This window comes from Amborella trichopoda, chromosome 9, assembly GCF_054954075.1.
Source record: "Amborella trichopoda isolate Santa Cruz 75 chromosome 9, AtrichopodaSantaCruz75HAP2 v2.0, whole genome shotgun sequence".
Lineage (NCBI taxonomy): Eukaryota > Viridiplantae > Streptophyta > Magnoliopsida > Amborellales > Amborellaceae > Amborella > Amborella trichopoda.
Window position 1 is genome coordinate 34703813 of NC_142344.1, and position 144179 is coordinate 34847991.

A 144179-nucleotide genomic window follows, 5' to 3' on the forward strand; every position below is an offset into this window, starting at 1 on the left:
ATCCCTAGCAAAATGGAACCCAGGTTGATTAAACTTAGGTCATGACTTCTCGTTCTCAGTAAGAGAGCCATACGCATATTATCATCCCCAATGGTCTTCTTTACACTTAGTTATTATGTCCTCAAGGATACAAAAGACCCACATTTGTCACCTCTTCCCTAATAAGGCCAGCTTTCCTATTTGGACCCCTCATCGTTCCTACCTATCTTTTCCCCAGGGAGTCAGACTGCTGCCCATAGACCTATTCCCCATAAAGTCTCACCTACATCGTGACCCAAGCCACGGTCTGTGCTGCATGACCCTAAAATGAACATCTCTGATCTAAATGCATGACTCTAAACTGCATGGTCCAAACTATATGACCTTAAACTGTAGCGATGGTCTAGATGCATGACCCTAAACTGCATGGTCCAACTATATGACCTTAAACTATAGTGGAGGTCTAGTTGCACGACCTTAAACTGCACAATCCTAAGTTGCATGACTCTAAACTGCATAACCATAGTCCAAACTATATGACCATAAACCCGCCCCCACATATGTGCACACACCTTTTATGTGCATTTTCGAGCACGTATTCCCTAACCGACCCGTTCGTGTGCACACACCACCTTCACTACCTCCCCAGTGAGTCCATTCCTTTCATCATCCTACATCATTCCCCAGTGAGTCTCACCTGCGCTCACAAAATGGTGAACCATCCTGTCTCCTATACTCCTCATAAGCTAGTGGGTCACCACTTTCCACATTCCATCTATACATCATCCATCTTTCATAGGTAGTCCCATGCCATCTCCCCAAAAGTGTACTAAAACCACTACCATGTTCACTCCATGGCCTCTACAGATTGTCATCCATCTCCATTACGGTTCAGCTGTATGACCTTAAACCATAGTGCACGCCTTGGCCGCATGATGATAAACTGCTTTGCACAGGTCTCAGAGACATAACCTTAAACACTCCTTCACAAAAAATAACGAGCATGGTGTATTCTTTGATAAGGGAACGTCATGAATAAAAATGACGGACGAGCATGGTCACGAAACCATGAGCAAAAGAGTTCCGTGAATAAAAAAAAATCGGCACGGTGAAAACCTGAAAGGGCATCGTGAGTAAAAATGGAAGAATAAGGGTGGACATGACTGTAAGGTCATGGGTAAAAGAGCCCCAAATAAAAAGAAGTTGGTGAAAACCGTCTCTACGATGCCGCTTCCCAAGTTCAAGTGAAAATCCGTAAAGGACACTTAATAAACAAGTTGATGCAACGCTCGCCTCAACAAATGGCTTCAGCCCTCACTCAAAAAGAAAAAAATCCTTGGTGTTACACTACCAGGATCCAAAAAATACAAGCTCTAAGGAAAATATTCACCAAGAAAGAAAGACAAGTCTCATGAAGAAGAGCATCATTCCTAAGAGGTTACAAATACACTCCAAGATGTCGGAGGCTCCTCAAGAAGGCTAAGTCAACCATGACTTTGAAGCAGCAATCAGACGATTGTCATAGCTGCAAAGCAGTGGGTAGGGGTGGTTATATCCAAAGCTGGTTATCTCGATAAACTGAGGTACCCAACCTGTAATAGACAACTAGTGCACGAGACAGATGAGCGCTGACAAAAGGCTCTCTAGCAGAACAAACAAACAAGAAAGTCACTCCGAGGAATCAAATATGCCTCAAGAAGGCTAAGTCAGTCAAGACTTTGGAGCGGCAAATCAGATGATTGTCGTAGCTGCAAAGCAGTGGGTAGGGGTGGTTATACCCAAAGCTGGTTATCTCGATAAACTGAGGTACCCTACCCGCAAAGGACAACTAGTGCACAACCCAGACGAGCGCCGACCAAAGGCTCTTTTGTCGTCTATCCAAGACAAAGAAGCCCAAACCAAATGGAAACAATTCCCTTCATCATGGCACTCAATTTCCAAATCGGCTTGATTTTGACTAACGAGGTCCGTACAAAATCCTCAACTTTAGAATCACAAACAGTCCACACGAGGGTGAGGACTTCGATAAGATCCCTCAAAAAATTCTCTTCTCCCCCTAAAGTCTCTACGAACGAACCCGCGAACAATGCATTCCTACGTCTGAGCATCCTAGTTGCACCATTGCTTGAATCTCCTCAGCGTTCACATGGTCTGGTGGTTAGCAACAAAAAATTAATAAAGCCGAAGGAAATTTTTCGAATGTTATCCTTCTCACTTCTCTCACTTCTCTTGAAGCACAATATTCAGCGGGGCAAGATATTCGAACACATTTTTTAGCACCTTGGTCCCTGATGTGGAATAAAAAAGGAAGGAAGTCAATAAAGCCTACAAAATAAGTGAAAATTTCGACAGTCTCAGAATTGCCTCAGAATTGGTCAAGATCTTCATTATTACTTCAAAAGGCCACCTGCCAAGTTTTATCGCGATCAGATATGTCTAATGCAGTGAATAAAAAGAAACAATTTCAGAAAAATTAGCCTCTGGAACCCTGAAATGGACCCCGTAACTAGACCTATACTTTTGGTGGGTCAAATAATTATTTGACCACCGTAATTGGATCTGGCACAGTCAAAAACCCCTACGGGTCAAGTTTTGGTTTAATCAGGCACTCCAGGACAAACTTAAGGGTAAAATACCGAAACAAGGTAGGCCGCACAATATTCCCCTGGCCACCCTACATCAAAACACCATTAAAAGTGGTTGTTTTTACAGTCATGAGCAGTCACTTTCAGGGCCCATATCTCACTCGATCCGAGTTGAATCATGCACAAATTTGGTGAGCATGTTCGTCTCATTTAGACGAGCTATTCGATATGTGGTACGCCCTGAGACGATACCCAAGCAGGGAGAAAAACTAGAGAGAAGTTCTTAATCCGTGAAGAAAGCTGCAGAAAATTCAGCAGCAGCACGCCCCACTCCAGTGGCCAAATCATGATACTCGCATACCCAATCGGCACGAAACCAATTGCATTATGTGCGTAAGGTCTGTGGCCATCTCTAGTCCGAACCTCGCGTACGATGAACTGATTGATTTCACACATGGAGGCGTCAAAGCTACTGTAAATTCTGCCCGTCGGATTTCAAGATTCCCGTCAAAAACTCAAGATGACCAAATCTTCGTCCGGACACGAAATCGAGCTGTGTTTGTTGCAACATGATCTTGACGGCATGCTCAGTGTGATTCAGCAAAGAAATCATGAAAAAACATTAAGGAACGAGCACACAATTGATTCAAAATTTTCAAGATTCATCAAAAATTCAAGTTTCATGATCATGGCTTAAAAATATGATTCATGGCTCGAAGTTGGTATCAAATCGATAGTCATGCCGAGCCCCACAAGAAAATAATCATCTTTCGATCAAACTGGCATCAGAACAACCCTAGATCAGTCATGAAAGATCACGCAAGTTCTCGGGAAGCAATAGGGACTGTTCTGGAGTTCCACACATTGTTAGTCAGGGGCAAAACAGTCCTTTTTTCACTCATTTTTAGAATTTATTTTAATTCAATTGAATTGTAATTATCTTCAATTTTAGGTAGTTTTGGGCGTACACCCATTTTTTAGCCCAATTCTATGTAAGCACGCAAAGCTAAATTGTAAAGGACCTTCGGTTCATTTCACACAACGATCAAAAAATTTCAATTTCCTCTTGAACTCGTGGGTGTCTTATAGAGAGAGAGAGGAGTGAGAAAAAAAGTTCGGTACCTTTTGGTAAGGAACTTTCTCTTTCCTTCCCTCTCTCTCCACCGCTCTCTCTTCTCTTCTCTTTCTCTCTCCTCCCCTCTTTCTCTCTCCTCCTATCTTTCTCTCTCCTCATCTCTATCTCTCCTCCTCTCTTTTTCTCTCCACATCTCTATCTCTCCTTCTCTCTCTTCTTCTCATCCCTATCCCTCTCTCTTCTTCTCATCTATATCTCTCTTTCTCTCTTTTTCTCATCCCTATCTCTCTTTCTCTCTCTTCTTCTCATCCCTGTCTCTCTTTCTCTCTCTTCTTCTCATCTCTATCTCTCTTTCTCTCCATTCTTCTTATCTTTATCTCTCTCTCCTTCTCATCTCTATCTCTCTCTTTGCTCTTTGTCTAACACAGTCGACGAAGCCTAACGTCGACTGCATCTTCTCTCTCTTCTCTTCTAGCACAGTTGATGAAGTCTAGCACCGACTACATCCTCTCTCTCTTACAGTCGATGAAGCCTAACGCTAATTGCATCTTGTCTCTCTTCTCTGTTCAACACATTCGGTGAAGCCTAGTGCCGACTATATCCTCTCTCTCTTCTCGTTTAACACAATCGAAGAAGCCTAGCACCAACTACATCCTCTCTCTCTTCTCGTTTAACACAGTCGGTGAAGCTGAGCACTGACTGCATCTTCTCTCTCTTCTTTGTCTAGCAAGTTAGCGATGCTCAACGCTAACTGTATTATCTCTCTTCTTTGCTAACCCAGTCGACGACGCTCATCATCGACTGAGTCCTCTTCCTCGTCTTTGCCTAATACAGCCAGTGACGCCCAGTGCCGTCTGTGTTTTTCTCTCTTCATATTCTTTCTTTCTTTCTCTTCCCACTGCTTCTTTCTTTTCTCTTCTTCTCTTATCTTACTCTTCTTATGTTTTTTCTTTATGACATCTGTTATTTCTGTTATTCTTTTTGTCATATGTGTGTGATTGTAAAAAACAAGAGAATACAAGCCAATGGAGGTGATTTCAAACCAGTTTTATTACTGAGGGGATTTCTTCGTAATCTAAGAAGGCTCCCACACGAGCCAGCCCAAGTAAGTCCCGAACCCACCTTAAATTCCTCTCTCATCGGTTGGTAATACCTGCCCTTGTTTTCGAACGAGGCTCCCGATAGAGCGATCTCAAAAATCTCGGGTTTCTCCAAAACCTGAGAAGTGTGCCACCCAATCATCAAGATCCGAAAGGCGAGATCGAGGCACCTAACCACATGGCACTTATCAAATAACACTTATCACCTGGTACTTATCAAATAACACTTATCACATAATACTTATCACTTGGCACGTAACAAATAACACTTATCACATGGCACCTGTCACATGGCACTTAACAAATAACACTTATCACATGGCACTTACCACATGGCACTTAAGAAATAACACTTATCACATGGCACTTATTACATAACACTTATCACTTTTCTGGGAATTTCTGCAACCACAACAACGGCGTCCTCATAGAAAGATGAGCATCACTTCTAAACCATAAAGATTTGAATAAGATTTGGTCAGTCAACAACTCGTTACAAAACCTGTAGCAGTTCAGAAAATTCCTGCAATCACCACAGTGACACACTCATAGAAAAATGAGAATAACTTCGAAACCATAAAGAATTTTAGCATAGTTCCAAAACCAATTTCGAAGTAGATTCAACAACTCATTACAAAACATTTAATAGTCTGGAAATTCTTGCAACCACTACGGTGACACACTCATGGAAAAATAAGCATAATTTCAAAACCATAAAGAATTTGGTATGGTTCCAAAACCAATTTTAAATTAAATTCGCACATATTTCATTTAAAAGTGGTTTGAGTTCATTTGGATTAGATCTAGTCAGTCAACAACTTGTTACATGTGACAGTCCTTAGAAATTCCTTATTACAATTTTGACATATTTTAGTAAATGGCCCAAACTCTTTAATCAAAAGAGATATTTATATGGGGTTTTTTCCCCTTTCAATTAGACTCAAAAAGGTATTTTTCCACAGAATTTCATGCCCAACAGAGGTATTCTAACAGCTCAAACAGGTGCTTTAAGAAGCGTCAGAGTTCTGGAAAAAAAGAGTGCACACATGACTAACTACATTCACTTCCATTTTCCTACTTAATTTTCATAGTTTAACAACAATGAATCATGTATCAAACAAACATGAAACATGGATCTTGAGTCCACTTACAATATTACAAAGACTCCTAGTGTACTCCAAGGGCCAAGCTCCTAAGATGGTGTGTGTCTTCAAGTTCTTAAGGCTAAGGGGTGGGCGTGAGAGAGAGAGAGAGAGAGAGAAAAAAAAAAGGCTTAAGGAGGGGTGAGAAGGGCTTAAATAGGCCAAAGGGGGGAGGTGGCAACAAGAGCATGCTAAGTAGCCTCCTTGGCAGCATGCAAAGGCCAGTGTCAACAAGAAAAACATGCAAGTGCCACTTAGTACACAAGGAGCATGCATACAATCATGAGAGAACTGTGCTTGGTGGTGTCTTCTTCATCCAAGTTGCACACGACCGCACTCTTTTCTTCTTACGCGCACGACAGTGTCACCTCCTCTGGTGTGCACGGCAGCACTCTTCCTATCGTGTGCTCACTTTCTCTTCTTCTATCTCTTACTACTGCGTGCACTCACTGTCACGTGCTCTCTTTTCCTCTTCTATCTCTTACTGCCGTGCGCGCCCATTGTCACGTACTCTCTCTTCTTCATCTATCTCTTACTGTAGTTCGCTCTCTCTTTTCTTCTTCAATCTCTTACTGATGTGTGCGCTCACAGTCGCGTGCACTCTTGTCTTCTTCTATCTTTTGCTGTCGTGCACGCTCACTACTGTGAGCTCTTTTTTCTTCTTATATCTCTTGCGCGCTTACTATTCTTCTTCTATCTCTTACTGCCACGTGCGTTCACTGCCGTGCGCAGCGGTAAAACTTACACGAACGACAGCTCCTTCCTTGCACACATGACGACATCTCAATCACGCAGCACGACTCCTTAAGCACGCACGACGGCTCCGTCCTTGCACGCACAACGACATCTCAAGCCAGAAAAGTCTCGATCCTTACACTTCGAGGCCACGTCAAATTTTTTATTTCCACTTTTACTCATGGCGTTCATGTAGGTTTTCACCATGCCCGGTTTTCTTGTTTTCATGACACTTTTACACATGGCTTCATGGCTATTGATGGCCTGTCATTTTGACTCATGGTGCCCTCGCTGGTTTTCACCACACCCTTTTTTTTTCTTTCCTCTTGGAGGGGTCGTGCCTGGATAGGGCTTTCTGAGGTAGTAGATACCATAGATGAGTTGTTGTCAGGGAGGAAGAGTGTGATATAACTGCGTGATGCTTGAGTGCTTGGAACGCTTTTCTCCTTGAGCTGCTGATTGTCGAAGTGGGACTTTGTGATGCAGAATGCATCTGCAGGGAGGCAAGATATTACCTGAGAAGGCAGGTCATTTTAACAACGTAAAAATATTTTCTCATAATCCGTCAAAAGTGACACCTAAGAGGTCGAGGCAGTGGAAGATTTGACGTGATCCATTGAAGATGACACCTTGGAGGCGAAGTGTCAGAAGACTTGATTGGGAGTCAGTCGAGTCATTTGTCATAGTGACACACGTTCATGTGGTCAAACGAAACACTACTCGGGAAGTGGAGTGCTTTTATGAAGGGCTTGCAGTTTTATAAAAAGGCTAGGTCGAGAGAGAGAGCGGGAAAGTAACTCCTTCCTTCTAGAAGCTTCCTTATTCTGTTTTTCTTTGGAAAAGGGGGAGAGGAGATCTCTCTTTCTTGAAGCATTCATCTGGGTGGGCATGCCTCTTGATGAGGCAGAGTTAGGGCCTCTGGTCTTAGAGTGGTCCGAATGTTAGCCTCCTAGGTGAAAATGTTTGACCCTGCGAATGTGTTGATGGACTTGCAATGGATGTGGCGGGCTTGTTCCTTCAAATCCCTATTGTTTGCTTGAGATTTCAAGAGCAAGGTCCAAGGATGTGCATAAGATCCTGAGGGTCTTATGGCATGAACCCAATCTCGTCCATCCAAGCATGATGATAGATTGTGATGGTCTTCACTTGCCCCTCGTCTTCTTCATGATGGTTGACCAGATGAATGATCTGGTCAGCTTGGATGTTCAGCACGTGGGGGAGCTGTCAATATTTCGAGCAGGAGATTTGCTGCTTGGATTTTCGCTTATTGTGACTTTCATAACTACCCCCTGGTTCTTTGCCTTCACTCGGGGGTGAAAAGGAGCAAGATGTTATTTTCATTTTGTGGTGCTCGTTTTTTTTAGAAAAGAATGCCCCTTCGTATTCCGTCGTATTTGGAAGGCACTACTACTTTAGAAGATGCGGTGGATTTGGAGGGTTGTATCTCTAGATGTGAGACTCATTTCAGAACAAATCTATCTCATTTTGTAGCTACACAATATTGTAAACACAGCTTTTGTAATCCTTTTTGTTCATGAAATAAATCTTTCTTCAGCATGAATCTTCCTTCTCTGAGCTTGTGTCTCCTCTCTTTCTTCTCATAGCTTACTCGCCTTTCTTTTCTTTTCTTCACTCAATTCTTATCCCTCATTGATGGTGGGGATAAGAAATGGGCTAGGAGACCTATTTTGCCCCGGAGGGCTACCGTCCATCTAGTTTGGATGCCCTCTCGAGTTTTCATCTGACCCTTATGGTGTGCACCATTTCTGGTTTTTGCAAAAACCTTGATTGATGATTTTTTTTTTTCCTGAAAACATTTGACCGCTAAGGGTCTTATGTGTGTGAATAGCACAAGGTACACAGTTTGCTTGTTTACTTAGTGTAGTAATGCACGAGTGTGTGCTGAGCCCTTAGATAGGCCAGAGGTTTGTGTGAGCCTTTAGTTAGGGGCGTACCTGAGATAAGGTGATCTTTTTGCCAGAGGTGCGCGTACAGTTAGGAAGACAGGTTTGTGTGCACCGGCTGGTAGGACCGTGTGGTATTGTGCTGAAGGATGGGTTCGCGCAGTGTTTGTGTTTTTCCTGCATCAAGATTGCTCAACTTTCCATTTTTCTTGTTGTTTTTGTACTTTCAGGTGGTGAAGTGGTACGACATTTCGCTCTAGTGCTGCTTGCGCTTCCATGGGACAGAAAAACATGCGACTCTTAGTTCGCATGCCTTTATCACTTCTTTAGGACTGGGCCACGTGTCCTTTCATGGGCTCGCAAGACACGTTATCCCTCTTTAGCTATAAAAAGGGTGTGCAGAGGTAGTTTTCGTTTTTACTAGAGATTTTATCTGAAGTAAAAACCCTAATTTTTTTTCTCCCTGCACCTTTTTCACCGTCGTTCTAGAGGAGAATATCTTACCCTCGAGTGTTTTATTAGCAGTAATGGTAAATGAAAGCTTTGCTCCCCCTCAAGATAGGCTCTTCCATTTATCTTTTTTTTTTTTGCCAAGTTTTCTTTTTTTTTCTAGAGTTAATGTTTCACTCCTTTTTTCTGTTCATGTCACAAGAGCAAGAAGATGTCATTCGATTTCCCGATGAGGAAAGATCTGCACAACTAGAGGCCTTGGAAGCTAATTATGCTCGTGTGGAGGGCGAAGTATTTCAATGGAACTCTCACCTTACGCCTTTCAGTACTGCTTGCGTCTTTGAACTAATGACCTTAATGTTGGCCATAAATGCATTATTTCTTGAATATAGCAAGAAGTGCACCGAGCTGGATGAGTGTCACCAAGAGTATTTGGACAACCTTGTAGCTTTGAGAGACCTTGAAGATCGTATGGCTCAAACTAGGAAGATTTATCAATCTGTAGGCGCCAGTGGTGGTTGTTTACTGAAGGATGTAACAAGGGATAACTTCTCATCTTTTCCCAAGATCTGTAAAGCTTTTTCGAAGCTTAGCTTATCGTTGAGCAGAATACTTCTGCTTTCTTTGGCATCTTTTTTAGGCAATCGACTTCTTGTAACCTCTCTCTTTGCCATGGAATATGATTGTTTCTTTCCTTCATATTTTTTTTTTGGTAGGTAATTTTAAGGTCATGCCTTTAAGACCATGTGTGGCGTAGTTTAAATTCGTACAACAAGGACATGTGTGGTTAGGTGCCTCGATCTCGTCCTCTGGATCCAGATGATCGAGCAGCACGCGTCTCGAGTTTCAGGGGAACCCAGGACTTGAGATCTCTCTCTTGAGAACCTTGCGCAAGAACAAGGGTAGGTGGACCAACCGATGAGATAGGAATTTAAGGTGGTTTCGGGACTTACTCGGGCTGACTCACGTGGGCGCCCTCTTAGGTCATGAAGAAAGCTCCTCAGTTGCAAAACTGGTTCGAAATCGCCTCCCTTAGCCGGTATTCTCCTATTTCTGTAATCACACACATATGGCAATGTTATAAGACAAGTGGGTCAAAGGACCCCACCTTGCCTTTTGACGAATGTACACAAGTGTGCACATTCAAAAAGAAGAAAGGAAGAATGAGAAAATTAAGATTGGGATTGAGAAGAATTTGACCAGGTGGTAGTGACTAAACTAGTAGGTGATTGACCTGGCATGTTAGTAAAATGGGCTCAGCAACTTTGACCGACTCAACATAATTATACTGGACGACAGTATCAATACCAATTAACTTGACACAATAGCTAGTCTGTCGTGACAGTAAAGTAGGCATGCTAACTATGATTGGCACAATGGCGCTACTGCTAGACAATAGAATTACCATGAAATGGTAGTCTCAACCCCTCTTGAACAAACAAAAAAGTAGAAGAAAGAAAAAAGAAGAAGAGCATGAAAGAGGATAGAGGGGAAAGAAAGAGGAAGAGGAAGAAGAGAGGGGAAAAGAAAGGAGAAGAAGTAAGAAAGAGAAGGAAGAGGAAGAAAGGCGTAGACGATAATGAGATGAGGAGAGAGAAGACTCAAACGGCGATAACTTTCATCGACTATGACATAGAGAGAGAAAGAACACAAGCGATGATGTGCTTCCGCCGTCTGTGACATAAGAGAGAGAAGAGAGAGAACACAGACGACGATGTGCTTCTGCTGTCTGTGAAAGAAAAGAAAGAAGAGAGAGAGAACACAAGCGGCAATGTGCTTCTGCCGTCTGTGATATAAGAGAAAGAAGAGAAAGAAGAGAGCGAGAACACAGGCAGCGATGTGCTTCCGCTGCCTGTGACATAAGAGAAAGAAGAGAGAGAGGGAACACAGGCGGCGATATGCTTCCACCGTCTGTGACATAAGAGAGAATGAAAAACACAGGCGGCGCTAAGCTTGCACCGGCTACGACGAAAGAGAAGAAAGAGAGAGAAAGCACAGGCGGCAATAGGTTTGCGCCGTCTGTGACAAAAGAGAAGAAAGAGAGAATTTTGATAGAGGCCCAGCCCGCCACTATGGTTAAGGCCCGTCACTATTCATGTCAGGCATCATACCAGACGATAGGTCTATCATGCATGAATGGAGAAAGAAAGAGAAGCAGGGAAAGAGAGACATGATAGACCAGAGGAAGAGAGAGAGAGATAAAGATGAAAACAGGAAAGAGAAAGGGAGAGACGAGAGAGAAAATAAGGGAAAAAGAGATATAGAGAGAAAAGAGGAGGGAGAAACAGAGATAGAGATGAGAAGGAAAGAGAGATAGAGACGAGAAAAGATTAAAGAGAAAAGAGGAAGTGAGAGAAAGGAGGAGGAGAGAGAAAGTTACCTTATCGAGGGGTACCGACACTTTTCTTCTCTCTCCTCTCTCTCTCTCCAATATACACCTCCGAACTCAAGCAAGAATTGAAGTCTTTATTGAAGATTGAATAATGAACCGAAGTTTTTTTGTGTTTTTACAATTTAGCTTTGTATGTTTACATAGAATTGGGCCCAAACATAGGTGGATGCCCAAAACTACCTAAAATTAAAGATAATTACAATTTAATTGAATTAAAATAAATTCTAAAAATGAGTGCAAAAGGATTGTTTTTCCCTTGCCTAACAATGTGTGGAATTCTAGAACAGTCCCTGCTGCTGCTCGAGAACTTGCGCGATCTTTCAAGACTGATCCGGGGTTGCTCTGATGCCTATTTGATCGAAAGAATTGTTTTCTAGTAGGGCTCGGCATGGAGATCGATTTGATACAACTTTGAGCGATGAATCATGTTTTTAAGCCATGATCATGAGACTTGAATTTTGGATGAATCTTGAAACTTTGGATCAATAGTGTGCTCGTTTCTTGATGTTTTCTTCAGTTTTTTTGTTGAATCACACTGAGCATGTCGTCACGATCATGTTACAACAAACGTGGCTCGATTTCTTGTCCGGATGAAGATTTTGTCATCTTAACTTTTTTACTGGAATCATGAAATACGGTGGCCAGAATTTACAGCAGCTTCGACACCTCCGTGTGTGAAATCCAATTGTTCATCATACCCGAGGTTCTAACCAAAGATAGCCTCGAACCTTATGCACATAATGTAATTGGTTTCACATCGATCGGGTATGCGAGCGTCGTGATTTGGCCGCCAGAACGAGGCATGCTGCTGCTGATTTTTCTGTAATTTTATTCACGAATCATCAACTTCTTTCTAGTTTTTCTCCCTGTTTGGGCATCGTCACGGAACGTAGCACATATCGCAATGTTTGTCTTGATGAGACGAACACGCTCACAAAATTTGAGCGCGATTCGACTTGGAACAAGTGAGATATAGGCCCCAAAATTAACTGCATGTGACTGTAAAAATAGCCACCTTTAATGGTGTTTTGGTGCAGGGAGGCCACACAGGAAGAGTGTGTGACCTATACCTTTTCCATATTTTACCCGTAACTTTGTCCTAGAGTGCCCGATTAAGTCAAAACTTGACCCAAAGGGGTTTCAGACCGTGTTGGATCCAATGGCGGTGATCTCACTACTGTTTGATTCACCGAAAATATAGTTCTAGTTACAGGATCCATTTCAGGGTGTTAGAGGCCGATTTTATCGAAATTGTTTCTTTATGTTCACTTCCTTAAATATGTCTGATTGTGATGAAACTTGGTAAGTGGTCTTTTAAAGTGCTTATGAAGATCTTGACCAGTTCTGGAGTCATTCTGAGACTGTCAAATTTCCACTGTTTTGTCAGGCTTTATTGACTGGCTTCCTCTTTATTTCGCATCAGGGACCAAGGTGTTGAAAAATGTGTTCAAATAATGTTCTAACAGTTTAGCAGTTGTGTAGCTTTGACCTTAGCATAAAGATAATACTTTTTCAAATATCTCCCATTGATTACCTTCATAATTGACTACAATGTAGGCTCCATGGGGAAAGGCCCTTTTTATCACAAATGGGCCATCCCATTTGGGCTCGAATTTCCCTTTAGTTCATCTATGAGTGATGATAGGTGTTCTTACTGTTAAGACCAGCCTCCCTTTTACAAACGATCTTATCTTGAACAATTTGTCAAAGGTTCGCTGCATACGATTTTTGTGAATCTCAAGACTTTGTTGTGCTTGTAATCTTTTTTTGTCAAGCGTATCTAGTTCTTGATAGCGAAAAGCAGCTCATTCCTCATCTGTCATTCCATATTGAAGGGCTATCATGAGGGAAGGCAATTGAATTTCTAGAGGCAACACAGCTTCACCCCCATATATCAGAGAGTAGGGGTTCGACTGAGTTGGACCTCGCGCTGTAATGCTGCAAGCCCATAGAATTTTAGAGAGCTTTTCGTGCCAATCTCTTTTACTGTCAGAGATGGATTTCCTTACGGGATGGCAAAGGGTTTTGTTAAAAGCTTCGGTCTGACCATTAGCTCTCGGATGGTACATGATCGAGTATTTCCAGGTAAACACGAACTGGTCAATTAGTATGTCAATTTGATTACTTCAAAATTAGGGGCCATTATAAAAAATGATTCAGTCAGGGATGCCAAATCTATACATGATATGGTGGCACACGAAGTTGGCCACTGCGAGCCCAGGGACCATTTTGAGAGGGATTGCATCAGCCCATTTGGAGAACTGATCTGTGGAAGTATAAACACGTGCCCCGAGGAAGAAGGTGGATCAATGGGTCCTACAACGTCCATGCCCCATTAAGCAAAGGGCCAAGACACCACCGTTGGGTGAAGAGGTTCAGGAGCTTCATGAATGAAGCTTGAATGAATTTGACATACTAGACAGCTTTTTGTAAACATCAGAGAGTCAGCATTCATAGTTGGCCAATAGTAGCCAATCCAGATGATCCTGTTATACAACTTGGGTACAGACTGATGCATTCCGCAAACTCCAAAATCGACTTCTTTGAGCACACGGTTTGCTTCTTCCTGATCGGTGCATTTGAGCAACATGTAGTTGTAGGAAAATCGGAACAAGATACCATCACTACACACATATCGTGTGGTTGACATTCAGATCCTATTTCGCTCAACAGGATCTTCATGAAGCCGATTATGCTGTAGATAATCTTTGATGGAGGCGCGCCAGTTAGTCATTATCTCTACCTCCCTGCATATGTGCTCTGGCGGTCTTGACTCTTCTTCATTTTCTTTTTCCTCTTTGATCATGGGGGATTTTGGGGAAGTGCATGAGGCTCGTGCGTTCCCCTCATCAGCCATGTCTGCCCCAAGTGGGTGAGGAGGGCTTTGTTTGGATAATTGATCCTCGTCTTCTTCGTCAGGTTTTTTAACGAACTCGACGCATCTCCATTCTGCTACCCATACTGGTGTGACCCCTTTTAGTGACGTTGGATAGTTGCCCCTAATTTGGCGAGCGCGTTAGCTTGTGCATTGAGCCTTCTCGGAATGAGCTCAAGAGTAACCCCTTTGAATTCGGCCATTAATGATTTAGCAGTATTGAAGTAAGGCTTGATATTTTCTTTCCTTACATCATATACCCCTTTGAGCTTTCTAATCACCAACTCTGAGTCCCTGCAGACATCAAGATATTTAGGTTCATATGGCTGGCAATCTCCAAGCCTATGAGTGCTTGATATTCTGCTTCATTATGTGACTCTATCCCTGGGAGAGAGAAGGACAAAAGAACGAGGCCGTCGCGAGGGCTAGAGAACACCACTCCTGCACCACCTTTCTTGGATTGAAATGCTCTGTCAAAATGCATCCTCCATCCATGCGAAACTTCGGCATGGAAGACCTCTTCATCTGGCAAATCATCGATCAAGGGGGTACCAGCTGGTAGAGGATGTGCAGTTAGAAAGTCTGTGAGGACTTGGGCTTTGACGAATTTTTGTGGAACATATGTGATGTCGAACTCCATGAGAAGTAGTGACCATTTTGCGAGTCGGTCCGACAAGTAGGGGCGCAACAAGAGGAATTTTATAGGATCTACTCGGGAAATGAGCTGGACCGGGTGTGCAAGCAAGTAGTGTTGGAGTTTTTATACCAGGAAGATGATGGTTAGGCACATCTTTTCTATTGACAAGTAATTTCCCTCTGCTCCTTGCATTCTCCGACTTATATAGTATAAAGTCATTTCTTTCCCCTCTTCATTGTTTTCGGCTAGCAGAGCTTCAAGTGACTCATCGAGCACAGCTATATATAGAAAGAGGGGCCACCCCGGTATTTGTGCAGAAGGAACCGAGGGTTTCAGCAGATAACTTTTAATATCATCAAAGGCTGTTTGACATGCCTCATCTCATTCGAAGGGTGTGTCCTTCTTTGAGAGATGGGAAAAGGGTTGGCATCATCCAGACAGGTTAAAGATGAACCTCCACATGGCGACCAACTGGCCTTGAAGAGTTCTAAGCTCTTGCAAGTTTCTTGGCGATGGCATTTCTTGAATGGATTTAATCTTAATAGGTTCAATTTCCAAACCTCAATACTTGACAATGAATTCTAAGAATTTTCGAGATCATACATCGAAGGCGCATTTTAAGGGGTTCATTTTGAGCTGATGGAGGCAAAGTCTCTCAAAGACTTTTCCCAGATGTTGTATGTGATCGCTTCTTATGTCAGACTTGACCACGAGGTCATCCACGTAACATTCTTCTTCCTCGTGGAGCATGTCTTCAAAGACAATTGTAATAGCCCTTTGATAGGTGCCTCTAGCGTTTTGGAGACCGAAGGGCATCACCATGTAACAAAAGACCTCTTTCGAAGTTAGGAAAGCAGTGGACGCTTCGTCTTCTGAAGCCATCCTTATTTGGTAATAACCAGAATAGCCGTCCATGAAAGACAATGCTTAGCAGTTGACGGTCGAGTCAATCAGCAACTCTGTGAAGGGGAGTGGAAAATCATCTTTGGGACAAGAAAAATTTAAATCGCAGAAGTCAATACAGATCCGGATTATCCTTTTTTCTTCTTTACTGGTACAACATTAGTCAGCCATTTTGGATATTTGACTTCTCGGATGAAACATGTTGTTTTAAGCTTGTTCACTTCTGCTTCGACCCGGATTTCTAAATCTTCTCTGAATCTCCTTGACTTTTTCGTGACGGGTTTGAAGGACGAGTCGATCTCTAATTTGTGGACTGCTACCCGTGGATTGAGACCTGGCATTTCTTCGTAATTCCAGGCAAATACGTCTCGGTTAGCATTCAAAAACTAGGTGTATTTCTTCTTTTATTCAGAAGGCATAATGGCTTAGATAAAAGTGGGTCTTGGGTCAGTTTCGTCACCCAGATTTACTTCTTCTAAGTCATCAGTCGTGGCTAGGCCACCGTCTTCCAAGACTTTCGGGACTTCTTCTATCGCCTCTTCACTGAGGGGCGGCGAGTTGATAGTCTGCCCATGAGTTTTGAGCGCTTCGACTTTCACCCCACAAGTGGCGTTTCTTCTTTTGCTTCTTCGGCATCCGTGCTCATAGACTCTTGAACGACCCCGTTAATTTTTGTCATCGCATGAGGTTCTCAAGAAGTGGCTTCCTCAAAAGTAAACTCCCGAGGGGGCGGTGGCAATTCTTGTGACACTGTTACATGGGAAATTTGTTCGGTAAAGAAGGGCCATGGGGATAAGCTCGGGTGCCCTGGGCAACCAAGACCTTCCCTTTGATTATGCTGCGATGTCGTAGTTTCAAATACAACAAAGGGCGCTAGCATCCCTTTACTATCATTCAACCCTTGGTTGTTAGTCGGCTCGTAATCCATCTTTCTCAGGATTTGATGAGCCTCAGGGCTGTATAAGTCCCTTCTAAGTATGACTTCAGCATCTAGGAAAGGATTACCTCCCGGGTTTACCTGGGTAGCTATTTCCTGAGTTTTTTGGATGAAACCCGAAAAGGGGGCAGGAATGGACTCCAGGGGAGCAACCTCTATCATCTTAGCTTTTCCTTTTCTTATAGCTTCAACTTGGATAGGCAATTCTTGCACCTATTCTTTTGGCGTTATAATCAAGACTCGTTTTTTAGGCTTTTGCTAGTCGAGGGTGACAGTGCAGTTGCAAACAAGGGAGGACGGACCACTCCTTGCTTCGTGGCAAGCGATGCGAGCTTCCAACATGAGGGTTGAAAAATGTAGGGTTTTTTGGGAATCTTGCCGATGTAAATGGAAGGGGTGAGAACAATCCACCTCATCCTTCTCAATGTGTAGGACTTTAGATATTTGTAACACCCTGAGCTGATTTGTGGGACAATTGACTTGAGGAGTGAAGGAAGCATCATTCTCCTCCCTCTGGGGGACTGGAATGTGCAAAACCTTCTGGTCCACTTTTTGTTTTACTTCAATCATGCACATCATCTCAGCTTCGAGAAAGGGGATGGGGATATGTAACACCTTCATGCCATCATGAGCATGAGTGACTGTAGGTGAAAGCAGGCTCGAATTTGCAGCTTAGTTTATGTTGTGCTAACTCTGAGTTTCCACCGGCTTCCATCGACATGTGTCAAAGGGATTATCTTTCCATATCTCTTCTCTTCTTGAGAAATATGATTGACCAATTCTGTCATGTCATCTACGTCCTCATGGGTGGTTGTTGCAGTCTCTCTCAATTTTGGGTTCTTTCACAGGCAATATTGGTTCTTGGGGGCATATTGGGTTTTCAAAATAGTATTTTGGGCTAGCATAGTGTGATCCAGCATGGGGAACGGCCTTTTGTCAGCTTAGACCATGTGTTGCCTTCCATCTTGACTATACTTGAAACACTGATGAAGTGTGGATGGAACCACACCATGTTCATGTAGCCAAGAATGACTCAGAAGGATGTTTTAAGAGGTGTCTGTGTGAATAACATGGAACAACGTAGAAGCGTTCAAATCCCTGATTTTGAATTTGAGACGGATGGTATCAGTCGGCTTTCTCCTGACTGATTGAACCCTTGAACCGTTAGGCTTATAGGTTCAAGCTCCTCCACACTAACCCAATCCGGGTAAGAATTCTTCGAGGCATAAGGTTAACTTTTGATTACCCGTCCAACATGATTTGGTTAACCTGATAGGCATGCAGCTCTCCCAGTTGTAGGTCATCGTCCGAGAACGTGATAGCCAGGCAAGTGCTAAGTATTGTAGGATCTACCTCGACTTGTTCGACTTCCGTTTCATATATTCAGGGCTTGTACCAGATCCATTTAAAAGTCTTTAGACAACATGAGGGCATCATAGATACTCATGAGAGCCGACAGTTTCCTAAGATGCCCAATCACATCATAGTTGACTTTGTCGGCTTCGAGAAGGGTGGATCCTTGGTTCTCCACTGATTATAAAGGGACGGATGGTGAAGTTTTTGAAGTGGAGGGGATTGTTATAGCCATCAGGGAAGAATTGGTCGTAGTTGTGAATTTAGGTGATGCATGCTGATTAGATTGTGCAACAAAGACGGGCATAAGTGATGCAGGATGGGGTGAGAGTTGTGATGGTGTGGGAGTCTTAGCGGGGGAAGACAAGGTGCCTGAGTAAGGGACTAGTTGAGGTCCAGGGAATTTCAAGAGGACGGACAGTTTATGGACATAAGTGATCGAATCTGAATAGGGGATCAGTGGTGGTCCAAGATATTTGAGGTTTTGAACGAAGCTGGCCTCTAGTTTATTTGCAGCCTTCTTCCTGATCGCAACTGCATTTGGTCAACTGGGGCTACTGTACATCCCTGGTGAAACACCAGCACGTGGCACGCTTCATAAATCGAGGGGCTCCCCTTTTTTGAGTTCCCTAACGCTTCCGTCAAGTCTGGTTTGATGGGCCGCTGGGGCTTCATTGCTCCTATGCCTGGAGCTTGAAGGCTTTGAGACCATCGTTCAAATTGGATAGGCTCAAGATAGCCTTGGGGTCGTGTCTCTTCTATTTGTGCGTGACGGCCTTAGGGCCACAGATTAGATGGAGTGAGTCCATCTTTTTGTATTTCGACGGTGCAGTAATGATCAGTGTCATTGATGACAGGTTCCTCCCTGCTTTGCAGCGGTAGAACCTATTTTGTTTTAGTAGTTCCCTTGAGATTGGGGACCCTACTTTGGGCTCTCAGAGTGACACTTCAATCCCTTTTATCTGTTTAATTCGTGAGTTCTGGTATATCTTTCCCATAATCGAACCGGCCTCGATTTCCCTCCTGATTGGCTTGTCTTAGGGAGACGAGGGCGAAAGTGATCAAGTCTTGTAATGTATGACATCAACGAAGAAGGGAGCTCATGGCTGACATAGGAGGAATAGGCTTGTCTGGAGAAGAGGGATGCTGACTATGTGCCTTTGAGAGTATTGTGCCCCGAGCCCTACCCCGTAGGCTAGCTTGCACGTATAGAGCAGGGGGAGTAGATAGGATGGTGCTTGAAGGCAATTTCATTAAGTACCATGAGCCAAACGGCTTCGGGTTAGTGAGGAGTGCGTTTGATGCTCCTTTACCTCTTCCACTGATAGAGTCATTGGACCTGCAGGTGTGTGCGTGGCCCACAGAAGTGTTTGAAGTGGTTAGGGATCCAACCCTTGGTGAAGTGAAAGGCTGAGTACTCAAAATACTCACCTGTTTGGTTGGAGAGGCCTTAAATCCTTCCACATGCATGTGCATTGTTCTGGAAGACTTTTGATTGCCTCGAAAGTCGTGTGCTCGCTTGGTTTCAGCCTTTGGGCTGCCTCGAGCTGCTAGATTATCATGCGATGCATTAGTGGCCTGAAGACCACTTGTGGTGAGTCCGAGCCTCAAGAGACCCTAAGCAAGTGAGAACACAAGGATAAGGTGTTGCCTTTCCCATCTCGTTACAGTGATGGTTAAACCATCAGCCGCGATGTCACGACCACGCCCCTTGACCCCTATCGTACATGCCGAAGGGCGTCAGAGTATGAAATCATGACCGGAGGTGGTGAATGTCACTCAGGTGGGAGTGGCTCAACGCGATTAGAAATGAGGAATCAAAGCAAACCATGAAAGAAAAAAAAAACTCATCCACCAAACTCCAATAAAAATGAACAGAATTAAACCATATTATACATATACATTCTCCAAAAATTCTTTTACAATTATGTTCAAGGTACTACAGGTCTGACAACAAGATTACAATACTTCATCAAAACAACTTTGTGGCACTACCACCAAACACCTACTATCAAGAAGTTCCTTTGTCAAGCACCATGCTTCAATCGCCTGCCACAAATGTCCAGCTACCCGCTCTCAAGAGTCAGAAGTTATCACTCAACATAGATAAAAATAAAGGGATGAGCTAAAAGCCTAGTAAGTAGATCAGCATTATTGCATTCCGACCTATATATAAATACATTTATAGACATTTCCCCCAATTTATACAGTAGTCACAACGTGGAGTCATGCATCACAATTCTTTAGTAGTGTAAGAAGAAGTATAATTCAGATATCAGGACATCACATATTGCATAAGCTTGCATTTACTACATCTCTTATCACAATAACGAAACAGAAACTCAGACGAAACGCACAATGCACACAGGCAGAGACTAGAGTTGCCTACTCCCGAAGTAGAAGTCTCATCGATCAGGCCAAACTAATCATATAACTTGGAACTTCTACCCTCACTCAGGAGGTAAAACAATGATAAATGGGTGTCCCATTTCGTAATATCCTCATACATGCACACAATCCCCAGCGCGTTTTGAGGCTTTCGATAGGCGGTTGCCTTACAAGACACCACCTTCTCCTTATGCCTTTCAGACAAGAGGGTGTTACACTACCACTGTGTGACCCGATACGTAGTGCCTATATAGATTCAGGGGGAGCGACTCTCCCAGACATTCACATTCGCATCCCAACCCCATTCCTATCATGGGGGTCAGGGCAAGATCCTAGTTGTCGGCATTGCTTTCCTATCATAACAGTATAGATAGCACCACCAAAGGGTGACCCATTGCGTAGTGCCTTATATCAGAAGTCTCACAATATCATACATCACTACCAATGAGTGTCCCATTGTGTAGCAGTCCATATTACAATCACATCATAACAGTATCCCATTGTGTAGTGGTATATATCACAGTCATATCATAACAGTATCCCACTACCAATGGGTATCCCATTGCGTAGTGGTATATATCATAGTCATATCACACCTAATTGCAACTGTGTACATGCATACTCAAGCATTCATTCACTCATGCTTTGTTATTTTGCAGGAATTCAGGAGCATTCACAGTATCATAAGCATGCATATCCAGTGCCTCATGACATATAATTTCAATCTCTTTATGAAGGGTTTAAGCTTTATTCAGAACCATATAAATTAGTGCACAAATTTTCATGAATCATACAACAATTTGGGATTCACTACCATTTCCATCGGTGATATACATATGCGAAAGGAGGTATGGTATCCAATTCGTAAGAAATTTCAACTCAATTTCAACATCAACTTGAAATAGACATATATATCTTTCACTTAAAGGAAAATTGAAGTTATTTGACCATCATTTGGTCAGCCAAGAGCTCAGTGCAAACTGGACTACAGTCCTAAAATTTCTGCAATTCCTTACAGTAATATGTCCCCATAAATAGAGGTGTAACATCCAATCTGTATGAAATTTTGATATGGTTTCAAAACCAATTTCAAAATATTCACACATATCTTTCAAATGGAGGTAGTTTGAAAGCATTTGGACCTCGTTGACTACTTAAACACTTAGCACAATAGAAGTAACAGTCCTAGAATTCATTGAAATCTGATAACAGTGACATTCTCTCACAAATATAAGCATATCTTCCAAATCAAGAGGAATTTCAACTTAGCTTAAACACCAAAATCAAAGTATACACATATATATTTCAAATGGAGGTGGTTTTGGAGCCATTCGGATATCATTTGGTTAGTCAAATTTTATTACAAGAACATGAAATTTCCTTGGAAATTCACAGTGTAGTCATGGCACATCTCAAAGAACAATCAAAACTTCCAATTTATGGTGGTTATCAACATGAATCCTTTTTCATCTTACATTAGATACATGGGAACATCATTTCACAAATTTTCATGGCTAAGAAGAATTTCAGTGCTCATTTTGTCATGCAATTGAAGGCCTACTTTCCTGGAAAAAAAACAAGACACATGCAACCACATTTCTTTTCACAACTCACATACATGCTCAAGCTTAGTTTCATACTTAATTTCATGCTTTGATATCTAAGGACATACAAGGTGTTTGATCCACTTACATTGTATGCTATGGTGCTCCCAAATTCCTCCAAACAGTCCACTTCAAGCTCTCTAACAATGGGCACAAAAGGGGCTGAGAATTCTAAGAGTTTGGCTTACAAGAGTGAGAGAACCAGGTTTGGGAGAGAAGAGAAGGGCTTAAGTAGTCCATAGGTTGGAGGTGGCAGCCCAGATTTACCAAGTGGAAGACACAGTGGTATACAACTGGACATATGGCAGGTGTGGAAGCATGCAACAGGCAGGTGGCACCTACGGTCATCCACAGGCTCGACGGTGTCTCACATGGCAGCATAGCGCATGGCGACACTCTTTTTTTACTTCTTATTACTGTCGTGCATGCCTCATTTTTCTTTCTCCTCTTATTACTGAGCACGCTCATTGCTACGCATGCTTACTATCGTGCACGTCTTCTCTCTCTTTTCTTCTCATTGCCGCCACATGCGTTCTTCTTCTTACCTCCGCGGGTGTTCTTTTCCTGACTGCCACACTTGTTCTCCTTCTTACCATTGCGCACGTTCTTCTCCTTACCGTCGCACGCGTTCTCCTTCTCACCGCCACGCGCGTTCTTCTCTGTCATGTGCTCTCCTTTCTTTCCTTCCTTCTTCCACAGAGCACTTCACTATGCCAAGAAAATCTCAGTCCTTACACACGATGTGTGTGAATATGCGTGTGGTGGATTTGTGACCGCACAGACGGGCATAGGAGCCGACAGAGTGGGGTGTATGCAGCGATGCACTAGTTCTAGTGATGCCTTCGTGAAGCGTGGGTGGATTACCCGCTGAGACAATGGTCTTATTAAGACTCACTAGATGAAGAATATAAGTGGTATGATTAGCTTATGACTGGTGGGATACCTGCCAGTGACAGAGTGCTTATGAGAGAAGGTAGTTTCAGAGCCACCCATGTAGATGACATCAATGGATTTCCCTTTATGTCGGACGAGGAGGGAGAAGACATTTGAGTACATCTTCTCTAAATTTTCCTAGCCTGAACTAGGATGGTAGGGCCAGCCGTGCCGCTTGAGGAGTACAGGGGAGAAGCAGGATTACGAAGAGGTCACAAATATGGGGATGATGAAGCCCCCAACTTCGACAAAAAAGGAGTAAAAGGACTCCATTACAGTTTTAAAAAGAGAAAGAAGTGAGGTGTTTTTTTTATAACAGTATGAGCCAAATATAGGGTGGCTTGTCCCCAGTGGAGTAGGTGGCGTGTCCCCAGTGGAGTAGCCAGTTGGTCGGGGCCTGATTTTTCTTTGAGCGTATGGTGAGAAAAATCCTCTCTCAAACAATTGTAGAGGGCCCGCGCGCGCTATACATCTGTGAGTGTGCGCACGCGTGCTCTCCTAAGCGCGGATAGGAACCAACAAAGAGAGAGTTTTTACGATGCTGGTGCGTTTAGGCACTTATCTCGTCATTTGAGGTTCGGGGACAAGCCTGGGTGGTTTCATCCTCTTAGAACAGTTACGAAGCCCTTTACCTGTCCACCGACAAAGTTTGGACACAAACTCTCCTCAAGATTTTGACACATCGCTTGACTTTCTTGTGCAAAAAACTGCAATGTTGATTCGATGATGGCTGGCCAAAAGGATAAGAAATAGAGGGTGGCGAGAATCTCCCTATCCATGCAGACGCTATGTGCTCGGGCGATCGAAAGGGTTAGAACCCTCTTGACTATGGGCTCAGGATAACTCCTCCCGAGTGACTGGGGGAGAGAGCATATGCATCTCTGAGGACTCAACTCAACTATACAGAGAGAAAGTTAGAACGATGGTCTAAGGGTTGGAACTCTTAGGCTGACCCTGAAAGGTATTGAGTTCGAGCGTATGTGGGATAGCGGGATGCTGCAGGTTTTACTGCTTTTACGCTCGAAATGTAAAGGATAAAGAGACATGACCGTGCATTGGCCGCAAGCACAAGTCACTACGCGAGGTGAGCAAGGCTGAAGAGAGAGAGAAGAAGAAAAGAAAAGAGAGAGATCGAAGCCGCGTGATTAGGTTGGGCCAGCAGTAGTTTCTCTCTTTGAAAATTTTCTCTCTCCTCGGCGTGGGATTTAGGGTTAGAAGCAAAAGACAAGTGAAAATAAGCTTAATGCCTTTATTTCATTGATGAATGATCCGGCCCTTTTACAATTGACCTAGGCTTGTATTTATAAAGGATCCAAAAAACAGGGGGGGGATGCGCAAACTATGCCTAACTACAATTAAAAGAAATTATAATAAATTTCCATAATAAAAAATAATGACCAAAATATCCCTTAAACCTTTCATGCTAATGACAACACCGTCCCTCTTTGAGGGGCCTCGCCATTGGTAGATCTTGAAAGATTTTTTGGGAGGTTGCAGCGGTGATTCAGATGATCCATCATTGTAGTCTTGATGCTTGCTTGATTCTGAAGAGTTTAATGTCTTTTGATCGTCTTGAGGCAGACTTTTTCCCAAGAGGTGGAAATCCAGCTAGATCATGAACTATGGTCGTTATTGTAGTGCAGTCCATGGTATTCCAAGTCTTTATTTTGATTGCAAATTAAAGAGGAGACTTCCTCAGTTGTTTTGCATTAATTTTTGTCCAATTTGGTCCTTGCTTGAAGTAGTTTCTGATTTCGAGAGATCACAAGAAAAAGGGATTCCATCAACCTATCGATCTTTCTTTCTTCAACCTTGGAATCTACATTTTATCCGACCTTAGATTGAATGTAAAAGTTATACCAGCTTGTAGCCCTTTGTGATACGGTCTCATCGGACCTGTCTTTGTGATGAACCGATGTACAGATCTCAAGTTATGCTTCACGAAGTCCGAGATGTCTTTCTTCAAAAAATTTGATTTCCATGGTTTTGGGCTCGTCTTCTTTCTAGAAACACTTTGGCTCTAGGTCACATCACGATGCGTGCCATATGTCAAAATGACTAGGTCGTCGAGACCTAGCTTGTATCAGAAATTGAGCTTGTTCCGATTTCAATTGAGCAATCTGTGGGTATTTTTGTAAAAAAATCTTGAGATGTGGAGAACGCAACCTCCATGAACGGGGACTGGTTCGGTTAGGCCACATCGCAAATAGTGTACAACCTACCCATTTGGGGTAATTTGGGCCTATAATGCTCCCACTAGGTCCGATTGAGCCCAAACTTGGTCCCTAAGGGCTTTTCAACGTTCTGGATGCAATGGAAGTATTATGATATTGTTTTGAAGCCCTAAGCATAGGGCTATAGTTATAAGGTCTCCTTTTGACATGATAGAACTTTTCCAAAGGTTGCCTAGTATTAGGCTTATTCTGCAGTGTTCCCTTGGTCTGGCGGTGTCTTGGGGACTAGCAGGACCAACTCACACTAGCTCTCTCCTTATTTGCTTCAGGGATGTAAGTATGTCAAAAATGACGTACAACAACTTTCCCCGACGAATGTTGCGCTTCAAGAGAAGCGAGAAGTGCAATCATTCGGAATGAGATTTTGTCATCGAAGTTCATCTTTTCGAATCCTCACTAAGACATGTTTTTATTGCCGCTTAACAAACATTTTTTTTCTTCTCGATCACCGGCATCAGCGCGATCCTTGAGGGGTAGATCATGCTAAGCTTCCTTCTGAAGAGGGTCGATTGAAGTGGACTCTAACCATTGGGGGTCTTGTTTAAGGGCTTCATTCCCAATGCTATTGGAATCTCTTTTTTTTTGGGAGAGCGCACCAATAAGTTGCCTTATGAAGGGCTTACCATTCCCCGTCAACGATGCCTCCTTATTTGACTAGCTAGTTGGTTCCCTTTGTGGTCTTTGCCCCAATCTAGCTGGTGAGGGATTCTTGGTTCTAGGGTCAGAAATTTGATTTTTGGCTTTGGGGCCAAGAATTTTGATTTTTGAATCTAGGGTCGGGGATTTTGATTTTTGGCTCTAAGGCTAGAGATTTTGATTTTTGGCTCTAGGGCCGGGGACTTTGATTTTTGGATTGGCGCTGGGGCTGAATTATTTTTTTATTGGCATTGGGGTAGGAATTTTTTTATTGGCGCTTGGGCCAGAATTTTTTATTGGTGCTTGGGCTAGAATTTTTATTGTCGCTGGGGCTAGAATTTTTTTTTGGCACTGAGGGCAGAATTTTTTATTGGCGCTTGAGCGGAAATTTTTTGATTGGCGCTGGGGCCGAAATTTTTGATTGACACTGGGGCCGGATTTGTAGATGGCTGAAGTCATCTTTAGGGACACCTGTCAACCCTTTCGGGTTTTAATCCACGCGCCCTTTCGGGTTTTCACTTGAACTGGGTAGGAATGGTGCCACAAAATGTGGTTTTCACCGACTCCTTTTTTAGGCATTTTTACTCGTGACTTCGATGTCACGTCCGCCTTTTATTTACACTTTTACTCATGGTGCCCATGCGGGTTTTCACCATGCTCGATTTTCTTGTGTTCAGGACACTTATACTCATGGCTATATGGCTATGCTTGCCTATCAGTTTTACTGATGGTGCCCTCCCGGGTTTTCACCATGCCCATTTTTCTTCTTTCCTCTTGAAGGGGTCGTGCCTGGATCGGGCTTTCTAGGGTAGTAGACACCGTAGATGAGCTGTTGTCAGGGGGGAAGAGTGTGATAAGATTGTTTATTTCCTTCGTCTTTTTTTTTGTGTAGGTAAATTTAAGGTCGTGCCTTCGAGACTGTGTATGATTGTGTGGGGGAAGTCTATCTAGTTCTTGATAGTGATGGGTAGCTTGTTCCTCATATGTCATTCCATAGTGAAGGGCTATTCTGAGGGAAGGCAATTGAATTTCTAGAGGCAACACAACTTCATCCCCCATATCCTGAAGGAAAGGCCTTTTTTATCACAAATAACCCTTAAACCTTTTGTGCTAATGACAAGACCATCCATCTTTGAGGGGCCTCTCGCCATTGCCAGATCTTTGAGGCTTTTCTGGACGGTTTCGGCGGTGATTCAGATGATCCATCATTGTAGTCTTGATGCTTGCTTGATTACGAAGAGTTTGATGTGTTTTGATCGTCTTGAGGCAGACGTTTCCTGAGAGGTAGAAATCCGGCTAGATGATGAACTTTGGCCATTATTGTAGTGCGATACGTGGTGTTCCAAGTCTTTATTTTGAGTGTAAAGAGGAGACTTTCTCAGTTGTTTTGCACTATTTTTTGTCCGTTTTGGTCCTTACTTGAAATACTTTCCAATTTCAGGAGATCACCGGAAAAAGGGATTCCAACGACCAAGCGATCTTGCTTTCTTCAACCTTAGATCTGTGTTTTATCCAACCTTAGATTTAGTGTAAAATTCATATCATCTTGTAGCCCTTCGTGATACGGTCTCATCGAACCTGTCTTTATGATGATCCGATGTACAGATCTCGAGTTATGCTTCACGAAGTCCGAGATGTCTTTTCTTCAAAAAATCTGATTTCCATGGTTTCGGGCTCGTCTTCTTCCTAGAAAAACTTTGGCTCTAAGTCACATCACGACACGTGCCATATGTCCAAATGATCGGTTCGTCGAGACCTAGCTTGTGTTAGAATTTTAACTTGTTCTGATTTCAATCGAGCAATTTGTGGGTGTTTTTGCAAAACGATCTCAAGATGTAGAGAACGCAACCTTCATGAATGGGGACTGGTTCGGTGAGGCCACACCGCAATAGTGTACGACCAACCTTTTTGGGGTAATTTGGGATTAAAATATTTTTGGTAGGTCCGATTGAGACCAAATTTGGTCCCTAGGGGTGTTTCAATGTTCTGGATGAAATGGCATTGATCTGGCAATGTTTTGAAGCCCTAGTATAGGGTTGTAGTTGTAAGGTCTCCTTTTAGCATGATAGTACTTTTCCAAAGGTTGCCTAGTGTTAGGCTTATTCTGTAGTGTTCTTTTTGTCCGGCGGTGTTTTGGGTACCAGTAGGACCAGGTCGTCATTGGCACTCTGCAGAGATGTAAGAACGTCAAAAATGACGTACAACATATGGTTCAGGGGTTTACTAAGATAGTGTGGTCCTAAGGATTCAAGAGTATCACAGAATTTGTCAGTTTTAAAAATGGGGTGTCTACAAATGCTCCTCTTTGACACTCCCTGTCCTTTGAGGGACAAGTGAGTGACAAAGAATTAGACACTCTTTGGCGCTCCCCGTCCTTCAAGGGGCAAGTGAGTGGCAAAGATAATGCAAACATTTTAAATTTTATCTTGACGTTTCGTGGTCAGAGAGCACACCAATTGTCCCTCCAAGACATTGCGGTCCCTGCTGACCCACCTAGGGCACTTTCATCATAGGGTTTTAGCGTGCGATGTCGGTGAGTTACACAAGCTTGAAACTTGAGTTGGATTTTCTAGCCATGCCACTTAACTTAAGGGGTTTTCACATTTTCAAAGTCTTAAACCTGGCATTTTTTTTTATGCCCTTAGGGTTCCATAAGGTTTTCTATAGGTTTTCCTTGTTTAGGAAAATGTTTGCTTCATCAAATTCTAAAAAGAGAGATAAGGTGGCAACGTGGTAATCATCATATACGGGCGTCCATGCTCCTTCATTTTTAAAAGTCTTTTTAGATATTTTGAAAGCAAGGGGGAATTTTGAAATAAAACCCGGAGCTTTGAACATGTCACTATTTTAACAAAAAAAATCAAAGTTTTTTGAAAATACAAGACATATAATAAAAATTTTGAAATGAGAAATATATTTTGAAAAACAAATTTTCGTTAGCAGTTTTAGCTCCTGCCACCATAGAGCCCTCTAAGCAGTTTAACGTCATGTAATGATGGACATGGTCGTTGGCAATTATACTCATACAACCATGAAGTGTATTTTAAAAAGAAAAGTTTTGAAATGAAATTTTTAAGATTTTTTTCTTTTAAAATTGTGGGTTTCATAGTTTAACCACTTGTGACCCCTTTGGTGGACCCTATATGAGCATGTCAGGTCCTTGCTTGAATCCTCAAGACGAGGAATCATCAAGTATTTCTTTATCTTCAAACCTCAGCTCTTGTATTTCTATTCAAATGAGAGTTCTCTAGAGGTTTCGAGCAAAACATAGTCTTGAAAATACAAGATACTACCCCTGGGTGTTTAGAATCTCTTTGGATTTTCGATTTCATTCCTCCACCATTTACCTTCCAAAGTCCAGATGATCGAGGTCCTTAACAATGTTCCATCAGGTTAAGGCTCATTGATTTTTCTTTTGACATCATTCTGACTCCTAAAGAAGGAAGAGAAGATGTTTAGAGAGAAAAGACTTTGCAGAATAGAGGGAAAGGAGAGAACTTCTTCTTTTTCATCACCCTGGGGTCTCTTTCAGGTGTTCAGCCCGATAGCCCTTTTTTTCAACACTTGGGATTCCTTTAGGATTTTAAACCCAACGGATTTTTTTTTTTTTTTTTTTTTTTTGCATTGCCTCGGGGTTCCTTTCAGGTGTTTAGCCTGGTTGCCTTGTTTCCAATGTTTGGAGTTCCTTTCGGATTTTCAACCCAATGGATTTTTATTTATTTATTTTTAAAGAATAAAATGATGACAAAGGATGAGGAGGAGGAAGAAGAAGAGTCAATGGTGTTTGTTTTTTTTAGCATTTTGCTTTAAGACTATGTAAGAATTTGATCATCTTTCCCTTATCTAGGTGACAGAGAGGTTCTAAAATCAATCATCCTCTTATTTCTTTGGCATCTAATATTTCTTTGACAATGATTGTCAAGTTCCCCTGGGATTTATCCTTTGAATTGCCCCACTTGAACCTTGATTTTGGGACTAAGAATCACTCTTAGTATCCTAAGCCCTCAATATTTCTCATGGATGGACAAGCTCATTAGGTCCTCGCCGTTAATGAGATAATTTGTGTTACTCATTAGGCGTTAATGCCTTTTAAAGTTTGAGACTTGAATGCCCCATTTGGTTTTTTACAACGGGTGAGTGATCACCCAACTCATTTTTACTTGTCTCTTTCATTTTAAATTTTGTGTTTCTTTTCAGGAGTTAATTTCGCAGTAGGCTCCTTCTTAGCGTTTAAGCTCGAGTGAGACTCTCACACAAGAAGAGTGACTAAGTTAACATTGGATGACCTTATGGCCCGTTGGGAGTTAACAAACAAGGGCTCAATCTCATTAATTGCTCATGTTGTGCCCTCTTCGTGAGAGGAGATTGCCCATATTAAGTAGTTTGATAGGGTTGCCCCTCTAGGGATTTCTGTTCTGTTAGGAATTTGTTCTTCATGAGATGAACTTTTTTGATATGGCGGTGCCCCAGTTATTGAAATTGTGCTCCTGCCCCACTTAAGCTCTAGAAATTCCTCCTCTTTAAGAGATGACCCAATTCGATCTTCAACATTTTGTTCTTCATCCTAGATAGGCAAATCATCCACACTATCTTGTGAAGGTGGCCCCCCCTTATAATTTCTAAAGGTTCGAGCTCTTTCAACTCTAGTGGCGGCATCAAATATTTTGGAATAGTCAAATCGGGGCTCTTTGTTTTTCCATCATCTATAACTGGGTTCATCTCAAAGGGTGACTCAATTAAATCTTCTAAGCTTGGCTCATCATCCCATATAGGTAGGTTGGAGAGGAAGTCTAGTGAAGGTGGCCCAGGTAGGCCTCTTAAGAGTTTTAAAAGATCAGCTTCCTTTGGTTTTTAAGGAAATAAGTTTTCTTCAAGAATTTGTTCCACTATTTCCTTAAGAGTAATAATTCCAAAACGAGGGGATTCTTCACCTTCGTGAACTTGGAGTCCATTAGCTTCGGAGCCTTGGTTGAGCTTATGCTTGATTCCATTTTGCTTCTGCAAGTTTTATTCATTGTCACACATGTGTGAATCATTTATTATGTTACTTTGAAAGTACAGGTTGAAGGGATCATCTGTCCTAGTTTGATTCTCGATGATGGGGACTTCTTGTGCCACTTTTGATACTGCATCTTGAAGTGGAATTCCACATGTGATGAGCCCTTTCTCTTGCCCTTTTTTGGGTTATGGGCTTGGAGTTAAGGTTATCCTCATTACTTTGATCTTGAAGATCCTTAGTCGTTAACTCATGGGTGAGCTTATACTCGTTTTGTTCTTCATCTACTAGAATTTTCAATTGATTTCTTCTTGTGCTTCAAGGCTATTGTGGATGTTTTTTGGGTTTTGGTGTAGTTTGTTATTCTTTTGAGTTAATTAGGTTGACATCAGAACTATTTGTCGAGACATCTAGAGTTTATGTTTTTTCTCTACCATCAGCCTCTTTTTTTTTTACACTTATCGTGTCGTTATCAATGAGGTCATGAACTCTATGCCTGAAAGCTCGGCATTCTTCAATGTTATGAGCATAAATTTGATGCCAATCACACCATAAAGATGTATCACCTCCATGGAAGGGAGGAATCCTGACTACTGCAGGAAATTATATGAGCCTTGCCTTAAGCAACTTCTTAGTGACATTGGTCATAGGCTCATTAATGGGAGTGTACTCCCTTGGTGTGGAAGTCTGCATCCTCCATGTGGTAGAGTAATTTTTAGTCATTTTTTGCGAATGGTTTGCACAATGGTTGCCTTTCTTGATCATGTTCACCTCTCCTTCTTGAGAGGGTTCTTCATCGGTCGAGTTATTAAAGACTACGACGTCATCCTCCTCAATCGTTCATAACGCGCTCCTCTTTCAAGCATAATGCAAACGAGTAAGGTACCATCTCATTGTTGAAGAAGGTGACATATTCTGAAGTCATGTTCTCTAATGTCATGACTACCTTCGCAGATTCAAGGAGTGGGGTTTCGACGACTCGCATAGCGGCCTCTCTGAATCTTGTTATAAATTCAAAAGGAGACTCGCTCGAATTTTATTTGGTGGATGTTAATTCACCAAGGGTAATAGGTTTTAGCCTTGCCCCACAATTAAAGGAAACAAATTGCTTGAACATTTCGTCAGGAGTTGCTTAAGGGTTATCCTTCATGAATATCTCGTACCACATCAGGGGCTCTTCTGATAAGCCATGCGAGAAAATGGCCTTAAGTTTGGGTAGGTCTCGCAATGAATGGACCATTACTAAATAGGCGTTAATGTGTGCCTCAAGATCCTCATTCCCAAAAAAATTGTTTCTGAATTGTGGCATCACAAACCCTACTGGTAGATCTTCTAGGTGTCCTATAGTTTTTTATACATAAGCTTTAGGAGCTGAGAAATCTCATATTCTCATTTTCTCTAAAGAGTCTTGAAGGCATTTCATATGGGTGAATTGAGTCGTTGTTATAACAATGACCTGGCTCGGCTGCATGGTTAGTTGAACCTGGATTTGTGATATGTGGTTTGTATAGACTGGCTGTTGTGCCCATGTAGCAGGTTTCCCCAAGAATTGAGCCTGGGGAGTGTGTTGAACTTGGTATGCTGGTTGTCGACATATAGACTCACCTGAGTTGAATTGGGTCAAAGGAGACCCATCTCTCGGAGCTTGAACTACATGGTCATGCAAGAAGGCCTGCATGATAGGATCACCACTTGACTGAGATGGACAACTCGAGCTGCTACGATGACTAGACCTCTGACCTTGAGGAGTGAGGTCCATCTGTCCTTGACCTTGACTAGATGATCAGACCTAAGGTTGGGATATTCTCTTGTCTCAACGCTGGACCGGACGAGTGAAGGGAGTCCATAACTATTGCCAGATCGAGTCTGCCCCTAGGTAGCCTTGAGCTCGAGTGAGGACTAGAGTTAAACCCCTTGGCCCTTAGTCAATTAGATTGGCAGGCTAGCACCCCTAAGATTATCTTAGTTTGAGCCAATAGGTTGGGTATGCCTTATAGCTTGAACTTCTGACCTAACCTGTTTGGATTCACTATGTTGGATGGTGTACCCGCAATATGCATGCACCCTAGGATTGTCTTGATACTTGGTTAGGTCAAAACTCTAACTTTTACTAGTGTGGGATTGCTTGAGTAGACTTTCCCTAATTGTGTGTGAATCCTCTTGTCCCCTGACTAGCTGATTACTGATACTAGAATGCGAGGCTTCTAATTGAACATCGGGGTTAACCCGGTTGGGATTGGTTGACTCAGGGATCTACTCCTAACTCTTGGCATGTCGATGGATGTAAGGCTAACCCCCGTGTCCTAGAGGATTGCTCAGGCCTAACTCCTCAATTGTTCAGGGTGTTACGGACCCTGCTAACCTGTTGGCCTATGGCTTCTAAATCATGGCCCTAAGGGTTACCAATTGGGCGGCACAGACCACTAGGTATGGTCCCATGTGGTTTGAGACTCGGCTCACTAATACGAGTAATATAGATATGTGAGGGAGCATTATGATGGTGCCTCTCAGACTGATTAGGTCCCCTAGATCTAAACTGGGCTGGAGCTGCAGAGTTATACCTCATTCTGGTTTGATCATGGGCCATGACTCCTAGACTTGTACTAAACTACAAGGTTAGACTTAGCTTGGACATGGACCTAGACTAGGCTTTGCTTGAGCCTCAATGGACCTAGTTGGATTAAGACTCGAACGTGGCTAAACCTAGACAGAAAACAGTTTAAACTGAGGCCTAGACCAAGTGTGAGCCTTGTTTGGGCTTAGGTTTGAACCCTAAACTAAGTTAAACATAGTTTAGGTCTAAGGGAAACTTTGAATCTAGACATAATCTAGGACCTAATCAGATGGATCTTGCTAGACTCGATGGGTTTTAGTTTGAACTTTGAGATAAGATGAACCTAGTCTAGTTCAAGAGGCAACTCTATACTTAGACTAGGCTAGGACCTAGACTAGAGTCTAGACTAGATGGGTATGAGTCTTGGCTCGAATTGAGAGGGGGCTAGGTTCGGACCTAGGTGCAAGGCTGGGCACAAGCCTAGACTTAACCCAAAAGGTTTAAAATTTAGACCAAATGTGGACCCGAAGTAAGGTTTAGGTGAGATTTGGTGTGAGCTTAGTTCGAACCTGGCCTAGATCAGGTACAAGCCTGGACTTCAACCCATAAGGTTTCAGCTCGGACTAGAAGTGGATCTAGACTGAGATCTAAGACTAATCAATTGTAATAAGCAAAAAAAACACTCAAAAAATTCGCCCTAAACTGTGGTTAGACTAGGTCTGAGTGGGTTCCTAACTATTGAAATGCGGTTAGGCTGAGTAGGTCCCCAAGTAGGTCCTGACCACCTGTTAAAGGAATCAATCAGGTCCTACTATGTGTGGAGTTGCTTTAAGGCTCAGGATTACAAAGGGGAGCTCATAGATTAAGTTACGCAAACCTCAACCGCCTCGGCTCTCAAGTCTAGGTTCCCATCACGACGTTAATATCCCAAAATTTTATTGGTTTCCCGAGCTTCCCCGGTCCGTTGTGTGCAGGAAGTGTGTAAAGAAGCATGCGAGTGAAAAGAAAGTGGCAAGCAAGCAAACACACAAGAAAGAACGTGTAAGCATTTGGCATATCATGTCAAGTGATGTGTGCTTCGAGTCGGAATTCAATCGACTGAGAGCACAGTTCAAGTGTAGGGGTGAGCAACCCCTAAGAACGTATACAGTCAATAAAAGTGGAACCAGGCAAAGCCCATACCTAGTTGAGCACTCCTCGAGTCGAGGGTGACTCGATTAGGACACAATTAAAGATGGAGTGCAGGTGACCCTCGAAAGTTTATCCTCTTTTTCTTTTCTTTTTTATTTTTTCTATTTTTTTTTATGATTAACAAAGAGAAGCGACAAATGTTGAATCACAAGGAAAGAAATGAAAAGAAAATTTTTTTTTTTTACAAAATATTTTTATTTTTATTTTTATTTTTATTTTTTAAAAAAGAAGATGCCTTAAAAGTGAGTTTTTTTTAAGTGAAGATTATCTTTTTTCTTTTTCTTTTTTGTGAAAATGAAATGACCTAGAAAAAGAAACTTTTGTAGCAAAAGTGATTATTATTTTTTTAAAACCAAATAAGCTTTAAAAGTTGGTTTTTTTTTTTCTTGCAAAGTAAAATTTCTTCTTTCATAAATGAGAAAGGCCTTAAAAAAAAAATTTAAAAGAAAAATTGCCTTTAAAAGGTTTTTTATTTTTTTTGAAACAAAGATTCCAAAAAAATTTGTTGATTTTTTTTTTCTTAGGAAAGTGCTTTTTTATTTTAAAATAAAAATGGCTAGAGATACCTCCTTTTTTTTAAAACACCCACTTCTTCTTCTTCTTCTTTTTGTGTTTGGAGAAAGAATGGCCTTACAAAAATAAAAACAACTTTTTCACAACAACTAACCCTTTTTCTTTTTTCTTTTGCAAAAGTGATTTGTTTTTTTGCTTTTTTGTTTTTTTTTTTTTCGTTTGAAGTAAATAGATTTTTTTTTGTTTTTTGTTTTTGGCAATGACAAAGACCTAAAAACAAGTTACTTTCCTTAAACTTCGTTTTAACTAAGAAAAGAAGGAAAATAGAACAAATAAAGGCCAAAACAAATTTTTTGGAAAGCAAAATTGCCTCAAAAGTGATTTTTTTTTTAACTCAAGTGCTAAATTACAAGAGAAGAAATTAATCTGTTTTTTAATCTAAAAAATCCCTTTTTAATCTAAAAAAATCATTTTTCATAATCTAAAAAAAGCAAATTTATTTATTTAGTTTCACAAAATATTAAGTGAGATGAATACACAAGGAGAAACATGAGGTTTTTTGGAAATTTCCAACCAATAACAAAACAAACAAGACCGCCTGAATACAAGCAAAGTAATGAACGGAAAGACCAAAACCTTAAGCAAGTTGGAGTAATTAAGAGAGAAAAAACAATCAAGGTGTTATGTCTAGGGGTCTTCGAGTGCCCCTTTTTTTTAATTAATTTTTCTTTTCCTTTCAAAACTTGCTCCTCGAAAGAAGATCATGGTATATTTTTATTTTTATTTTCTTTTTCTTTTTTTGTGTACAGATCTAACTTGAAATGCCCAACGGTGGGCGCCAAACTGTTTACGATGCAAATCAAATAGATCTCTAGAGGAAGATCCATCATATCTAATTACCACAAACTGATTTTAAAAGTGAGTGATAAAGATTAGGGAAAATCAAATTCTGTTATGAGGCCAGATCTATTAAAAAACGAATAGATCAGCTCTCAAATAAATGGTAGAGCCATTATATATATATATATATATATATATATATATATATATATATATATATATATATATATATATATATATATATATATATATATATATATATATATATATATATATTGAATGAATAAGAATAAAAACCTAGATCTAACAAAATAATTGAAAAATAAAGGAAAAGATGATGAGAAGAATACCTGGCCGGGCCAGTTTGCCCGACAAGTCCGAGGCTTAGAGGCCTCACCCGTATTAGGACTTGCAGAGTTTACGTCATGCATCCTATTTGTCTCTTTTCAGGTTTTAACCAAGCTTTGGCTTGGTTGAATTAGAGTTTTGTTGATCTAGTCTAAAAGTTGGTTTCAGAGGGGCTAGGCCTTAAGATTGCATCTCTATATCTAGGTTTTATTATGGTTTTCTTCTTAGGCTCTCTCTAACACTTAGATTGGGTTCACAAAGTCCAACCCAAATGGGTGTGTAATTCAAAGGGAGCCCAAATATGACCAAAATTAGCAGTTGTGTTTTTGTGATATTGCCTACAAAAAATCAGGTAAAAATAAGTTGTTTTGCTATTTTTACTTGATTTATTACTAAAATAATGGTCTTGTAGGATTCTGGATCACATCATAGGGATCATAGATTATGATGGTCTTCCGTTCGGGGGTTTACTGGGATAATACGATCCTAAGGATTCAAGACTATCACAGAATTCTCCAGTTTAAAAATGGGTGCTTACACTAATTCAGCCTGCCTAATCAAGGAAATATTATCCGATCTGCAAAATAAATAAATAAAGTATTACCATTTCACAATAACCAATATCTTAGCTAGGTACCATAAAGTGACATATGACAAATCTCATAGTTAACGACCAATCTCACACTATCAACGCAATGGAAAACAATAGTAGCTTTGATCCATACTTTTAAAGGTGAAAGCACCTTTCAAAATTTGGGGTCAATCAAATCGGAAAAATCGTGGGAAAAAAGGAGGCTCGGAATCACAAGATGTAACTCAAATCAAGAGGGCACGACGTGGAGATAATTCAATATTGTCTCCCTTAGAAAACCTCCATAATAATCCATCAATTACGTGACCTAATTTACTAACTTGGATCCCAAAATATTGGGAAACTTTCAATCAATTAAATATTGTAAAACTTAATGAAAACTCCCTCCAAAATCAATACAACCAACCACAGATCATAGCCTTTAATATATATATCAACCTTAGATGAAAAACTCTTCATGAAAAACTAGGAGATAGGAATACCTTGATATAAATGGTGTTTTATAACCATGGATTGCTTCAATGTTGAAGGATATTGATGAAGATCTCACTCAATTTGAAAACAATGAAGCTTTATGATCAACCTCCAACTTGATGGGGCTTCAATTGAGCTTTAATGGAGCTCAATTCTACTTTTTCTCACTAAGATCATTGAGATCTACTCATTTCATCACATTTTATCTCACTAAAACTCACTTTAACACACTAGAGGAGAGAGAGAAAGAGGCTTGGGGCAGGCCACTTTTAGAGAGAGAATTGGGTTTATCAAAGTGAAGAGGTGTGGGTTCTATATAGGGTCATGTATAGAGATGCTTCTGGATGTGTAAATCATGATCATTCATGTCAATCATCTATGGTATAAAGAAAGACTTGACCCTAGCCACTTATGCACAATCGTGCTATCTTGATGAGTGGAAGAGATTTAAACATCATTATCCTCTTTTCAACTATAATTCACTCCAAATTTCTCTTTTATAAAAATGTTTATGTTCAATTCACTTATTCAACTTAGAAATCATAATTAGGGGCTTGCCCTTATGGCAGTTTGACACATTTTATTGAAATAATTTGACATTGAATTTCCCTCCATTTTTGGTGAGCATGTAATCACATGGTGCCACATAAGATAGGTCGTTATGCGCACAATTACACATGTCCTTAGAGTTTCAACCATAATATTAAACCTGATGCCATTTTTAGAAGGTTTCCCCTATATGTACTCAACCAAATATCACAGAAAAGTCAAAACACCCAAAATCATTTTAAATTTTTCATAAATTCACTAAAAATCACATCATAAAACACCTTAATATAACAAATTAGCAAATGACAAGGGGGTCCCATTGGGGTTTGACGATCACACCCCCAAGTGGCCTCCACGTGGGGCTAATATGCATGCTCCATGGGCCCACATGGACACCCATTGGCCATTTGGGTGTCTCATGTGAGTCCTTTGGGTATGTCCTTATGTGTTATTTTGACAAAACAAATTTAGAATATCATATTTTTGGCTCAAAAAAATTCAGAAAAATATTCAAAATTTTCTAAAAATTCTCCAAAGCATTTTTATCAAAATGAACATTCTAAAACCTTCTAAAAAATATTTACAAGGAAAATTAGTATCATATGTAGCTGAATTTGGTATTAAAGTACTCGACTCTGCTAGACCCAAAATCTAAAGTTACTTGCTCAAAATGAACCAACAAACATATGACTCATAGTGCTAATTGTGGGCTCATATTTGGCTTATCAAAATTAAATATATGTGTGACTCAAAATTTTCAAGTTGTAGTAGATTCCAGGTGGGTGCGGGTTTACTCTCTTGGCCCATGTGCATATCTCTTCACAGTGAATCATCTAAAAGAGCAATTTTCCATTTGCAACTATTCACACACATGGTATGAGATTATCACTTATATCAGGGATTTAGGCTAATGTCCTCTTTAAGTCGTAACTTCCTCATACATGATTAAAACACACACATAAACATCATGCTCATATCTTAATCAATCGCATACACATACAATGCCGTAGCCATCACAATATTACCAAGTATAAAATAATAACTTACCCTGACTAGAGACAACCCTCAATCCTCTCAATGCCTTTCACACGTATAAATCACCTCATGACTTTTGGGGTTCCATGACTCTTGATTCAAATGTGCCAAAATCCTAGAGACGTATCTTTTTTTTACTCTCATTGAAGTTAAGAGCTAAGAAAATATCAGAGCTTTAGGGCCTTGAATGGCCATAACTCCAACATGCACCATATAAAGTGGAAGGTTAGGTAAGAGAAGGGGTCTACGCCTCTCTCTAGACTCTCTCTACTTCTCTTTCTCTAATTTTCTCTCTAAAGCTTTCAATTAGCCACACGTTGGGGTTTCTCTTCACTCCAAAAGTGCCTTAATGTTTGAGCGTTAATGGGTATTTATAGAGAGTGAGTTAGGGTATAGTTTGGCTTTTGTAATAGATTGAATTTAGACCTGCATCAAAGGCTTAAAAACATTCAAGATCATAGCTATAAAAGTTCTCACTGCGAAGGCCTTCACTTTTGAGTGTGAAGGCCTCAAAAGGCTACAATTCCAACGAAAAGGACTTTGATAGAGTCATTGACCATATTACAGGCATGTACTAAGAATGAATTTCTAATTATATAAGAATCTTGAAGGAGTCCAAATGAAAAAATTTCTCATAAACACTTTGAGATAAAAGGCTTACGTCTATGTCACTTGACATTGATGAATCTAGCTCATTCCACAAGGCTTGAATTTTTCTATAATGAATCAGTGGATATTTGGTACAAAAGATAAGCTTAGTTCCATGGAGCATAATTAAGTTTGTGAATTTGTAGATTTGCCACCTAACAGATGACCCAGTTGAAACAAGTGAGTCTTAAAAATCAAGAGGAAGATAATTATAAAGCCCGATTAATAGCAAAATGGTTATTCCAAGTTGAGGAGTTGACTACAAAGAAACAATCTCCCTGGTAGTAAGAATGACCTCGATTTGTTTAATCCTAATTGTCCTCCCATATTTGGATCCAAAGCTCTTTCAAATGCATGTGACGACTGATTTGTAACTGATGGCTTGATAGAAGATATCAATATGGAGCAAACTAAAGGTTTTGTAGGCCCTAGTCTTAAACAGGAAGTATGTAAACTCAAGATGTCCTTACATGTCTCATGCAATTATTAAAGATAGTGGTATACCACATTCCCCATAGCCATAGTGACTTGTGGTTTTGAAATGATTTTAGAAGACCACTATGTATATATATCAAGAAGTACAAAAAAAACATCCAGATATTATTTTTGTATGTTGACGTTATTTTGATGGTTGAGAACAATATGGAACAACTCATTGCCACAAAGGAATGGTTGTCTTCTAAATTTGAGATGAAGGATATGGGTGAGGTAAATTACCTATTCAATGTTAAGATATGACCACTCTCAGAGGTTTCTTACTTTGTCACAAGAACTATACATTTAAAGGATTCTTAAATAATTTTGTACACAAGACTCAAGGCCCATAGAATAACAATGCTTACTCTATTGTCACGATACAAAACATATATTAGGAGTATACAATAAAACAACAACTATATTAAACACAAGAAGTACATTAGCAAACAACAAGAATGGGACCCAAGGTATGGAAATATTATTAGAATGAAGAAAACCATAACAACCTTCAGTACATGAATGCAGTTAACTCAAACATAAAAACCAAAAAATTAAAGTAGTGGTCCATCAGGGATGTTCAGGTTGACATAATATTTAAATTGGCGTACCTAAGATCATGCAGCTTGTAGAAGCTAGGGAAGGACATCAAGGATGTTTAGGTTGATGCATGGATGTAACTGTAGGGGCTTAAATGGCAACATATCACATGATTGCAAGATGCCTATAATCTGCATGGTGTGAACTCCGATGCAATTTTTATGTGATCCAGCATGATATATGATTCATACCACATGTGTTCTAATCCTGACCAAAATACCCACACATATAAAAAGATGATCACCATTCCTTTTTGCCATCGTGAGATGCTAGTTAGTATGTGAGCAATGGTTCACTCATATACCTTAGACTATATTAGGAAAATTTGCTTTGATCATTCATTTTGGCAATACTCACTTAGGATCAAATATAAGACTAGTCTAGGATATTGCTAAGACGATGATCAGGTCAAAGTAGAATAATGTGTGTCATAAGGGAAGACCATTTGACACCACACTCGTTTTGGTACTACAAAGAAATAGTACACATTATGTTCACATTGACGTAGGCTCCTGAGGTATTTATTGAGAACTTAGCCTTGTATGGTAAAATCGGGTCTAGGGCAGGTAAAGCTATATTTATTTTCCCTTTTACAAGTATTAGAGAGATGACGCATTCTATGCCAATTGGTTGGAAACTTCGCATGATTATCTTTACTAGAAAGTTTGCTCTTTAGGTTGCGCGATGCATTTTATCTTCATATGAAAAGAATACTCACAAAATGATATTGAACAAGAACTCTTATTTAAGTATGTAAAAATTTGACACACATAATGAGTGGGAGATATAGGTATGAGTTGCGTCCCTAATGAGAGGATGCATCTAATCGTTAACTATATCCTCTTCATGAGTGTTGGTACGTGTGGCCATGGGGCCTTTAAACGTGCAATATTTCTCTCTTTCATAATTTAATACTTATCACTAAAAAAGTGAGGCTTCTTAGAGAGAGAAAGCATCATTATTTAACGGCTAGAAAGTAACCACCCACTTCTCAGGATTACAGGGCCACGTTTTCTCAGATATTTCAGGAGGAAGCCGAACGTTGGAGAACGGCCTCCTCCATCATTCTTTAAGAAGGGTTTCATGGCCATGGAGAGGTACATAGAAATTTACAGAGTTCTCACAGTTCTGATAAAAGTCTGATCTTTGTGATCGATAGTCTAAAGACACTGCCCTTAATGCTAGGAGTGGGTCCATCTCTTCCCTCAAGTTTTTTCAACATTGGTATCAGAGCAGGTTGTGGAAGCGTGGTGGGCTCATAAACTACAGATCCCAATTTTTTTTTGGTATTTTATATCTTATTTTTTTCTTGAATTTAATTTACAGTAACTATAATATTGTGCTTTGTCATTCACGTATATCTTGCTGTAAATTTTTTTTTTCTAACCTTAAATTTAATGATCTGAATTTATTTATTTTTTATAAATTTCTCTCTCTTAATTTATTGCTCCTCATTTGCGATTCAGTGTTTGTTTTTACTGGTATTGTTGGTTCTGGAATATTTTCTTTTTGTAAATTCTTTTGCCATATTTTCTCTCTCTAGATTGCGTTTGGCTTACGTAATCATGGCGTACTCGGATGAGTCCTCTGTTTAATCTTTTGTAGATAAAAGTTAAAGAGATAGAGACGCTAGAAGAATCATCAAAAGAATAGGAAGAGAGAGAAAATAAGTTTAAGGCTGTTGCAGAAGAGTTATCTCAACTTAGCATATGCCTCAATATTAGGTTCTCTCTCTACGCCTCAATATTAAGCTCTCTGTCTAGAGTAGGAACAAGTTGTGTAGTTATTTTTCTCTCAGATCAAGTTGCTGATACAGTACATACTTGAGCCCACGGTCAAGTAACAGAAAATAAGGCAAATAATTCTTCTCTCTATTTTCTAATAAAATTAATAATAATAATAATAATAATAATAATAATAATAATAATAATAATAATAATAATAATAATAATAATAATAATAGCAATTTGTAAAGATTGAAAAAAAAAAAAATTCTTTTACTCTATGAAGGTAGCTGAGCATCTAAATTTACATATTGTTATATACTTTTTTTTTACTGACCATGGACTGCTGAAAATCAGGTGGCTGGCATCTTCTTTCTTCCATCTTTTTGTTGCTGAAAATTAGTGCATATTATTATTATTGTTGAATCTTATTATGCACGTGCCAATTCTATTGGAGTAAAGGCTTACATTTCAATTGCATTTTTTTTTTTTTTTTTTTTGTGACCTATAATTTAGGGATTTTCGACATATTTTATTTGCATAATAAGTGTCACTGCATTGCATAATTATCATATGCTTTGGTCTCTTTAAGTTAGAAAATTTCATGATCTTGATTTTGTGAATTTTCCTTCTTCTTTTTTTTGTGATTATGCAATGCCATATTTTTTGTTGAAAAATATCAAATATCATTGTAGACTCTCTATCTTGTGCTAAGACATATTCACATATTTATGAAAATTATTCTTATACAAGATTTGAAATAAAAGTAGTTGCTGCCTTACTTTATTAATTTTTTGTTGCATCACAGCAGTGCGAACATAAACTGTTCGAAAAAAATTTTCTTTGAAGTTGCAGCTGACTGAGAGTCGGCAAACTTATTGATTTTGCTAACAGACAACCTTTTCTTCAACACAATTAAATTTGTTTTTGAACTTTTAGGTATTATCTAAAAATTTAAAATGGCATCTAGGCTAGTCATGTCAGAATTATCTAAACTTGAAAAACTCAATGGGACCAATTTTTCTATATGAAAAATAAAAATTGGATATATTCTTTTTCAAGATAGGGTATAGTATGTCTTAGAAACAGAACCACCAGTTTTAGAGCCTAATGCCAATGGTCAAGCCAGAAAGAGACTTGAAGAATGGTTAGAAGATGACAAAGTAGCTAGGACTACTATGTTGTGCTTTATGGAAGATGATTTAATTAGAGTCTTTGAGAATTACACCACAACTCAAAGTATGATATGCACCCTATCTGAAAAGTATGGCACCACTTCTGAGACCCATGTACAATTATTGCTTGAAAAATACAATTCTTGTAGAACAGACTCAGTGACCGAGCATGTCAATAAAATGACAGTGCTCACAAAAGACCTTACTGTAGCTGGAAATCTAGTCCCCGATCATATGCAAGTGTCCATTGTCCTTAACAGTCTCCCTCCATCTTGGGAGTCTGTTGTAATTGCATTGTACCATTCTTCACAAGGGATAACCATGTTAAATCTTCCTATGTATCTTAGTATTGAAGCTTAGAGAAGAATGAGGAAGAAGTCAACTGAGCTCCACTTTGCCCAAAGTTTATCTTCTCAGATCCTCAAGAAACCTTTCAATTATAAGAAAAATACTAGGTATAAGGGAATGATGAGAAATTTTAAAAATCAAAAGAATAAGGTTAAGAAGACCTGTTTTTATTGTAAGGAAATTGGGCACATCAAGTTTAATTGTCCTCAACTGAAAAATAAAAATAGGAACCAAAATAAAAACCCTGTTCGAAATAATCAAACTAAGAGAAAGGACTTGATCTGCATTCTCCTAGAATCAATAATTGCCGATCATGACCTGAGAAATTGATGGGTCGACTCAGCCTCCACTCGACATGTCTTAAGGACCAAGGATGGATTCACATAATTGAAAGAGATTGCAGCCGGTAACCAGCAGATTTATATGAAAAATGATACCTACTTCGATGTACTAGGTGTTGGTACTTTCAAGCTGTGTTTACCAGGAGGAACAAATCTCTTATTGACTGATACATTGTATGCACCCAATATGAGGCGCAATTTGATTTTTGTCCCAAGGCTAGACAACAAGGGTTATGAAATATGGTTCAGGTCTGGTCGAGTTACCATTGGGAAGCATTCTAGAGCTTTGGTGTACGGTACTAAAGTTGACAATTTCTATTGACTAAATATTAATGAAAGTTCATCATTTTCTGGTTATATTGATGCTTCTTTTGATGCTTTTATGTGTATGGATGATCCATATTTATGACACTTAAGATTGTGACATATAAATAAAGACAAAATGAATCAAATGGTTAAAAAAGACTTACTCCCCAATTTAGGAGAAATTGTGTTCAAAACATGTGAGCCATCTATTTATGGTAAATTAACTAAGAAGCATTTCCCTAAAGGGAAAAGGTCTAGTGAACTGATATATGTTCAGTCTAGTATTGTTCACTCTGATATATGTAACCCATTAAATGTGAAAACACATAAAGGTATGGAATATTTCATAACATTTATAGATGATTATTCACGTTATGGATATGTATACTTAATTAGTAAGAAATTAGATGCATTAGAAACATTTAAAAAATATAAAGCTGAGGTAGAAAATCAGTAGGGTATATATATTAAAATTCTTCGAACAGATAGGGGAGGTGAATATTGCTCCGTTTTATTTTCTGAATTTTGTAAGGAGCATGGTATAATTCACCAAACAACTATGCCATATACACCACAATAAAATGGTGTAGCTGAAAGGAAAAATAAAACTCTAATAGACATGGTTAGGTCCATGATGAGCCATTCAAATTTCTCACCTTAGTTTTTGGGTGATGCTTTTAACACTGTAATATATGTCATTAATCGTGTTACAACTAAATCTATAAACTTGACCCCATATGAATTATAGACAGGTAGGAAACCTGACCTTACTATCTTGAAAGTTTGGGTTATTAGGCACCTGTGCTTATACCACCACAAAATAAATATAAATTACAAAGTAAAACTATAAAATGCTTCTTTTATAGGCTATTCAGAAAATTCTAAAAGGTATAGATTCTATAACCATGATATTAGATCATTAATAGAGAGTCGTAATGCTCATTTCTTAGAAAATATAGATGATGAAAATATTTTAAATAAGCCTATTGACTTACGTGAAATTGATAAATATAATGGTATAGAAGACCCTGTTTCTCAGACTCCCTTTACATTTAGTGAGAATGATTCAATTGAATCAATTATACCTACGATTTTAGAAGAATTGTATGTATTTATGAATGAAGATAATTACTCTTCAATGAGTGAGGATACAATAGATGAACCTCGTAGCTACAGTGAAGCTATTAGCTTAATGGAAATGGATCCATTGATAAATATAAAGCTAGGTTGGTAGTTAAAGGATTTACCCTAAGGGAGGGTATAGATTATGTAGAAACTTATTCTCCGGTAGCAAAATTTTCATCTATTAGGATCATCCTTGCATTAGTTGCATATTATGATATAGAATTATTTCAGATGGATGTCAAAACAGCTTTCTTAAATGGAGAATTAAAAGAAGACATATACATGAAACAACCAGAAGGACATGTAATTAAAGGCCAAGAAGACAAAGTATATAAACTTAAAAAATCTTTATATGGTCTAAAACAGTATTCTAGCTAATGATATTTTACTTTTCATAATGCAATCACTGAAATTGATTATATAGCCAATAGGTTAAACCATTGTGTATGTCTGGAATACTGAGAGCAATTTTGTTATATTGTCACTATATATGGATGATATTTTGATAGTCGGTAATGATATTGACATGATTAACCATATCAAATCATGAATAATTTCCCATTTTGAGATGAAAGATATAGAAGAAGCCTCATATGTATTGGGCATTAAGATAACAAGATATAGAAGTTCAAGACTTCTATGTCTATCTCAAGAAAATTATTTAGAAAGTGTTTTAAAAAGATTTAAGATAAAAAATTGCAAGCCCATAGATATACGTGTTTGTAAATGCTTAAAATTATCAAAGAAAATGTGTCCATTAAATGATAGTGACAAAGCTGAAATGAAAAGGATTTCATATGCTTAAACTGTATGATGCATAAATTATGCCATGTTGTGTACAAGACCTGATTTGAATCATGCACATTGTCTTGTAAGTAGATTTCAGAGTAATCCTGGGATGGCTCATTGGCAAGCTGTAAAAAGGACACTCAGATATATTCAGAAAATTAAAAATTATAAGTTGTGCTTCCAAGCTGACAACTTAGAGGTTACTGGATACTCAGATGCAGATTTGGCAAGAGACCTAGATGATAGAAAATCAACCTCAGGAATTGTATTCATCTTTGGTGGTGGATGTTTTTCTTGGTCAAGTAAGAAACAAGGTTGTGTAGCTCGATATACTATGGAAGCTGAGTATATTGCTTGTAGCATTGCTACAACTTATGCCGTTTGGATTAAGCGCTTCATAAATGATTTGAAGTTGGATATAACCAACGGACTTATTAAATTTTTTTGTGATAATTAGACTGCTATTTCATCAATTAGAAATGGAGCTTATAGTTCCAAGGATAAGCACATTGAATTGATTATCATTATATTTATGATACTATTGGAAAGAATGAAATAACTGTAAGCTATTTATCATCTCCAGATATGATTGCTAACCCTTTAACAAAGGGATTTAGTGCAGAAATATTATCAAAGCATGTAGTTTTGATTAGACTTAAAAATATTTAAGTCAGGAACTCCCAAATGTGATATTTTTTGATGTCTTGGTCATGAGAGGAAAAACCGTATTAGCGTGAAAAACCATGACATGACTTTGGATATTTTTTGTTATGAGATGTATAACTGCACTTGCATGAAAGCCTCATGACAAAAATATGCACATAAATGTTAAATTCATTAAGTGGTAAAGACTTTATGATATTTCAATATATATGGCCCTCAAGGGCAAGTGGGAGATGTTGGTACATGTATATGGTCATGAGGCCTTAAACGTGCAATATTTATCTCTCTCATAATTTAATGCTTATCACTAAAAAAGGGAGGCTTCTTTGAGAGAGAAAGTACTGTTATTTAATGGCTAGAAAGTAACCACCCATTTCCCAGGATTATAGGGCCACGTTTTCTTAGAGATTTCAGGAGGAAGCCAAACGTTAGAGAACGACCTCCTCCATCCATCTTTAAGAAGGGTTTCATGGCCATGGAGAGGTACATAGAAATTTACAAAGTTCTTACAGTTCTGGTAAAAGCCTGATGTTTGCGATCGATAGTCTAAAGACACTGCGCTTAATCCAAAGAGTGGGTCCATCTCTTCCCTCAAGTTTTTTCAACATAAGGGTTACAACCTCTTTATAAAGAGGGAGTTGGTGAAGATTACACCCTCTTCATGACGAGGTTACACCCCATGAAGGCATTCACCATGCATCCTAATGGCTGCCCCATTCATGAGGGGGTTATACCTTTATGAATGAGGGCATGAGGACGACCTTCCTCTTACTATAACAGGGAGAGGGGTGTGGGTCTTAAGGAAAGCTGTGAGAGTGAAGCAATCTGCCTTGAAAGAGATAACATAGTGTTCTCCCTTTTGAGTTGTTAGAAGAAACACAACCCACAAAAAGATAAATGAGTTGTGCGCGAGAGAGCGAGCTTGCACTTTGTTCCTCTTGTCACAAGTGTTGCATTTGTCAAAGTATTTGTGAGCTTCCACTTTGCTCAGGATATGTAGTATGAAACCGATTTTGGCAGCTCTAGTGGTTGTACAACTTCCCTATATGAGCTGATCGTTCATCTCTAAATTGTTTTTTAAGAGAGGAGGGTAGTAAAGATGGCTCCGATTGACCAAAACTTGACTGTGGGCACTTAGGTATGAAATTCGGTTTTTGGTTATTCAAATTTTTTGACTCAGTTATGCCCATTGGACCGGTTCTTCCAACAATCCCATTAAGTAGATAGACTAAAATCAGGTCCCCCCTCATATTCAACAAATAAAATACAATTTTCAAGATGATTAGCCAAAGCATGGATTCCTAATTCATACGAGTTCCCAGTGCTACTAGGTGTGAATGAAACTTATGCCTACTTTCCTTTTCTGTAAGAAGAGAGCAAAAACAAACTGCAAGCAAGACCATTACCCATTCCCCGGTTAAGGGTGCTTCTTAATTCTTGTGCCAATGCGAGCATGTAAAATGTACAGTGCGTCTCAAACATCCTTGCACTTGTGCATTGTACACGTTGTATGTTTAGAATAGACATTCTCTCCTACTGGTTCTTGGAAGACAACGGAGGGTATTCTCATTTCTATGTATCATTTAAATTGTTTTGTTATTCAATATGAGACTAAAATTTATTGTTTCTCTCTACAACAATGCATAATTACACTCTCAGATTATTACAATTTGGAAGGATTTTTTTGAAATACCACCTTTGATGTTTTAAAACAAAAATGCAATATTTTCCTCATTAAATTTGTAGGGGAGAAGAGTGAGGTATAATTTCATGAGGGGAACCAAGGCACTTCAAGTGAGAAGATAGCAATAGAGGTTTCTTAACTAGGCAACTAACACAAAGCACCCACTAAAAAAAGGGAACTTTGTTAAAATAAATGTAAGAGATAAACTATTTAATATTTTACTCATGTCTTCTGATTGAATTTTAAAAATTCTATCAAAATACAAGTAACCATGAGTTCGCATAGGTTAATAAGACAAATTATTAAAAGAAAAGTTTTATGTGAGTCAGTGGAGATAAGAGCGTGCTGACCCACAAATGTCCACATTAAGATGGACATTGCATAAAGTGCAACGGATATAAAAAACACATTGACGGTGCGCAACAAATACAAGAAAAATAATTTTATAATAATTATTATTATTATTTTAGTCATGATCACCATGGCCTAGATTAGAAATCCCCAAAACCTTGGATAAAAAATCCATCTTTAAAACAGATTTTAGAGGGGGGACATATGTGTCAGATGACTCATAGAAATCCCATCCAATATTAAATAGTTAAAAACTGAGATGTACTATTAAATTGTTAAAAAGAGAGATGTATTTTTACCAATGGTTTAAAAAACGGATCGGTGACCCAGATCGGGCTCCCAAAAAACCGATCCGAATTGGCAAATCGACCATCCGGATCGGGAATCGGGTGCATTGGTCAGAATAAAGCTTTAAAAAAATCCGAAAAAATTTATTAAAATTCATTATAAATATTGTTTTTTAAGAATTCAATAAGAAATGAGGGTACTCCATTAAGAATTTTCATGTTTTTGAATGAATATGGGAATATTGATATGTTCTTTCCCTGCATGAACCGCCATTCAGCATTTAATTTACATCAGACAAAAGGATAAACATAAATTATCATGGAATAAGTATATCAACATACATGGACTACAATAAAGCATAAAATTAGTAACATATGATCTAAAATTAAAATGATAGACGACGTTATTGTTCTTCTTGGTCACGCTGGTGCCATTGATTGAATTCGTTTAACAATTCATTGATTCGATCTAAAAACGAATCATCGATATTAGCAGGCGTCTGACTATTTCCAAATCCCTGAGTGTTAGTGTTTTGTTGTGTTCCCAATCTAAAATCCCCGAAGATTGTCCATCTTTCATGCTCACCTGCACTGTAGTGCTCATCCCTACACTGTTGCTGTTGGGACTCGATATGTGAATAATATGGCTGGGATAGGGTGGCCTCATAATCATCATCTCTCTCGTTTTCTCTTTGAATAATATGGATTAAAAAAAAAAATAACAAATTTTCAAAAAAATCGAACATGGATTAAAAAAAAAAAATCACAAATTTTCAAAAAATTCTATCATGGATTACAAAAAAAGATTTGATCATGGATTAAAAAAAAAAAATCACAAATTTTCAAAAAATTCTATCATGGATTACAAAAAAAAATTCGATCATGGATTAAAAAAAAAAAATCACAAATTTTCAAAAAATTCAATCATGGACTACAAAAAATTCGATCATGGATTACATAAAATTCGATCATGGATTACAAAAAAAAACAAACAAAAAAAAACAAAAAATTCGATCGTGGATTACAAAAAAATAAAAAAACAATTCGATCATGGATTACAAAAAATTCAATCATGGATTAGAAAAAACTCTATCATGGGTTACATGAAAAACAAAAAACAAAAAATTCGATCATGGATTAGAAAAAAAAACAAACATTTCGATCATGGATTACAAAAAAAAAAACAAACATTTCGATCATGGATTACAAAAAAAAAAACAAACATTTCGATCATGGATTACAAAACATTCGATCATGGATTACAAAAAATTCTATCATGGGTTACAAAAATAAAAAATAAAAAATAAAATTCGATCATGGATTACAAGAAAAAAAAACAAACATTTCGATCATGGATTACAAAAAATTCGATCATGAATTACAAAAAATTCTATCATGGGTTACAAAAAAAAAAAAAATTTGTTCTTCACAGAGCCGTTTTACATAAGCGATTTTAACTCAAAAATCCACCTCTAAGTGAATAAATTACATCCAATTGAGTATATTTTCTGATAAACAACAATATAAGGAATCAAAACCCTAAATTTTTAACACCTTATTTCTAATATATCATGAAAACAAAATCAAAAGGCGGAAAAAAAAAAAAAAACAACAGCGGAATTTTGGTTCCGCAGACATCTCAGTGTTCATCTCAAATTTCATGCTGTAATTGACCAGATTACATAAAATTGAAAATTTTAAATCATACTAGACACAATAAAGATTAAAAACCCTAATTATTGAACTCATTATGTTCAAAATATGCCGTGAAATAAATCAAATGGCGGAAAAAAAAAAACCCAAACTTCTTACCTGATTTTGTGAACCGAAGCCTTCAATCTCCAAAAAACTCTGTTTTTCTCAACGATTATCACAAATTAGTAACAAAAGGTTTTGATTCACAGCTTTAAGATCAAAATGCCTACAAAATTTGAAAGATTCATGCCCTATTTAGCATAAAACTTTCAGAAAAGGCGAAAACCCTAACACCAAATTTTTCGTGATCAAAAAACACCAAATTTTTCAACCATTTAATCTTTGAAAAAGCTGAATAAAGCTGTTTACAGCCTACAAATTGGATCACATGTAAAAAAAAACAAAAAAAATGATCAAAAAATGACTAATTTCAAAGAATCCCGTGAAGAACACTGTGCAACCCGTGTTCTTCACGGACCCGCCGATTCCGCACAGTGACTCGGCTGTGCAGAATCGTCCGGTTCTCTCTAGAACGGTTCTCTCTAGAACCGGACGATTTCCGATTTCTTAGCCGATCCGATCCCCATTTCGCGATTTTCGAGTCGAACCGGGTGAGTCCGGTTCGACTCGGCGTTTTTTAAAACACTGCTTTTACCTTGAAGTCTCAACGAGCGGGCGATTCTGTGGTCCGATTCGTGAAGATCGTACCCGGCCGCGCTCACTTCCCCAAGGCGCACTTTTCCAATTTTTTTTTTTGCTTTTTTGGGTTTTTTTGGAATTGATCGATATAGAAAGTCGCAATCTTAAAATATAGAACTACATATGCATTTAAAAACTCCATCGGAGAATATTGTTTGAGTGTTGAAAATTCCTCTAATAGATCATCTCGGCATCGAGATGTATGAATATAAAAAAAAAAAGATTTTGAGTCTCAAAAATTGTGCATCTTGCAACACATTATCTAGACCATCCATTTTCAAGATTTCCATATATTTATAGATCTACTTGATTTTAACTATTTTTGAAGTTTAAATTTTTATATTTAGACATAAAAATAGATTTTTAGATAAACCCAACAATTTTTTACATCAAAATTTCATGTTATAATAAAATTTGAAGGTACACCTTCATTGGATGTTTAAGGTTGCGGCCTTATAGAAACCACACCCATTAAGTGAAGCCTTACCTCAATATTGCATCCGAAAAGCATTTTGGATAACATAATCTATTTTCCAGTTGGCTCTAGAATCTATTTTTACTACTACTAATAAAAAGTATAGTTTAAAAAATAGTACAAATCTATAGATCTACAAATATTTGAGAATGGACAATCTAGATAACTGTTATAATATACATTACTTTCAGGGATTGAAATCTTATTTTTTCGCAATCATCGTGATAAAAATCAAGATGATCGATTAGAAGATTTTCTGGTGTCAAAAGTGTAGTTTTTGTTGACGTTTGAAGCAAAGAATTATTTTTTTCAAGAAAGCCTTGGCCTTATTTTAACCTTTTCCAATGTTAAAATCAGTGTTTAAAAAAACGCCGAGTCGAACCGGACTCACCCGGTTTCCAGTTCGACTCGAGAATCGCCATAGACGGATCGAATAGGCGAGTCCCGAACAATTTTTTTTTTTTTTTTGTATTCCATGATAGATTTTTTTGTTCTACTTGATCGTTTTTTTTGTAATCCATGATCGAATTGTTTTTTTTTTTTTTTTGTAATCCATGATCGAATTTTTTGTTTTTTTTTTTTTTTTTTGCAACCCATGATAGAATTTTTTGTAATCCATGATCGAATTTTTTGTAATCCATGATCGAAATGTTTGTTCTTTTTTCTTGTAATCCATGATCGAATTTTTTGTTTTTTGTTTTTTTTTTGTAACCCATGATAGAATTTTTTGTAATCTATGATCGAATGTTTTGTAATCCATGATCGAAATGTTTTTTTTTTTTTTTGTATTCCATGATCGAATTTTTTGTTTTTTGTTTTTTATGTAACCCATGATAGAGTTTTTTCTAATCCATGATTGAATTTTTTGTAATCCATGATCTAATTGTTTTTTTCTTTTTTTGTAATCCACGATCGAATTTTTTGTTTTTTTTGTTTTGTAATCCATGATCGAATTTTATGTAATCCATGATTGAATTTTTTGTAATCCATGATAGAATTTTCTGTAATCCATGATCGACTTTTTTGTAATCCATGATCGAAATGTTTGTTTTTTTTTCTTGTAATCCATGATCGAATTTTTTGTTTTTTTGTTTTTTTGTATCCCATGATTGAATTTTTTGTAATCCATGATCGAACTGTTTTTTTCTGTTCTTGTAATCCACGATCGAATTTTTTGTTTTTTTATGTTTTTTTTTTTTTGTAATTCATGATCGAATTTTATGTAATCCATGATCGAATTTTATGTAATCCATGATCGAATTTTTTGTAATCCATGATCGAATTTTTTATAATCCATGATCGAATTTTTTGTAATCCATGATTGAATTGTTTGAAAATTTGTGATTTTTTTTTTTAATCCATGATCGAATTTTTTTTTGTAATCCATGATCGAATTTTTTGAAAATCTAAGAGAAAATGAGAGAGATGATGATTCTGATGCCACCCTATCCCAGCCATATTATTCACATATCGAGTTCCAACAGCAACAGTGTAGGGATGAGCACGACAGTGCAGGTGAGCATGAAGGATGAACAAGCTTCGGGGATTTTGGATTGGGAACACAACAAAATACTAACACTCAGGGATTTGGGAATAGTCAGACGCCCGCTAATATCGATGATTCGTTTTTAGATCGAATCAATGAATTGTCAAACGAATTCAATCAATGGCATCAGCGTGACCAAGAATAACAACAACATCGTCTATCATTTTATTTTTAGATCGTATGTTACTAATTTTATGCTTTATTGTAGTCCATGTATGTTGATATACTTATTCCATGATAATTCTATGTTTATCTTTTTGTGTGATGTAAATTAAATGCTGAATGACGGTTCATGCAGGAAAAGAACATATCAATATTCGCATATTCATTCAAAAACATGAAAATTCTTAATGGAGTACCCTCATTTCTTATTGAATTTCTAAAAAACAATATTTATAATGAATTTTAATATTTTTTTCGGATTTTTTTGAAGCTTTATTCCGATCTATTCATCCGATTTCCTATCCGAATCGCCGATCCTGATCGGTTTTTTAGAAGACTGATCCGTTTTTCAAAAGGATCCGTTTTTTAAACCATTGGGCAAAAGCGTTAAAAAGGAGAAAAGAGCAGAGAAGGCGTTCAACACGCTGCTCTCTTCCTGCGATCCTTTCGGTATGTAGAGAGACAGAGGTAGGCGCCAGCGAGAGAGCGCGTGTGGTTTAGAGAATGGCTATGCATATGACAAGGATTCAGGGATTGTTGCCCTCATCTTTTCTGCTCCCTAGACTACTTGCAGGAGGAAGAGGAGGACCTTCCTCCAGACTCATTGGTGCTTCTCACTTCGCTTCTCTCTCTAGCCCACGCCCAATCCCAAGTAGTCACTTTAAATTCTCTCCTTTGTTCGCAGGAGCCCTTTCCTTGGGTTTTGCTGGTGCTTTTTCTCTCTTGAATGATGCTGAGGCCAAGGAACGCCCTTCGCCAGAGCTCGTTCCCCATAACGTGGTCCTCTATCAGTACGAGGCTTGCCCTTTCTGCAACAAGGTCAAAGGTAAATTCTTATCATCTCTGCTACCCAATTTTACTGAAGACCCTGTTGTCATTTTTTCGTTTCCTTTTTCTTTCCTGTAGTTGCTTCCCTTTGTTCAAATCTTGAAAGCGATTCGTCTGTTGGCTCTGTTCACAACTTTGTTTTAAAGACTTCGACATGCGAAAATGAGAATTGGGGTATGTCTGAGAATGAAAATTGTGTAAAGTATGTGGTTGTAGTTGGTGCTTGAATTCCTTGTACTTCTGTATTCCTACACTTTTATTTTCCTCGGCACTGGCCTTTGCATACAGTTTGATTAATGACACATATATAAATTTAATACTGTTATATGCATCAAACCCATCAATACATATATGTAGCATATCATGATGCATATATTATATTGTATTCATTTTGATATTTTTGGTAGCTGTCTTTTTATATCCTAGCAGTATCTCTTATCAGGATCAGTGTCCATATGGGAAGACATAGTCATGTTGTGCACAGACAATAAAACTTGTATCTGTGCATGAGAGTTCCACATTGACGTATTGCTATGCCTTGCTCAAGAATGTACTTTCTGACTTTTGTTCATCATCTCCAAGTAAACCTATTTGGGGTTTCTCCAAATAAATCTAGAGTGGTGGCTATAATAAACGAGATGTGCCCTTGCATGGTCCCTATGATTTGCAAAGAGAAGGGCAAATGTTGTTTGCAGTGTAGCTGAAGGCAGGGCTGCAGCATGGTGATTTCACTTGGCGGCTTTAGTTACCAATGAGTCAAGGGGTGACTTGTTGGTTCCAGACGTTAATTCCATGACTACATAGCTCCCTAAGACATTACCTGCTCGTTGCCCATCAGCAAGAGCTTCTGCAAGAGCTTCCTACTGCATTTGCAAGCAATTGGATGAGCTATTAGATGCGGGGATGATCTAGCCATCCGAGTCACCCTCCGGTGCACCAATTGTGTTTCAAAAGAGCATGATGGCTTGTTGTGAATGCTGTAAACTACCAAACATTTAACAAGTTGACCGTAAAGAACCCTACCCTTTGCTTGTACTTTCGCTTGGAATATTGGCAAGGTCACATTGGTGATTACAATGAAAAGAAAACATGTGTGACACGGTATGGATCATATGAGTTCCTTGTAATGCCATTTGGACTCATGGATGCCTTGGCAACCTTTAACAGTCTTTTATATGTTTTGTTCTTTATGTATATTGATGCTTTCTTGGTTGTATGTTTTGATGACACTTTATATAGGCAAAACTTGAATGACCAAATTTGACATCAAAGGCTTGTACTAAAAAGATAAAGGAAAACCAAGAAGAGATCATATTCCTTGACGACATGGTAGGCAGATGCTATCGAGAAGGATAACCAAAATGTGTGAGCCATCCTCGGTTGGCAGCAACCTAAGGGGATCCACGAGCTACGCTTCTTCTTGGGGCTAGCTAATTACTACATCGTGGGGTACTTGAAGAAGATAGTAGCCTTGACGGATCCCCTCTAAAAGGATATCAAGTGGGTTTGGACACAAGCTTGTGAAAAATATCTAAAGAGTGCAATCACCAACATGCTGGTGTTGCACCTCCCCTTCTTCGATTGACCCTTTGAGGTGCTGACAGATGCCTTGAGCTATCATTGCAGCGCTACTTATTTAAGATGGTCATTCGGTGGAGTTTGATAGCTGTAAGGTCAGTGAGACATAGAAATGGTACTCATCCTTGAGAACGAGTTGCTAGCGGTTTTGCTCTAAAGTGTTTGGTGCCACAGTTTGCTTGGGAGTTAAGATTGTTCTTTTAACAAATACTAGGACGATGAGGTGTTTCATGCAAAAGAAGTTGACCCTTAAGCAGGTCAGATGGCAAGAATTCCTTGTTGAGTTTGGCTACATCCTGGAGCATGAGGCAAGGGAGTTAATTTAGTCGCAAATGCCCTCAAATGCAAGTTGAAGCATTCAATGGTGGTCGTAGAAGTGGTACAAATAGAAAGGAACCTAGTTGGACACATCTGCTTGTAACACGATTGTGATCCCATTATCAAGAAGCTGGTGCAACAAGTCTAGGATGCACAAACCAAGCCATTTTGTCTAGAGAGTGGATTTTGCCATTGAAAGGCTTATTTATGTATCAGTGGGCTTTGCAAGTTCTTGAGGGAGTGCCATGGTGCTTGTGCTACAAATCAACCAAAAGAGAGGCCCTAGCTCTACTGGCTCCAAATGGAGCAAGATGTCGAGCACTATGTGGAGACATCTTTTATTTGCTAGCAAAACAGGACAGACCGGCAAATACTAGTCAGACTATTAGAGTAGCTAATCATACTTGAGGGTTCATAGGTTAGCCTATCTATGGATTGCATAAGAGAGTTGCCCAAAGTCAATTGCATGATTAGATCATAATCGTGTTTGATAGGCTCTCTATATACTGCACCGAATCTAACCCATTTATCGCGACTGTTGACTGTTGCACAACAAAAATAGCAGCATAATTGTTCCTCATCCATGTAATGAAGTTGTTGGGTGTGGCAAAAGATATTGTGAGTGATTAAGATGCTTGATTCATGATCTAGTTTTAGGGACACCTATTCAAGCTAATGGGCTTGAAACTGAGCTTCTCACAGTAACCATTATCAGATTGATGATTCAACTGAGAAGTTGAACATTATCGTGGAAGACTGTTTAGGTGCTATGTAGCAGCCAACCAACAAAAAACATTCAATTTGCCAGACTTGGCGCAATTTTGCTACAATCTCCATTAGATCTCTTTAATAGGTTAACAAACCTTGGCGCCTCCAATTTTGCAAACTTAGTTTGAGGGTGAGGTTTAAGCCATCTTGGTTTAACTAGTATTGGGTCAAAGCAAGAAGAATAGAAGAGTTGAGTTTTTGGTTAAGTGGAAGGGCGTGCTAGGAGAAGAAGCTAGCTGTGAAAAGGATGCAACCTTGTGGGAATACGAAGGTCTTATCCAAGTGTTCTTAGTTAAGCCTCCAATAGGGATGTTGGGAACTCTTGGTGGGGAAGGCTTGTCAGACCCCTAGCTAGGTGTGTGCTTGGTGGTTGACGGTAATGGCTCTCTCAACGAACCTCCCATGATGGGCCTAATGAATGGAGAAATTATTGTTGGTCCTTACACAAATCCAAAATGATTGATAGCTCTTATACTGACTTGTGTTACTTTTAAGGGTGGCAATGGGCCGTGTGGTCCGCCCCGATCAGCTTAGCCCTAAACAACTAGGAGTTGGGCCACAAAATGTGGCTTGAGGGCTAGCCAAGGCCACACAATCACTGCCCTAGGGTAGGGATGGACTGGGCCTGGGCCTGGGCCATGGCCAGCCCAATTCAACCCTCTTCCTTTTTTTTTCTTTTGATTTTATTCGGCCTAGCTAGGCCCAAACCTTATTGGCCGAGGGCCTCTTTGGCCCGGTCAAGGCCAGGCTAGGCCTGGCTGGCCCTATGGTTACTAGGGCTGCGGTCGGCCCAGCCCAGCCCAGGCTCGGCCTGTTGCCAGCCCTCGTTACTTTGTGCCAGTTTTTGAGATGGACAAAACCTATGAGGGAGCACCCTCCTGCCTTGGACCACCTTTGATGGGAGGTGAGGTTGGTGCCATTCAGTGTGCGTGAGGATTAGGTCTCACCCCCATGTGTGCGCATGCACGTGAATGGGCTAGGAAACGACATTGAATGCGCTTTTGTTGGGCAGGTGGCTGGACTGTAACAATTTTAAGTTCAAATTCAAGTAAGTTGGTGGCTAGATACTATGATTGGGCTAGAGAGCGAGTGGGCTTTGTAACAACTACATACCATGAAGTGGGTGTAATGGTGCCACAAGTAGGCCTTGCAAGATAAAAAGGTTGATTGCTATGTGTCCCATGAGTTTGAATTCAAAAACTATGTAACCAATCTGGGGTCTGACCTTGAGGGACATCTAGTTTAGTATACTTGTAAGTGTAAAGTGGAATAAAATAGGGCCCTGACCCTTGTCCCACTCTTTCTCTCTTGTCTGTGTATTTTGTGTCAGTGAAATGCTGAATTTGGCTTCCTAAGCTGCCAAACTTACGAGTTAATGGCGCACGGTTATGCTAGTGAAAATTGGTCCTGTGACAGCTAGTATTGCTGTATGGTCATATGACTATGCTATCTGGTTTGAGATCTCGGCTTTTGAGAATCACATTCTTTTAAAAGAAATGGCACTAGAGAGGCTAATCTAGTATTTCATGCGTGAACTAACTATAGAGGAGCTGATTATCATTTCATACAAGGGAAAGGACTTTTTTCAAGATATTTGTTCATCACAGTGTGGTGACTACTTCATGGGTTTACTTCATGGCTTGCATGCATTTTCACAAAAATCACTAGCGACAGACATCTATGAAATTATGGTATTTACTTTGAATCAACCAGCCTATTCAATTGGCTTTTGAGGGACTATTCTAGAAGCATTAAGCGTTTTATGCTGTTGTGCCATAGGTCGTGTACTTGTTTTGTAAATTGCATGTTTATCATTAGTTATTTGTAAACTTCAAAAAAAAAATTTATTTGTTATGTGTTAGGGGCTCAAATGTCATTACCCATTTATCATTCACCTGTAGAAGTTATACTCAGACAAATGGATGTGACTTAAAAAATATGTTGTGTTTAGTTAAACTGGTATACACGCTAGCTTTTACTCTTTGAGTTCCCATTTGAAAATCTAGTCCAAACCAGCTGAATCAGTCTCAATTGATATCAGCAGGAGGATTTAGGAATGGCGGATTTGGTTGTCACTTCTTTGTTCTCAATTGCACACCGTACAGCCAAAACCCCATTTGGTAGTAGGTACTGATCTTGTTGTGAAAAATTGCAGCCCTTCCAGATTCCCCAAGTTTGCATATGAAGATCTGCATCTTTCTTGGTAATGAAAGTGCAGAATATCCTCTATGAATGCGTAGGTGGTTATTTTATGGTTTATGAATTAGCTGTCTTGTTTACCATTAATGTTAAGTTATTTGTTGCCAAAAGATCTTTATGGTGTTTTGTCAATGTTCTGAGTCCGCATGAATCTTCTGCCTGGGTCCACTGAGTATCGGATATTTTTAATATTTATACAAGTTCACCTCAGAGATATCTGTTTGTCATGAGTTCATTTGCATTTAAACTGTTCATTGTTTGTTATCTATATATGAAAAGGGTTTTGACAGCAGAAAGAAGCACCGATGCGTGTGCGCGCACACATGTATTATCTTGAAATCATCCATGACTCCCGAAGTTTAATTGATCTATATTTTTACTTTTGTGGTGAACTTTGCTTTCCTTTTCAGCCTTTCTCGATTATCATGATATAGCATACAAAGTTGTGGAAGTCAATCCCCTTAGCAAAAAGCAGATCAAATGGTCAGATTACAAGAAAGTTCCCATTTTGACAGTGGACGGTGAACCACTGGTTGGTTCATCAGGTATGTGTGATTATTTGTTTCTATAAGACTGAAATTCAGGTGTTAGAGGTGGATTGACTAATGAGCTGGACAAGATTAAACTTGCATCTCAGAGCACTTTAATTGTGGAACTGGGTTAATGTCTTGGTCACTTTGATCCTTTAAAAGTTGTCTTGTTTCATTGGTAGATATTGTTGACCACTTACGCAAGAGAATTCATCCCAACACACCAGTTCTTGAAGATTATGCTGACAGTGAGGAGAAGAAATGGTGTAGGTCAGTCTTTTTAGTTCCCCCCCCCCCCCCCCCCCCCCCCCCCCCCGCCCTTTCCTTTTCTTTGCAGCAGGACATTGCTACTTCTAACAGTTCCTTTAGAAATGTCGCTCTCATGAATGTTTTGAATTCTATGGAGAGGGTCAAGCTCTAAAAACATGCAATTGTGAATAAGGTGGTCATGTCTAACATCTTGGGCAATTCTTGGTTGTGACTCCTCTTTGATTAGTGGTTTGTTTTGTAACCCAAGCCAATTCAATGTGATTCTGTGCTTTTTTGCCTTTTCGATGATAGTATGACCATTTACTTTCGTCCAAAAATATGACCCTTTACTTTTGTCCTGTTTGTTCACCAACTTGGTTTTTGGTTCAATGGTTCATAATAAAAGGACTGTATTATTTGGTTTTTTAATCTTTAATGGGTGAAAAAATGAGTTTTTCATTTTCCTTTCTCTAGTCCGTACAGTTAACCCAACTATTTTATCCCTTTTTGAGACTAAGCTCACGTCCCCTGATTTGTCTTTGATTAAAGTCTATCCGGGGCCAAGACCCCTGTGCTTGGGAAGCCAAAGATTCACAGGATTCCTCGGGGGGTATATGGATTGTTTGGAACCCAGGCATTCTTCAAGGTATCTCGATTCAAATCCTTGAATACTCGGTATCTTTATCCTTTTCCTGCCTAGCAGATAACTTCCCCTTTTTTACCTCCTTTGTTTATGGCATCAAATCTCTGGCAGGAACTTTCCTCACTGTCTCCCCACTTAATATCCTTTGGCTATTGGCCGGCGACTTTAACACTGTGAGATGACCACATGAAAAATCAAATGGGGGGAGTATCAATGCATCGATGAGAGCTTTAGCAGACTTTATAGAGAGCATACCTTTAATTGATATCCCCCTCTTAGGAGCCTCTTTTACATGGTCTAACCATGCTTCAACCCCAATTATGTCAAAATTAGATAGGTTTTTGATTAACCAACAGTGGGAAGCAGAAATGCCTGGCATCAGTTCCAGAGTACTCCCTAAGTAACCTCAGATCATAAACCTATTCTCCTAGATACCAACCGCATTCCTTGCATCAATAAACCTTTTAGGTTCGAATTGCATTGGTTTGAAGAACCATCTTTTCCATCCTTGTTCGTCTTAGTTTGGTCCTCCACAAAAGTTTTCGGTTGGGCAGGGTTTAGGGCTTTAGGCTCACTCGTAAGCTCCAAAATCTAAAAGCTTCTCTCAAGCTTTGGAGTAGGGATATCCCCTAAAATTTCAGAACTCGGATAAGAGCTGACTCAACCTTAATCTCAGACATGGACCAATTGGAAGAAACTAGACCCCTAACTCCCTTAGAAAGTCAAGGTAGAACCCAAGCCAGATTTGACCTCTCTCAAACCTTAAAACAACCTCTTCACCGACCCTTACCACATCAGTCGTCTTTTCATTAGATTTTTCTCTAACCTCTTTTCTAAACCCAACCTCCCTTACCCCCGTTTAGGCAATTTATCCTTCAAAGTTATATCCCCTGAAGCTGCTGCCAATCTTGAGAGGCCATTCTCCTTGGAAGAGATAAGGAAAGCTACCTTTGACCTTCCCAAAGATAAAGCCCCTGGGCAAGACGGGTTCCCCATAGCCCTATTCAAAACCTTTGGGATGTAACTGCTTCAGACCTTCTAGCTTTCTTTGAAGAATTCTTCCTGAGGGGCAAAATAAATTCAGCTCACAAATGTACCTTCCTAGCTCAGATTCCCAAATTAGAGGGTGCCCATAGGATGAAGGATTTCCGCCCAATCAGTCTTCTAAACTCTTCCTATAAAATCTTAGCCAAAGTCCTCATTGTTCATGAGAATAATTATGAGAGCGACAATGAAATCCAGCTCTGGTTAATCAACTGGAAGGATTTGGAAATTCCCAGAAATTGGTTGGTTGATAGTTTTTCTGCAAATTACAGCCAAGATTAGAAACCTGTAACTTTCCAAGCATCTGGGAAAAACTTGTACTTCTCACACCAAAGAACTTCAACCAAAAGTTTGAGTCAGTCAGTACCTAATAGTCCAACACCATGATTTTCTGAACCAAAAGAATTATCTTTGAATAGAAAACCAATTGGTCTCAAACATTTTTCGATACCAATTTTTCCTGGATTGACTAGCTCTTTTGAAACTAGAAACACCAGTAATACAAAAGATGAAGAAAAAGAAGAACTTCAAAAAACGGTTTTATTTTCAAAAATCGAATTTCAAGATGGGGAAGAAAAATCTTTTCTCATAAAGAAGGGAAAGAAAGTCTGGCAGACAACTATGTCAAATCGTGGTGCTTGAATAAACCGAGGCTCTCTTAACAAGGGCATCAGCTCCTATGTTAACCTCTCGAAAAATATGGGCAATAGATCACCTATGGGGTGAAAGCCTCACATGGCAATTATCAACTATTGTATGTAATTGACTAGAAGAGATGAATCTCTTTCTATCTGTATCGGGAAGCAACCTGTCTGAATAACCAAAAGAATGCCTTCTTCTAAAGCCTTAAATTCTGCATAATTATTCATTGTGACCCCTAAGTCTATAGCAAACGGCGCCACAAAACCACCATTGCTATTTCTTATGACCCCGCTACCTCCTGCCAAATCAAGATTGTGCAAGGACACACCATCAATATTCAACTTACAACTCATAGCCTTAGGAAATGACCTTGCGATTGGGATCTGACCTTTTGGCTTCAACTGGCGCCAAATAATTTGTGGATTGCCAATAATCACCTTTTCTGATAGGTGAAAGACCCATTTTTCACTTCTGCTAGGGCCTTAACATGAGTAGTAACCTGATTGACAAGCTGCTCTCTTCTCATTGCGTTAAATCGAAATATTTTCCTATTTCGCTCCTCCCAAAGAAACCTGATAGCAGTGAAGAAAATAGCCATCCAGATGTTGAGAAGCCCAGCTGATTTGAACTTGAAGGCTAACCAACTGCGAAGAATATCCTGAGCCGATGAGCCAGTCACAAATCTCTTACCACATCGCCACTCCAAGGACTGCCAGACACCCTGGAAGAACGTGCATTGAAACAAAGATGACATAGGTTGTCGTCATTGCTCCTGCAAAAAAGGAAGATGGTAACAATATGGATACCTCGTTGTTGGAATATGGATGTGATCGGTAACCGATTATGCATTGCTTGCCAAGAGAACCACTTAGCCCGTGGATGACATTCAACCATCATATCAAACCCTATGCCCTTTCTAGAAGCTTTTGTACATGTATACAGCCATAAATATTACACATAAAACGTGCCAAAAATCAAATTTTATTTTTCACAAAATTCACCAAAATTCCCATAAAACAATGCATACCTACACAATTTAAAAAATGACCAACGATTCCCATTAGGGGTTAACGTCACCTCCATGTGGGGCTAACGTGGACTAGCCCATAGAACCATGTGGCACCCATTGACCATTTGGATGTCACATGTGGGTTCTGTATGTCTGTCCTTGTTTGTCATTTCTCGGAAAAGATTCTAGAAATTACCATTTTGGGCTCATAAAAATTTAGAAAAATCTCCAAAAATTCCCAAAACTTCACCAAAGCTTATTTAATCAAAATAACACATTTTTGAAAATAAAATTAGGCATCAGAGCGTTCCACTTAGGTAAACCTGGAATCCAAATTCACCTTCTCAGTATGACCCAACATACCCATGACCCACAAAACTAATCAAGGGCTCATACTTGGCTTATCAAAATTAAACCAATGTGTTGCTTAGGATTCTTAAGTTGTAGTTGATTACAAGTGCACCCCGAAGGACATGCACTCAAATAGATGCAGGGGTTCCTCTCTTGGCACATGTGCATTTCTCTTCACAGTAGATCGTCTGGAAGAGCGGCTTGCCATTCGCAGCTATTCATGCACATGCATGAGAAGGTCACTATGTCAAGGATTTAAGCTTATGTCCTCTCTGCGCCTCGGACTTCTCATACAGGACTAAAACACACAAAATAAAATGTCGAGCTCATATCACAATCAATCATATATACGTTATGCCCTGGCCATCTCATACTCATGAAGCATAAAATTATAACTAACCTTGACTAAAGGTAACCCTTAATCCTCTCGGTGCCTTTCACACATAGATCGACCTCATGACTCTCAGGGTTCCTGACTCTTGGTCCCGATGTATTAAGATCATAGAGTCATATCGCTCTTTTACTCCCACTGAATTTAAGAGCTATGAATATGTTGGGGTTTTAAGGCCTTGAAAGGCCATAACTCCAGCGCAGGACCCTTTTTAAAATCTATCACTCATGATGCATGGGTAAGATTTATGTCTCGCCATAATATGACTAGTAGTTGTAATTTTACAACCAAGCCAGGGCCTGTGAATTTAGCAGACTCCATCCTCGTGCAAAGCAATGCACAGGGAATCTATCTGAAAGAGGTCTCTTGGTATTAGTCCACCCCAAGGAGGGGCTCCTCAATGACCAACTAATTTTACGTTGCAAAGAGTAAAGACCCCATCCACTGAGAGCGGTCAAGTACAATGGTGGAAGGAGTTTTCAGTAACAGATTTTGAGTGCTCATAGGAAGCATGAGGTAAAGGGACTTCCTTGGAGCAAGACAAGTGTTAGCACTGGTTATCGTGTAATATGCACGCTAGTTCTTATTACACCTATGCACTCTTTCCAATTGATTGACAATGTCAACTTCAATCAATCACAGTGTCTTGCTATACAAATGGTAGCAATAAAAAGATTCCAAGATCATGAGCTCTTTAATGATTGAGTGGACACATACTGGAAACAAAGGTGGCAGTTGCACATGCTGTTATAAAATAGTAAGTGTTGCTCAGATAATGCACACATCACATGTCGAGGACTAGCACTAACAGGCTCAAACTAACTCTTTTTTTATTTTCAGATGATTGATAGGCTCAAACCAGCTTCCTAACAGAATTTCACTGAAGTTTTGTAATGTTTAGTGATTAGATTCATATAGTTGAACTATTGATCACCCCAATAAGTGCCAATGAGGCTTTAAAACGAAGGGCCGTCAACCTACCGTGTTCTGTGATATAGTCAAATGACTCAAGAGCCTCAGAAGTGATCCTGTAAATATTTGGTGATAGGACATGCACCAAGTGATCATCAACCCACCTGCATATTTGTCACAAAGGTAGTTAGTCCATTAAAATATAATTGGAACAAAGACTTAAATAACCTACATCAACATTAAAAAAGCAGTCAGCATATCAATACAAATAAAACAAGGGCATTGGAACCCAACAAATGGTTGAGTTGAATAAAGCTTTAGCACAAGATTAGTACACAAGCCCTGAATAAAGGCTCATCTCAAACAATTTAAACCAAGAAATAAAGAAACACTAGCGGAAATCAACATTAATAATGTCAGGGAGCAAATGTTTCAAGGTTTGGATCTTCAGGAAAAAGAGGTAGAAACTATGCTGTGAATATTAGATAAACTGTTGGATGTTGGGACATTGAATTTATGATTAAGCAGTAGAAGACTCGCTTTAAAACCAGAGTCAACATCAAGTTAGGAAGTGATGTGTAGGAGCATTGTAGGGCAAATTGTAATATGATGATCATTAGTATAGCTGTAATACATTATATTTGTACAGAGTAGTGGTTTAAAAACGGATCGGTGGCAAGGATCGGGCACCCCAAAAACCCATCTGGATCGGTGAATCGGCGATCGGGATCGGGAATCGGTCGAATCGGATGGATTAAGTTTTAAAAAAATCTAAACAATAAAATTCATTATAAATGTTGTTTTTTAGGAATCCAATAAGAAATCGGGGTACTACATTATTAATTTTCATTTTTTCATCTATATGTGAATATCGATATGTTTTTTTTCTGTATGAACTTATTTTGACTATTAAATTTACATCACACAAAAGAAAAATCATAGAATTATCATCGATGAAATATATAATCATAGATGGATGATAATAAAGAATGGTTTTAATCGATAAAAAATGGCCACCAAAATCTCGAATTGATGGAGAACATTATATACTGAAATTCAACTTGTTGGTTTACATTTTATAATTATTTTATTATACAAATAATAACAAATTCACCGTCTTATTTTTTTACAATAAATATTTGTTGTATTACCTTTGATCTTTTTTTTTTGACAAAAACCACTTTTATTTCTTATGACAATAACTTTTTATTTATTTTTTTACATGAAATGCTTGTCGTATTATTTTTTTTTAGTTTTTTTTTTAAGGGAACCTTTTTTTTTTTTTTAACAAGGAATACTTGTTGTATAACCTTTTTTTTTTACAAGAACCTTATATTTTTTTACAATAAACTTTTATTTTTTGACAAGAAAAAGAAAATTTGTTGTATTCCCTTTTTTTTTGTTTTTAACAAGAACCTTATATTTTTTTTACAATAAGCTTTTATTTTTTGACAAGAAATTTTTTTTTTGTTGTATTACCTTTTTTTTTTTTGACAAGAACCTTATATTTTTTTTTAACAAAAAATATATTTTTTTAAAAAAAACTTTTATTTTTTTTGTAAGAAAAAAATATTTTGTAAAAAGGAAAAAATTAATTTGTTTGTGACGGAATGATGGTTCTTGGGTAGGAATTGATCCCGCGACGTCCAGCGCACAAAGCAACGCTCTAACCACCACGTCAAATGTTAAGTTGTGATACAAAGAGGTCACTCAATAATTATATCCTATTTCTTTTTGAGCTATTACCTTAGCGCAATTGTCCCACATCGACCCACAGAACAAATTTGGTAAGGATAAATAGTCTTCTCCTACCAAAGCGCGCGTGAAACGCACGTAGCAGTGTGGGTTTGTGATGGAGCACGTGTTTTTGACAATAGGTGCCCATTGTAACTCGAAAATTTACAAAAATGCCCCTTGTGACTTATGACGTCATGCGCGTACGCAGAATCGGGCTAGTCATGACATCAACCGGGGCCAGTCATGGCGTCGACCGGGCGAGTCATGACGTCATCCAGCGATTCACTGTACAGAATCGCCGGTTCTTCTCTAAAATCGGGCGATTCCCGGTTTTACAAAAGAATCGACATGATTCCCGGTTTTACAAAAGAATCGACATGGGATGACCGATTTCCGGTTCGAATTGGCCGATTCCGTGTTGACTCGGCGATTTTTAAAGCATTGGTACAGAGTGTCAATTTAATACCATACTCTAAAGTTCTAATATATAAACTGAGATGAAGAGAATTTCCCACCAATAAGAAAAGGTGTGGAACTGATTGTAGCCCCTCTCCGCTCCCTCTTTCTTCAAATCTCATTTTTTACAAGGTACCCTAGCAAGGTTCAAGATCTTCTCAGCATAATCAAGTACCCATATCTTTACTTTTTCTTCGTTCTTACCTCTACTTCTTCAAATCCCTAACTGATCTGCTCATCTTCTTCCTTGATATTTTCTTTCCACCTAAACTCTAACTATAAAATCGTAATCAATCTTCTCCATCTTCTTCCAAACCCTAAGCAATTTGCTCATCTTCATTCCAAAACCTAACCTGAGGATCCTAATCCTCTCCCATAAACCGTAATTTCGCCTCCTTTATGCTTCTTCTGAAAATCTAAGTCCATCTCCTTTTTCCATCCTTGAAATCAGATTATTTCTTCCTCTAATTCTTCTCTCTTAATCTTACTTGGATCTTCTCCCATAAACCTAACTTCATCACTTGATTTTCTTATTTTGAGTCTTTTTAATATCGTCTTTTGATACTCTACGTTAGATTCTTCCATATAGATTATTTTATACCTAATCCCTCTCTTCTCCTCCTTTCCTGATCTCTCTTATCAAAAATGTCTGAGCTCCGTAACATCTCCATGATCAGTTTCCTAGAAAAGATTCTGGGTTTCCGACAAGCTATGCAAAAAAGAACAGGGGCTTAAAATTTTAAATAAAAAAAATAAAAATATGTCCCCATTCAATGGCTCTTCCCCTCAATTGAAAAGTTGATCTTGACGAATTTCCTTACACGGAAGCATCAAATCTTACCTTTCATTCGAAGTCTTGGCCTTATGGGCCACTTGGATGGATCTAATCCTATGCCAACTAAACCAATTCCTAAAGAAGAGAAAGATGAGAATGGAGTTTGCAAGAGGGTTTCATGCGAAAATCCTCCATACAGTACTTGGACAAAGCAAAATAAGCATTGGCTGCATACATTACGTCCACATTGGCTCAACAAGTGCTACTTGGGATTACAGATGACTACAATGTGATACAACTATGGAATTGTCTACACGAGACTTATTCCCAAGTCCTAAAAGCAAGGTCTATGTAATCGAAAATGGAATTTCAAAACTTGAAAACAAACTCATCCCTTATCATCTATGACAAAGATAAGGTACAAAGAAACTCTTGCAGGCATGGACTCTTCGTACCACATGTCTATTGCATCTTGTCTTGTAGTCAGCCACACTTGTCATCATTCAAATGACTTTGCCCTCTCTCGCTGCAATATGAGACAATGTTTGTTGCACCCAATCCTCAGATAAAGAAAAAAGGTTCTCAAGAATCACATGTTGGTCAAAATGTCAAGTTCTCTTCTTCTCGTGGTAGTGGGAGAGGAGTAAACAAGGAATTGAACACGATCAGAATGATAACCTTGGTAGAAGAGGTATATTACCTTTTACCACAGCTTCGTCATCAATTCAGCTTGGAAAGAATGCTAGTATCACATGTCAGTTATGCGGAAAAGGAGGACATGGTGCTGCCAATTGATGATTCAGATTTTATTCCAACATTAATGCTGGAAATTCAGGATGGTGTATGGTGTGAATTCTGGACCACATCAAATAGCAACTAATGTGACTCAAGTCTTTGACCAGCAAGTCTTTGACCAGCCTGAAGCTCTCTCTACAAGGTTTTTTATTAGAAGATCAATCCGCCAAATGATGGTGCACAAATTGTCAATTCAAGCACAGCAAATCAAGTTTTTGTTAGACTTGGTAAGTTTTCAAAGTTAATTCCATATCATGGGAAGGGGAACAATTGTATTGGGAGACAGAATGAATCACCCCATCTTCCATGTAGGAAGTGCACCTCGTCATCAATTCAGCTTGCAAAGAATGCTAGTATCACATGTCAGTTATGCGGAAAAGGAGGTCCTGGTGCTGCCAATTGATGGTTCAGATTTTATTCCAACATTAATGCTGGAAATTCAGGATGGTATGATGTGAATTCTGGACCACATCAAATAGCCACTAATGTGACTCAAGTCTCTGACCAGCCTGAAGCTCTCTCTACGAGTTTTTTTTATTAGAAGATCAATCAGCCAAATGATGGTGCACAGATTGTCAATTCAAGCACAGCAAATCAAGTTTCTGGTAGTGTTGGTAAGTTTTCAAAGTTAATTCCGTATCATGGGAAGGGAACAGTAGTATCGGGAGACATAATGATTCACCACATATTGAAGGTGAAGATGAAGTTGCTGGAATCAGATCAGTGAGCTGGACATACCTACCAACAGCTGCACAACGAGGTATACTGGCCATTGTTGAACCTGGACTACTCCAAGGATGTGGCATCCAAGATGTAGCACATGATTAGCCGTGTTGCAGGCTTGAAATTTCAGTCAAAATCCGTCAACTGTTTTCAGTGGTAGCAGTGAAGGATCATTGAAAACAGGTCCAACCATATTAATAAGCCATTGCTAACTTACAAAAGACATCACAAACCTGCACTGGCGAATATAGACATTGGTTTGTTTTCCATGAATGAAAGGAAATGTGTAGAGGTTCAAAGTGACAAAATGCAAGGCAGTGATGACAGATTCCAACCTTCAAATAAGCAACAATCATTGATGAAGGAAGACAACCCATGTTAACAAAAGAATGTATTGCAACCTTCAAATATGCAACAGTCATCGATTAAGGAAGCAACCCATGTTAACTAAAGAATGTGTAAGAAGCAATGTGCATGCATCAAATTCCAATGCAGATGATCAGGCTATCCCAATCAGAAGATCTAGTTGAATTAGACAGGCAATTGAAAATGGGTTAGATATGAAACATTCACCTTCAGCATCAAGTGTTTATGTGAGTGATGCAAAAGGAAATGTATATGATAAGACCATTATTTTTGGTACGAGGAAGTCTAATTATCATTTACCATTAGATGTGAAATCAGGTGGACGGGCATGGGTCATTGACTGGGCACAAAGTCCAAAACAAAATTTATTGAATGTTGTGACACAATTTAATCCGTCGGATTTTGAGTCCAATGGCTAAGATTGATTGTAGCTTTCTTGTACCAAAAGTGCTTGGTCTCTTAGTATACAATCCCAATGCAAAAAACTATGCAATCCACTAGTTACGTAGAGGCTAGAAAATATTACAAGTGGGAAAGAAGCTCTGAACGAAGAGGTATGTGCTCTTCGTGACTTCCATGTGTGGGAGATAGTAGATAGACCGGTTTGCAAATATATGGTTGGTTGCAATGTGTTTAAATTGAAGCATAACAAAGATGGCAAAATAGAAATGCTCAAGGCTTGTTACATGCAGAAGCATGGACTGGACTACTACAACAAAATTTAGTACTACAGTCAAAATGGGGACGATTAGACTCATTCTTTTCCTTGTTGTGACACATGGGTTGATGCTTACACGCAAAATTTGGACAAAACAAGCTACTTAAGGTCCATCCCGTGGCGATCTACTCGGAAACTCGTTATTTAAATAGTTAGGTCCCATCAAATTCTAATCAGTGAGAACTCGGTCTCAAAGGAGGCCTCTTCCTTACAAATGTGGGCCAGTGGCCAGCTCAGATTAGTGTAAAACTAAAAGGAAATTTTAGAAAGTAGTGGGGAAAAATAGGGAGGCCAACAATTGAGGCTATTTTCCTATAGGCAATTGATTAAGAAGTTTAGGGCGAAATGAAAAGGCCTCCACATGGTCTATATTGATCGAGAGAAAGCTTATGATAGAGTACCTCGGGATTTAATTTGGTGGGTGTTGGAAAAGAAATGAGTCTTCAAATACTATATCGACTTGGTGAGAGATATGTGCAAGGGAGTGTTTACTAGTGTGAGAACAATTAGTGGAGAGACGAGTGAACTTTTAGTGACAATGGGTCTGCATCAGGGGTCAATGTTGAACCCATACCTCTTTGTCTTAGCAATAGACGACTTAACTAGGCACCTACAAGATGAGATACCGTGGTGTATTTTCGCAAACGATGTTAGTTTTGATCAATCCGACCCAAAGCAGCGTAACACAAAGTTAGAAATTTTGAGGGATGCTCTAGAATATAAAGGTTTTAAAATTAGTTGGACTAAGACAGAGTGTATGGAATGCAAGTTTAGTAATAACAGGAGTAGAGGCGACGAAATAGTTAAGGTTGAAGACCAAAAAGTAGCAAAAAGCGTGCATTTTCGATGTCTTGGATGGATAATCCACGAAAATAGAGAGATTGCAGAAGATGTTGCACATAGAATTAGAGCTGATTGGGAGAGGTGGAGACGTGCAACCGAAGTTGTTTTTGATCGCTGCATACCAATGATGCAGAAGGGGAAGTTTTATATGATAGCTATGAGTCTAGTTTTACTTTATGGGGCAGAATGTTGGGCGGTCAAGTACTCATAGGATGTATAGTTGAAATGAGGATGTTGAAATGGATGAGTGGCAAGACAAGGGATAGAATTTGAAATGAACACATTCGGGAACTTAGGTGGGGCTCTTATAGGTCATAAGAAGAATTAGGTGGGCTTTCCATGTGTAAAGCAGACATAGTACATCACTTGTTAAGAGGTGCGAGTTGGTTCAAGTAGAGTGCTCAAAAAGGGCATGGGATAGGCCCAAAAGGATATGGAAGCAGTGAGAAAAGATATGGTTACTTATGGCATCACTAAGTGTATGGTTCTTGATAGAGCATAATGGTGGACCAGAATTCATGAAGCCGACCCCAAATAATGGGGAAAAGGCTCATATGATGATGATGAGTAGGGAAAAATAGGAGAGAATGCTTTGAAAGATATTATAAAATAGAGAAAATAAATGACAAAAAATAAAGAAAAATAAACAAATACAAATAAAGATACCTGGAAGCCAGGCCGCCCTCAGGTCCAACACCTAAAGTTAGGGGTCGAGTCAGACAGGAAGAGGGGCGAGTCTTTGCTCCTTTCTCCTTCAAGGTAGCTAATCTGGAAGTCTTCTCGAACTCTGGGGAAAGATAGCTAGGAATGTTTGTCTAGGGCTGGAGAGATGTTCATTCTTGAGTCGGTTGGTTTAGTTTTGGGTTGTAGACGGTTTTGAGTATATTATAGATCTCTGGGGTGTTTCTCAGACTTTTCCGGACTGGGCTAAGAGACTACGGTTTAGGTTTTCCTCCATTAAAAGTCCCCCAAAAACTAACTAGAGGCACCCATAAATAAAGAAAACCACTGTATACAAGCGTGACTCAATTTGAGCCCCTGGGTTTTGAGCATAGCATAATGCGCCGCAAGAACAAAACTTATTCCATTTTTTTGTATTTTAATCCAGATTTCATGATTTTGGCAGATTTGATCGCAACGGATTCTAGTTCAACAATATTGGGACGTTTGGGAGTATCTTAGGGATATTCCAAGTCCGACTGTGGTTTGGAAGGAGGACTATAGATTGGTGGTCCTATTGTGTGTGAAGCTAGTGTGGTCCTGGGTGTTAGAACTTGGAACCAACTCCAAATTTCAGAGGGGAGGGTGTCTACAGTTGCCCCTCTTTGGCACTCCCTGTCCTTCGAGGGACAGGTGAACGGCGAAGAAGTAGACACCTGCGATAGATGGAAACCTAAATCCCTAGAACTAAAAGGTCAGAAGGCAACCATCCCAACAGGGCCGTCAGCCTAACGACTGCAATACTACAAAAGATTTTACAACTTGGGTATCTGTCCCAAGGTTTACGACCTGAGCATTTATCAGAAGTTTTTGCCAGAGGACAAGTCGGCTTTCCTACATGGGTCGTGTCATGGCACTGATTCTTGGTTTTAAAGTCTGAAATAAAAGACGAATTTGGTTTTACTTCAAAGTTACTTACCCCTTTGGCACCTAAGGTTCTCCTAAGGCTAAAGGCTCTAGGTTTACGAAGGTTGCTAAGTTTCCTTGGAAGGTTAAAGGATTTCCAAGGAATCTAAAGGGTAGGTCTTGTTTTTCCTAGGCATTCTTTCCTCGATTCATTCTTGATGCACTTTCAGCTCAATCTCAGATTCCAGATTTAGATGTCTTGTGACGATGAGACAGTTTTCAAAATTGATGTTGATGGACTCCAACTCCTTCGTTTTCGAAAATATTACAAAACTTTTGAACACAAGAAGAAATTTTAGAAACAGATGTTGATGTTGGCTTACAATTTAAAACAAACAAACTTAAGTTTTCGAAAATGACAAAGACAAAATTTGAAAACAACCCAAATTAGGATTGCACTTGTATTTGGAGTCTGAAAATTGAGGAATGAAAATTAAGAAATTAGATTTTCTTTTTTTGACAATGAAATTAAGAAAATTGAAATTAAACTGAAAATTAAGAAATTAGAAATTAAGAAACTAAAATTAAGAAACAAGAAATTAAGAAAGTAGGTATTAAGAAAATAAATAGAACTTTTTGAAGAGTGGAAGATTTTTGAAAAAAATGACTTACTCAACAGTTTTAAGTCATCCGACTATGGAGCCCTTTAAGCAAGTTGACATCACGAAGTGATAGACGTTGTCGTGTAGTTTAATGTCATTCTGCTCACATGATCACGTAGTTTAATGTCATGCCGAGGAAATGATCAAGCAATTTAACCACCTACTAAGGACAAGATCACACAGTTTAATGGCATGTTGAGTATGAAATGACTTAGTTTAGCATCATGTCGAGGATGGAATTAGGTTCTGAAAGAAACAATGTTTAAATTTGAAGTATTCGAGAGAATGGAGGGTGGTTTAGCCCTTTGCCATTGTGGGCCTTATTTTGGCAACTTTGAAAATTGAAACTCAAGTAGACAGCTTGAAAACCTTTCAGGAAGACAGATTTTGGTCAGCAGTTTAGGCTTGTGAGACGATTGAGCATTTGAAAGATTCTAAAATTTAAAAATTCAAAAAGTTTATGAAAAGGGTACCCTTGTCAAATATTTTTCAAGATAAAGATTTTTTAAACATATTGCAAAAGATGGGTCTTACAGTTTGACCAATTATGACCCTTTTAGGGGAAATTTTGATTTGATTCTATTTATTTACCCAAAATCTAACTCGGAAGCTAAAGTAATTTTTGGCCCTTGTGTTTCGCTTTTAAAACTTGGTTTCAATTAATTGTTTATGTTAACTGAGCTAACCCTAGCTACGACTTCATTATTAGAAACCATCAAGTATTTCCCTGCCCTCGAATCCTAGTCCTCATGCAGAAATCCAAAAAAGCTTCCCGAGATTTTGAGGCAAACTATAGCTTCGAAAATACAAGACACTACCCATAGTACTCGAGGTTTCATTGGGTTTCCAATTTCGAACCTCGACTACCGACCCCAAAGTTCGGATGATCAAGATCCTTTGAGTTTGCTTGGAAAGATCTGTCCCATGACCCACCAAGCTAATGCCTCTTGATTTCTTGAGCAGAAATCCATCTTAAGACTTGAGGGAGAGAGAAAATTGCTAGAAGCCTCAAAGGTGGAGAGAGATAGATTTAGAGATAGGTAGGGGAAGATAACTCTTCCATTTCTTCTTTCTTCTCCTTTTTTTTTTTATTGCCCCCGAGGTCCCTTTATGTGCTCAGCCCAGAGAGAGAAATGAAGAAGGTCACATAGCACAAAATTGTCCCCAAAACGGGAAAAATGCCAAAAAGATGATCAAAATGCTTGATGAAAACAATTTTGAAATATTCTTTAGAGAAGAAATCTCTTAAGATGAAATTGAATTTGAAGTAGTCTCTGAATGTGATAGTGGAAGAAGAAGACGAATATGTTTTCATGATGCATTTAGAAGAAAACTCGGAGAACAACTCTGAGATTTCTGAACAAGTTGTAAAACTCGGTGATGTAGTTCAAGAAGAATTCTTCATCGATGAAGAAAAACTTGAGAAATTGAAAAATCTAAAAAAGGAAGAAATCTATAGGATGTCCAAGTTCCAATTCTGGAGTATCAGACATTTTGAGCGCTTTAGTGGAAACACCACTGCAAGAGCAATTGAAACGGATCTGTAGAAGTTCCTATTTTTGATAAAGGCAAGATTTCCAAAATGATAAAAAAATTTCCAAGGTTGAGATACATGCACATAGGAATCATTTTGATTGAAATCACTGCACTTTTCTGATGGGGAATTGACACACCAATTCTTATCGTTGTTTTAGACAAAAGATTCAATGACCCTATTAAAGCAATAATAGCAGGCATTCAATCTAATCTTGTCACTGGAAAAAATTGGTTTAAAATAAAACCGAATTATTTCATTTCTATCCATGACAAAAACATCCAGGATAGTGTGAGAATTTTGATTCAGACCAAAATCATTGGTACAAAGAACAACAGTTTCGACCTTGCAATTGAGTGGAAAGCCATCCACGAACTTACGAGCGAAACTAGAACTTCAAAAAAAAATATTGATAACCGATTTGTCGAAATTTCCGAACCACGAGATTTTGATAATGAAATCCAGCCCCGGTTAATCAACTGGAAGAATTTGGAAATTCCTAGAAATTGGTTGGTTGATAGTTTTTCTGATAATTACTGCCAAGATTTGCAACTCGTAACTTTCCAAGCATCTGGGAAAAACTTGTACTTCTCAGACCACAAAACTTCAAACAAAAGTTTGAGTCAGTCACTACCTAACAGTCCAGCACCAAGATTTTCTGAACCAAAAGAATTATCTTTGAATAGAATTTTTCCTGGATTGACTAGCTCTTTTGAAATTGGAAACACCAGTAATGCAAAAGATAAAGAAAAAGTAAAACTTCAGAAAACGGTTTTATTTTCAAAAATCGAATTTCAAGATGGGGAAGAAATAATCTTTTCCCATAACCAAAACAGGAAAAAATATTTGTTTGTTTTGGGAGAATTTAATTTTCAAGGTTATAAACCATATCACGGAGCTACCACATGCGCTTGTTGCCCAACAACGTTACCATTAGAAAAATGGGAACGAATGAAATGCCCATTACATGCACCGGCATCGATGGGAATAAAACTCTCATATAATATAAAGCAAAAAACATTGCTATCTGGCTGGGAAATAAAAAAATTTCCATCCCTAAGATACTTTGTTTTCCGTTTTGCATGGAGATTTTATTTTGGGAAACAACTTTTTGCAAAATCATTACCCAATCGAAATCTTCTCAAACAAAATAACTGTCTCAAAAAGGAGAAAAAGTTGATATACCTATTCTTATAGAACATAAGTATAGATGTCAGTTTGGATTCTCACCTCAAAAACGGAGAGAAACCATACAAAAATTTCAGAATTTCAAAAATAACTTTTTTAAAGAGTTAGATGCTACCCATTGGATTTACAAAATGCTTGAACCAAATTTCTCTGAAAACCCTTTGAAATTATGGTCCAAAAGTCCAAGATACTGTAGCCTGAAACTCTCTGATCCAAACATGATCATAAGAGTAAAACCCATGTTCTATCTCAAAAAAGATATAGACGAGTTTGCTATCCAGATAAAAGAACTACTAGAAAAAACTTGATTGAACCAACAACAAGTTGTCATTCTAGTCCTGCATTCATGGTAAGAAACCATAATGAAGAAAAAAGAGGTAAAGCCAGGATGGCAATCAACTATCATAGGCTTAACCAAAACATTGAGTTTGATGGATATTTTATACCTAGAAAAGGTGTTTTAATTCATCAAACCAAGGGAGCAAAATATTTTAGTAAATTTGATTGCAAGCCGAGATTCTGGCAAATCATGCTAACAGAAGAATCCAGACCATCAATCGCTTTCAGTACTCCATACAGTCATTACCAATGGAAAGTTATGCCATTCAGACTTTCCAATGCACCACAAATATTTCAGAGATGGATGGATGGTATTTTTTCAGTTTTAAAAGATTTTTGTGTTGTATACATTGGTGACATTTTAGTGTTTTCTAAAACCTTAAGAGGAATACCAAAATCATCTCAAAATCATTTCCAAAAAATTCCTTGAGCATGGAATTATTTTAAATCCCAAGAAAATGGAGATTGAGAAAACCTCAATCGTATTTTTATGCATCGTCTTAGACCAAACCGGTATAAGACTTCAAGAACATATCATTTATAAAATTAGGAATTTTTCAAATGAGCTTGTAGATAAAAAACATCTTCAAAGCTTTTTAGGAATTCTTAATTATGGAAGAAATTTTATTCCAAACCTCTCTAAAAAGGAGAGACCTCTTTTGGAAAAATTGAAAAAGGATAAAGAATTATCTTGGAATGCGGATGACACAAACACTTTCATACGTATAAAAGAAGAATTGAAAATATTCCTTCTGTTTATTTTCCTAAACAATGAGATAAACTAATCCTTGAGACCGACGGCTATGATTTAAATTGGGGAGCTGTCTTAAAGGCTGATATTGAAGGAAAAGAGGTTGTACGTGGATATAAATCCGGTAAGTTTAAACCAAACGAACAAAATTACATGATCTACGAAAAAGAGCTTCTGGCAGTTATACATGAAGTAAAAAGCTTTCAGGTATATCATGCGCCAGAAAATTTTGTTATCAAAATAGATAACAAAGCTGTCAAAGACTTCTTGTCCAATAAAAAGCAGGAGGAAAACCCTCAACGCATAAGATGGATGAACCTTTTGCAGATGTACACCTTCACTGTTGAGTTCATTAAAGGTTCTAATAACATATTAGCTGATTTTCTGAGCTGGGAGAATGGACAGACAAAGACGAAGTCCTAACTAAGGATCCGTCAACACTTAGATGGACAGACAAAGACGAAATCCTAACCAAGGTTCCGTCAACAGTTAGAAACAAAATCCTAAACAAGGATCTGTCAACAAAGGAAAGCACCACTCATAAACAATGAGGGAAGCGAATGGTCTAGAGCTAACAACCACTTTGCTCAAAACCAAATTCTAAAAAATATTTCCTACAAAGAAGCTTTAGAATTGCAAAAAGACCTTCACCAAAATTACTTTGTAGAAACTAAACAAGTTTCTAGCGTTTTCAGAAAACCTGATATTCCGAACAATATTTATGAAGAACCAGACTAGGTATGGAAAAACCATATCTTAGGAAACAAAGTCCAATTTCAAAAACACATGAGTTCACTCTCAGACCTGACAAACAATCAGAGTCGAAATTTTGAAATATTGAAAGAAAAAATATTTCTATCCATTAAACAAATGGACTGGAATGAAGACTTCTCTTTTGACAAAATAAATTCTTTTCTTGAGATTTCACAACATCTCGATCATCAAACAGGTGATCCGGTTTTCGAAAAGATCAAAAGAATCTGCCTTTATGAAAAGGCCAAATAGGTCTTTCCTGACATTTTCAAAATTATCACAAATGGTGGACAAAGGTCAATTTTCGAAAATCCAGAACTCCTGGAAAGTCAGTTTGGATACTTTTATCTTGACTCACACCAGAACATAAAAGTTGTTTTGTATCTCGACTATAATCAAAACTATGATTATGGTGAGACTGTGGAATGGGGCCTTACGGGAGTCTGGTGAGATTGTGGAATGTGTTCATTTCAAATTCTATCCCTTGTCTTGCCACTCATCCATTTCAACATCCTCATCTCAACTATACATCCTATGAGTACTTGACCGCCTAACATTCTGCCCCATAAAGCAAAACTAGACTCATAGCTATCATATAAAACTTCCCCTTCTACGTCATTAGTATGCAACGATCACATAAAACTCCGGTTGCACGTCTCCACCTCTCCCAATCAGCTCTAATTCTATGTGCAACATCTTCCTCAATCTCTCTATTTTCCTGGATTATCGATCCAAGACATCGAATATGCACGCTTTTTGCTACTTTTTGGTCTTCAACCTTAACTATTTCGTCGCCTCTACTCCTGTTATTACTAAACTTACATTCCATACACTCTGTCTTAGTCCAACTAATTTTAAAACCTTTGTATTCTAGAGCATTCCTCAAAATTTCTAACTTTGTGTTGACGCTGCTTTGGGTCTGATTGATCAAAACTAACATCGTTTGCGAACATACACCACGGTATCTCATCTTGTAGGTGCCTAGTTAAGTCGTCTATTCTTAAGACAAAGAGGTATGGATTCAACGTAGACCCCTGATGCAGACCCACTGTCACTAAAAGTTCACTCGTCTCTCCACTAGTTGTTCTCACACTAGTCAACACTCCCTTGCACATATCTCTCACTAAGTCGATATAGTATTTGAAGACTCATTTCTTTTCCAACACCCACCAAATTAAATCTCGAGGTACTCTATCATAAGCTTTCTTTCGATCAATATAGACCATGTGGAGGCCATTTCAATTCGCCCTAAACTTTGCCTATTGGAAAATAGCCTCAATTGTTGGCCTCCCTATTTTTCCCTACTACTTTCTAAATTTCCTTTTAGTTTTACACAAATCTGAGTTGGCCACTGGCCAACATTTGCAAGGAAGAGGCCTCCTTTGAGACCGAGTTCTCACAGATTAGAATTTGATGGGACCTGACTATTTAAATAATGAGTTTCCGAGTAGATCGCGATGGGATGGACCTTAAGTAGTTTGTTTTTTCCAAATTTTGCGTGTAAGCACCAACTCATGTGTCACAACAAGGAAAAGAATGAGTCTAATCGTCCCCAGTTTGACTGTAGTCCTAAATTTTTTTGTCGTAGTCTAGTCTATGCTTCTGCATGTATCGTTTTGCTGCAAGACAAGCTTTGAGCATTTATATTTTTCCATCGTTTTTATGCTTCAATTTAAACACATTGCAACCAACCATATATTTGCCAACTGGTCTATCTACTATCTCCCATGCATGGAAGTCACGAAGAGCACATACCTCTTCGTTCAGAGCTTCTTTCCCACTTGTAATATTTTCTAGCCTCTACGTAACTAGTGGATTGCATAGTTTTTTGCATTGGGATTGTATACAATGAGACCAAGCACTTTTGGTACAAGAAAGCTACAATCAATCTTAGCCATTGGACTCAAAATCCGACGGATTAAATTGTGCCACAACATTCAATAAATTTTGTTTTGGATTTTGTGCCCAGTCAATGACCCATGCCCGTCCACCTGATTTCACTTCTAATGGTAAATGATAATTAGACTTCCTCGTACCAAAAATAATGGTCTTATCATATACATTTCCTTTTGCATCACTCACATAAACACTTGATGCTGAAGGTGAATGTTTCATATCTAACCCATTCCAATTGCCTGTCTAATTCAACTAGATCTTCTGATTGGGATAGCCTGATCATCTGCATTGGAATTTGATGCATGCACATTGCTTCTTACACATTCTTTAGTTAACATGGGTTGCTTCCTTAATCGATGACTGTTGCATATTTGAAGGTTGCAATACATTCTTTTGTTAACATGGGTTGTCTTCCTTCATCAATGATTGTTGCTTATTTGAAGGTTGCAATCTGTCATCACTGCCTTGCATTTTGTCACTTTGAACCTCTACACATTTCCTTTCATTCATGGAAAACAAACCAATGTCTATATTCGCCAGTGCAGGTTTGTGATGTCTTTTGTAAGTTAGCAATGGCTTATTAATATGGTTGGACCTGTTTTCAATGATCCTTCACTGCTACCACTGAAAACAGTTGACGGATTTTGACTGGAATTTCAAGCCTGCAACACGGCTAATCATGTGCTACATCTTGGATGCCACATCCTTGGAGTAGTCCAGGTTCAACAATGGCCAGTATACCTTGCTGTGCAGCTGTTGGTAGGTATGTTCAGCTCACTGATCTGATTCCAGCAACTTCATGTGGTGAATCATTATGTCTCCCGATACTACTGTTCCCTTCCCATGATATGGAATTAACTTTGAAAACTTACCAACACTATCAAAAACTTGATTTGCTGTGCTTGAATTGACAACCTGTGCACCATCATTTGGCTGATTGATCTTCTAATAAAAAAAACTCATAGAGAGAGCTTCAGGTTGGTCAGAGACTTGAGTCACATTAGTGGCTATTTGATGTGGTCCAGAATTCACTTCATACCATGCTGAATTTCCAGCATTAATGTTGGAATAAAATCTGAACCATCAATTGGCAGCACCATGTCCTCCTTTTCCGCATAACTGACATGTGATACTAGCATTCTTTGCAAGCTGAATTGATGACGAGGTGCACTTCCTACATGGAAGATGGGGTGATTCATTCCGTCTCCCAATACTATTGTTCCCCTTCCCATGATATGGAATTAACTTTGAAAACTTACCAACACTAACAAATACTTGATTTGCTGTGCTTGAATTGACAATCTGTGCACCATCATTTGGCGGATTGATCTTCTAATAAAAAAACTTGTAGAGAGAGCTTCAGGCTGGTCAGAGACTTGAGTCACATTAGTGGCTATTTGATGTGGTCCAGAATTCACACCATACCATCCTGAATTTCCAGCATTAATGTTGGAATAAAATCTGAATCATCAATTGGCAGCACCATGTCCTCCTTTTCCGCATAACTGATATGTGATATTAGCATTCTTTGCAAGCTGAATTGATGACGAAGCTGTGGTACAAGGTAGTATACCTCTTCTACCAAGGTTATCATTCTGATCGTGTTCTATTCCTTGTTTACTGCTCTCCCACTACCGCGAGAAGAAGAGAACTTGACATTTTGACCAACATGTGATTCTTGAGAACCTTTTTTCTTTATCTGAGGATTGGGTGAAATGAACATTGTCTCATATTGCAACGAGAGAGGGCGGAGTCATTTGAATGATGACAAGTGTGGCTGACAAGACAAGATGCAATAGCCATGTGGTACGAAGAGCCCATGCCTGCAAGAGTTTCTTTGTACCTTATCTTTGTCTTACATGATAAGGGATGAGATTGTTTTCGAGTTTTTAAATTCCATTTTGGATTACATAGACCTTGCTTTTAGGACTTGGGAATAAGTCTCGTGTAGACAATTCCATAGTTGTATCACACTGTAGTCATCTGTAATCCCAAGTAGCACTTGTTGAGCCAATGTGGACGTAATGTATGCAACCAATGCTTATTTTGCTTTGTCCAAGTACTGTATGCAGGATTTTCACTTGAAACCCTCTTGCAAACTCCATTCTCATCTTTTTCTTCTTTAGGAATTTGTTTAGTTGGCATAGGATTAGATCCATCCAAGTGGCCCATAAGGCTGAGACTTTGAATGAATGGTAAGATTTGACGCTTTAGTGTAAGGAAATTCGTCAAGATCAACTTTACAATTGAGGGGAAGAGCCATTGAATGGGGACATATTTTTATTTTTTTTATTTAAAATTTTAAGCCCCTGTTCTTTTTTGCATAGCTTGTCGGAAACCCAGAATCTTTTCTAGGAAACTGATCATGGAGATGTTACGGAGCTCAGACATTTTTGATAAGAGAGATCAGGAAAGGAGGAGAAGAGAGTGATTAGGTATAAAATAATCTATATGGAAGAATCTAACGTAGAGTATCAAAAGACGATATTAAAAAGACTCAAAATAAGAAAATCAAGTGATGAAGTTAGGTTTATGGGAGAAGATCCAAGTAAGATTAAGAGAGAAGAATTAGAGGAAGAAATAATCTGATTTCAAGGATGGAAAAAGGAGATGGACTTAGATTTTCAGAAGAAGCATAAAGGAGGTGAAATTACGGTTTATGGGAGAGGATTAGGATCCTCAGGTTAGGTTTTGGAATGAAGATGAGCAGATTGCTTAGGGTTTGGAAGAAGATGGAGAAGATTGATTACGATTTTACAGTTAGAGTTTAGGTGGAAAGAAAATATCAAGGAAGAAGATGAGCAGATCAGTTAGGGATTTGAAGAAGTAGAGGTAAGAACGAAGAAAAAGTAAAGATATGGGTACTTGATTATGCTGAGAAGATCTTGAACCTTGCTAGGGTACCTTGTAAAAAATGAGATTTGAAGAAAGAGGGAGCGGAGAGGGGCCACAATCAGTTCCACACCTTTTCTTATTGGTGGGAAATTCTCTTCATCTCAGTTTATATATTAGAACTTTAGAGTATGGTATTAAATTGATACTCTGTACACATATAATGTATTGCAGCTATACTACTGATCATCTTATTACAATTTGCCCTACACTGCTCCTACACATCACTTCCTAACTTGATGTTGACTCTGGTTTTAAAGTGAGTCTTCTACTGCTTATTCATAAATTCAGTGTTCCAACATGCAACAGTTTATCTAATATTCACAGCATAGTTTCCACCTCTTTTTCCTGAAGATCCAAACCTTGAAACATTTGCTCCCTGACATTATTAATGTTGATTTCCGCTAGTGTTCGTTTATTTTTTGGTTGAAATTGTTTGAGATGAGCCTTTATTCAGGGCTTGTGTACTAATCTTGTGCTAAAGATTTATTCAACTCAACCATTTGTTGGGTTCCAATGCCCTTGTTTTATTTGTACTGATATGCTGACTGCTTTTTTACTGTTGATGTAGGTTATTTAAGTCCTTGTTCCAATTATATTTTAATGGACTAACTACCTTTGTGACAAATATGCAGGTGGGTTGATGATCACTTGGTGCATGTCCTATCACCAAATATTTACAGGAGCACTTCTGAGGCACTTGAGTCATTTGACTATATCACAGAACACAGTAGGTTGATGGCCCCTTTACCTCATGCTTCCTATGAGCACTCAAAATCTGACTGAAAACTCCTTCCACCATTGTACTTGACCGCTCTCAGTGGATGGGGTCTTTACTCTTTGCAACGTAAAATTAGTTGGTCGTTGAGGAGCCCCTCCTTGGGGTGGACTAATACAAAGAGACCTCTTTCAGATAGATTCTCTGTGCATTGCTTTGCACGAGGATGTAAATTACAACTACTAGTCATATTATGGCGAGACATAAATCTTACCCATTCATCATGAGTGATAGATTTTAACAAGGGTCCTGCACTGGAGTTATGGCCTTTCAAGGCCTTAAAACCCCAACATATTCATAGCTCTTAAACTCAGTGGGAGTATAAGAGCGATATGACTCTATGATCTTAGTACATCGGGACCAAGAGTCAGGAACCCTGAGAGTCATGAGGTCGATCTATGTGTGAAAGGCACCGAGAGGGTTGAGGGTTACCTTTAGTCAAGGTCAGTTATAATTTTATGCTTCATGAGTATGAGATGGCCAGGGCATAACGTATATATGATTGATTGTGATATGAGCTCGACATTTTATTTTGTGTGTTTTAGTCCTGTATGAGAAGGCCGAGGCGCAGAGAGGACATAAGCTTCAATCCTTGACATAGTGATCTTCTCATGCATGTGCATGAATAGTTGCGAATGGCAAACCGCTCTTCCAGATGATCTTCTGTGAACAGATATGCACATGTGCCAAGAGAGGAACCCTTGCATCTATTTGAGTGCATGTCCTTCGGGGTGCACTTGTAATCTACTACAACTTAAGAATCCTGTGCAACACATTGGTTTAAGTCAAGCATGAGCCCTTGATTAGTTTTGTGGGTCATGGGTTTGTTGGGTCATATTGAGAAGGTGAATTTGGATTCCAGGTTTACCTAAGTGGAACGCTCTAATGCTTAATTTTATTTTCCTCGTTAATATTTTTTAATTGGTGCAAAAATGTGTTATTTTGATTAAATAAGCTTTGGTGAAGTTTTGGGAATTTTTGGGGATTTTTCTAAATTTTTATGAGCCCAAAATGGTAATTTCTAGAATCATTTCCGAGAAATGACAAACAAGGACAGACACGCAGGACCCACATGTGACATCCAAGCAGTTGGTTAGCCTTCAAGTTCAAATTAGGTGGGCTTCTCAACATCTGGACAACTATTTTCTTCACTGCTATTTGGTTTCTTTGGGAGGAGCAAAATAGGAGAATATTTTGATTTAACGCAATGATAAGAGAGCAGCTTGTCAATCAGGTTACTACCCATGTTAAGGCTCTAGCAGAAGTGAAAAATGGGTCTCTCACCTGTCAAAAAAGGTGATTATTGGCAATCCACAAATTATTTGGCAGCAGTAGAAGCCAAAAGGCCAGATCCCAGTCGCAAGGTCATTTTCGAAGGCTATGAGTTGTAAATTTAATATTGATGGTGTGTCCTTGCACAATCTTGGTTTGGCAGGTGGTAGCGGGGTCATAAGAAATGGCAATGGTGGTTTTGTGGTGGCGTTTGCTACAGACTTAGGGGTCGCAACGAATAAGTATGCAGAATTTAAGGCTTTAGAAGAAGGCATTCTTTTGGTTATTCAAACGGGTGCTTCCCGATATTGATAGAAAGAGATTCATCTCTTCTAGTCAATTACATACAATAGCTGCTAATTTCCATGCGAGGCCTTCACCCCATAGGTGATCTATTGCCCATATTGTTCGCGAGGTGAACATAGTAGCTGATGCACTTGTTAAGAGAGCATCAGCTTATTCAGGCACCACGATTTGACATAGTTGTCTGCCAGACTTTCTTTCCGTTCTTTGTGTGCTGTGATTTCCCATAATGAGTACATTTTAACTTACCTTTTTCGTCAACTATGATGCCCCTGCAACCACTACAACCTCCGCCTCAACTTCCACTACACTCACGACCATGATTATTAAAAGTGTTGGAACTTAGAGCTGATCTTTCAGGTTCACCAATGGATGCAGCCATAATTTTCCAATGAATTTTTTCATGTTGAAGATGGGAGAAAACCATTCCAAGAAATGATATAGTTTAGCCGCCCAAAAAATTGGATTTAATATTTACATATTGGGGCCTAAAAGATATTCTTCCTTTGTTCCACCTTGTGTATGTAGTCTTCTGCACAATTTGACTAGTTTATGGGTTTAGTGATTCAGCCCATCCCAAAAACCAAGTAGCACAATAGTTACCAATTGCTAATTTTTTGTTTGAAATTGCTGCTTTGATGCTCACACTCTTAGATTTTTACTTTGTTCTTTTGTGAATAGGCTTCAGCCACCATCCCCTTAGTCCTTCGACGTATTACAATTAATAAATTTGCGACTCAAATTTGGTTGCATAGAGTTTACAATCATTTCATAATAATTACCATCTCATTCGCTTCCCAATCAGCTTAAGAAGATTCCTTTACATCTGGTTTTAGTTACGACCATCAATATAACCTAACTTTTTTCTACCCCCATGAAATAAGCTAACAGTCTTGGCCCATTCCAGATTGTTTGTGCCATCAAATTTAAACATAGTGATTTAGACTCTAGAGTACTCCATACCTGATGTTTGTTTTGACATTAATCGTTTCTAAGGCACGAGAAAACAAATAACAATGTTGCTGAAATCGGGATACCCCCACATATCTCTCTAACCACTATTCATAAGCACTGGAAGCGCCATGCATTGGTCAATCGGTTATACAATCATGGCCACAAATTTGAGATGTACCATGGTTGTATTGCTTTTGATCCACATTAAACAATTGTTCCCCGTCCCTGAAAAATAAAATCTCGACATATATATTCCAGGTTTCTTGTAAGGAGGAAAAATCCTAACCAATGGATCACTAAAAACCCTAAATGTTTTTTCTTTTGTAGCAAACCCTAGTAATTGACACCTTTTGCAGAAAAATCTGATAAGAGAACAACCCCTAGAAAATAACACTTCATTCGACAAGCTGTATACAACTCCCCATGATCTTTTAAAAAATAGCCTTCTTAGGGCTTCTTATTTGCTAAGGGATGGTATACAATGAGCCCATTTATCTTTAGTAGAAGGAGGTCACAATTACTTACAACCATTCGATATAAAATCTGATAGCTGGGGTGTGTCACAAAGTTAAAGAATTTTGTTTTTTTGAATTTTGAGCTTGGTCAATGGAATAAATGCAACCCACCCAATTTCACATCCAATGGTCAAGATTAATTGTGACCACCTTATACCAAATGTAAATGGTCTCATTGTATAGTTCTCCATTTGCTAAACTTTCTATCATTGTATGGCCATACTGCTGAAATAGGCAGTTACATGGCTAGTATTTCCCACTAATATCATCTTTGAATCCATGCCGTACTTTGATACCAAGTTGAAAATATATGATTTATGCCTACACTAAATGTCGATTTACTAATGGAGAAAGAGAAATAGAGAACTAGAATAACGAGAGTGAATAAATATATGGAGAGAGAGAGAGAGAGAGAGAGAGAGAGAGAGTTGTGTGAGAAGAAGAGAGGGAGAGAAGAATGGCGTGATCACCTTCTTAGTATCCAGTTATATTTTCTATATTATTACTAATGAGAAAATTACTAACAAGCCCTTGTGTGAGTTTACAACCCAAAACTCACCCTATAGACTCAGTTTTTTTTCTTTTTTGATGTTAACTATTGTATTAAAAAGAAGTACATGGGTGTGCAGAGGAGTCCCACAAACCGGGCATCTTGCCAAAAGAGTAGACTACCCCAGAGGAGCAGCCCTGTACAAAATATGGATTGGGCATAGTACCATCGCCTGAAAGGGAAACAGAAAGTCCAACAGTGGGCTAGTGCATTCACCCATTACAGGTAGGAAATTAGAAAGAAGCCAGAAAGCCCGCCTTTCATAGACTCAAGGTGCTGGATGACGCTTCAAATTTAGCCAGTTGTTTAGTGGTTGAGCCAGGAGTGGTCGAAGAGCTTTAGTCCGGCGAGGAGCCATTGACTCAACAAGTTGGGTGTCAGTGTGGCCGATGTTCTTGGAGTAGGAGGCAAGTAGGTGGCCTATGTGGTCTCGGAAAACCCCACCCACTCCTGCCAGTTCGGGATTTCCAAAGGAGCACCCGTCGAAGTTAAGATTTGTTAGGCCCACCGGGGGGTGGACCAATTGCTAGGTCTGGATCCGAGGCAATAGGGTGTAGAGGATGTCTTTCCAGCGGTGAAGGACGGTTGAGGCCGAGACGCCTCTGGAGATCTTATGGTTGGAGGCCCAAAAAGCGACCTTCGAGGTAAGTTTGTAAAACATGGTCGGAGCTTCGCCCTTGGCCCCTCAAAATATCCTCGCATTTCTTCCATCCAGATTGCCCAGATCGTGACTGCTATAGAGGTTTTCCATAAGAGTTTGCCAGCAGTAGGCCACAAAGTGTCCCTCGGGATGTTGAAAAGTGCCGGTAGGGAAGGAGTAACCCAAGAAAGGCCGAAGAGGAGGAGGAGGAGGAGTAAGCTCCATAGCTTGGGGGTTGCTATCTCTTCCTCACTAATGTGTATTACACAACGATTAGGAATAAGAACTCCCCTCCTTTGGAGCTGATCCACAGTGAGGGATTTCTCGGAGCATGCCTTCCAATTGAAGGCTTGCACTTTGTCGGGGGGGGGGGGGGCAAAAGATGACCACACCTGAGCAACGATGGATCTCGGAGAGAGAGGGAAAGTGGGGGTAACAAGAATTTCTTGTAGAAGGAGCCCACTGAGAAAGTACCTGAAGGGGAGGGGGACCACACCAATCGATTAGGGCCAGAAATGGCAATGAAGTTTGAATCCAGCAAGGAAGACAAGGAAATCTGTGGTTTCAGTATTAGATAAAGGGCGTCTGAAGGATGCGTTCTAGACTCTAATGTTGCCCTAGATTGCCATCTCGTCCACAATAGAAGAGGACTTATTGGTCAAAAGGGAGAAAATAGAGGGGGAAGGTCTCTGAGTGGGGTGGCCCAGCTAGAGATCGGACCAAAAGCGGATGCGATGGCTTTCCCTAGGGTCGAAACGATTGTTTTCGTGGGAGAGTGAGAGAGGAGAGGAAAGACTTTCAAGCCCCTGATGCTTTGCTCGGGGTTCTCCCTTTCGGTAGCCAAGTGGTAGCGGGAATCTTGCATTTACAGTGACCAACTTGGGACCAAAGCATATTGTTTTGTGTGGCTAGGCACCAACACCATTTTCCTAGCAATGTGGTGTTCTGTTTTCTCAGAATCTGGATGCCGAGTTCATCAAGTTCTTTGGGTTGACAAACATTTTCCCAGGAAACGAGGTGATATTTTTTAGCTTCAACATCTCCTGTCCACAAGAAGTTCCTCATAAGTTGTTTTAAGTGGTTGGCGGTTGCTGTCGGCATGTGGAACATGGACATTAGGTATGTAGGGCTATTGGCCAGGGTTGCCTTGACGAGAGTGGATCGTCCTACGAAAGAAAGGAACCTTCCTTTCCACCCAGCAAGACGTCTATCGACTTTGTCAATGATATGGGATCATTGCCTTTTTTTGGATTTTCCTAGGCCCAGTGGCTTGCCAAGGTAACTGGTGGGAACGTCTTCCACTTTAAACTCCCAATCTGGAATGAGGGCTCTTGTTTCTGACGAGGTAAGAGCGACCCCTAACCTGGTCGATTTCTCCATGTTGACTTTCAAGCCTGTGGAAACTTAAAGCATTTAAGGAATAAGCACAATGTCTCGATATCTTGCGAGGTGGCATTTTAAAAGATGAGGATATATCTACATATTGAAGATGCATGACGATATTACCTTTAGGTCTGCTCTTAAAACCTGTTAGGAGACCCAACTGGTACATACGGGTGATTGATTGGCTAAAGACCTCCATTGAGATCACGAAGAGGAAGGGGGATAGAGGATCTCCTTGTCGGAGTCCTCTAGAAGAAGGGCAGTAGCCTTTCAGAGTTCCATTGATGAGTACGGAGAAGAAGGGCCGGGAGTAACAACCTCTCATCCAACGTCTCCATCGCTCCCCAAAGCCCCTCCGACCCGTAGTTTTGTCCAGGATGTCCCAATCCACGTGGTCTTACGCCTTTTCCCAATCGATCTTGAAAATAGGGCTCGATTGTTTGGTTAGGTGTCTGGAATGCAAGCATTCGCGTGCCATTAGAACCGCATCCAGAATTTGCTTGTCTTTTATGAAGGCCCTCTGGGAGAGGGAGATCATGAAAGGGAGGACCTCTTTAAGCTTAGAAGCCAACACTTCAGATAGGATTTTATATGTGGAGTTCACTAAACTAATACGTCGGAAGTTCTTGAGTTCTTCTGCCCCTTCAAATTTGGGGACAAGAGCAATAAAGGTTGTGTTCATGGCTTTGTGAATGATACCTCAATGGAAAATTTCTTCAAAAAAATCCAAAAAATCAGGTCTAAAGATGTCCTAAAAGGGCTTGAACGGGGCAACTGGGAACCCATCCAAGCTTGAGGCTTTATCTTTTCCTAGGTCAGCTAAAGCCACTAGGATTTCGGGTTAGGTAAATGGTTGTTCTAGCCATTGGGCCCAATGGTCTAGGACAAAAAGAAACTATAGGTCCGACATCCTGGGTTTGGGTCTTGGAGGAGCAGTGTAGAGGGTTTTGAAGAAGGAGATAACGACTTCCTCAATCTCAGCAGATTGGTCCAAAATCGTGTTCCCAGCCTTTATGGTAGAAATGGAATTGTCCAGGCGACGGCAGTTGGCTATCCTATGGAAGAAAGCCCGTATTGTGGTCACATGGTGGAGCCACTTGACTCTGGGCCTTTGATACAAAAAATTCCCTTCCTTTTTGAGGGTGGAGAAGTACTCCAACTTGTGGTGGCTTTTGAGGTTTGATTCAAAGGTAAGAGGGATCGGGTTTCTTCGATGAGGTCGAGGGACTGAATGGCTGAAAGGTGAGAGCTCTTTAGATGGGAGAAGTTGTCGGGGATGGTTTTTCTCCAAACTTTGAGAGAATCCATAAGGAGTTGGATCTTGGTTTGCAGTTTGTAGCCTGCCCTGCCCGAGACCAGGGGAGAGAAGGATTCCCACCAAGAGGGAATGAGGGAGAGAACATGAGTTTCTTCGAGCCACGAGAGCTCAAAACGAAAGGGCTTGAGCCTTTAGAGATGGAAAGAGTATCAAGCATGATGGGGCAGTGGTGAGAGGTAAGTTTAGGTAAGGCCAAGGCGTGGGAGCCGAGGAAGACCACATCCCAACTTGTAGAAAAGAGGAACCTATCAAGTTTGGAGAGGGAAGGTTGAGACGAGTGGTCGAACCTGGTGTAATGATTGCTTTGTAGGGGAATGTCAATGAGGTCATTACGCGAGATGAAAAAGTCCATCATCCCTTGGGGATGTTTGGGTTGAAGTTCCTCTCGAGTGACCATCTGGTAATGTTGAAATCCCCCCCAAGGCAACGAGATCAAGCTGGTCTCAAAGGAAGGGTGGCAACGAGATCAAGCTGGTCCCAAAGGAAGGGTGGCAACGAGATCAAGCTCGTCCCAAAGGAAGGGTGGCAACGAGATCAAGCTTGTCTCAAAGGAGGGTTCTGTGCGCAGCGGAGTTAGGGCTGTAGATGGCCATGAATTTCCAAGAAAGACCATTCGTGTTCCTTGAAAGGAGTACTGTGACTGAGAACATCCCAATGAGAGAGGACATGAGAGTGTTCAGAAGGGTTCCAGATGACCCAAATGCTTTTGAATGACCCTTCAGCAGGCAAAGACACCCATTGACATGGCCTGCGGCCCCGAACTTGTCTGACCAAGTTGAGGGAGGGGTGGGGTTGTTTGGTTTCGATGATAGCCAAAACGCCAGGGTGATGTTTGGAACAAAGGTCGCGAGCAGCATTGCATTTAAGGGTCTGACCCAGACCACGAGCATTCCAAGAAAGAATCTTCATAAGGGAGTGAGAGGTGTGGGAGGGGCGGTCAGTATAGGAGACCTTCTCAAAGGAGGGTCCAAGAGGAGAGATGAGGGGCTTGGCCTTGAAGGAGGAACAACAGACGATGGTCTGTCATAGTTAATATCAGAAACGAGATTCATCAGTTCCCTATAACCTTTGAATCTCACATTGAGCCTGCTTTAAGCGTCCGCCTGGAGCACAGATGAAAAGGGCCCTCAGGTCCATCATAGGGGAGCCCATGACATTGAGCACTTCCTTGTTGGCCACGGTCTATCCCGTCCACATACTCAGAGTTCACAGTTGAAGCTGATGGGACGGTGGCAGTGCTAGAAGAAGGGGAGGGCGAGCAAGAGAACACCGAGGTTGTGGAATGGGAGGATGCCAAGGGGTAGGTGGAGTTTTGGTCAGGGAGGAGGCGGGGGCGGCTAGGCACAGAGGGGGTGGGATGCAGAGGGCCTGAAGGAATAGCTGGGGGGTTAGGTAGAGGGGCTAGAGGTGGGGGGTTCGGAGGAGTGATGTTAAGGGGATAAGAGCGATAAAGAGCCAGGAGTGAGGCCAGGATTGCGGGGTCCGGAGGTGTGGGGTCATCAGACTCCACCACAATAAACCCATCGGGTTAGGAGGCCACACCATCGGGAAAGGTGTTTGGGATGGTGGTTGAAGAGGTACAAGAGGTTATGTGGGGGGGGGGGGGGGGGGGGGGGGGGGGTGGTGAGTGAGAATGGGGGGGGAAAGGGTCAGGTTGGCCATGAGGGGAAGATACAGGTGAGGGTGAGGGCTCAAGGGGCCGAGGGAGATGAGAGGAGGACATAGGGCAAGAGGAAAGTGGTGGCAGGGATGAATGTTGGTCAACCAGGGTGGGCGGAAGTGAAAGCGAGGATGAGGGGGGACTGCTTAGGTTAACTGGAGGTGGGAGGGGGGTGTTGTCGAAGGGGGGGAAAGAGGGAAAAGGAGGCTGCAGGGAATGGAGGAGGGAAGGGTTAGGGGAGGGAAGGGAGAAGGATGGGGAAGAGATCAAAGCAGAAGGAGAGGGAGGCGTGAAGGGTGAGGAGTAGATAGGGCGTTGTCGAAGGGGGGGAAAGAGGGAAGAGGAGGCTGCAGGGAATGTAGGAGGGAAGGGTTAGGGGAGAGAAGGGTGAAGGATGGGGAAGAGATCAAAGCAGAAGGAGAGGGAGGGGTGAAGGGTGAGGGGGAGATTGGGGCCAAGGTGGGGATCTTAAGGGACAAGGGCAGGGGAGGGGGACAAGTGTCCCCAAATGGATTGGGGGGTGAAGGTGGAATGGACGCCATCCAGCGGGGTGGGAAAAGGGAAGGGAGACAGATGTCCGGGGGGGGGGGGACGAGGAGGAAGAGGGTGGCGGGCAAAGTGGGAAGGGGTGGAGTCTTTGGAAGGTGGGCTTGACGGCGGGCAGGGGATTGCAAAAGGCGAGAAGCCTAGGGAGGGGTGAATGCTGCAAAGGAGGAGTTGCGCTACTCGAGGATGAGGGGAGAGCATGATGAGGAAGACTGACAAGGTCAAAGGGGCCTGCAGGGTTGATAAATGCGGGTGGCTGGGTAGGGTGAGGGGGGGACACGTCAACCAAGATGGCTTTGCTGTGTCTAGAGGGGAGAGGGGGGACACGTCAACCAAGACAGCCTTGCTGTGTTTAGAGGGGAGAGGGGGGGGGCACGTCTTCCATACATCTCCTGGCCAAATACAAATCTGATGATACCTACTTCTCAGATCTCATCATCATCATTATCCGAGTCTTATTCCAATTATTTGGGATCAGCTACACGAATTATATTCTGCCATTCTACTCTATCAAGGTCCATACCCTCAGTCAGGCCACAAATCACCATTTTTTTTCTCATTACGTCCGTTGATGTTCTTGGGGCCTTTCCCTTGGCCCTTTTAAAGCCGTCCGCTTGAACCAAATCACCCTCATATCCGGTGCAATTCCAGGTTGATGTTTCACATGATCAGACCACCTAGGTCATTTTTCTTCATTTTTTCCGCCCTCATTGGAGCCACTCACTTCTCAAATCTATATTCGAACAATGCGTAGCATCAACCAACATGCCCAACATATCATCCAGGCGCGGAATTAGGAAGCAATGTTTGATTGTATTCTAATTAATTACCATGCTGTCCACCGACAGGCCAAGTCCCAACCTCCTTAGGTGTCAATGAAGCCGGGACAGCTCATGGAGTCATGCTTTCTCAAATGAATCCTTTCTGTAAAAGCTCTATAACCTGCCTCTGTAACTCTTTATGTTCTTTTGAGCTTATCCTATATGCTGCTTTCTTCTGTAAGCTAAACCTAGGAACAAGGTCTATTTGACATTGGATGGCCCTAGTGGGTGGTAACTCCTTGGGAACTCATCTGGAATGAGATCACGATAATCCCTCATTAATGATTCTAATTGTAGTGGAACTGAATAAAAATGTGGTGCTCCCCATGTCCATATCTTCTATCGTCAAAATCAGAATGTCCCCCTTTCGCTCCTTGCCCTAAGCTATTCCCACCTTGCTGAGGCACCCTTCTTCAATTTAGCGTGATGCTCCCCCTGTCCACGTCTTCTCTCACCTTCCTCTTCATTCGACTCCTTATTTGGAGCATGGGGTGAAAAGGGTTGTACTCATCTTCTTGGGTAGAAAGATCATTGTTTTTCCCATGAATAATGCCCATGAATTGTTGTGCAAGCCGCTGAACTCGTCTCCTGAGTTCTTCAATCTCTTCATTGCTAGCATCAGGGGGAAGATCTACGAGAGCTCCTCTTCGTTGATACCTTCTTGCTGCCGTGAATTCACTGAAATCACAACCCTAGCAGAATCAGGAAATCCAAGGCTGAAACCACAAATCTTAGCTTGAAATAATCAAGTTCTAGGCTGAAATCAGTAAAACCTGAGGCTGAAATCAGCACTCCCTGTGCTGAATTCAGCAAAGGATAGACTTGATCGAAGATTTCTTCTCTTGTGGATCACAAAACCTCGACTCTGTACCAATTGATGTAGGATTTGATGAAGAAAATAGAAAATTATACAAATCCAAGTAAAAAACAAGCACAAATTGAAAACTTTCCTCCCCATAACCCTAATTAGGGAACAAAAACTTCATGTTTTTTCTCCTTCCAAAGTCACATCAGGGCCCTCTCGACTTTCACCTATTACTTTTTATATCAGGGGCCTCTACTTTTTATCTCTTGATTCATTATGTCAGTCATTAATACCCTTCTCCAAAATAAATATGCCTAAACAGTCCCATATTAAAGTAATGTAAATTAAAAGGGATTGTAGGCTATGAAACCATTTATCTTTAGTAAAAAGAGGTCACAACTAACTCTTGCCATTAGATGTCCAATTGGATGGCTTGGGGTGCATCACAAAGTTCAAGAAATTTTTTGTTGGGCTTTGAGATTAGTCACAAGTACAATTACAACCATCTGATTTTAAATTTGATGGACAAAAATAGTTGTGACCTCCTTGTACTAAAAGTAAATGGTCTCTTTGTGTACTTTTCTAAATTAAAATAACCTAATTTAAAAGGGTGCAGTTTGTATCGAGCTTATGCTCTAAACAATCAAATTAGAGCATACCTTCAAAAAGTGTCGAGAAATGTGGTTTCAATTTTGGAATCTTTGTGATAGCCTTAAAATATATTTTCATAAGTTTAAAGCTTCAAAAATAGTGTAGATCGATAGATCTATGAAAACTTCAAAATCTTGAAAAATGACGGTCCAAAAATGCGTTATAATCAGTGCTTGCTCCTCTTATCAACTAAAGAGATTATCCAATCAGTGCTTGCTCCTCATATTCTTCTCGGTAGCTCGTTTGGGACATGTATCCTCCGAATAGATGCATGCATTAGGGGGAATCTGCTGCTCTAGGAGATGACAGTTTTCGTTAGTCATACTTTGGATGTCATCAGAGAATATTGATGATTGTTAATCTTTCTAAAAATACTAAATAAATTGCTGGGGTTAGATCTGACATGGAACTTATGTGCATTTTCTTTCCAATGTACTGATATTAACCCAATGTATATATTCCCTCACAAACTACCTATTTTTCTCGTCTGCGACATTGTGATGTGCTCTTGTTGTAAGTGCAGGTAATTTCACTAGTACAGAGAGGTGGACAGTGAAGTATGCTGGAGCAGCAGCCATGTACCTCGTCTCGAAGAGGCTGAAGAAGAGGCACAATATCACTGATGAACGTGCTGCACTGTATGAAGCTGCAGAAACATGGGTTGAGGCTCTTAATGGGAGGGATTTCCTTGGTTTGTGCCTCCCCTTCCCTCTTTTCTCTCTCTCTCTCTCTCTCTCTCTCTGCTGCTTGAGGTGTGTGTGTCCCTGTTTGTTTATATTGGTTTTTTTCATAATTACGTAGGGGGCTCCAAGCCTAACTCAGCAGACTTGGCAGTCTTTGGTGTTTTAAGACCTATTCGGTATCTCAGATCTGGCCGAGATATGATTGAAAACACGTGCATTGGAGAGTGGTACATGAGAATGGAATTAGTTGTTGGAGAATCTGCGAGAATCAAAGTTTAAGAAACATTTTGAGTTCTGTTACTTATAGAGTTTGGTCTTTGCTTTTTATTTTCAGCTATTAATTTGCCATCTGTGCATTCATTGATTGAACATAATTCTATAACCGTTATCAGTTATGCAAAGATGACAGGATTAAAAGCCGAGAAATGTGCAATATTAAGAGCCTCTCTAATGAGGAGAAGTTGATGTGGGATATTGGTGTGCACTGATGAAGAAGTTGCTGGTATCTCTTCGCTCAAAAATTTTTATCATCTTGGAAATTACAAGAACTTCCACGTTGCACATGTTGCTCTCTCTTTTTTCCTGAAAAGAAGTTCAATTGTGCGTGGAAGTGTATTCTGACTGTATCTCCAGCAAGACTTGGGGCTTTTCAATAATTCAGTGTGCAGTATCACAGAATTTTTTTAACGGCAACTGAAATCTGTAGCGTCATGATGATGCAATTATCTTGGATTCTTTGACAAGTTTCACTATATTTTTATGGGAAAAGTTTATACAGAGCCAAGACTATAAACAATCAAATTTGAGCTTACCTCAAAAATTTCATTAGAAGAGGTTGTTTTAATGCTCAAATATATTCCAATAGGTCATCTCGACATCAAGATGCATGGACATGAGAAAAAAATAGATTTCAAGCTTTAGAAGTAGTGTATTTTGCAACGCAATTTTGGACCGTTAATTTTCAAGATTTTCAAGTTTCATAAATCTATCGATCTACACTATTTATGAAACTTGAAATTATGAAATTTATTTTAAAGTTGTTGCAAAGATTTTCAATAATGAAACTACATTTCTCGATACTATTTGAAGGTAGGCTCTAATTTGATTGTTTAGAGCCTAGGCTCTATACAAACCGCACCCTATTTTTATTACAATGTATTATTTGTGCTTGTGTAATTTTATGGATTTTCAATTTACAAGGTAGTGCCGTAAGAAAGCTTTGCTGTGTAATGGGATAAAGAAATCGGTGTCTTCTTTCCTTTTCATATTATGAATGCTATTTCGTGGTGATTATGTGCTAGAAAAAGTTACAAATATGTCAGTTGTTTTGGTTGGGAGCGCACCATTGTTGATCGATCAATGTTTGTTTTTGTTTTATTTTTTATTTTTTTGCTGAATTTAATATCTTCCAAATTATGTTGATCTGTTATGGGGAATTATTGTGCCTTGGGACATGGGGAGTCTCCTATATGATAGGTGCAAGAGCTCGCTGTCCACCAGCAGAGGGGTTAATGGGTCAGGCTCGGATCGGGGCCATGCCTGGCCCAAATCTTTTGAATCTAAGCCTGAGTCCAGCCTTACCCCAAACTTGTACCTAAAGGCTAGCCCCGAGCCAGACCCAAATTCTATGGCTAAAGCCCGAGTACGGTCTGAGCAATCCGTGTTCTATGGAAACGGTCTAGTGATGGCCTTCCAAATGCACCACCTCGGCAAGGACATGGGGATGTAAAAAAAGGGATCCTATCAATTTGTTCTTGGATAATAAGCTCATGGATTTAGTTTTACTTTACTTTGGAAAAATAAAAGAAGACTTCCATCTCCAAGCTTATCTCCTCCTTTTTTGTTGTGAAGCAGTGTCCCAATTGGCGTCTTTCCAATTCTAAGAACTTTCATTGTGAACCTTGCTTGGCCATGGCTTCGGTAAAAGTGATAGTAGACTCTTGAATGCCGAACTTGTAATTAAGCTATGGTGCAAAAGCATGGAGAAGAGGTGTAATCTAAAGAAGAAGAAAAAGGGATTAGAGAGAAACCCACGGCTAGGATTTGTGATTTTTGGTTTGGTGGGTTTCCATTTGGGGTTCTCGAGTCCTTCAAAGGTAACAATTGCATGGTCATGGTTGACAATCAGATTATGTTATGCTTCAGTTTGACATGGTTTTTCAGGGCATCCAAAAAAAAGTCCAGGAAACAAACCCACGTCCCCATCTTTTGACTCTCTCACACTTGTCCAAGAAACCCTACAAGTCCCTTCCAGGCGTGTGAGAACTCTCAAACCTTCCACTGAACGGCTCAGGATTTGCACTGTGCGAGATGGAGTGTATAAAGGACGAGTCCAAAGTAAAGAAAACAAAAAAAATTATTTGTAGAAACTCACTTCACATTTTGTTCATAAAATTTACAGCAGCATAGATGGCTGTAAAACGCTCAATCCTCACATACATTTTCTCCAATACTTAAAATAGGATCACTTCATTTGGTCTCTAATATAATTTCCACTCAAAAGGACACTAAGGAGACAAAGGAAATGCAACACAATTTCTCTTGAGCAAAATCTCTCCTCATACACATGATTCATGCATTCTCACCGACACATAAAATATGAACACGTACATGAATTTAATCATCATTCAAATACATAAGTCTAGCAACAATATGCATGCAAAAGTCAATTTAGTGACGTGGGAAGCCAAAACCAAAACTCTCACAGTGCCCGGATGACCACCAGAGACTTATGTACAACCCCTAGAGACTTATGTACAACCCCTGTTATTGTTCTTCCCGATAGCGTAAGCTATAAGAACCTCGATCCAATCGGTGTGAAGCAAGCACCTCAAATACACACACGACACTCTATGGGTGCTCAAACGATAACAAAAACAATAATGGGAATGGGACCTTCTATGAACCACATGTGGGACAAGAGGATGGAGAACTCAACGTGCGGAAGAGAATTAGCATGGGCTTCGGTGTGAGTACAAGGAAATAAGAGCAAGGGTTCCATATTCAACAGGCACACGATATAGGTTGCTCGAGGGATATTTGGATTCGAGAAAGGACGTTTTACTCACTGTTATATCATGGAAATCTCAGAAAATTTCCAGTTGCAAGTGCTTTACAAAATTAGGCCAAAACTATTTTAAGCTGCATAAAGGAGCAAAGCGTATAAGGCAACTAGGCTAGTGATGAAATAAAGACTAAAAGTAATTTTCGTATTAGCAAAGGGACAAGGTTTACGTTGCTGTAAATGTAACTTACAGCAAGCAAAGGGACTTCATACAATGAGGATAATGGTAGTGTCGTGATCTCAAGCTTTGGCTTTGAGAGGACCTCTTACACCATGCATTTAATCTCATAGTTTCTCTCATGGACGTGAGGGATTCAATGGACTCTCCAAGGTGGGGCGTGCCACTTCTCTCTCTCTTTTCAAAGTTAACTTGAGTTATTGTTGGGTTTATGTAGCCATTAAAGGCATTATTAGAGGGAGCTTGTATAAATATTTTATGTTGTAAAACATAAACACAGTAGGAGTGTGATCCTATGTGGATCATACTATACAAATGATGTTTTTTGATACCGTATTGTGCTTGACATGCTAGGTCAGTTGGTTGGGATAAACTCATGTTACCTGAGCATAAAGATTAAATCGATAAGAGTTTTGATGGGTCATTCCTTGATGAGGTCGGAATATGCCCAGATGAGTGAGCCGAGGGACTGTGTGACCCTTGTGTATGATGGTGGCCCTCAGAGACGGGGCTAAAGCTTCATCCATGTACCATCACATGACGCGCACATATGATAGTTGTATCGGGAAGCGAACCACATTTCAGGGTGAAATATGTGTATGTGCGAGAGATTACCCCTATCATGGAGTTGTGGTTGTATCAGGTCTAAATAACATTGATTCGTTTCTAGGAGAGAACCTGAAATCCACAAACTGCGATTACGTCCCCTTGTCTATTGGCTGACTTTGGTGGCCCAATCATGAGCCCCTGTAATGGGCTGTAGGTCATAAGAACCGCTGGGTCAGTTTGAGAAAGCAAGTGTGGACCGTGATCCACAGTAGAAAGTGGAATGCCGCAGTGTTTTATTATTCGTAGATCATATAGATACAAATCCTATCAAAAGTATTTAATTATAATTGTTTTGATGTTATTTAATTTTTAGAATTGTTGTTTGAATTTTTCTTAATATCTAGGTATTTTATTTGTATGATTTAAATTTATAAGAACCAGAGATATTAAATTTTCATTGTTTTAAATATTCAAATAGAATTAATCATTATTTTTTATTTTTAAAAATCAATTTTTTAATATTTTATTATTGCATGGGGGCCATTAGTATATATGAGCTACTATTGCAAGTTGGTGGGGCCTATGAAAGCACGCCCTATCCCCTTATACTTTCTTGTGTGCCCAAGCAAGCTTGAGGATTAAGAAATTGTGTTTTAGAAAGGTTTGATGTTGTAGAGGTTTTGAAATCAAACATGGAAGAAAATAAGAGACTTGTGCATGAAATTGGAATGTATAATATTATAATAGGAAAATATCTCTTTATCCCCTATTTTTAACTTCTATATCTTATGAAACTCGGGAATTGAAAATATTACTTGTGAGCAAAAGGTCTCCATCTTTTTTATCTTACAACCCCCTAAACCTCTTTGACCATAAATTTTTGACCCAAACAAATACTAAAATGACACCCTATTCAAACTCCATCTCTCTCTTTTCATTTCTCGATGAATTTACCAGCTAAGAGGTTTAGCTTGAGCTCGAACACGAGCACATCTTCTTATGTATGAGAGAGAGATGGAGTTTTAGAGAGAGATGGGCTTTGGGTTTTAGAGAGAGATGAAGTTTTAGAGAGAGATGGAGTTTGAGTTTAGGGAGAGAGATGGAGTTTAAAGAGAGACGATGATGTGAGTGTGAGAGATGAAGTTTGGGTTTTAGAGAGAGATGGAGTTTTGAGAGAGAGAGAGAGAGAGAGAGAGAGAGAGAGACGATGATGCGTGAGAGAGATAGAGTTTTAGAGAGAGAGATATAGAGTCATTTAATAAGTTGTTGAGGTCACCAATACATGGTTAAAAGGGTTTAGGGGGTTGGAAGATAAAAAAGATAGAGTCTTTTTGTTTACAAGTAATATGTTCAATTTTTTGGTCTAATGAGATATACAAGTTAAAAATAGGGGATAATAAGATATTTTCCCTATTATAATTGATTATTTTCATAATTAATTTATTGATAAAAAATTAGTTTAAAAAATAGAGGATAAATGTTCTAACACCTTTCATAAGATCATGATGGCTAATCTATGAAATGGATGACTCACATCTCTCACCTTACAAGTCACCCAAGATCAATAGTGCAAATTCAATCTCACTAAGGTGACCAACCATATAGACCTAAGAAACCTTAACCTCATTGAAACACTATAAATAGGGGTCTCTCTACCTTTTTGGGTGCCTCTCTCGCTTCTCTCTCCCACATATCTCATAGAGGGGCACGCCCCAACCAAGTAGTCTCTCTCTCTCCTCTTGTGAAGGGGCATGCTCCACCTAGTCTTGGTGCTCATCGTCTTTCTCTCTCATCTTATATCTCTCTCATGGCTTATGGGTTAAGGGTTTAGTGTTGAGAAGCATGTCTCTTTCATTTAGGTGCTTATGGGGTCAAGAGTTTAGTTTGAGATTTAAGTTTTGCGATAATAGATTGTTCTATTGGAGGTTTGGTCCATATGGTTTCCTATTTTGGAGATTGAGATTGACCTTTGATCCTACGACATTAGAGGTGCTGACTTGGTGTGAGGTGTATTAAGCTCGGTTGAGATAATCGCCAGCATCACCTTTCTTTTGTTTTGCCATACTTATTGTTTTTATCTTTTGTTATTCCCAAGCTTAGTGTTATGGTTTTGATTGATTAATAAAAGAGTGGTTTTAGTGGTGTAAAGTTTTAGATCAAAGTTTTAATTTCTTTATTTCTTTCAATTCAATTTATTGTAATGGACTATTTGTAAGTGATCTAGCAGAAAAAGAAAAAAAAAAAAAAAAATAGAATCCATACACTGAGTTTAGATCACATAAGTCCAACTTTCAGTTATGAGAGAAAAATTTAGGTCAAGTGACCTTTTATATAAGTGGCTCTAAGTGTGGTTTTGGCGATTGAATCTTGGCCTTTAAATGGACAATCCAAGGATTGCGAGGCTCTTGATCCTAGGCTTCCCATCACCCTCTATAGCTGTCGTAGGAGCTGTGAGATGTAATACACCATTATTACCATTTTCCCATAATGACCTCTAAATTTCCCTTTTCTCCATTTTGCCCTGGAAAATCCTGACTTTATGGATGGCCTTTATCACCATTGAATTTTCAAAATAATAGCAACCATCCATCTCTTTATCTCTCTAAAATATTTTTAAAACCTTATACTTTCTTTCTCTTGAAGAATAGTCACATCACTTTTACACATGATGTCATAGAGTGACATAATGTGTAGTTATAAAACCAGTAGGAAATCAACATACATTCAAAGTACATTTGACCTTAAAAAACCATTTGTTGGCTATTTTTTAAAAATATAATTAATATTTAAATGGTGTGGTTTGTATAGAGCCTAGGTTCTAAACCATCAAATTAGAGCCTACCTTCAAAGACTGTCGAGAAATATGGTTTCAATATTGGAAATTTTTATAATAGCATTAAAATATATTTTTATATTTATTTATAATATTTAAGGCTTAAAAAATAGTGTAGATCGACATATCTATGAAAACTTGAAAATTGACGGTTAAAAAATGCGCTACAAATTACGCTATTTCCAAAACTTGAAATCCATTTTTTTTTTATGTCCATGCATCTTGATGTCGAGATGATAGATTTGAAAATATTTGGACATCAAAACAACCTCTTTTAGTGAAATTTTTGAGATATGCTTAAATTTGATTGTTTAGAGCCTCGGCTCTATAAAAACTTTTACCATATCTAAAAAACATATTTCCTAAGCTTACAAGTGCACTAACGCATGTTCACAAAAACCCTAATATGCATATTACACTTATCTAAGATAATGCATCATTCAAACAAGGGCTCCACGCTCCAATGAGGCTGCCCATGTCATCTCCCACATGGGAATGATGTGTCATTCATGTGGGGCCCATGTGGTGTTAGTCTCTCTCTTTTACGTTTTAAAGTGTAGACAATTTAAAATGAGCTCGATATATAACTTTCCATCAAAACAAATCCATTACAGTATATATGTTTGGTGGAGGAGATTGATTTTAAAATGTTTGATGAAATTTGAAAATGACGTATAATTTAGCAATGTAATTTGTAGTACTGTAATTTTTCCAACATGAATATAGGCTCCTATTAATTCAATCTCCTTGTTGTATTTTATGTTTGGACTCTGTGGACCAACTAGAGTTGTTATTTTGTCATTTTGAGTGCAAGAAGCCAAGTTTGGTGGCTGAAAATGGTATAATTTGCTGTGAAATTCATATAATTAGAGCATTGTTGCATAGCAATAAGATTTTTTTTTAAATTGTGCCACTTGGACTTAGCTTAATACACCATCAAGAACCTCATTAGGTCTATCAAACTCACATGGGATACCTCTTCTTTATTTGTTAAAAAATGCTCCAACTTGCCTTAGATTCACTTGGCCACACTGGATTGAGTATCTCTAATAATCCCTCATAAGTTATTTTGTGCTCAGGAATACTCAATTCCTTCGTGTACTCCCACTCAACTGAACTAATAAAGCATCATTCTTGATCAACCCAAGAAATTCATTTACAAGAATATTATAATACATTATACTAATTTTTTAAAATATTTTGTAACAGCCAAAATAAAAACCTCGTGGCATTATTAAGCATCTCTAGAATACTGATCTCCCAAGGTGCCAATCGGTGTGATGTCAATGGTCCTCTCCTAGCCCTACTATTATTCTATTTTGACCTAATTATTTTTTGAGCTCTGCCCAAACACCATTGAATCGTACATGACCATGGGAGAACATGCTAAAATATCAACATAAAGTTTTCACTTCTTGATATTGTCACAAGGTCAATAAACTCTCTCTGATAGTTTTGTTGTCTTACGGTTTGGTGCAAATTTCCCCATATTTTATACAAAGGTCCAACTCTTTCTTGTTTCTTTAGTGTTTTTTGTTTTTTTAGCCCCGGTTCAAAGTTTGTAATATCAGATTGCCATTAATTATTAAATTTTGTTGTTTGTAGGGTTGTTTGCTGGCTTAGAGGCATATTAGGGGTTGGTCCAATGTTTCGAATATCAGACAACCCTATTGTGAGCTATTCCATGATTGGAACATCGGACTGCATGGCTGGTTGGGCCTCGATCTCATCGGGTCGTACGACTGCTTGGAGACCTAGATTTAGGTCCGACTCGAGATCGCTCTCTCGAGACCGCGATGTGTGAGGCACACGTGCGGGTAGATACCAATTAGTGAGAGAGGATTGTGTGGTATGAGGTGTGACTTACCTCACGGTGAGTCTGTGACAGGCTCGAGTGTTTTGCTTGGGTGTCCTCTATGATCACGAAGGAAAGCCCCCTAGCCTGAGGCTGGTTCGACTTTTGCCTCCTTGCTTACACTCTGCAACTCATAAATACACACATATAAGGTTACTAGACAAGTGGGTCAAAAGACCCTAACTTGTCTTTAGAGAGATACGGAAAAAAAAAGAAAAGAAAAAGAATGGGGTGATGCAAGACTGTTTATGAATAAACAAATACGTAAACATGATAGAGTATTTATGGTGGAAGGAATAACGTGGGGGTTTTATGAGAGAAAGAGAGGAAGAGAGAGAGGGGAGGAAGGTGAGAGCGAGAGCGAGTAGGATAGAGATAAAAGGGAGGGGAGAGAAACAGAGAAGAGGGGGAGAGAAGGAGAAGGAGAGAAGAGAGAGAAGAGAGAGAGAAGAGAGAGAAAGAGAGGGGGAGAAAGAGAGGAGAGAAGGGGAAGATGAGAAGAGGGCATGTCGATTTGGGCGAGAGAGAGAGGGAGAGGGAAGAGAGAGAAAAAACATAGGTTGACCGCTTAGCCGCCGATTCCGTTGGTCGTGAGGGAGAAAGAGAGATAGAGAGAAAGAGGAGAAGATAAAGATAGAGAGAGGAGGAGCAAAGTGAGAGCGGGATGGCGGCTTAACCGCCTGTTCAGTTGACTATGATAGAGCAAGAGGAAGAGAGAGGAGAGTAGGAAGGAGAGAGAAAGAGAGAAAAGAGAAGAGAAAAGAGAGAAGAGAAAGAAGAGGACAGGAGAAGAAGACAGAGAGGAGAGAGAAGAGAAAGAAGAAGAGAGGAGGAGGGAGAGAGAAGGAAGAAATAGAGAGAAGAGAAAGAAGAAGAGAGGAGGAGGGAGAGAGAAGGGAAGAAATAGAGAGAGGAGAGAAGAGAGAGAGAGAAAGAAGAGGAGGGAGATAAATAGAGAAAAAGAGAGAAGAGGAGGTGGGCCACTGGTCCAGTTGATCGTGAGAGAACGAGAGGGAGAGAGAGGAGAGAAGGGAGAAGAGAGGGGAAGGAGAGAGAGAAGAGAAAAAAAGAAGGCAAGCTGATGGCTTAGCCTCCAGTCAGGTTAGTTGTGAGGAAGGAGAGAGAAAGAGAAAGAAAGAAGAAGAGGGAGAAATAGAGAAGAGAGGTCGGATCGACAGCTTAGCCGCTGATCTAGTTGACCGTGAGAGAACGAGAGGGAGAGAAGAAAGAAGGGAGGAGAGAGGAGAAAGAAGGAAGAGAAAAGAGAAGAGAAAGAAGAGGAGAGGAGAAGAAGAGAGGGAAGAGAAGAGAAGAAGAGGGAGAAAGAGAAAAGAGAGCGAGCCGATGAATTAGCCACCAGTCCAGTTAACCGTTAGAGAACAGAGGAAGAGAGAGGAGACAAGGGAGGAGAGAGTAGAATGAGAAATAGAGAAGAAAACAGAAAAGAGAAAGAAGAGGAGAAGAGAAGAAGAGAGAGAAAAGCGAGAGGAGAGAGAAAAAAGAGAAAAGAGAAGAGAAAGAAGAGGGGCGGAGAAGAAGAGAGAGATAAGAGAAGAGAGAGAAAGAGAAAGAAAGAGAAAGAGAGAGATAGAGATAGAGAGAAAAGCAGAAAAGAGAAGGCAGGCTTGCGACTTAGACGGCGGTCCGGTTGGTCGTTAGGAAGAGGGAGATATAAAGAGAAAGAGGAGAAGAAAGAGAGAAAGAAAGAAGAGAGAGAAGAGAAGAGAGAGAAAAGAAGAGAGAGAAGAAAGAGAGAGAAAGAAAAGGGGTGAGAAGAGAGGAGAAAGAAAGAAAGATGATAAGTGAAGAAAGAGAGAGAAAAAAAGAATGGGAGAGAGAAAAGAGAGGGAGAGAAAAAGAGAAAAGAGAGGGGGGACCGTGAGAGAGCGAGAGGGAGAGAGAAGACAAAAAGAAGGAGAGGAGAATGAAAGAGGAGAAAGGAGAAAGGAGAAAGAGAGAGAAAAGAAGGAAGAGAGAGGAGGAGCTTAGCTGCCGGCTTGGTTGGCCTTAACGGAGAGGGAGAGATAGAAAGAAAGGGGAGGAGAGAAGAGGAGAGAGAAAAGAAAAGAAAAGAGAGAAAAGATGAGAGGAGAAGAAGAAAGAGAGAAGAGAGAAGAGTAAGAAGAGGAGAGGAGAGGAAGAAAGAGAAGAGAAAGAAGAAAGAGAAAGAGAAGAGAGGAGAAAGGGAGAAGAGAGGGCAGGCCGGTAGCTTAGCCGCCGGTTTGGTTGATCGTGAGGGACAGGGAGAGATAGAGAGAAAGAAGAGGAGAGAAGAAAGAGAGAGAAAAAGAAAGAAGAAAGAGAGGGAGAAAGGGTGAGGAGAGAGAGAAAGGGGAGAGAAGAGAAAGAAGAAAAGGAAAGAAAAGAGAAGAGAAACGGAGAAGAGAGGGCTGGTTGGCGGCTTAGTTGTCGGTCCGGTTGGTCATGAGGGATAATGAGAGATAGAGAGAAAGAGGAGAGAAGAAGGAGAGAGAAAGAGAAAGAAGAGAGAGAGAAAGGGAGAAGAGAAGGAGAGATAGAGAGAAAGAGAAGGAGAGAAGAAAGAGAGAAAGAGAAATAAAGGGAGAAGAGAAGGCGGGCCGACGGCTTGGCCACCGGTCCGATTGACCGTGAGAGAACGAGAGGGAGAGAGAGGAGAGAAGAGGAAAGCGAAGAGAGGAGAAAGAGAGAGAGGGAGAGAGGGGAGAGAAGAAAGAGAGGGAAAGGAGAGAAAAAAGAAGAGGAAGAGAGAGAAAAGCAAAGAGACAAAGAGAAAAGAAAAGAGAAGAGAGGAAGAATAGAGAGAAGAGAAGGAAGAGAGAGGAGGGGAAGAGAGAGGAGAAGGAGAGAGAAAAGAGACGAGAAAGAAGAGGAGAGTAGAAGAAGAGAGGGAAGAGAAGAGAGAGAAAGATAATGAAAGAGAAGTCGAGCCAACGACTTAGTCGCTAGCCCGATTAGTCATAGGAGAGAGTGAGAAAGAAAGAGCGAGAAGATAGAGAAAGAGAAAGAGGAGAAAGAAAGAGAAAGAGAAAAAGAGAGGTGAAAGGGAGAAGAGAGAGAAAGAAAGAAGAACAGAGAAAAGAAAAGGAAAGAGAAGAGAGGAGGAAGAGAGAGAGGGAGAGATAAAAGAGAGGAGGAAGAGAGAAAAGAAGAGGAAGAGATACAAAAGAAGACAGAGAGAGAAGAGAGAAGAGAAAAGAAAAGAGATGAGGAAGAGAGAAAGGGAGAGAGAGAAGTGAATGAAGAGAGAGGAGGGAGAGAGAGAAAGATACATGAAGAGGGAGAAAAGAAGAAAGAGAATGAGAGAAGAGGAGTAAGAGAGAGACACAATGAAAGAGAAGGGAGGAGAAAGAAAGAGAGAGAGAGAAAGGGAAAAAGAGAAGGTAGGCCAGTGGCTTAGCTGCTGGCCCGATTGACTGTGAAGAGAGAGTGATAAAAAAGAGAGAAAGAGGGATAGAGAAATTGGGCCAGTGGCCGTTGATTCGGTTGGCCGTGGGAGAGAGTGAGAGAGAAAGAGAGGAGAGAGATGAGAGAAAGAGAAAAAGAGAAGAGAAAGAGGAAAAAGAGAGAGAAAAAGAAGAAGAGAAGAGAAAAGGAGAAAGGGAGAAGAGAGATAAAGAAAGAAGAAAAGAGAGAAGAAAATGAAAGAGAAGAGAGGAGGAAGAGAGAACAGAAGGAAGAGAGGAGGGAGAGAGAAAGGAAGAGGAAGTGAGAGAAACGAAGAGAGATAAGTAAACCACTGACCTGGTTGACCATAAGGGTCGTAAGGGAGAGGGAGAGATAGAGAGAAAGGGAAGGAGAGAGAGGAGAGAAAAGGGAAGAGAGAGAAGATGAGAGAAGAAAAAGAAAGAGAGAAGAGAATTGAAATGAGGAAGAAGAGAAGAGGAAAGGAAGAGAGAGAGGGAGAAAGAAGAAAAGGAAAGAGGAGAGGAGAAAAGGAGAAGAGGGGGCAGGTCGATGGCTTAGCTGTCTGTCCGATTGGTCGTGAGGGAGAGGGAGAGATAGAGAAAAGAAGGAGAGAAAGAGAAAAAAGAACGAGAGAGAGAGAAAGGGAGCCGGTTGACTGTGAGAGAATGAGAGGGAGAGAGATGAGAGAATGGAGGAGAGAGGAGAAGGAGAGAGAGAAGAGAAGAGAGAAAAGAGGAGAAAGAGAGAGAGAGAGAGGGGAGAGGAGGAAGAGAGAAAGGAAGAGAAAAGAAGAGAGAGAGAAGAGCGGAGGAAGAGAGAGAGGGAGAGAAGAGAAGGAAGAGAGAGGGAGAGAGAAAGATAGAGGAAGAGGGATAAAAAGAAGAGAGAGAATGAGAGAAGAGGAGAAAGAGAGAGAAGTAAAGAGAAGGGAAGAGAAAAAAAGAGAAAGAGAGAGAAAGGGAGAAAGAGAAGGTGGGTCAGCGGCTTAGCCACCGGTTCGGTTGGCCGTGAAGAGAGAGTGAGAAAGAAAGAGAGAAAGAGGGGCAGAGAAGTCAGGCCAGAAGCTTAGCCACCAGCCCGATTGACCGTGGGAGAGAGTGAGAGAGTGAGAAAGAAAGAGAGAGGAGAGAGAGAGAAGAGAGGAGAAAGAGATCCCCTTGAAACTTAGGGCCAAATCTCATTAATTTCCCCTCCTTTTGAACTTAGGGTTACAAATGCTTATATAGAGATCCCCTTGAAACAAGGGTGGATGCTAAAAAATAACTAAAATTGTTAGAACATACAATTTTCATGAATTAAATTTGAATCCTGTTTTTTAAGAAAAATGGTCATTTTGCCCCTACCCACAATCTTCCAAATGACAAGATGGTCCCCAAAAAGTGGCCATGAACGACGATGATCTTTCGGGGTTCGTTTTGGGTCCTTCCGATGATTTTTCAGTGAAAAGAATGCCACGAACATGACGGTCTCCACGAGGTGATCGTTTTGACATATCTTTTGATCCTCGAATTGAAGCATTGAGTTCTCGGCAAAATTCGTCAAAAGATGATCAATGTGCAATCTTAGATCTCGGATCATGGTTGTTCTTTACCGGTTTTGATCAATCTTTTTATCGTGGAATGACGAGGAAGTCGTCAAGATAGTTTGGTGATGAGAATGGCTTGATTTGGTGTCCAAATCGCCACTTGCCGAATTGGGGAACTTGCCGGAATTTGGATTCCGGTCACTGGAAAATGCTTCTTTTGCTACTTTAAAATACAACCCTTCTAGTCATTCATCATGTGTGATGCTTAGCTTGAATCGAAGCTCTCGACCTCATGGCCGTAACGGGCCCAACTTCAAGCCAATCCGATGTCGAGGCTTCATGTTGTGGCCATTTGATTGAAGGGATCTTCTTCTTTTAAAAATATGCAATACATGAGTTTTCTTAAGCAAATTCTCTCTAATATTTCTCTCATCTCGGGTCACCTCATGGGTTGTGCCATATATCAAAACGTGCACGTCAACGAGACGATGATCCTCGTGAAATTTAAGCTTGATCTGGCTTAAACACTTTCCTTATATGGAAACTGGTTCATCGAGGGTGTACCAGAATAGCGTGTAACCTACCGTTTTGGGTAAGTTAGCCATAGAATGGTCTAAAAGTGTCTGAATGAGCTGATATTTTATATCTGAGGGTTTTTAGACCTTCTGAATCCAATGGAAGTGGTCTGGTATTCATATGAAGTGACATGTGATAGGGTTATAGTTATAAGGTGCATTTCTAGCATGTTAGAGGCCAAATCTGAAAAAAGATTTTGTCTCTGATCCACCTTAACGTCGTCAGATCACGGTGAAACTTGGTGGGTGTTCTTAAGGGGCCATGGGCTACCTCCACATGCTTTTTGGCACCAATATATTGCATTTCAAAAATGTGCACCACATTAGGGTTTATTTCAATAGTACTTCCATGATCTGTTAGGATATGGATATCTCATGTTAGTATTGATATACTTGATTATGGATACATATCAGTATGCCTCTTGATAAGATTACGATATGTATTATACTAATGCATATCATCTTTATGGATACATATTAATATACTTGATTATGAATACATATCAATATGCCTCTTGATAAGATTAGGATATATATCATACGGATGCATATCATCTGTATGGATACATATCTCTTGATAAGATTAGGTGGTGTCTATCCATAATTATTGGTATTTATCTTTAACTGTTACTGGCTTTATATTTATATAGAGTTTTGTATATTCTTGATCAAGTAATTTAATAGAGTTTTCTACAGTATTTTGAAATAATCTTCCATGGGGGCCTGAGGTCCAAATATATAAAAATACAGTTTATAACATGGTATCAAAGCCATATCAATTCTGTCTTTGCCTGAGTTTTTTTTCAATCAATGCTTCGCCGATCGTTGATTTTTTTCTTATGGCCGATTGGAGTTCTCTGCTGTTGGTTTCCCAATCGTTGACTTCTTCGGTAAATTAATGTAGAGATCATTACCTTTTGTTTCCTCCAGCCAGATCTGAAGTCACCATAGCCCTATTTCACCAACCATAGTTATGATCTAGGGTCGAAAACATAGTCTTTCTCTCTCTCTCTCTCTCGAAGAATCAGTGCAAAATGTCTTTTAACTCTCAACTTCTCTAAATTTGACCCTAATTTTATGCAAATTTCTCTGAGAAATCATTAATACATAAGACCCATTTCTTGAAAACTGTAACGACCCAGACTTTCTTAGACAAAAAGTACGCACGGCGGTGAAGAGAGAAGAAGAGAACGTCTGCATGGCGGTGAAAGAGAGAAGAAGAGAAAGTGTGGACGACGGTGAGAGAGAAAGTAAGAGAAAGTGCGCACGATAGTGAAAGAGAGAAGAAGAGAAATTGCGCACGGCGATGAGAGAGAGAAGAATAGAAAGTACACATGGCAGTGAAAGAGAGAAGAAGAGAAAATGCGCACGACGGTGAAAGAGAGAAGAAGAGAAAGTATGTATGGTGGTAAGAGAGAAGACGAAGAGAGTGAGCGCGCGGCAGTGAGAAAGAAGTAAAAAAGAGTGCCGCTGTGCGCGATGCTGCTGAGCCTGTGCATGGCCCATGGATGCTACCTACTTGCTGCATGCTGCCACAATTGCCAAGTGTCAATCTACATGCCACTGAACTACCACATAGAAACCCCAAGCTGCCACCTCACACTTTTTGGCTACATAAGCCTCTCTCTCTTTCCCTCAGACCAAGTTCTCACTCTTACAAGCCAAAAACACTTAGCATTTGTAGCCCCCTTTCTAACCTTTGTTGGAGCCCAAATTGAGGAGCTTGAGAAGTGAGTTGTGGGAGGGAATCTGGGAACTCCATTTCACACAAAAGGTAGTGGGTCAACTATCTTGTAGGTCATTAAGTATGTATTTAGCAAGAATTAAGTATAAGAATGAGCATGAGTAAATGCATGAATAGTGGATGTATGTGTACACTATTATACCATGATTTCCAGCACTTTAGCTTACCTTTGCATGCCCAAAATGAGTATCAAATCTTCTTTGCTTTCCATGTAAAACCTGTGATAAAGTGTTTATATGTATCTAATAGCCAATAAGAAAGGTTTTATGTTAAGATGTAGTATAATTTGGGATTAATTGGTTGTCATTTTGAATAAGGCTACAACTGCACTGTAATTTCCAGGATGGTTCTATATTTTTGTAATTTACTTTTGATCTATAAAATGAAGTCCAAATGGCCTCAAATCACTGTCATTGGAAAGATATATGTATCTACTAAAATGTTCATGTTTGAATATTGCTCAAATTCTCTATGCATGAAGTGTTATGCTTAAAATGTGCCAGTAGGTCACTATTGGCAGATTTAGTAAAATTTCAGAACTAATGTCTCTGTTATCATGAATTTTAACTGACAAAATGGAGTAGTTTTTCTTCTAGATCACTGCCATTTGAAAGATCTATGAGCATGCTTGAAATAACATGTTGAACATATTTCGAAATTCCTATTAAATTGAGAGTTATTCATTCATTTGTAAAATATGTCACTGTAGACAAATATCATAAAATCCAAAACCATTACTTTGGTTGTCACGAACTTTTGAATGCCCAAATGGAGTCCAAATGTTCTCAAACTACCATTGTTTGAAATATACATGTTTTTAATTGAAATTTTGATGAGAAACACTTCAAAATGCTTTATGGATTGAAAGTTATAATTGTGCTAAATGGAACATGTCATTGTCCCAACTGCACAACAGGTTTTAGATGAGATGCCTCCCTTCTAATGGACTTTTGAATGGCCAATCGGGGTTCAAAAAATTTCAAACCACCCCCATTTGGAAGATATGTGTGTCTAGTATAAAATTATTTTTGGAACCGTTTCTGAATTCTTAATGGATCGAATATTATGACCCTGTTTTTGACTGGACATCATTGTCTGAAATTACAGGAAAATGTGATACTGTGATACTTAAAATATGATATTGTGATACGGTGTCACTGATTAATACTGTGATTCTGTTATATTGAAACTGTTATATGTGCCATGACCACTACACAATGGGTCTTCCATTGGTAGTGGATACTGTGATTCTGTTAGATGTGATTCTATTATATGTGCCATGACCGCTATGCAATGGGTCCTCCATTGGTAGTGGATACTGTGATTCTGTTATATGTGATTCTGTTGTATGTGCCATTACAACTACACAATAAGTCCTCCATTGATAGTGGATATCGTGATTCTGTTATATGTGTCATGACTGTTACGCAATGGGTCCTCCGTTGGTAGTGGATATTGTGATTCTGTTATATGTCCCATGACCGCTACGCAATGGGTCCTCCATTGGTAGTGGATACTGTGATTCCGTTATATGTGAGAATGTTATATGTGCCCTGAACGCTACGCAATGGTCCTACATTGATAGTTGGATTTGTGATTCTGCTATACCGAAAATTGGTATTTGTGATATGATCACCTCACAATGGGTCCCCCATTGCTAGTTGGGTATATTGTACCTCGACTCCTATGATAGGAGTGGAGTCGAGGAGTGACTGTGAATAACAGGATAGGCGCACCCCCCAAATTGTTATGGGCACTACGCATTTGGCCCTTTAATGGTAATGTAATGCCCTCTCATCTGAAGGCATAAGGAGAGGACTGTGTCTAGCAAGGCCTCAGCCTATCGAAAACCCCAAAGCGCGTTAGGGATTGTATGCGTGAGTAAGGATATTACGAAATGGAACTTGCATTTGTTATTGTCCTCCCTCCTGAATAAGAATAGAAGTTCCATGTTATAGGATTGACTTAGCTTGATCGATGTGGTTTCTAGTTCGGGAGAAAATAGATCTGTTCTGCTTGATTGAATTAGGCATTCGGTGTGAACATCTGACTTTAACTGTAATAAGCATTGATGTAGCTGTCATCTCAAGAACAATAGATACTCTGATATCTAAATAATACTCTCTTTATATACGATATATATATATATATATATATATATATATATATATATATATATATATATTCTGATGCACGATCCTACCTTGTGATGCCAGTATGATTTCTGATGAACCATAGACCATGTTATTATATATATGCATGTAGGTGGGAAGGTAAGGGTAGTGATCTACTTACTGGGCTTTTAGCTCATTCTTCTTATTTTTCCACCTGTGTAGAGTGATAACTGACCTTTCTTGAGGGGGCAACTGGACAGTGGTAGCAGGTGGCTGAAGGTCGGGACTGATCAAGGAAATTTTTTATAGTAGGTGTCGAGTGGCGGTGCCACAACATTGTTTTGTTGTAATAATGTCTTGTTATTGTCAGGTCGGTAGTGCCTTGGACAGAATTGTAGAGAACCCTTAGAGATTTTATATGTACATAATGGTTTTAATTTGTGCGGTATTATGTTGCTTGATGAATAAGTTTTTATTTCTTTCTTGGTTTGCTTTGATTCTACATTTCTAAATGCGTTGACCTACTCCCACCTGAGTGACGTTCTCGAACTCTGGTCGTGATCCTGCACTCTGTCGTCCTTCAGCTGGGACGGCAGGGGTCAGGGGATGGGGTCGTGACAGTTATGATATCAAAGCAGTCAGGATAGGATTCTTGGCCTAGAGAGTCTTAGGAGTATGTCTAGAAGGGTCTTGATTAGGTTAGTAATTGGGTGCTCTTGTTTTAAGTCAAGATGCTGAGGACTAGTGTTAATAATGCGAGCTTCAGCAATGAGAATACAAAAGCCCTCTGTGAATTCTTTAAGACCTTAGGGACCATGACCCAAATGATGAAAGACAGCATGCCGGCTTCGGCTACTCTTGCCCTTGAATTGACTGACAGTGGGTTGATAGAAATATTTAAGAGGCTAGCACGTCCGATGTTCTTGAGGCACGAGGGAGTGGAGAAAGCGGAACGGTGGAGGAGACAAGTGGAGAACATTTTTGATGTGTTACACTGTACTAATGAGCAAAAGGTTAGGCTGGGAATAGTCATGTTAGAAGGAGATGTTGAGCACTGGTGGGGCTTAGTAAAGCAATCATGGGAAGAGTCATGGACAAAAGTAAGCTGGGGAAATTTTCTAGAAGCATTCAATGAGAAGTACTTCCCTGATTCTTTACGAGAAAGAAAGGACATGGAGTTCATTGAGCTACAACAAGGAAACCTGTCAATGGAACAGTATGCAGCCAAGTTTGCTAAGCTGTCAAGATATGCGCCACACATCATTAATACCAAGGCACGGAAAGAGAACAAGTTTGAGAGAGGCCTCAGACTCGATATAAGGGGAAGGGTGACATCGAAAAACCTCAAAACCTTCTCCCTTTTGGTAGACCTTGCCATGAAAATTGAGAGGGACAGACAAGAGTCCTGGTTAAGAAAAGAGGAAAGACTAGGGCCAGCCCAATTTGGGAACCTTGGGAGGAAGACTTGACTACCTCCAAGGAGAAGTTTCAGGGAAAGAGATAACCAAAGGAATAAGAAGATTCAGAAGACCTTTCCGAGCGACATAAGGGAGAACCAGCGCCCGACGTGCCCATACTGTGGGAAGGACAATCACTTTGCGACTGACTGCTGAAGAAGGGCAGGAGCATGTTTCAGATGTGGTAATCCTGGCCACCTGATCAAAGACTGTCTGGTCAAGGGACCACAACACCGACCGAAGACTCAAGGTCGAGTATTTGCTCTCACAGAACAAGAAGCCAAGGCGTCTGCCTCTGTAATATGAGGTACGCTTTTTGTTTGTGCCATGGAAGCTAAAATTCTGATTGACCCTGGATCTTCGTACTCCTTTGTTGCACCTCACTTTGCATGCCACATGAATGATAGACCTGCACTTCTTGATTGGATTTTGGTAGTATGCACCTATGGGGGAATCTTTAGAAACAAATATTGGTTACAAACACTATGGAGTCTTGCTTGAAGGATGTGTCTTACCTATAGACTCGATGTTGTTAGAAATTCAAGATTTTGATGTTATTTTGGGCATGGATTGGTTGTCCACACATTATACTACAGTAAATTGCTATGATAAAACTATAATATTTAGGAGCTCAAATCAGCCTGAGTTGAACTTTGTGGGTATTAATGATGGTTACCCTATGCACCTTATTTTGGCCCTTCGGGATTCTCACCTGTTGGCCAAAAGATATGTTGGGTATTTGGCGTATGTAGTAGAGAATCAGGATGTTCAATCCAAGTTAGAAGAGATCTCAGTGGTGAGGGAATATTCTGAAGTTTTTCCTGAGGAGTTGACCTCTTTGCCTCCAGTCAAGGAGGTAGAATTTGAGATATATGTGGTTCCAGACACCGTTCCCATCTCTAAAACCCCTTATAGGATGGCCCGAGCCGAATTAAAGGAACTAAAAGAACAACTGCAAGAGTTGTTGGAAAAGCGGTTCATTCGACCCAGTGTGTCACCTTGGGGTGCACCGGTCCGATTTGTGAAAAAGAAAGATGAGTCTTTAAGGCTTTGTATAGATTATATACAGCTGAACCAAGGCACTGTGAAGAATAAATACCCCTTGCCTAGAATTGATGACCTTTTTGACCAACTTCAAGGGGCCCAAGTGTTTTCTAAAATTGACCTTCGGTCAGGCTATCATCAACTGTAGGTCAAGGGAGAAGATGTCCCCAAAACCACATTCAAAACCCGGTTTGGACACTATGAATTCTTGGTAATGCCATTGGGGTTGACCAATGCTCCGATTGTCTTTATGGATTTGATGAATAGAGTTTTTAGACCCTTTCTAGATGATTTTGTGGTGGTTTTTATAGATAATATTTTAGTATATTCAAGGAACCTGGAAGAGCATGGGCAGCACTTAAGAATGGTCCTCCAGACTCCAAAGATAGAGAAGTTGTACGCTCAATTAGGGAAGAGTGAATTTTGGCTTTCGAGCATGTCCTTCCTTTAGCACGTTGTATCCAAGGATGGAGTCATCGTTGACCTTATAAAATTGAAGCTATACTTCAGTGGGGAAGACAGACAAATGTGACTGAGGTCCGCAGTTTTCCAAGACTGGCAGGATATTATAGGTGCTTCGTAGAAGGGTTCTCAAAGATAACGCTCCCCCTGACTTGCTTAACTCAGAAAGAAGTGAAGTTTGTGTGGACAGATGATTGTGAAATAAGTTTTCAAGAACTAAAGAACAGACTGACCACGGCCCAGATACTGGCCTTACCCGAAGGGAACGAGGATTTTGTAGTTTATACTGACGCCTCTCATAAAGGGCTTCGATGTGTGCTGATGCAGCGAGGGAAAGTCATAGCGTATGCCTCCAGATAGTTAAAGTCGTATGAGCAAAATTACCCAACTCATGGATGTAGTGTTTTCCATGAAAATCTGGAGACATTACCTCTATGGGGCCTAGTTTAAGATATTTACAGATCATAAGAGCCTCAGGTATCTATTTTCTCAAAAGGAGTTAAATATGAGGCACAGAAGATGGATGGACCTACTGAATGATTATGATTGTATCATTGATTACCAACTGGGTAAGACCAATGTAGTAGCAAATGCTTTGAGCCTAAAGCTCGTGGTATCAATTGCACATCTAATGATTCGAGAAATGAAACTATTAGAAGATGCAGTGGAGTGGCACCCAACCCTGCCCCTTAGTGATGGGGTAGGAATGACTGCTTGTATGAGGATGGAGCCTCGACTCTTTCAACAGATTCGAATGGCACAAAAAGAAGATCCCCAACTCATGAAAATCCTAGAAGAAATAAAGCTGAGTAGAAAGGATGATTTCTTTGTGAGCAGTGATGATCTGTTAAGATTTAAAGATCGGATATGTGTGCCGAATGATGAGAGTGTGAAGCGGGCTATTTTGGAGGAAGTACACTACTCCCGTTATACTGCAGTACTAAGATGTATCAAGACCTGAAGAAGACTTTCTGGTGGAATGATATGAAAAAGGAAGTGGCACAATTTGTCTCTAAGTGCTTGATATGTCAGCAAGTAAAAGATGAACATCAGAAACCCACCGAAGTGTTGTAACCATTGCCCGTGCCAGAGTGGAAATGGGAACACATCACTATGGACTTTATCTCTGGCTTGCCTAAAACTGGTATTGGGCATGATAGTATTTGGGTCATTGTGGACCGACTGACTAACACTGCTCACTTCTTAACGGTTCGTACAACTTATACTTTGAATAAATTGACCCAATTATACATTAAAGAAATTGTAAGGTTGCATGGAATACCTGTCAGCATCGTGTCCAACAGGGACACTAGGTTTACTTTAAGATTTTGGAATAGTCTGCAATTAGCTTTAGGGACAAGACTCATTTTCAACATTGCTTTCCACCCGTAGACTGATGGGCAGTCAGAAAGGACTATTCAAACCCTTGAAGATATTTTAAGGGCTTGCATTACTGATTTCAAAAGAAGCTGGGATGACCATCTGCCTCGGATAGAATTTGCTTAAAACAACAGCTTTCAAGCCAGTATTCAAATGGCACCTTTTGAAGCCTTATATGGGAGGAAGTGCAGATCACCTATCTGTTGGGATGAGGTCGGTAAAAAGAGGCTGTTAGGGACGAAAATTCTTCAAACGACCTCAAAAAATATTGCCTTGATTTGGGAGAGACTCAAGACTTCTCAGAGTCGATAAAAGAGTTACGCTGATAATCGAAGGAGAGACCTCGAGTTTGAGGTGGGTGATCGAGTTTCTTGAAGGTATCACCAACTAAGGGTATTATGAGATTCGGCAAGAAAGGAAAATTGAGCTCACGATTTATTGTACCTTTTGAAATTCTAGAAAGAGTTGGGAGTATGGCTTATCAACTTGCCCTACCACCTGAGTTGGCGAATATTCATGACATGTTTCATGTATCACTGTTAAGGAAATATGAGCCAGATCCATCCCATGTTCTGAGATATAAACCAATTCCGATCAGAGAAGACTTGACTTATATTGAATGACCGATTGAACTACTGGACATGAGAGTGCAGGGGTTACGCAATAAAGAAATTCCTTTGGTTCGTGTGTTATGGCAGTATGACTCAAAGGAAGAATCGATATAGGAACGAGAAGATGAAATTCGGGATAAGTACCCCCAGTTGTTTGATTAACTGAGACACAATTTTGAGGACAAAATCCAAATTAAGGGGGGGATGATGTAACGACCCAGACTTTTCGTGTCAGAAAGTGTGCACAGCGATGAAACAGAGAAGAAGAGAAAGTGGGACCGGCGGTGAGAGGGAAAAGAAGAGAAAGTGTGCATGGCGGTGAGAGAGAGAAGAAGAGAAGTGTGCACGGTGGTGAAAGAGAGAAGAACAGAAAGTGCGCGCGACAGTGAGAGAGAGAAGAAGAGAAAGTGCGCACGACGGTAAAAGAGAGAAGAAGAGAAAGTACGCACGACGGTAAGAGAAAAGAAGAAGAGAGTGAGAGCGCGACAGTGAGAAAGAAGCAGAAAAGAGTGCCTCCATGAGCGATGTCGCCGAGCTTGTGCATGGCCTAGGGACGCCACTTGCCTGTGCATGCTGCCACATCTGCCACCTGTCAATCTTCATGCCATTGAACTGCCACATGGTAACCCCAAGCTGCCACCTCAAACTTTTGGAGTACATAAGCCTCTTTCTCTTTCACTCACGCCATGTTCTCACTCTTACAAGCCAAAAACACTTAGCATTTGCAGCCCCCTTTCTAACCTTTGTTGGAGCCCAAATTGAAGAGCTTGAGAAGTGAGTTGTGGGAGGGAATTTGGGAACTCCATTCCACACACAAGGTAAGTGGGTCAACTATCTTGTAGGTCCTTAAGCATGGATTTAGCATGAATTAAGTATAAGAATGAGCATGAGTAAATTCATGAATAGTTGATGTATGTGTACACTGTTATACCATGATTTTCAGCACTTCAGCTTGCCTTTGCATGCTCAAAATGATTATCAAATATTCTTTTCGTTCATGAAAAACCTGTGATGAAGTGTTTATATGTATCTAATGGCCAATAAGAAAGGTTTTATGTTATGGTGTAGCATAATTTGGGATTAATTGGTTGTCGTTTTGAATAATGCTACAACTGCACTGTAATTTCCAAGAAGGTTCTATGTTTTTGTAATCTATGTTTTATCTATGAAATGAGGTCCAAATAACCTCAAATCACTGTCATTGGAAATATATATGTGTCTACTAAAATGTTCATGCTTGAATCTTGCTCAAATTCTTTATGCATGAAGAGTTATGCTTCAATAAGTACAAGTAGGTCACTGTTGGTAGATTTAGTAAAATTTCAGAACTAATGTCTCTGTTGTCACGAATTTTGACTGACCACATGGAGTCTGTTTTCTTCTAAATCACTGCCATTTGAAATATCTATGAGTATGCTTGAAATCACATGTTGAACACATTTCGAAATGCCTCCTAGATTGAGAGTTATTGAATCGTTTGCAAAGATATATATCACGGTGGACAAATATCATAAAATCCAAAACCATTACTTTGGTTGTCACGAACATTTGAATGTCCAAATGGAGTCCAAATGTTCTCAAACTACCTTGATTGAAATATAAATGTTTTTACTCTAATTTTGGTTTTGGAAATACTTCAAAATGCCCTATGTATTGAAAATTATAACTGTGCTAAGTGGGACATGTCACTATCCCAACTGCACAGCAGGTTTCAGATGAGACACCTCCCTTTTAATGGACTTTTGAAGGGCCAACTGGGGTTCAAACTCTTTCAAACCATCCCCATTTGGAAGATATGCATGTCTTGTGTAAAATTGGTGTTCAAACCATTTCTAAATTTCGAATGGATCAAATATTATGACCATGTTTATGACTGGACGTTACTGTCTAGAATTGCAGGAAATACTATAATACTGAAAATATGATACTATGATACTGAAAATATGATACTGTGAGACGGTGTCACTGATTAATAATGTGATTATGTTATATTAAAACTGTTATATGTGCCATAATCGCTACGCAATGGGTCCTCCATTGGTAGTGGATATTGTGATTCTGTTATATGTGATTTTGTTATATGTGCCATGACCATTACGCAATGGGTCCTCCATTGGTAGTGGATACTATGATTATGTCATATGCGATTCTGTTATATATGACACAACCACTACGCAATGGGTCCTCCATTGGTAGTAGATACTGTGATTCTGTTATATGTGTCATAACCGCTACGCAATGGATCCTCCATTAGTAGTGGATATTGTGATTCCATTATATATGAAAATGTTATGTGTGCCCTAACCACTATGCAATGGGTCCTCTATTGGTAGTTGGATTTATTATTCTGTTATACTAAAAACTGGTATATGTGATATGATCACCACGCAATGGGTGCCCCATTGGTAGTTGGGTATACTGTACCTCGACTCTTATGATAAGAGTGGAGTCGAGGAGTAACTGTGAATGAACGAATAGGTCGCACCCCCCCAAATTGTTATGGGCACTATGCATTAGGTTCTCTACTGAAAATGTAATGCCCTCTCGCCTGAATGTGTAAGGAGAGGGTCGTGTCTTGCAAGGCCTTAGCCTATCGAAAACCCCAGCGTGAGTGAGGACATTACGAAATGGGACCTCCATTTGTCATTTTCCTCCTTCCTGAATGAAGGTAGAAGTTCCAAGTTATAGGATGGCTTAGCCTGATCGATGTGGCTTCTACTTCGGGAGTAAATAGATATGTCTTGCTTGACTGAATTAGGCATTCGGTGTGAACATCTGACTTTAACTGTAATAAGCATAGATATATCTACCATCTCAAGAACAATGGATACTCTGATATCTGAATGTCACCCTCTTTATATACGAGATATATATATATATATATATATATATATATGTACGATCCTGCTCTATGATGCCAAAATGATTTCTGATGAACCATAGACCATGTTATTATTATATGCATGTAGGTGGGAAGGCAAGGGTAGTGAGCTACTAACTGGGCTTTTAGCTCATTCTTCTTATTTTTCCATCTGTGTAGAGTGATAACCAACCCTTCTTTAGGGGGCAACTGGATAGTGGTGGTAGGCGGCTGAAGCTTGGTACTGATCAAGGAACTTTTTGATAGTAGGTGTTGAGTGGCGGTACCACAATGTTGTTTTGTTGTAATATTGTCGTGTTATTGTCAGGCCGGTAGTGCCTTGGACAGAATTGTAAAGACCCCTTAGAGATTTTATATGTACATAATGGTTTTAATTTGTGCAGTATTATGTTGCTTGATGAATGAGTTTTTATTTTTTTCGTGGTTTGTTTTGATTCCGCATTTCTAAACACGTGGACCCACTCCCACCTGAGTGACGATCGCGACCTCTGGTCGCGATCCCGCACTCTGTTGCCCTCCGACTGTTATGGTAGGGGTCAGGGGGCGAGGTCGTGATAGAAACCCTTGGTATCCTCAAAGTTTGCTCACTCCAAAACTTCTCTAGATTTATAGTGGGTTCTCCAATTCGCAATACTGATGCCCTAGATTTAGCAGTTTCTCCTTTGGATATAACCTTGACCTTCTCTAACTTTATTGAACCTGCACCAATCTCGTCCACCTGAGTTTAGCCCAAGTTTCAGATCCATTTTTAAGTAAAATCATCAATCAATTAAAACCCATCTCCCAAAAACCATCAAGTTTCTCTGAATTCTCTCCTGATTCAATATTGGTTCAGTTTTAGGAAGGGTTTCTCTGACCCCAACAATGGCTGTCTCTAAATTTGAGGGATCAAAGCAATAATATGCCACATGTAGCTTGGTTGTAGGTTATGCTCTATGTTCTAGCTTACTTGTTGTCATTAAATAGTATGCCATTACTGAATTCAATTTCCTTAGCCTATTAACTGCATTGCAATACCTCACCTCCACTTTGGGTGTTTGGGTTTTGGGGAAGTTATGGTTTCTTCACCATGATCCGTTCACCATGATCCGTTCTCCTTTGAAACTGCAAAGAAGTTCTTGCATGCTGCTACTGTGTTTTACCTTACAATTTTCATAAACACCAACCTTTTACGCCATGAGAATGTTGATACCTTAATTGTGTTCAGGTCTCTCACTCCCCTTCTTGTTGTCATTGCTGATACCACTTTTAGGAGGCAGCCACTTCCATTAAACCTCATTTTCACTTCTCTTGTTATTATCTTGGTTGGTGCAAATAGGTGTGTGGCCACTGATTCAGCTTTTAAATTGACTGCTTATTCTTGGGCTTTTACTTATTTGATAACCATCACTACTGAGATGGTCTATATCTCTTGTCTTTGGTTATGGCCTCCTTCTTCTGGTTTATCACTGGGTAGTACATTGAAGTTTTTACTGCGGTTCAAGGATCTAATTCTGGTTTTTGGATTGGGTCCAGAGCCTTTTTTTACAGTTGGGTTATCTTGTGTTTTTTGTTTAGCAATAAGTTTCTTTGGATTTGCGGCGAGAAGTTAGCCATAGCTTTTGGTTTGATCGCTACAAGCAATTGCGATAAGATTTATGTTGTGGAAAAAACCCTCGCATATGTGGAGATTGTCATTTGGCCATGAAAGCTATCTCTAGGATCTTTTGATAGGGAAATTATTATTAGAGATCAAGTGCAATTCCACCACTTCATAAATGGTTCTTGCTCGTGAATGGATTATTGGTGATCCATGGAGTCAAATGCTGATTTTTTTTGTTGTTGGCTCTTCCAAGTGCGCCTCATGTTTGATGATTGAATTTCTAGATCCTGGTTGATGATTAAGTTTTTTGTTACTTGATCTTGTTTAATGATTGAGTTTTCCATTACTCAGTTCTATTGGATGATGAAGTTTTTCGTTACTCTATCCTGTGTGATGATCGAGTATTTCATTACTCAATCTCGTTTGTTCCTGAGGCCTCCTGTTGTTCCCACCAGATGTTCTAAAGGCCTGTCTGTTCTGTTGTTGATCGGGTTTTTCGTTACTCGAATCCTGAGGCCGTCTGTTCTGTTGTTGATCGAGTTTTCATTACTCGATCTCAGATGTTCCTCAGGCCGTCTACTTCGGTTCCTAAGGTCTGCCACTTTTCTATGCTTGTTGTTCAAGCAATCTGAAAAATTTGAAGATCACTGCTCGTTTGGCAACTTAATATTGTTCAAACTTCAGCTGCTTTGTGTCAAAGCATCTTAAGTTTGAAGGGAAGTATTAGGATATGGATATCTCGTGTTAGTAGTGATATAATTGATTATGGATACATATCAGTATGTAATAAGATTAGGATATGTATCATATTGATACATATCATCTGTATGGTTACTTATTGATATACTTGATTATGGATACCTATCAATATGCCTCTTGATAAGATTAGGATATGTATCATACTGATGCATATCATCTGTATGGATACATATCTCTTGATAAGATTAGTTGGTGTTTATCCATAACTATTAGTATTTATTTTTAACTGTTACTGGCCGTATATTTATACGAAGTTTTGTATATTCTTGATTAAGAAATTTAATAGAGTTCTCTGCAGTATTCTAAAATAATTTTCCATGGGGTCCTAAGGCCCAAATATATAGAAATACAGTTTCTAACATGATCCACATGCTTCTTGGTACCTGCGGGCCTCGGTCGCGATTGACTTCCTCCTTATTCACCTCGGGGATACAAGTGTTGAAAAATACCTGAAAATAATGGCCTATAAAGTTTTCAGTAGGCCTAACAATCCGATGCTCTACACATTAGGCCGCTCATTGTACAAAAATTAGATCTCTTACGATCCAATGTCAGAAATATTAGACTGCTCGAAACTTTTTTTTTTTTAAAAAAAGAGTAGTTTGTAGTAGTCCAATACTATAGACAATACCAAAGTGATGTTTCGCGCAGTTTGATGAGAGCTATCAGACAATACCAAAGTGATGTTTCGCGCAGTTTGATGAGAGGAACATCAGGCCAAAATTTTGGGCTTACATGAAAGGTGGCTATTGGCTTAATGAAAACCCCTTTCTTGCACTATATTGGTATTTGGAAGCCATTCTTTATAAGCTCTATGAGAACCACGAGGCTCTAAGGTCGAAAATATTTCTCGGGGGTTTATTACCATTTAATGATCTTTTTTCCATAAATTACGAGGACCACTCCCACCATCCCCACGGTGATCGGTGTTTCAGACAACAAACATAGATTTTTTGTCATTTATTTGTCCAGTATTGCTGATTCTAGACATTAGGTAAGACTAACCTGCTAGTTTTTCATGTTTCCTGATGAGTCTCTGGAATGCCCCAAAACTCTTTCCATTATTTCTTTTCTTCTCTTTCTCGCACTCTCTATCCCCTCTCTCTCACTATCCCCTCTCTCTCACTATGGAGCAGCTATTTGAAGCTCCACATTCGCAGGCATTTGGCCATCTATTGGGTGCTAATCAGGTAGGTATAATATCCAGAGACTTTTCTATTATTTTTTTGAGGTTTCCATCATTTTTGCACCCACTGAATCAATGACTCTAGGGCTTTGATAGTTAGTCCAATCATTAAGAAATTCTCGCAAATGTATAATGGTTGTGTATTAATTTGGGGAAAAATACGAGTAATGGCATATTCGCGTTTTGGGGCTAAAAAACCTAATATTTGGATAATAAAACCACTTAAATGATAAAATATTTCTACATTTCGATAGGTCTTTGCTAGTTGGATGAATTACGAGTATTTTAGAACAAATTCGAAGCTTTTTTGCTGAGATTTAAAGTAGAACAAGAAAGGATGGTGGATTGGGATTTTTTGTGCTTGTTTTACTTTGTTAAAATTATTCTACTACTTTTGCCCCATTTTTCTCATGGACCCTTCATGGTTGTTCAACTCCTATTTTTAGTACGATGGATTCCTCTATGAATTGTGCTTATGGAATAGCTAAAATATTTTTTTCTTTTGAAGTGACTTTTATAAGGTTCACCATCTTGTTGAGATTGATGAAGTTTGAGAATTTGAAAAATCTTGTCTACTTTTACAAGATAACTATATTGCTAACAATTGGAGAAGGGGTGCATTCCAGGGCTTATAATATTTCATGCACTTATTTATTTTGTTTAGCTTTTGCTGTAAATTTATAGGCAGGAGTTAAACTTGATGCTCATTGCACGTATTTTTCCCCAAATTAAACCTAATGTTCATTTTTATTGATTTCATATGAAAATAGGACAACGTGATGTTTTCGTTTTAGGCACTTTAGCTTCACATGGTTTTCTCCATAAATGTTTTAAATTGGCCTAGAAAGCATCTGCTCTCTACATTGTCTTTATGACTATCAAGTTCATGTTTATATGACAGCTCTAACATATTTGAAAATATAGGATTGCAAATAAATGTTTATGCATATTTTAAAACTTCGTAGGAATTTTTGTTGATGGCTTGGTATATAGGCTTTGCTCCCTTATATTTCGTGATAATATTGAGAAGCTTTTGGGCAAGTTCAATTGATAAGTAGTTGTTATGCAGTAGTTGTGTACTGTATTTCTTTTTTTCATTGCAGGAGAAGCCTAAGATTAACATTTATGTGGGTTTTAACAACACTAGACATTGGCCCCTTAGTGGGGACTAGCAAGATCTAATTCGAAAAAAGTGGCTATGGCCTCTTGTTGAGTATGCTACTATGGAGGAGACGACACGACATATTGACCACCCTCTTATAGAGGCAGTAATAGAGAGATGGCACCTAGAGATGAACTTGATGCACTGCCCACGACATGTTTGTGAGATGATACCAACCTTGTATGATATGTGGCGTACTCTTTGGCTCAGAGTAACAGGTGAGCTGGTATTGACACGGAAATGCAAACCCCATGAACGTTACCATTTATGTTGTTTGGGAGGCTACCAGATAGAGCGTAATCGTAACCTTCATATAATCAAGTTCACTTAATTGAGACGAACATTTATGTGTCTACCAGATAACCCTATACAATTACAAATCAAGCAGAGCACTAGGTAAGCCCGACACTTTCATAGCCTCTAGGATGCACCCCTGTACTTCCATAATGTCGTCTGATAAATCAAGTGCAGACAATGCTACTTCGATTAGTTTTATCTAAATCTTGTATAGCCGAACAAGACTCTGGAATGTACCCCTGCGATTCTAGATTCTAGAATGTTTTCCAGTAAACCAACTGCTGGACATCATTACTTCAATTAGTTCTGTCCAGCAGTTGTATAGCTGGACATCACTCTAGAATGCACCCCTACGTTTCTTTGAAGAGTGTTGTTCGGCACGTAGTACACCAAACAACATTCTGAAACACACAAACACATTGGGAGAACAAAAATCAATGCCCTAACAACTCAACAAGGTTGTTAGATTCCAATGAAATGCTGAAATATGTCATCCATGTAGGCAAAAGCAAAAGTAATACCTCAATAATAGGGCAGAGAATTTTTCTATTTGCCACCCCGCCCCCACCCCCCAATCGTCTCTTTCTCTCTTATTTGTACCTATTCACCTATGTATTTAAGTTCTCAATATTCTCATCGGTTTTGTGTGGTTTCTACATGGGTTTGATAGGCGGTTCTGCCTCTTTCACTCTCTAGAACTATACAGCGGTTCAAGACATGGGGTTGCAACTGTCAACGTGGGTTTGGGGTCTGTGAGGTGAAGAAGAGAGGGAAACAACATGTGGTTTTTACATGGGGCTGCAACTTGCAACTTGCAACTTCTCTTTCTAAACTATAAGGAGGTTCAAGGTATGGGGCTGCAACTTGCAAAGTGCGTTTGGGGTCCATGGGGCTGCAACTTGCAAACTAGGTTTGGAGTCCATGAGGTGAAGAAGAGAGGGAAATAACTACCAACTTAAGACCATGCCTCTTAACCTTGTGAACCAGAAAAATTCAACAAAAAAGAAACACAATCTTGCAATCTAAACAGCTATTAATAATAATAGAAATTAAAAACAAATGAAGAACATACTTAAATCTCTTCAGTGTCATGAAGGGATAGAACAAAACATGACTTCAAATTGAGGCTATCAGTGAAGATACATGAATCTCTTCAATGGTATTAAGGGATAGAGCAAAACATGGCTTCAAATTGGGGCTACTGTTTGACTTCAAATTGGGACTACCAATGAAGAACATACCTGAATCTCTTCAATGGAGAGATTCAAATCTCTCCACTAACTTCACTGATATACCATCAAAGTATTCAAATACATAAGTATTTTTCTCAAACCAAGAAACACCATCCAAATACATTAGTATTTTTTTAGACCAGATACATCAATTTACATAGCCACAACATTGAGACTGAAGCCATTCAGGGAAATCACTAGTGCCCCAAGCCCACTAGGACAGTGAAGGCCGAACAAATGATCGAGCAGCAGTTGCTCCGCTGAATGTCAGAGGCAGTGTACTATCGATTGATCCTCTACAGTTCCTCATGTTGTGCCCTTCATCACCGCAACATGTGCATTAGTAACCCCCGGTGTTTGTGGCTTATGTCCGTCTATGCAACTTCTTTGGCCTAACTGGGTGTTGATTGGTCTTCGGGGGATATAGAGAGCTCTATTCAAAGCTCCATTCGGAGGTACCAAGTCTGGTACAGGACGAAATTCAGTTGTATAGGTGGTCCTATAAGCTTGAATAGTGAACGGCTCATAAAAGTTTGTTATTTGGAGGCGATAGTGGTCTGTAGCTGCAATTGTATGGGTAAATGGCAACTCGTTGTTCCACCACACCCTACAAGTGTAAGTACGGGCATCTAGATCTATAGTGTGCGTCATCTCCTCATGGATCCTATAGTTTCTGCCCGCGACCCATACAACATGATGCATAAACCTTGACTTTCAATTTGTTCAGCTATGACTTCTTGTGCTTTAGGCACTAGAACACCAGCCTACATTTCAGCTTGCAGCCGATGCATAGCAAATCTCTCCACTAGATTTATTTTGATGCCTTCCCACAACACAATGAGAGGCTTGTCACGATCCTCTAAAATCCAACTGTTAAACTGCTCATATGTATTTGATGTAAGATGATCATACCTCTTACCTTAGAATAAACATTCACTCAATATTCTTTTCCTTGTTCCATTATCTATTAATAAGCCCCTTCATCTATTTCTTTAATTTTCAACATCTATTCCTCGAACCCCTCAGTAATTACTGTGCGCGTGGAATTCCAAAACTTCTTTATGAATATTATGCTCTTCTAAGTTCTCTTGAAGTTATGTCGCATGCAATGCACTAGATAGGATCCTGGGTATACACGTTGAATTGCAATTTGTAAACCCTTCTAACGATTTGATACAATTGTCAAACAAGGAACGCTATCTACCTGCTGATGAAGCACATCATTCAAGCTCTCTAGGAACCATGTCCAACTTTCGATGTGCAAATTCTAAACTACTGCAATTGCCCTTAATATGTTCTCTTCAAGAACGTTCCATCTAAACATAATAGTCACTCACAATCATACAAAACTACATTGAGGCATGGATGGTAACAGAGAAAGAGATGCTCAAATCTACACAACTCATTGGTTCATATGTAGGATATAGTTCCAGGGTACGTTTCATTCAGTTTCTCAAGATAGAAGGTTAGCTCATTAAATGATTGCGCTTCTGACCTTAGGATCATTGCCCTTGCAACTTTTTTGTCATGCCAAGCATGCAAGTGTGATAATAGGACCCCATAATTATGCTAAACATCATTTGCAATATCTTTAGAATTGAGGTCCATCTGGCCTTTTAATCGAGCTTTAATTTTTTTTGCAACCCATTAGGTCCCTACAAATGGTTGATGCTCCTTGTCAATTGGTCCTTTGTAAGTGTGCTCATTTATCAATTCTCACCCCTTGAAGGTTTTTGTCGTTTCGACGTTGGAGCATCACATGCCACAAGTGCGATCAGTTGTCCTTTACAGTATGCAATCACTTTTTCTTGATCATTTCTATTATACGTCAACACAAAATTATGATATATCGTATAATTAACTAATTGATTGTGTAACTCAACAATATCGAAATCATGTTCCATGATTAGGTCTGCTCTTGGATGTGTTGATATGTACGGGATCTTTAGGGGCACCATGTCGTATTCATCCCGTTCCATTAGTGGCTCATCCTTAGATTCGGTCTCTTGCTCTGCAACTGCATTACTCCTTCCAAGGACGCTCATTTATATAGTAGGGCAGTTGTGAGAAAACATTTCGAGCATTTAGTAGGCATTAATTCACATGTAGGTCAATATATGTCAAGGAAAAAAATATAGTTAAAATATAATTTGGTATTAGCAGCAATGTATAATATCCCGAAATTTACTCATAATTTGATTTCATTCAGTAAGTACTAAGACAATTGCAATAATATGATGCATAATTGAAGGTCTTTCATCACATCAACCGATCTCTTGCGGATGGAGCATAGGTATGTTCAAAAGGCTGATGCTCCCCTGGATTTGGTTGAGATGCCTGGTTTGTGACACATACATATACATTGGAAGCCATCATCATCATACACGTTACATCCTGATCATCTCGTAAATCAACTAAATTGATTGTTGGGTCCTTTTTTTGATACATAATTTTCAAATTTCTAGGGTCAGAGCTCAATATAAACCCCATATGAGCTTTTAGTTGTTGTAGCACGTTGCCCCTATTATGTAGTGTGGCTTTTAAATTCCCCTCTTTGTAAGTTGTATATTTATCATTGTGATTATGCTCAAAATAACCACCTATGGAAAATCAACAATCTCACACCACTCGTGCTCAAAATAACCACATATGGAAAATCAACAATCTCACACCACTCGTGGCCATAAATCAATTTGGTGAGGAGTAAAACATCAACAAAGTCCACATAATTAATAGAGATTTCTTATTTTATGTCAAACATTTATTCAGAAAAATAATAATAAGAAAAACGATTAGCATGTTCAAAACTATGTATAAGAGATTACTTACTGCAATCTATAAATTTTCAATTAGTCATCAACTCATAAAATTATTCTGGTATCCATGTTAATTATAGTAAGAGTACAAACAAGGGAGCTAGGCTATGGACATTGGTCGAATTTCATGAGTTGATCTCATTTTTAAATTAACACTTAATATTATCATTGAAAATAAGAACAAAAAAAAGAGCCAACTATTGGATTGAAATTTTACATGCCAAAAAAAAAGTAAAACAAGCATGAAAAACCCCAATCCGTCATCCTTTTTTGTTCTACTTCAAATCTCAACTAAAAAGCTTCAAATTTATTCGAAAATACTCTTAATTCATCCCATTAACAAAGATCTATCGAAATGTATAAATAGTTTATCATTTAAGTAGTTTTATGATGCAAATATTAGTTTTTTTTATCCCCAATCCGCCATTACTGCTATTTTTCCCCAAATTAATACACAAGCATTACACATTTGTGAGAATTTCTTGATGATTGGACCAACTATCAAAGCCTTAGAGTCACTAATTCAATAGATGCAAAAATGATGGAAATCGCCAAAAAAATTAACAAAATGAATCGAAAACACTGCTTTAGACTGCGGCTCTATTGAGAGAGAGCTCTGGGTAGAGAGAGAGAGAGAGAGAGAGAGAGAAGAAAATAAATAATGGGAAGAAGAGCCTGATCGGATTTTGGGGCATTCTAGAGACCTATCTGATAACCCAAAAAAATACATGTTAGACTTACCTACTGCCCAGTATCCACAATACCAGACAGAGAAATGACAAAAAATCTCTGTCTAGTGTTCGAAACACCAGACATAGTGTGTGCTTTGCTAAAATAATAGGCCCTCCTATCCGACGTTGTTATTGTTGGACAAGACGGTAACTTAAGAAAAAAAAAAAGCCGTCGGGTGATCCTTGGAAAAAAGATCATCAAATAGTAATTAAACCCTGAAAACGTGGCCATACGTAAATTTCTCTATTTTAATTTTTGGTCCCAAAATCTCTAGTAATTACTCATGAGAGCCTATCTTCATCCCTAATCCTCTATGATGAAACATTTTATACAATTACCCTCGAGGCTCTCAATATCCCCCCACTTGTTAATGGAGCGAGCTCCAAGAGTTCCTGTCCCAAAATTGGGAGATGGTGGCCCAAATCCCTTGCAGCTTCATCCCCAAACATCTCAAACAAAGACGCCTCATTTTCCCAAGAACCAAACCAAGAAATAAATACAAGAACGACATCCTAGACCTATTAACTATTTTTGGCTTTATTATTAAAATTGTGTCACGTACTCCTTTCCAAGCTCAAGATTTGCTCCTTCCAAAGGTACTTTCTTCCCAACCAAGGAACGCAAGGGACTCGATTAATATCTGACTATGAAACGCATCGTTTATGCCTTAGTTTATTTTTATACAGGCTATATGCCTATAATTATTTTGAAAAAATTGGTCAGGTCTAGAGGACTTGTTTGGGCTTAAACTCATTAAGGTATCTGCAGTTTCACCTCTCTTTGCAATAGTTCAACTCCTCCTTGATTTGGGTTTAATAAGAGGAGTTATACTTAGATAGTGTTTGCACCCTACCTAAGAGGTGGTTGTAAAAACTAATGGTTTTATTTATGATTTTATTTTTAGTCTTGGTAGTTGAGCCATTGATTTTCTTGAATAAGCAATGGTTGTTTAACCGCTTCAGGTCATTATTTTTAGGTACAAGAATCACCTCAGGTTTTCCATTTTTCTTTTGTTGCAAAAAAGATGATTTATTAGTGAGAGCGATGGGGAGCTTGAGCCTATTTTTCCCATTAAAGCTCTAGCTTCTTTGGCTGCAACTCAAGTTGTTCTTGTATCATCCATAGAGTTTCTTGAGGTCGCTGAACTTTGAGGTAAACCATGTAAAGAGTCTCAAGTTCCTTTAAAGAGACTCCATGTGTCGTGTCCATTAATTGATATGAAAATACAGACTTGTTTTTTATAGACAAATTATGGATGACACTAATAGAAACTAAATCATAGACACTTAAACTATACACAAACTTACCATAAAATATAGGACACAACATCCTACCCTTTCCTTATTTACTGATTACAATATACACCTTCTATATATATAATATATACTGTCCTTTCACACTCCCCCTCAAATTCAAGATGCTATGAAAGAGAACAATTGGAGTTTGAACACCAAGCCGTGGAAACGAGCAGTTGGAGCTTCAGGTGTATATTCAGATTGGTTGATTAACAAGCATAGAAATCAGCAGCGAATCAACAAGCCTCGAGAACAGATGGCTTGAGGAACTCTTTGAAAAGGTCAAATAGATCAAAGAGTTGAAACATTACTCAGCATAAAGACAGATCAAAGAGTCGAAACATGATTCGGCAGAGAGATAAATCAAAGAGTCGAAACACGACTCAGTAGAGAGGACAGATCAGAGAGTCGAAACACAACTCGACAGAAGTTGCACCAACTGGGTGAGAAACATGCTCATCTTGAAAATTGACGACAATGCTTTAGGGATGAGGAATTGACACAGCTAAGATAAACCTCATTCTGATACCATGTGAAGAGTCTCAGGTTTCTTTGAAGAGACCCTATGTCTATTAAATCATATGAATATATATATTTGTCTTTTATAGATAAATTATAGATGAAAAAATATATAAATAAATCACAGACACTTAAACTATACCCAGATTTACCATAAAATACAGGATATTATACCTACACTTACCATATTTACTGATTACCATATACACCTTTTGTATTAATCGAATATACAATATATACTTTACAATCTCTTTAGCATCGTTACATTCAAATCACATATTAGATACTTTAAAACGTCTTGCCCCCAATCAATGGGTTGTTCAATTTGGAGTGTAAGGGGTTGTGGTTCGAAGTAGTTCCTTGAAGGTGGATTACTTTAAAATTAAGAAGAAGTGAAATGGGAGAAGGGCTGGAGTCACGGTGGTAGCCCTCCATACCCCGTGGTTTCTATTCCCATTAATACTACCCCACTAACACCTTAAAAAAGAAAAAAACTTACTCCTAAATTATTTGAAAAACCGGATGGATTGGCTGAACAGTCATTACTGGGACCCAATCGAGCTGGTGAGTCGGTCAGCTAGCCGGGTTTAATTGGTTTGCATTACCGAATAAGAAAAAAGATTCAGAAAAAGCTTAAAATTTCTAAAAGTAAAACTGAGTCCAATCCTAAAAAAATAGATGAATAGATCACATATTTTGATTAAATTCTGAAAATGTATGGATATCGAGAATCATGTTCCTGTCTAAGTGTCATACAATCACATTTCACTGTCTTAAAATGCAGTAAAAAAAAAAAAAAAAAGCAAGAACCAAAAAAGTAAGAACAGTAAAATCTAAACACTACCTAAGAAAAATACAAGGACAAGAAAATAAGTTAACATACTATTTATAAAAATTTTGGATTCTTAAAATTCTGAAAAACCTAAATGGAGAAAAATAATAATAAATACAAATATTATTCCAAAATCGACTAAACACTCCTTAAGAGGGGCTGGAAAAAGAAAAAAGAAAAAAGAAAATTATTTAACTAATGTTTACAAGATGATTCAGATTTTCTAGAAAAAATTTAGAATACCGACATCAAGAAAATAAATTAAATAAAATATTATTTGAAAACTATCTAAATCCCTACCCAATACAACTTAGAACCAAAAACGAAAGTATTTCTCTAATGTACAAAACTTCTATTATTATTATTACTATTATTATTAGAAAATAAAATTAATATTTTTCTAGAAAAAATTTAGAATACCGAAATCAAGAAAATAAATTAAATAACAATCAATATTATTTGAATTCTATCTAAATCCCTACCCAATACAACTTAGAACCAAAAACGAAAGTATTTCTCTAAATTATAATAATTCTATTATTATTATTATTACTATTATTATTATTACTATAAAATAAATTGACATAATATTTTAAAATTTTATGGATTTTCTCAAAATTTTCAGGAAAATATGAATTAAAATAAATATTCAATTAAATACAAATATTATTGAAAATTATTTAAACCATACCCATGACAAATATAAACTTTTTAAAAACAAAAAATAGAAAAAAGATAAATTACATAAATTAATAAAATCCAACCAAATATTTCATTTCATCTAAGATGACCTCTCACTCAAAATCAAAATAAAAAACATTTCAGAAAAAAGGTGGAAAAATAGTTAAAAATTAACTAAATTCACTCTTATAAATTTTTGCTCTGATTTAGGTAGATCAATATTTTAGGAACATTTTGATACAAGTTGGAACATATGTAGTGGAATTTTGAGAGAAAGAAATCAAAGATTGGAGATAGCGGTTTAGAAAAGCCCCTAAAAATTCCACGCTAGATCGCTTGAAAATGCATTTTGTTCCAAAATAGATGTTTTAGAGGAATAAAAACAGATTATTTTCGAACAAATTTCAAAGACTTAGTTGTAATAATCAATGAGAAAATCAATAGAAAAGCGGATTGGGTTTAAAAAAAGGACTCAGTTTCTATGTGGTCAAGCCCGCATATGTAGAAATATGTGCCTCTTAATACATCTATTTTTGAGATGGATTTTTGGACTTAATTTTTAAGGACATGTAATCTCTAACATGAACATGAAGATCATGAATATAAATAAATAAATAAATTTTAAGAAATAAAAATAATAATTCTAGGTAAAAAAACATTAAGAATGTTAGTTTCCATTATTTTTAGATGGAAAACGTACTTGCATCCATCTTTAAAATGGATGCTTTACACTTTTTGGACCACATGTGCAGTCATGCAATCTAGCCCGCATAAAACGATTTTCCTTCAAAAAAATGGTGAAAAGGAAAATTTGATTTTTAACCTTAAAGTATAATAAATTTTAAAAAATTATATATAATGAGACCATTTATCTTAGTACAAGGAGGTCAAAATTACTTCCAACCATCCCATATGAAATCTAATAGCTTAGATGTATAAGAAAGTTAAAAAAAAAACTTGATGAATGAAATAAATGCAATCACCTAATTTAACATCCAACCGTCAATATTAATTGTGACCCTCAAATCGTACGTAGGACCAAGCGTGCAATTTAGTAGAGCAGAGGGAGAACATATAAAACTTTGTCATCAAGAAATTCGCCACACACACTACGTACCCTCATCATCGTTGCTGTCGGTGAGGGACCCCAAAACAATGAAAACTCAGACGACGCACTGCACAGTGATATCAATGGAAGCACATGCCCTCCCCTCCCGTCCCCTCCCCTCCCTGCTTTTCATTATGCACCAAAACCATATACAGCTGTGTCTCTCATCCTCTATTCAATCTCAGCCGAATATGCGCTGCCTCCTCCTCCTCCTCCTCTCCCTCCTATCCTTTCTCCTCCTCCACAGTGTAAATGCCTTGCCAAACAACAGCAGCCACCATGGCTGTTTGCCGAAGCTTCAATCGCGAGTGAAGAGGAACATATCATGTTCCATTCCGTGTAGCATACCAGAGAATTGGTGTGGCTGGTCACTTGAGAAAGTTTTTGGTGTTGCGCAGGCGTTGGACTTCGGAGAAGAAGAAGATGAGAGCCATGACGGTTGGGCTCAGTTGCTAAGAGAAGGGGTAGTGGCTCTGTTGTGCTCATATGGTGGGCACGGCTTCCCCCTTCGGCCATGGCAGGTGAAGACTTTGCTTGTGTCTGCTCTGGTTTCAGAGGAGGTTGCCTCAGCACAAGCACTTGGTTTCTATAACATCACGACTATTTAGTTTGCTCCACCCCTCATTATCCTTTGTTTGATGCTTCAACTTTTGCGCTCACCACCGGCTGAGAGACACTTAACCTCTCAATTTTTCCTTTTTTTTTTTGTTTGGCTGGCTCAAAACCAATTGTGAAATGAATAGAAAGGCAAGATTGATTAAAAGGTGAACCTGTTGCGATCTGGGCTCTCGGCTTAGTGGTTAGGATCATTTAATCGTTGTTGCTTTTCCTAAGGCAGAGCTGAATTTGGTGTTCTTAAGAGAAAAGATCAAGAGAAAAAGGAATTTGTGCAGTCCCAGAACAGCATTCCAACTAAAAACACATCAAAATTTCTATGATCCTGTGAAACGCATCAAAATTTCTATGCTCCTGTGAGAGCCATAGCTCAAAGGACCTTTCACTGCACAGAGAAGAACCTGATATTGTGCTCAGCAATTTGAGTTCCTTCCACTGCACAGAGACCTGATATTGGGCTCAGCAATTTGAGTTCCTTCCACTGCACAGAGACCTGATATTGGGCTCAGCGATTTGAGTTCCTTTCACTACTGACCTGGGCTCAGCGATTTGAGTTCCTTTCACTACTGACCTGGGCTCAGCAATTTGAGTTCCTTTCACTGGACCTGGGCTCAGCAATTTGAGTTCCTTTCACTGCAGACCTGAGCTCAGCAATTTGAGTTCCCATAAATCATTGTTCTACATTTTACCGTCTTGATTGGCAAAGTTATGGTGAGAAGCGAGCCCTAAAATGGAGGGGCAAAAAAAATGCAACTAGCTAGGTTTTTTATACTCTAAAATGAATCATGGGAATTGTTCAACTCGCGAAAATAATGCAGCTAGGTTTTTTATACTCTAAAATGGTAGGTCTTTTATACTCTTTTTATACTCTAAAATGTACATAAGAGACTCTAAAATGTACGGAAGTACCGTATGCAAGGGTCGCAATAGGCCAGGTGCCCAACAACTACAGCCTGAGGGTAGGATAGAGTCTTTCCTCGGCCAGGTCTTTTGGGCCTAGTCAAGGTTGGCCGTGGCCTGGGCTAGCCCTATAGGGAGTAGGGCTAGGGCTATGGCTAGGGGTGACCAAGCTAGACCCGGCCCATTGCAACACTGTTACATAATCAAGGCTGGCTTGGGCCTAGGCCAGCCCTATGGGGAGTAGGGCTAGGGCTAGGGCTACGTCCACGGCTAGGGCTAGGGCTACGTCCACGGGCGACCCAGCCAGGCACAGCCCATTGCAACCCCTAACGGTGTCCATTTCAAACGGACGAACCCTCTAATTGTTGAGAACGTAATGCACATTTATTCCCATAGTTTAGAGAAAGGAAATAAATAGGTCTGCCACAGGGGATTATGCCATTCTTTAATTTTATCATCAGGGGAGAAATTGTGGATGCCAATCATGCAATTATGCATTACTTTATTTTCTCGCAAGAGAAAACGTTATTTTCTCGCAAGAAAAAATCCCTTCTTTTCAACCAAATGCGATATCCTTTCCCTTTTTTTATAGATTTCCATATTTCTTAAATGTTTTACCTATAGTTTGTATTTTTCTCTATGGTTTTTCCGATTTTTTTAGTCTCTTCTCATTTACACTTCATTTTGTCCGTGTTTAGCCCTTCTTTTTAATTATTTTCAAATAGTCAATTTTCAAAGTCTAAGTACATTTACAGCTTCTTTTTTGTTTATATATATTTTTTTATTTTAACACCCCATGACTATATCAGCAGCGCCCTTTAGTTTTCAATCCTAGAATCAGGCCATGTCCCAATGGCCTTACGAAGTACTACAACATTTAATCTTTTTCTTATTTTTTTGGGCATCAATTATGTTTGCCTTAACATGGTGATCCTTGTCATACTCTTATTTAGACAACAAATTACAATAAAATCCCACAAAAGACTACTAGTAAAATTCCCGAATCAACCCTGCCACTTGTAATCAGTTCAATAAAGTCGAAAGGTGATCCTGAAACCAAAACAAATGATCATTTTCGCTTCTTGGATCTCCCAGTTTCAGTTTGCTTCTTGGGCGGATCACCAGGCTCGTCTTCAGAGGAACCTTCAAGAGGTTCATCTGGAATATCCATGGGGGCATTGTTTTTAGTGATGTGATCCTTGAGAACACGCATGCACTCTTCTTTCATGGCAGCCACTTGATCAGAAAGCAACCCATCTGAGACACATACATTGAACTTTTCCACACTAAGGCAAAGTTTGGGTAGAAACCCAGCTTCACATGTTTGTCCCTCCATTTATATTTTCATCCAAAGGACCTAAATGAATTCAACCAAAAAAACCAATCAACCAATGGATCAATTTTATTTGAGATGAAAGTGAAACAACTAATGAACAACTTAATTTACAACTGGCACAGCCAGATTCGATCAAAAAGCTAATAACTTGCTATTGCAATACACAACCCCATAAAAATAGTAACAATTTTTCCGACTAGGAGAGATTTTCCACTAAAATTCTAATCAAGATGACAAATTCACCTTCTTGACAGAGAAATTCCTATTAATATAAGACGCTATAGTCCTTAAACCTGGAAGTGTTTCATCATTCACCTGCCATTGAAGGCCTTGAGATTTAGGATGATTGCTCTGAACATAACCTCCATATTAGAGAAGCTTAACTGGTGTGGTATGAGAATGCTACCATAACAGTAGCACCAATTGAAAAAGAATGCTATAAAAGGTAACAATTGGAAAATAAACGCTATTCCAAATAAAATCTCAATATTCGAGAAGCTCAGCCCCTCTAATAGGATGAAATATAGGGAAAATTACAAAAAAAAAACAAAAAGAACCCCAAAACTACACTTTTTATGCAACTTACCCCCAACGTAACATTTTCTCACTTTCTTCCTCAAAATACACTTGCTATGCAAGTACCTCTCCAACAAAATAAAAAATAAAAAAATGACTAAACTACCCTCCCTTACTTTTACGACAGTAGGGCTCCAACACTTTATTACGACAGTAGGGCTCCAGCACTGTATAAAGTCCGATCCGGCAACTCTGGTACTATGTAAAAGGCGGTCCGGCGGTACTCAGTTTCGGCAAGTCCGTTAGTTGTCTTAGGGTGGTCCGACGGTCCATTAATAAATGTTACTGGATTCCAATGCTCTGGTACTATATAAAAGGCAGTCCGGCATTACTCAGTTTCGGTCCAGTAGTTGTCTTAGGGCGGTCCGGCATTTGTGCGCTCCGACAATGTGATGGTGTGCTCCGCTAATGTGCCACTGGGGTCCAAAAGTCAACGTCGAATCTGGCCAAAATGATTTTTGTGTAAAAGCATTTCCATCTAAAAAAATGAATTTTTTCTCTTGAAGGGTTATTTGGTTGGGGGTAAGTTGCATAGAAAATATGGTCTTGGGGGTTTTTGTAATTTTTCCCTGAAGGCTCCATAAGCTAGCAGCTAAAGCATGTCTAGCCAGTTCATGTGGAACTAACATATGGTACTTCCCATGTACAACCAGACGAGGTAAGGTGTAGAGATGCCCCCTTACCTCTAAGAATACACAGATATTTGTTGCTGTGATACCTTAGATGGCAGCTAGTGTGTTATTTCCTAAGTCCGACCATCTCGAAAGTTAAATGGCAGAATCTTCTATTATAATATTTAACTGTTTTGATGATTGTCTCGAGGATCAAATATGGCCAGATGCAAAACATGGACAGCAAGATCATATCATACAAAGTTACAAACAACCTCCATATTTAGAAGCACATAATCAGCTACTAAGCACATAATCAGCTACAGCAATAATTATGCCACCAGGTTTATCATTTGCAGGACATCTGAAAAATGAAAATTAACAGTGACAGCTCCCAAAGCCTCTATAAAAACCCACTTCAGGAAAGCAGTTGGAGAGAGTTCATGGAGAGCAGTGAAACAACCATAGGGAAAATCCAAAGAAACGGTATTGGAAAGAAAGGTTCTTACCAACTCCCATAAAAAGTTAAGGTTTAATATGGCTTAAGCCCATTTCTATGGACTTAAAACTCAATAGGAGAGAGTTCCATACTTCAAACAAAATTTATTAAAACCACATGACAAACAATATCAGGGAACAAGGTCGTATAACTTGAAAGTGGAAAAATGGAAGGTCAGAAATGGTTCAAACTACAACAAGCTCCTTTCTATTGAAGGACTGATAAAAGAAAATAAGTCAGAACTAAGAAGACATGTGATCCATCAAAAATGCTTCTTTGTTTTGACCTGTAAGTGATAAGCTTTAAGTTAGATACCATTCAAACTGCGACTGGTTCCTTCTAAATCAGGGATTGAACATAAAAAAGGATTGACTTCTAATTCTCCAGAATACATTTCTTCCAAGGAAATCACAACATGTTAACACCAGAAATGAGGAAGGTAAAAGTGAAACATATGATGCAAAAGAGTTGTTTCAAACAGGAAAGAGAACAACTCTCTGCAAAAAATAAATGAAACAAAAACCAATGCCCATGTAGTCACTATGCCTTCAAATGAGACTTGTACCCACCAATTCTCGTGTAGTCGCTAAACATCTATATGCTTTTAGAATACAGGAGAATGAAAGTTCACCCTTGGGAGATAAAGATCCCAAATGACATTGAATTAAACAATTGGAACTTTTGTTCGAAATGAAGTAAGACCCTAGTTAGCAAATCACCATTTAATTGACGATTTTTTAAAAAATTCAGGGTTTTTATGGAAACAGTTTTAAACGGCAACTTTTTGAAAAGGTCGGAAAAAATCTCTTAGTTTCATAAAAACGTTTAAAACACGTTTTTTTCATAATACGATTTAAATCAGGCCAAAATATCGTATCTTTTTTTACCTATAATTTTTTTGAAAGTTTTTTTTTTTTTTCTGTTTTGTATATTGCAACCAGCTATTTTCATGATTTTGAAAAAAAAAATATTATTTCATAAAAAAATCTAAAATAGAAATTTTTATCCCTACTATGTTCTTCAAAGCCACAATTGCAGAATGAAGGTATGAATTTTTTTTCCCTTTTTTTAAAAAACTTAAACAAATAGATGCAGATTTCAGCTGTTATTATGGAAAATCATTGTGTAAATGAAATACTGTTTATAGCAAATCATTTTGTAAAGTAAATCATTATGTAAAAAAAATCATATACATGCAAATTTCTGTGATTATTTGTGATAATTGTTTTTATGAGAATACTGTTTATGGCACAAATTAGAGCTCAAAACATAGTCTTTTACTGATGAATGAGAAGCAAAGAGTGTGACTACATGACCAAGTAATCAATATTTTGTTTTTGATTATGTGATAACAAAGGTAAACAAATAGTGTAAACTGTAAACTTACAGGAGCAAGCAATTGTACTATAAACTTGCAAGAGACAATATAGTGTAAACCGTAAACTTACAGGAGCAAGCAATTGTACTGTAAACTTACAGGAGCAAGCAATTGTACTGTAAACTTGGAGGAGCAAGCAATTGTACATATAGGATTAGTTCCCCAAACCTAATCCTTCAGCTCTGCTTGTTCTTTCCCCAAGAAAATGAAAAACCCGCTTCTTTTTCTCTCTCTAAAAATCCGTTAGGGCCTTTTCACAAATAGTACAGTTAGGGCCTTCTTTGAAACAACATCCCAAATCCCAAATCAGAGAGAAAAACTCTCTTCAAACTATCGCAAATCAGCATCCCAACTTCATTTTCTCTCTCTAAAAATCAATTAGGGCCATGAGCCATGAGCATTATTTCCTTCTCTTCCATCTTCCTTCTTTCTCTCTAAACCGTAAACACAAAATTGTGAAACCCAAATTTGTACGAGCCTCTTTTCAATTAAAAATTTTTATAGAAGTTTAACCAGAGTTATGGAGCGACCATATTCACCATACTATAATTAAATCATTGTAATGAGAAAACAAAAATCGTGTGTTTTTTTTGGGTACCTGCTAAGTAAGTGTGCTGTTTAAGTATTTAATGAATAAATTTATATAGTATATTTGTCACCATATCATAGTTAAAGTATTTAATGAATAAATTTATATAGTATATTTGTTTTTGGTATGTAATAAGTAGGTATGATGTTTCTTGAAGTATTTAATGGGTGGATTTATATGGTACATTTTTTTTTGGTATATACTAATTAATTATGTATTTAATATTAGATGATTGGATGAGAGTCACATGGCATCAAAATTAATTGACTTAATTATATTAGTCTAGTAAAGTTTTTATGGATGAATTAGTTATGGGTGCGGTTTGTATAGAGCGTAGGATCTAAACAATCAAATAAGAGCCTACCTTCAAATAGTGTCAAGAAATGTGGTTTCAATATTGACAATAACTGTGATAGCCTTAAAATATATTTTCATATTTATTTATAAAGTTTAAAGCTTCAAAAATAGTGTAGATCAATAGATCTATGAAAACTTGAAAATATTGAAAATTGATGATAAAAAAATAAGCTATAAAATACACCATTTTCAAAACTTGAAATCCATTTTTTTCTCATATCCATGTATCTTGATGTCGAGATGATCAATTTGAAGATATTTGGGCATCAAAACAACTTCTTCTAGTAAAATTTTTGAGGTAGGCTCAAATTTGATTGTTTAGAGCCACTGCTTTATATAAATTTTTCCCATTAATTATTGATGGCTTTGACATAATTTTTATTTTTTAGAATTTCAAAATTTCTAATATTACAAATTTATCTGATTTTTTAACTTCGATGTTTTTAGCCTAATCGGATATATTAGCGATATCTTTATATGAAGTATTTTTGCCAATCTGTATTTTTTACCTGAGTTTTTCATCTGACATTTTAAAATAAAAACGATTTGTTTCCGATTTTATGGTGAGCCGATTTATTGATAGTCCCCAATTTGCTAACTATGGGTAAGAAACCTACGAAGGAAAGACGTTCTTTATTGGAGACATGAGGTGTGCATAGTTTGACATGTTGGGAAGCTGCTTAAATAACTCAAAACATAAACAGGAAAGGTTTGTTTTATAGGAGATATTTATATGCACATATTAGACATTGGGAATAACACCAGTCAAGTAACTCAAGACATGGACATAATGAACCAGACCTTGTGAAAACAAATTTATCCAAGGCTCGACATAGTTTCAAGGATAAGCCTAAAAGCAACACAAGTTTCTTTGGGAAACACAAAATGGGACAGACATAGACCACCAAATTTCGGCAGAAATTGTTCAAAGACATGTTAGTGTATTCAAATTTTATTGCGTTTATGATGTATGTTATGCTTTGCACAAGACTTGACCTTAGTTTTGCAATTGAGCCTGTCAGTAGATTTTAAAGTAACTTAAGTATGACTTCTGACAAGCAATTAAAAAGATACAAA

At 39.1% G+C, this 144179-nt stretch overlaps 3 protein-coding genes, 2 long non-coding RNA genes and 1 pseudogene across 29 annotated transcripts; 4 read left to right on the top strand and 2 right to left on the bottom strand.

Annotated features, from left to right (window-relative positions):
• Positions 1 to 19938: 19938 nt before the first annotated feature.
• LOC148780502 (uncharacterized) lies at positions 19939 to 37701 on the bottom strand. The gene is made up of 2 exons (XR_016041689.1): positions 37379 to 37701; positions 19939 to 20133 (listed from the first exon to the last, which is right to left on the bottom strand). It is a non-coding gene; the product is annotated as an uncharacterized LOC148780502 (long non-coding RNA).
• A 16718-nt stretch (positions 37702 to 54419) lies between these two features.
• On the top strand, positions 54420 to 97158 carry LOC18436622 (uncharacterized). Of its 24 annotated transcripts, XR_016040767.1 has the most exons (9): positions 54444 to 54653; positions 54732 to 54872; positions 54953 to 55048; positions 60148 to 60282; positions 60450 to 60537; positions 81245 to 81369; positions 84138 to 84232; positions 96222 to 96389; positions 96500 to 97158. XR_016040767.1 is itself a non-coding variant. In XM_020668738.2 (8 exons), the coding sequence occupies exons 1-8, from the start codon at positions 54551 to 54553 to the stop codon at positions 96658 to 96660; spliced, it is 987 nt and encodes a 328-aa protein (XP_020524397.1). In that variant the 5' UTR covers positions 54444 to 54550; the 3' UTR covers positions 96661 to 97158. The 24 variants fall into 24 exon arrangements, 15 of the variants coding, with proteins under 15 accessions (XP_006846913.1, XP_088702870.1, XP_088702871.1 ...); XM_020668738.2 differs by lacking the exon at positions 81245 to 81369; XM_088846743.1 differs by lacking the exon at positions 81245 to 81369 and having other exon boundaries at positions 96774 to 97158.
• Positions 97159 to 117673: 20515 nt separating this feature from the next.
• LOC148780503 (uncharacterized) lies at positions 117674 to 118129 on the top strand. Its single transcript, XM_088847801.1, has one exon. The coding sequence runs from the start codon at positions 117674 to 117676 to the stop codon at positions 118127 to 118129; it is 456 nt and encodes a 151-aa protein (XP_088703927.1).
• A 3940-nt stretch (positions 118130 to 122069) lies between these two features.
• LOC110007478 (GDP-fucose transporter 1 pseudogene) lies at positions 122070 to 127072 on the top strand (annotated as a pseudogene). The gene is made up of 3 exons (XR_016040773.1): positions 122070 to 125375; positions 125518 to 125571; positions 126671 to 127072. The product of XR_016040773.1 is annotated as a GDP-fucose transporter 1 pseudogene (transcript).
• Positions 127073 to 136432: 9360 nt separating this feature from the next.
• Positions 136433 to 136849, top strand: LOC18427519 (uncharacterized). The gene has a single exon (XM_006836565.3). It carries the CDS (start codon positions 136433 to 136435, stop codon positions 136847 to 136849), a length of 417 nt encoding a protein of 138 aa, XP_006836628.3.
• A 1820-nt stretch (positions 136850 to 138669) lies between these two features.
• LOC148780504 (uncharacterized) lies at positions 138670 to 142324 on the bottom strand. Its single transcript, XR_016041732.1, has 2 exons — positions 142256 to 142324; positions 138670 to 139113 (listed from the first exon to the last, which is right to left on the bottom strand). It is a non-coding gene; the product is annotated as an uncharacterized LOC148780504 (long non-coding RNA).
• Positions 142325 to 144179: the final 1855 nt, after the last annotated feature.

Bases quoted from the DNA above. Each gene is read 5' to 3' on its own strand.
- LOC18436622 (XM_020668737.2), top strand. From the start codon at position 54,551: ATGGCTATGCATATGACAAGGATTCAGGGATTGTTGCCCTCATCTTTT. The intron at 60,283-60,449 runs GTATGTGTGATT...TTTCATTGGTAG, and splicing joins ACCACTGGTTGGTTCATCAG to ATATTGTTGACCACTTACGC. The intron at 60,538-84,137 runs GTCAGTCTTTTT...ACAAATATGCAG, and splicing joins GAGGAGAAGAAATGGTGTAG to GTGGGTTGATGATCACTTGG.
- LOC148780503 (XM_088847801.1), top strand. From the start codon at position 117,674: ATGAGGCACAGAAGATGGATGGACCTACTGAATGATTATGATTGTATC.
- LOC18427519 (XM_006836565.3), top strand. From the start codon at position 136,433: ATGCGCTGCCTCCTCCTCCTCCTCCTCTCCCTCCTATCCTTTCTCCTC.